The sequence below is a fragment of the Populus alba genome, chromosome 6, assembly GCF_005239225.2.
Source record: "Populus alba chromosome 6, ASM523922v2, whole genome shotgun sequence".
NCBI classification, from domain to species: domain Eukaryota; kingdom Viridiplantae; phylum Streptophyta; class Magnoliopsida; order Malpighiales; family Salicaceae; genus Populus; species Populus alba.
The window spans coordinates 3,409,043-3,545,093 of record NC_133289.1 but is presented as its reverse complement, the minus strand read 5'-3'; the positions used below and the strand labels follow the sequence as shown (position 1 = coordinate 3,545,093).

Sequence of the window (136,051 nt, the reverse complement as noted above, 5' to 3'; positions counted from 1 at the left end):
TGTTAAAAAAAATGTTCTAGTGGCAGGGAACTCTGTCATTCTCATTAAATCTATTTTAACGGGTAAAACTAAAAAACTCTCGACTTAACTATTTGTCTATTATGAGTTTTAAATTAAATTATGTGATTATTATTTTGACATAAATCAATTGACTTCACATAATAAAAAACAATAAATAAATAAAAACAAAAAAAATCTATGTGCTAGAATCCAAAAGTAACCTAAGTGATTAATAAAACCATGACTTGCATTTTAAAAAAATATAAATATGATTTTTTTTAGAATACTGAGATGATAACATATTAGATTGACCCGGGATAATCCACAAAACCTATAACCGGGTTATAGATACCATTGGGTTCAATAACTTTTTTTTTTTAAATTTAATTACATGATAACAATGAAAACTAATTCAAAATCAATTAAATATTAAATGATAAAATTATAAAATAAAAAAAACCAATTCAAAAAATAAAATTAAAAAAAAAAGTTAGGCCGGGCACCCGGGCTTGGTGGCCCTGCTGGCCTACGCCATAAAAAAGCCCAAACTCTTGGACTTGAGGCTGACTTGTGCACGCTAGGCCATATTATTTTTCACCTTTTAAGTCGCTCGCACATTCCCTGTTATGACAAATAACATATTGTTTGCTGGGTTACAAGCTTATACTCTGGCCCCCACTGGTTGGAAAAATAGGAAGAAAATGCATTTTTCAACACCTTTTCACTTAAAAACAACCCCAAATCACCATTAAAATCTTCTCAAACCACCCAATAACCCAAAATCACCAAAACAACAAAATTACAAAAATCTTTAAACAAAGTCTGATATACTTTTTAGGGATGTGTAGAGAAAAAACCATCATCATCAAACTCTTTTGATCAAATAAAAATTATTGATACAAAAAACAATGAGTTTCTTTGCTTAAAAATGATCCAACTAATGATTTTTTCTTTGCAAATTTCAAGCATTTTTCTCTTTTTTCCTCAAAAACTAAGAACTAAAAAATAAATGAAATGAGTTTTTGAACTAAAATAAAAGAAGATAATTATATTTAGCCTTCTTTGTTTTAATTAAAACCCTAAATCCCCCCCCCCCAATCTATCTTGTTGATCTCCTCACAGGCAGCAAATATCTAAATGGCTGACACAACTGGTATGATCACTAAATTCCCTCAGATGTAATTAAATAATTTGAAATTATAAAGGTAAACCTTTAACTAATTCAAAATTTCTTGTTGAAATCTTTAATAGAGCATGAAAAATGTTGCAAGGTTAAAAAAATTTAAGATATAAAATATAAATTTTTAAAACTCAAAAGCAAAATCAAAATTAATCATGATGTAATTATTCCAAATAAAAATTGTTGATAATACGAGATTAGGTATTTTTTTCTCCATGTTTTACATTTTAGTCCTCTTTATTTTAATTTGATACAAGCCTAATTATACAATTATATCAAATTACGCCCATGAAGGATTCAATTGAAAAACAAAAAAGTTCAAAAATGAAAAATAAGAAAGAAGGAAGCTTCGGCTTCACTACAACCCCATCACTGCTGAAAATAAGATGCATTGATATTTCATAGATGTGAAAAAGCAAAACATAAACTCTCTTTTCGAAATTAATAGATGTTTTCTAGATTTGCTCTAATTCTAGAACTTGTCGGAATGGTTGGTTAATCAGTACAATTTCTCAAATTTGACAGCCACGACCGAAGAGAAACAAAAATTCAGATGCCGAGAACCTTACACAAATAAATCCTCCGAGTCTCCTTCACAGACAAACTTTATCGAGCAGACTGTCCCTGTGCATGCTCTAGAATCTGACTGACTAGCTTGGAAGTACGGCCTGATAGTGCTTTGGTGTGATCTATCAACTGCTCATACCTGCGATAAAGATTCAAGAACTTGGATAAAGATTTGCGACCAAATTCTTGAAGTGAAGTAGACACCTCTGAGAGCTGACACATACAAGTTATCTGGGAGCTAGGTATACATAGAAATAAAAGACAAGAAGACTAGTTGGTAACAAGAATCATTGTCATTTACAGATATAACAATCAATCTTACACGTTGGGATGGTTGGGCTCCATGATAACAGTTCCTGATTGTGAATCAATCTTAGCATCAAGCTTTGAGTTACGGATGAGATTGACAATCCATCTCTCAGCCTCCTCATAATTCAAGTTCAATTTCTCTGCAAGGACTCTGCCACGAACAGCAAAGTAGTTTGAATTAGTATCTTAACAGAAGCAATAAAATGCACAAACAAGCTTGGTTAGTACACAGCTCACTGGAAACATTGGCAGTTCAGCTCTTGACTCCGCGACCCATTTCACAAACATGATTAAATAGAAGCACAACCCTTGTGCGTTTAGGGGGGAACGATAATTAACTTCTCATGAAAGCAAACAGCTTACATGACGAAATAATTTTGTATTGTTACAATAGAAGAAGGAAAAAATATACAGGGAGAGAAAGCACTTCTAGCAAAAAACAATTACTAGCAGCCTTGTTCATACACCACTTGAAATGGCAGTAATCAATTGAAAAAAGTCAGACTGTTAAGTCTCTGGACCAATACCATTGAAGCCTCAGGATCAGTTCATCAATTTTGTATTATAAGAGTTTGGATCAAAATCATCAAATCCACGGGCACTATACTCTTTGATTGTACAGATAATAGATATTCCATGGGGCAAATAAGTTAGTTTCAACAGACATGTGAGCATCACAATTGATAAACAAAAGAATGGGCATTCAATGAGATCAAACTGACAATTTACACAATCCACTAAAAAGGATGGTTTTTCCGAGGACAGAATTTCCATTTATTCCAGTTCTGAAGTTTTAGAAAACAATTTAAGGGAGGATGTACATACTCCATGTCGATGCGCTGATGTATCCGGCAATAGGTTTCAAAGACAAACAGACGGGCATTTTCAAGGAACTCATCTCTCAACGGCACAGTAGAAAAGTTGCTATCTTCTAGATGTTTGCCAAGGAAAGGATCATTTAGTATCACCTACAATGAGTGTGACAGGTTAGTATAATCCAGGAGCTGACAACCAGAAGGAAAATTTATGAACAGAGAACATATAACCATAAACCCCTACCAACTACGAAGACCAAAAACAAAATAAAGGGGCATCCAGTACATTGAACTTCAGTACAACTTAAATGATGCAATCAGCTCAATTCTTGGACAGGAATATCAAAATGCATTTCTTGTTCAGGAATATTAACATGCCAATTTCATTAGGGCATAAAAAGCTTACTTCTTCGCACTCCTTCATCTTCTTTTGTGCCTCATCAAAATCATAATTAACATAGACACAAGCCAAAAACTCTGTGATAGGATCTTTGTATGAGTGCTGCTCTTGCTGAATAACCTTTATAAAATCCTTGAATTGAGGTCTTCTTCTTTTGTTGACAATGAATGCAGTTGCTAGGTAACGCAAAAGATGGGGTGCATTGGTTTGAATGGCATTGAGATACCTAAAACAAATGGAGATAATTCCTGTCATCCTGTAAGCCTATATGTCTTAAGAAGGTCCAAAAAATAGTTTATTGAATTGAGAGATTACTCCTGTTCAAAGGAAGAAAAGAAACTGAGATAAAGATAGGCTGGTTAACTTCTGCCCCCTTAAGTTTTTAAGAATAAGTACAGGTTTTGATAAAGTAATATCCGCAAGTCATTTTTTAGTCAGAGAAAACATAGAAAACATGTCAAAGTTGAAAATGTACACGGAGAGGAAAAAAAAGAGGAAAAGTCATACTTGTCCTGATTAAACAAGTCAATAATCTGTGTCCTTCCATTCTCATTGTTGAAAAAGATGAAGAGACTCCAATGCATCAACCATATTCTACTCTGAACCTGATTCAAAGGTGTTGAGAAGCTCTGCACCAGAACATTTTCCACAGTAAGCACATTTACTCAAAAAAAGAAAAACAGCATACAACCCAAACAGAAGAGCAGGAAGTGAGTGGCGGAAAACAACCTTAGAATCAATTATTTCTTTCAGCCGGTTAAGCTCTTCAAGAGCAATATCCCAGTTTTGCATCAGTACCTCAGCTGCCATCTTTCCCCACAATGCACTCAGACTCCTTTCACTGTTAGTGCATAAGGCCCTGTACTGATACAGATAGTCAGCAGCACCAGAGTAGTTTCCACATTCAAACTGGAATTTGGCATACTGATATAATGCTTCAATCTGCTCTGGACCAATCTGTTTAGAAATAGCACTATCATTCAATGAGTCTAGATGGACAAGTAAGAAAACCCTCCATCCAAAACATGGAACTTTAGTTGACAGAAATATTAAAGAGGTCTACAAATAGCAAATGGGGAGCAATTTTAATTGAATCAATGTCTGCACTGATGGTCTGGAAGTAAAACAGGTGGACATCAGAATCTGAACAGAAAACGGGTTTGGCTCTTTGATTAAAATCACTAGTTTTCACAATAATATTAAAGAGGTCTACAAATAGCAAATGGGGAGCAATTTTAATTGAATCAATGTCTGCACTGATGGTCTGGAAGTAAAACAGGTGGACATCAGAATCTGAACAGAAAACGGGTTTGGCTCTTTGATTAAAATCACTAGTTTCACAATAATATTAAAGAGGTCTACAAATAGCAAATGGGGAGCAATTTTAATTGAATCAATGTCTGCACTGATGGTCTGGAAGTAAAACAGGTGGACATCAGAATCTGAACAGAAAACAGGTTTGGCTCTTTGATTAAAATCACTAGTTTTCACAATAACGGTCACAATTGTTTATTAACTATTAAGTTCAACAAAATACCCTCTTCAATGTTGCAACATGAATAAAGACAAGACCTTGAAATTCCTAATATCAATTTAGATCTCTCTAAGTTCCTAGTTAATTCCTACAAGACAAATAACTTAAAACAATAAAAGATAGAAAGAATACCAACCCATTACACTCTCTAAATGAAGATTTGCAAACAAAACAAACCTGATAACGGTCATGAAGCATCTGAAGATTATACTGCTTATCGGCCCTCAACTCCTGCACAGCACTCGCATTCTGCAAGAATGACACCAGGGGTGTAGCAGCCTCTTCCAATGCTTTCAATCTTGCCACTACCTCTACCCTCCTCTCAATCATATCTAACACCACCAGCAACAACAATAAAACCTTCAACATTCTAGAACCAAACAATTTCAATATATTTATTGGTACAAGTACAGTCACATTTACGTGTTAAAAAATCAATTATCTTCTTCAAATTAAACAATTCAATCAAGCAACTACACACTTCTGCAGTATCTATAGGTGCAAGTGAAAAAAATTAAATCTTTTGTCCAAATTAAAAAAATTAATCAAGCAAAAACAATACCAATTCACTATATGTACAGGTGCAAGTGGTAAAAGTTTTTTTTTTAAAGGTTGTTCTTTTCCCATTCAGGGTAGAAAAAAAAACACCAAAAGCAATAAAAAAAACATTACCAGAAACCCACAAAAACACACTCCCCCTATCTATACAAACAAAAACCCATTAAAATTCAAATCTTTCATAAAATTCAACAATCTAAGACATCAAACACACACTAAATCAGTGTATCTACATGTAAACAACATATTGTTTTTTGAAAGTTTTGCTTTGTTTACCTTGAGGGACATCTTCAGTGTGGTAAAGACTTTTGTGGATGTCCATAGCGTAATCAACCATGTTTGTTTTGTTTAAAAGCTCGATTTTGGCTTTTAAGATCTGCTCATCTGGGTAAAGCTGACGTTCTTGAAGGAATTCTAATAGAGGGAATACTAAGTGGCGGTCTAGATTCGGTGCGATTCGTGGGGTCAGATCGTAAGTCGCCATTGTTGTGGATATTGGCTGCTGCTCTGCTGTTTTGGGGTTTAACCTAGATAACGAGAGAAAGGAGAGGGAGCAAGGGGTTTTGTGAAATATCAAGTATATCCCTGGGTTATTTTTCTGGAAAAGTCTCAATTTAGTCCTTGATGAATTTCCACATTATCAATTAAGTTTAAGATATTAGATTTTATCAATTTTTCTCAAAACATATTCGACATCAAATAATGTGTCTCGTCCATGATGTTGAAAGATTTCATTCAAATGCACATTATTGTTCCGTGCTTTTGGTAGGGTTTATATATATATATATATATAATACACATTTGAAATTGTCGCAGCATCTTCTTCCCGATGGTTCGAAAAATTAACTTGGATTTTTTCTTATTTGAAAAAAAAAAAATTAGTTTATCATAATTATTTTTTTATTTAGTTTATTTATTATTTTTTTTTTTCATTTGATTAAAATAAAACCAAGTTATTTGATCTAGTTAAATCTATAATTCACATTGTGTGATTTATTTAAAAAAAAAACACTATTTGCAATATCTGAATATTATTTTTGTTAATGATCCTTCCAAATTATTTCATAAGTTTGAATTTTATAAACCCGCTTGTAAATAAATACATGGGCATAACAATATTTAATCATTAAGTAAATTTCATAAATTATGTGCCCGTTAGTACTTTTCATAATGTCATTTAAGATATTTAAACTTTGCACCTTATACATGCTTTGACCATCCAATTAATTACATTTTAGATTGTCTTTTTAATAAGATAATATTTAATTACTGTCTTAAGATAAAAGAGATTTAGATAATAAATTAAAAAAGAAGAGACATGTTTCATTATCCTTTTTATTTTGGACAAAACAAAAACTCTCTTCACACAATATATTAATATATAATCACACATAAATGCATCAAGATATATATATATATATTGTGATTATTTTTTCTTGAAAAAGGGTGATATTGTTTTCTAGATAGCTGATAAGATTTGCAACTGAGCAATGTTTTAGGTTGTGAATTGAAATATTCAGAAGAACAAAATAAAAGAGAAATTAGATGGAAAATACACACACACACACACTCATATTTTATACTTTGGTACTACGACGTATTGAGTTATTTTAGAGTGAGCAAATTAACAATCCAGACAAGTTATTTATAAACAAATCAAAATCAGAATGTATCATGTTAATAATTTATATTTGTGATAATCTAATTATAGAATATTCATTTTATTTCATTCAACCTAAAAACCATCCTTTTCATTGTTAACTCAATTTGAGCAGCAATCGTCATAGGGATAGGGACCAAAGACAAATTATTTACAATAGATTTAATAAGACAAACTCTTCCACCAATTCTTCAGCAGGAGATCCATTCACCAAAAAAACAGATAATTCAGCTGTTGAAGAACACTGATTAATCCAGCTCCTCCATCTCAAACCAAAACCCATACATGCCGGATCACTAATTCATCAAGATATTTCCAGAGATCACCGAATCAAGAATGAAAATCAATTTTGGAAAGATAACACTTTCTAGATGATTTTGTACAAACTGATTGGTCTAAGACTACATATGCCAACAAGTGTTAAATTATTTTGGATTGTTATTTTTTTCAGATATGCAATGACCCTTTCATCCATTGAATGGAAGGCCTGTACATCTATACCAGCCATAGCAATGGTGACTCTGCAACATCTATATATATGTGTGTGTGTGTGTGTGTGTGTGTGTGTATCTGAGCTGGATAATATAATTATATAATATGAATAGAATATAGCAGCTCAATTGATTTACAAATGGTGTTTAGGAGCAGAAAGTTGTATAGATATATTGGTTCTCTTTCAGTTCCTCGATGCAGTGAGGGTGTTATATGGACAGTAGCCAAGAAGGTTGTTCTTGTTTCCATGCCCATCTCTCTAGGAACACGGATTGCTGTCTCCATTTCTTCTGTCTTCTCACGTTATCGCTATTTATCTCACGTGGGTTAGGACAGTTTCAAGGGAGCAAGTGCAACTGCTGAGAGGTGTTGTTGATGATGTAAGTCCACACCTATTACATAAAAATTGCTTTAAAAATCGATGCTTAATTCACACTTCCTCGAATAAACTAATTAATCTTAACGAACTTGTGAGATTAAACCTTTTTATAGTAAATTGTTTTGTATACTTGATCATGAGAAAAAGGGTTGACTTGCATTTTTTGTCAGGGATATCAAGCAAATGCAAGGCCAGTTCAGCTCGATTTTATTAACTGGATTTCCTAAAATGATATTATTGAGAAACAATATTTTTTATAATATAATTGGTACGAAAAATATTTTGAATGTACAATTTAAATTATCCCAATAACTGAATAGTAAATTAAAGCCTTGTAAAAAAAATATTTTGAAAGTAAATAAACATCATGGGAATGTAGTGGTAGAAAATTTATTAAAATATGGTCAATGGGCATATTTGACACCAAATTAAAAATGAAATTCACTTAATTTTTAGGTTAAAACTTTCTTGATTAATTTTCAACATATGTTCTTTAATATTAAACATTACATTGTTTTTAAACAAATTAATTATAGATATATAAAAAATTATTGATTGACATGTTTTAATAAAACTCAAAATCCTTTAAGAAGTTTTAACCCACATAGAAAAATAAATAAAAATTTTTTGCATGGCGTTTATAAAATAGATAATTGAAAAGTTAAAAATTATATTCAAAAAATACTAAAACTTTAAGAGAAAAGAGATTTTATAAGTAAGTTTTGAACTTAAAACCTTCCACTTTAGGCCGAGTCTAATTTAAGTTTATTATAAAATAATATTTTAGGTTGTAAAAAAATTAATTTTTATCAACTAAAACTTGAACTTGAGCATAATCCATTAAGAATTATTCATTATAACTCATTGTTTGTCTAGTCTATCGAATGAATGTTAACAATCTCTTTTAAAAGATTTTATTTAAAAATATTTCTAAACTAATTTTTTTTAAAAATATTAATTAAAATGGTACGGAGCTAATAATAAATGACTTTGACCTTAAACTTTTTATGTGTCTTTAATGTATATATAGAAAATCTAATTTAAAATGAAGTAAAGTCATAATTCATAAAAATCCACCATCAATATTTAAAAAAATATATCAAAATGATACATAACAACCATGTTTTACATTAAGTTCTATATATAATTATATAATATGAATAGAATATAGCAGCTCAATTGATTTACAAATTAAGAAAATTGGGTAGACATCTTCTTGCTTTGATGCATTCAACAACAATAACATTTACAATCGAAGACAAGGGGTGATTGATTCAATAATATTGGTGTTCTTCTCTTGAAGGAGAGGGGGTGATGTCTAGGGTTTAAATCCTACTGTCACCAATTGGATACTCAAAATATCATTTATTATTCAATCAATTAGTTACAATTTGCGTCGAAAATGGATTTGTCTGTAGCTGGAGCCGGCGGTGCTGCTTGGTTTATCCAGCCCTAATTAAAGATAACTCTTGCAATGTCCATAATATCGTATGCAAAATGCATATGATAATCTGTGCTTTGCCGTGTTTCCGCCCAAATATTCGTTTCAATATCTTCACGACCTCTGTTTAAATTTGTTGAGTCCCAGATAGAACCCCCACCTTGCCTGCCCTAAACTTCTCTATTTATTTTTGTTTTTTGACGTTGTCTTGTAGTTGCTTCGATTCATTTACCACGTACTCTAGCCAATAAGGTTGATTCACACGTCGGTTGACTGCGATAGTTCCTCTGAATGTTTCAAAATCTTACCGTTTCGCACTCACATTTTCTCTATATAAAGAGGAATATTATTCACCACCTCGAAAAACAAGAGGGAGCCACCATGACTACCTGCTGCTGCTACAAAGTCTTCTTCTTTCTTGTATCTCTTATTTTCTTGATATTGTGTTCTAGTTTCACGGTCTTAGCTGCAGCTTCTGGACGTGAATTGATCGGCTTTGAACCTGGTATGGTCTCCCTCCCTCTCTTTCTATATAATATGCACTAGCTAGGCGCCGCAAATTATTTTATGCTCTGTGTATGAAGCTGTTGCTGAAATATTGAAGCACAGATATATGGCCGGAGCTAGATAATATATATATCCTTACATTAATTTCTATCTCTTGTTGTCACCGTCGCTGTCGAATATGCTACTGTATATTTCGAAAGCTTTCCCTGTATAATTCAACTGGATTATCACAATCATTAACCACTCCCTCAACAAGACGCAAAACTAGCCAAAAACATTGAAGAAGAAATCGAGCATCATGAGTGCCTACTCCAAAGTCTACACCAACCTTAACTTGAGCTTTTCGGTTCTTGTTTCACTCATTCTCTCATTCCATTCTTTTTCCATCACAATATTCGTTGCTTTTGAACTTGAAGTTGGTGTGGTCAAGTTCTTCCTCCATCAAATATTAGATGCAACTCTATATAATTATCATTATTAATGATATTTTCTAAATATTAATGCAGCCACAAACGATACAACTTCATTCAGTTATATTGAAGCAACTGGTCGAGGATCCTCGAAATGGGGCCAGCTTGACCCGAAATGGAAAGCTTGTGGAGATGGAAAATCGCAATCTCCGATTGATCTTCTTGACCAAAATGTGAAAGTTCTCTATGGGCAAGAGGATCAACTACGAAGAGATTATAAACCAGCAAATGCTACTATAATTAGCAGGGGACGTGACATTTTGGTACGTAGGAAGCTATATATGTACCTAGCTTGTTCTTTTTTTTTCTTGAAAACATTATGTATGGTACTACATCTTAAAATTTACGTTCAATTTATAAGGTGTCATGGAAAGGTGACGCTGGAAAAATTAGCATTAATGGGACTGATTACAATCTGCAAGGCTCTCATTGGCATGTACCTTCTGAACATACTTTCAATTTCAAAAAGTACGTGCTTTTTGCCTTCTCTCATCATCTGGGAACTGGGATTTTGATTATTCTTATTTCGATCAATTTGGCATTTTAATTATTTTTTGCCCAAATTTTAAAATAGATATGACATGGAGCTTCACATAGTTCATGTGAATTCTCTTGGAGAGACGGCTGTTGTTGGAGTACTTTACAAGTATGGCAAACCCGATCCCTTCCTTTCAAAGGTTTTTGTTATTGCTACACACATGTATTTCTTTAATTTATTATTTTCTCTTCTTGTTTTGCAGTACTTAGTTATTTGTAATTGGAAGTAGATAGAAGACAACATTTGTTTTTTTTCTTCTAATTATTTATTTTCGTTTTTTTTCATATCCCTCTCTCATTTCTGGCAGCTGTTCCCCTATATAAAATCGGTCACAAAGCAAGAGAAGAGTCTGGGAATTTTTAGTCCAAACAACATGGTGTTTGGGAGCAGAAAGTTGTACAGATATATTGGTTCTCTCTCAGTTCCTCCATGCAGTGAAGGTGTTATATGGACAGTAGTCAAGAAGGTTTTTTTTCTTATCCCTTTTGTCATTTCTGGCAGTTGTATATATATATAGATATATTGTTGTTGATGATGCAAGTTCATACCTATTAATAACTAATTTAATCTCCAGCAAACAAATGAAAAGCCAAGTAAATCACCGATAGGGACTCCGAGAAAAGCACACAGAGAAAAAAAAAAAAAAAAAACTCCAGCAAAACACCCTACATCCTTATTTGAACAAAAACCCCTGTGAAAGCTGGGGGAAAAATCAGACAAACATAGAATTTAATAATGATGTAGCAAAAGATATATATTGTCTTTTCTTACGTTAATTTTATATTTACATCTTTATTTATCTCTTGTAGGTTAAGACTGTTTCAAGGGAGCAAGTGCAGCTGTTGAGAGATGTTGTTGATTATGTAAGTCCACACCTATCAATACCAATCAGAACAGACTTGATAAAAATTGCTTCAAAAATTGACGCTTAAAGCTTCCTCGAATAAAGTAATTAATCTTAAAGAACTTGTGAAATTAAATTAAACCTAAAAAGCTTGTTATTAAACCTTTTTATAGTAAATTGTTTTGATACTTGATCATGAGAAAAAGGGTTGACTTGCATTTTTTGTCAGGGATATCAAGCAAATGCAAGGCCAGTTCAGCCATTGAATGGGAGAGCAGTTAAATTATTCATAAGGCCGTCAAAGAACCTTTAATGAATAATTTATACAGGGCAAAGAGGGAGAGAAAATATTTAAGAAGCACACGACACACATAATTTCCTCCATCGATGATGTTTGGTGGATATAGATTCATGGAAGTTCTTTTTAATTAATCTGTTTGGCAGATGCTGTCTTTTTCTATAATTAAATATGTTAATGTAAAAAAAATATTTGCTTAAATTTGAATTCATTACAATCGATGACTTGAGACATATAATTGGTTTGTCTTAGGTTTGATGGCAGCTTTATTGTTTCCATATGTATATAAACTTAAGACAAACTCTAAATTTACCGGCGGATAGTTTAATTTGTACATTTAAAATATTTTTTATATTAGTTGTAACATTAAATTAAGTTGTAATATTGTTTTCATTCAAATTATTCTATTAAATATAGTTAATAAAATGGAATATATGAATATCCACAAAAAGATGAAATTAGAAGAAAATTTTCTTTTTGAGTGAATAATGTACAGAGCTAGTGTTTAAGATTTTGATGTTCTCTCTTGTAAAAGAATTTGAGGGAAATTTTCCTCCATCTTCTGGTGAGAATCATAAAAGGAATACATGAATATTTATGGATTTTATTAACTGGATTTAATAAAATGATTTCATTGAGAAATAATTTTTTTATAATATAATTGATACGAAAAATATTTTGAACTTACAATTAAAACTATCCCAATAACTTAATAGTAAATTAAAATATTATAAAAAAATTATTTTGAAAATAAATAAACATCATGGGAAAATAGTGGTGAAAAATTCATTAAAATATAATTGATGAGCACATTTGACACAATCCTTTTTATCTTGGATTTGGATAAGACAGCACACTACTCTCCCTTTCTCAATAAGAAACCACACACAAAACCCATACCAACAAAAACCATCTTCTCTACTAGGTAGAGCCAGTTTAAACTAAGAGCCACTTGGACAATGGTCTACGACCTCCATTTAACAAAAAGCTTAAAAAATAAAGTATATTTGCCAATTATGCTTTTATAAAATAAAAATTGCTTCCACTTATCAAAGTGCCCCAAGTATGAAATGAAATTTGTCTAAGACTCCACTTGTCAAACATACATAAAACATAATAATAAAATATCTCTTAAATATTTTAAAAGACCTCATTTATAGTTTTGTCCAAAACCCTCATTAACCTTAAGTCGGCTCTGTCATTGAGCTATCAATGACAATCCCTTCACTGTTAAGCACTTTAACTCCATTTCTTCCTTTTGGCACCACTAGTGACAGCCCCCAACTAACATCAGCCCTGTCTTCCATCATTGGAACTAACCGCCACAAGACAAACCCTCAAACCTCCACAAAACAGCCCCCTACAAGTAGGGGTAGTAGAAACCAGTTATAAAGAGTGCAGACATCAAATTTCAACGTAGTAGAGCTCCCTTTATAAGTGTCCATTTGTTATACCGTTGGTGGGAGATAGAAGAGGAGATAGTGTAATTTCAAACCTGGTCAGAGGTTCTCTTAAAAGCATCAGAAGTAACACCTAGCAGTAGGGAGAAAAGGCAGACTTGGACTAAAAAACATGAGCAGATGTCGAACTTCAACGTGGGAGAGCTCCCTCTACAGGTATTCATTTGTTGTGACATCAGTAGGAGATCAAAGAGGAGATAGTGTAGTTTCATATCTGGTCGAAGGTTCTCCCAGAAGCAACAACAACAATACCCAGAAGTAGGGAGAAGAGGCAAACTTGGATTGATAAACAAGAGAAAGACTGAAAATTCAACATAGTAGAGCTCACTTTACAGGTGTTCATTTGCTACAATGTTAGTGGAGAATCAAAGAGGGGATAGAGGAGTTTCAAGTCTATCAAGTTTCCAGCCTCTAGAAACGACAGCTTGTGGCCTCACGTGCCACCACTTTTCCAACAATTCCAACAACTTCCTTTGCTTTTATCTCAGCAACTATAATTTATTTCCAACGTTCTGGATCAAAGGTTCATTTATGATTTTGTTTGCTTTAATGTATTTTTTTATTATAGGTAGATTGTGATTGTAAATATGTGTGACTGTAGAGTATGTATGTAAAATTGTAAATTAGTGAAGACGATGGATGTTTTTGTATCTAATGTATTATTTTTATTTTTCTAGCATGTGTTAAATAAATGGTTAAAAAAAGATAATTAGTTAAATGTTTTAATTTGCATCATGGCCAGGCTTTTTTAAAAAAAGAAACATAAAAAATATCTCTAGTTTGCATAATTTAGTTCCTTTTTTAAGTACCACGCTTATATATATATATAAACGTATTGAAATTGAGGCTAGTTATAGAAAAGGAAATTGTAAGACTATTATTTAAAATTAGCATTACTCATGTAAAAAAAGATATGAAAAAAAGGTTTTAAATTCGTAATAAAGAAGAATAAAAACGCAATAAAATTATAAAAGAAAAAAAACAGAAAAGGTATTAGATTTTTTTAAGAGAAGGAAAAACAATATTACAATTATGACTAATTATAAAAAATAAAATACAACCACTAATAATTAATTAAATAAAAAAAGGAAAATAATAAGTGTAAAAGGTATTAAATTTCTTTAGAAAAACAATTCATATTAAAAATTACTAAGATTTCTATTTTAGATATTAAATTGATTAAAAATCAAGGGTATTTTAATTGATTCGAATGTTTCAACTTATAATTCATACTTTTATATATAGTATTGAATAAATTAAACCTAAATCTTTAAAGCTAAAAAGGAAGCATATTTACTTCAAGATTTAACGGTATCAAATTATAAGAAAAGAAATAAAGTGCAATATTTCTTACTTCATGTGCTAAGCAACCATTTATTGGATTTGTTGGATTTCTTACTTCATGTGGTAAGCCGTCCAGACAATTCTTTGCTTCAAGTGTTAATTTGTTGGATTTAAAATTAATAAATATAAATTAAATGAATCAATTGATTGATTGTTAAAAATTATAAAGAAGAAGATTTGACTAATTTTTTAATCCAAATCAAGTTATTTAAATTAAATAAAAAAATCATGATAATAAAGTCATAATTATTGATATTCTATAAGTTATATAGCTGAGTTTCATTAATTACTTTTAATTTTGATACGGACAATCAGAAAAGATGAGCATGCTATAAATAACCAAATCTTAAATTAGAAGCGATCTAAAGGGGAAAAAAGTAAATTATAGAATACTAATTTATTATACTAGGAGTAAGAAATCAAGATTCCAGCGAAAAAAAATTAGCACAACAAAAAAAAAGCAGAATTCTCATGAAAAAAAAGGTGTGTATATATATATATATATATGAGGGAGCACGTCTCGTGGAGGTGCACTTGTAAGCAAGGCCTGTTTGTTCTTTCAAAAAAAAAAAAATCACCAACGTTACATCAATCTGTCGCATTTAACCCCTTGAACATCTAAGAAATTAAGAGATTATGGCAAGCACAAGTCACTTCAACGTCTACAACATTAACATTTCGAGCTTTCTCCTTCTTTTTTCTGTCGTCATAGTCTCATGTTCACTCACCATCTGCTTTGCTTCGGAGTCTGAAGTTGGTATGTTCTTGACCTCTCTCTCCCCTCTCTCTTACTAGTTGATATATAGATTTAAGCTGTTGTGTTCTTCTTTTTCACTGTTTACACTGCATTCTGATATTTGATATTCTACTAACAGTGATTGATATATCGTAGAAATCCCAGATGAAATATCACATTGCTGGGTTTTGAAAGATTAATTTATTGGTATCCTTCTGTTTGAAGAACAGGGAGGATAAAAAAATCAATCTTGAGATTCAAATTTGTTTTTGAAGGTTTTTTCTTTAATTAAGGGCTTGTTTGTTACTTGTTAGTGTGGGGGTGATTGTGTGAAATATCACAGTACTGTCTTCTTTTTCATTGGCAAGGTCACCTGCTAGCTGACAAGGTTAACTGGCTCTTTTAATGAAGAAGATTTTGTGCTCTTGACCTTTGCGTTTTATTTTTTAAAATTCTCGTGCATGTGGTTTAGAACCAGGAGATTATTTAAGATGTTGGCCACAAAGGTCTAAGGGTCAGTGCGGTATTTTGTTTTAATTATTGAAACTGTGTTTTATTTTAATTATAGTTTTAAAATTGTTTGATTTATTAATATATATTCTAATTTTGCATGGATCTTATTTTAAAAAAATTAAAAAATTTTGGTTATGAAAAAGCTTTAATATAGGTTTTTAAAATTTTATTTTTTAAATTATAGGATGACAAGTTAGCGATGCTTGATGAAGAATTGTTTTGATTTTTTTACACACTATTGTCATACATGTTTGAATAGTTAAATCAATTCGTGATTTCCTTTTCTGAAAGTGATTTATTTTTCATTTTCTTATGTTCTTTCACTCAACTTTTAGTCCTAGGTAGAGCCAAATCTGTGCTTTATGTCTCCAAAAAAAAAAAAGGAATTTAGAACCTCCCTTTGGCTTTAATTTTTTGGAGGCTTTTCTTGAAGACTTGTTGGTCCTTAGTGGAGTGATCCACTTCATATCATGAATAATTATCTTCATCATAAATATGATTTCTTAAACAGTCCAGTCAATTTAATTTATTCTTTTCTTCCATCAACAGAGAAAGAAAGTGAATTTGCATATGTAGAAGGAACTGGAAAAGGGCCAAAGAATTGGGGAAAGATCAACCCACATTGGGAAACTTGTGGTAAAGGGCAAATGCAGTCTCCTATCGATCTCCTTGACGGGAGGGCAGTGCAAGTTTTTCCCAACTTAGGAAAGCTGCGTAGGGATTACCAGGCAGCTCCGGCAGCCGTGAAGAATAGGGGGCATGACATTACAGTAAGCTACTTCTTTTCCCTTCAATAATTCATGGATTTACTCAAGAAGCTACTCATTCTAAAAACAAGATTCATTTTAATCCACCTCTGCCATTGTAGCATGCATAAGATCGTTGACCCTATATAGATTTTGATCATAATTTCGTCGTTGAATTGTTGGTAGTTGACCAGTATTCAGGCTACAAAAGTATGCATCGCAAACGCTTGTTATCTGTTACCTGTCGACAATGACTTTGGAAGAAAATAGGTGTGACAGATTTATTACTCCATTTGAATTTCTTACTAGGTGATTTGGAAAGGAGATGCAGGAAAAATCACGATCAATAATACTAGTTACCAGCTGAAGCAATGCCATTGGCATTCACCCTCAGAGCACACATTCAATGGTTCAAGGTTTGTTTGTTTGCCTTCTTTATTATTGAGATTTTGAAGGTTTATTTGATCTCACGTTAATGATCCGAACTCTTCCACCTACTCCACTTCACACTCTACAATCTTCTCCCACAAAGATCTAAGGTCTATTCAAATCTTTCTTCTCTTTTTTTAACAGGTATGACCTGGAGCTTCACCTAGTTCACTATAGCTCTCAGGGAGGGGTAGCTGTTTCTGCAATTGTTTACGAATATGGTCGACCTGATCGCTTCCTTTCAAGGGTATTGTGATGCCTTTCAATTGCTTACAAATATGATCGACCTGGAACTTCTCGTAAAGTTCGATTCTAATCTGTGAATCTGAAGCTCTTTTTTTGACCGCTACTATTTCCCCCTTGTGGCAGTTGTTCCACCATATAACTCATGTTGACCCCGAAGAAGAGATAGATGCGGGGATAGTCAACCCTGGAGATATCAAATTTGGGAGCAGAAAGTATTACAGATATATCGGTTCCCTTACAAGTCCTCCTTGCACCGAAGGTGTTATCTGGACAATAGTGAAGAAGGTGCTTTTACCAAAACATTCACATTCCATTTCATCTTCAATATACCTTCTTCACCGGCATGATGTATATGATAATTCTGATGCATTCTTCTATGAACAGGTCAGGACAGTCTCAAGGGAGCAGGTCAAAGCATTAAGGGATGCTGTTCATGATGTAAGTAGTACTTTTAGTTCCGTTTAAGGATGCATTTCCAGTTTAATGTCTCTAATTTTTTCAGAGAAAACAACAATGGTGCTTTAGGCACTCTCGTACTCGTCTGTGTACAAGACCAAAGCAGTTTTACTGATTTAACTTCTGTTGGGCTCTTTTGTTTAAGGGATATGAGGCAAATGCAAGACCAACTCAGTCATCGGATGGAAGAGCAGTTTTTGAGTACACTCCAAGGGTGATTGAGGCCTCTGCCTAGCTAGCAATGCAAACTGAAGAGTAAAGAACTTAAGAGATCTTCATCTCGCAGACTTCTGTATATATATCATTTATTCAGCTGGTTTATTGCCATTATACTAAGATTACATGCCGAATATCTCTATATGATACCACAAAAACCGAGATTAGGAAAAAGGGAAGGAGTGTTCCTTTGCCACTAGTGTGTTCTCATTAGCCGTTGAGCTTTCTCTAAACCTCCATCCTTGTTGAGTACATATCTATGATAAATTCAATAAAATTATAACGTATTATATAGCTTCTTTTAAGCAAGTAATTATTTTTTGTGTCCAAGCTAGACAGGTTTTGCAATATCTTACATCAACGGATGAGAACTTAAAAAAGGGTTTTATATGAGCATGCTCGTCTTGACTTGTAAGATGTGTTTTGAAGCCATGCATCGTTGTCAAGAACAAATCAGTGAGATCTATGGGCCAAAGCGGACAATATCTTATCAATAGGGTGGAGTGTTATATTTGGAGTCAGAACCTGGCTCATTGGCTGTCTAATGGTGCCGACAGGGTTGTCGTGCTCCTTAAAAGAGGTAAATTGTAATATTCAACATCAACGGGTGAGGATTTGAGGGAAGATCTTATATGAGCATTCTCATTTTGACTAGTAGGACATGTTTTAGAGTCATGTGTGGCTGTAAAGAACAAATATGTGAGGCCGTAAATCAAAGCAGACAATATCTTTTCAGTGGGTGAGGTGTTACATGCTTAGATGAGTTGCAGCTACATATTTCATTTTGCAAGCCAGCAATTTTGAAACAAAGCGTTTGCTTGTTTCAGCATGTGTAATTCATATATATAAAAAATGTTATGTGCTCTATCAGGGCAGCTGTGATGAAGAAACTCGAGCTGGGAGAATCAGTAGAGGCACCCGCGGGCACAAAAATGATTTTGTGGCTTGTATTTTGGCCCGGAATGACAAGTTCTCTCTCCATTTAAATATGTGTAATTCATATTTAAAATTAATGCGCATTGATGATTGAGACATGGCAAAGAAAATGCCTTCAACTGCTGGCTGCGCTAAGCGAGAGACAACTTAATTACATGTTGAGTAGACAGCAGTTAGAGCACAAAAATTGAGCAAATGAATGCTCAGAACTGTCAAGTAAGAGAGACAGCAACTTTTCGGAGCTCAAAGTCTCTAGACTTGGACCTTATGAAATTAGAGTTTTTGATGCATTCTGAAAAGTCAGTAATTTATAAAAATTGTTCTAAGAATAATATACAGTTGTTTTTATAGTTGCAAACTCACCTAACCTATATAGAAAAAAAAAAGATTTTTTTAGCTTAATTTAAGGATTTTCCTAGCCCCAGTTGCTGCTAGAAAGCTGACCTCATAGAGAAGGAACGTCCTCATCAAATTTGAACTCCATCCAAAGTTTGTTTAAATACAAAACTATATAAAACCAGATACACAAACTTATTTTAACAAATATTGCTCACCTTGACAGCTTAATCTGCATTCCACGAAAAAGAACGACGAAGAAAACACCAAATTAGAGATGCTCAGCAGAAGTCAAACACAGAGATTCTCAAACTAAACCAACAAAAAAGAAATCATTTATCAAAGAGAAAACAAAGGGAGATTGAACACAAGACCAAGAAAAATATACTCGATGAATATTGTCGTATTCGATGGCCTTGTTCTTAATTCCCTCCAGTTTTATCAAACTTAGATACTAGCACATCCAAAACAACTGGTGAGACAACAAATATTGAACTCGTAAGTGCCTCTCTCAGCTCATTAGCATCAATCTTGCCACTCATGTCCTTATCAAATCTCTCAAAGATATGAACTTCTTTTTGTCTTTTTTTTTTAATTTGTGATTTTTTATTTGGGTTAAAAAAACAATAAAAATAAATACAGACCTAGTTGTGTTCATGAACCAGAATCAGGTTATAGATTTGACAAGTCAATCCATAGTATCAGATTTTTTTAAAAGCATTTTTTATCCTTTAATGAAAAAAAAATACAATTTTTCATCCTTTCTTATTGATGATTTATTTTTTTATTCTACTCAAAACTAAATATATATATAATTTTATCATTTGTTATCAATTATCTACTTTTTCTATCTTAGTCTCACGTGTCTATCATGGTTTTTTTTCTTTTAAGAAAATATTTCATCCAAAAGAATTCTTATCTGCTTTATTGTTGTTTAATTAAATAAAAAATAACTTTTGGAATAAAGAATTTATTGAATTTGATGACATACATGAATGACGTGGTTTGGTTAGTTGATTCAAGTTCACTTGTATTTTTTAATTGAGTGTTATTTTTATATCAATTTGGTCCTTTAACACTAAGTTAATTGGATATTAAGTTTCCCAATTATCATTTTTAAAATTATCTTTACAAGTTTCGCAAGTCAACTCTAGTTGACTCAAATTGATACAATATGTTTCTATTTCAATATTAGATAAAAATATTATTTAATATCATAGTTTTAAAACCCGGTCTGATCCAAGGCCCGAGTTCCGGGTTTTGACCGGGTCATCAAGGCGGCGGGTCAATTTTTAAAAAAAAAATTCAAAACAACATTGTTTTAGTAAAAAAAACAAAAAAAAATCAATTGGTTTGCGACCGGGTTTTATCGGGTCAACCTGCCAAGTCAGCCGGGTCACACCGGAATTTTCCTTCCTTTATTTGTTCTTCAACCAAATCTGGTTCCAGCCCCAGGCCGGGTTTCAAAACTATGTTCAATATAATTATGTCAGGTAAGGAGTCAAGTCAAAATGTTTCAAAGTTCTCATGTTGGGTTAGGTTCAATAACAAAGCCAAATAGTTCTTTTATTCCATCATCCAAATTTTTTTCTTTCATTGAATTCTATTTGGCTTTTTTTTTCATTAATTTTATCTTTTAATATTTTTTTAATATTTGGTTGATTTTGAATTGGTATTCATAATTTATTTTGGTTTATTTGCTACAAGATTATTGCAATCTTAAATAAATGTCCAGATATTTGGTTGATACTTAATTTCGCGAGCGTTTATTTTTTTATATCATATCATTAAGAAAAAAATAGTTTGAGAAAAATTATTAAACTTAGTGGAGTCCATTATTTAAACCACATGTTTAGTGGGTTAAGACACAAAGTTTAAGTCACTTTAATATGTTTATATTTTTCAATATTAAAAAAAATATCATCTTAATTTTTTTTAAAAGATCAAACTATGTTTTTTACTGGTTGTCCAGATTTTTTTTAGATCTATCAAATTAATTAAATCATGTCGAAATAACTCTCACACGATTTAATTTAAAATCTAATTTAGATAAAAAGTTAAAGTAATAAGTTTTTAAAATTGATATGTTATGTTAGGCTTAATAATAATACCAAATTATTCATACACACACATTTTAGGTTCGATAAAATTTTAATCTAACATACAGCATACACGGGTCACGAAACTAGTGTCATCTAAATTAACATAATCCTAAAATAAAATCCCATAGAAATAACCGCGTGATGTAATTACATGAAAAAGATTAGTTGATGATAAATTTTGAAGTCATGGGAATTAAAAGTGCTCTTATTAAAATCCCTTTCTACTCAACACAAATTATGTTTATTTTCTCAATATTATGTAATCCATTCGTCTCAGGTTAAGAATTTTTGTTAAGTTGTGTTGACAAGACACATGAACATATCAAAGCAAAGAAGCGGGTTCAAAGGCTTCGATATTCTCGCCGGAAACACCCTCAATTTTCCGTTACCTTCTCGGAACTGCAACGACGCTCAACAAATTCATGAATGATAAAGAGGGTGGGATAGTGAAAATTGTTGGTAATTAGCAGCTTGCCATCATAGGAGTGAAAAGAAAAAAACACTACATCACAGCTCAAAGATTAAAAAGAAGAGGGTACATTAGAGAGATTAATCTGCAAACCAGTATCCACTAGACCCTTGAAACAGTCTAGTTTTAACGGCTAAAAACAGATACACAAACTTATTTTTACCAAGTGAAGGGGAAAATAATCTGCATAAGACCCAGAAAGTACATCACTTTCCAAATTCACCGGCCCTTGGACGACGGCCGTTTTAGCTTTCAAATCCCATCCTATGCAATGAGGAAAGGAAGAACAGTAAGCATGAAGTTTTCATAAGTGAAACTTGCTGAACCAGAATATGCAGTATCCCTCTCTTTGAATTTATCAGTCAGTCCCTGAAAAACAGATGATCAAACATGATTCAATAACGACATGTATTATTTAGCTAGAGCTTAACAAAAGCCAAGATAGAGTAAGGATTCTTGATACAGTTAAGAACTCCATTGATCTTTAGTTCAAAGCTCACCTTGACAGTCAGACAGCATCTGCATTCCACGAAAAGGAACAAAGAAAACACCAAATTAGAGATGCTCAGCAGAAGTAAAAAAGAGAGCTAATATTCTCAGACTAAACCAACAAAAAAGAAATCATTTATCAAAGAGAAACAAAAGGAGATTGAACACGAGACCAAGGAAAACATACTCGATGAAATTGTCGTATTCGACGGCCTTGTTCTTCCCTCCAGTTTTATCAAACTTGGATACTAGCAAGTCCAAAACAACTGGTGAGACTGCAAATCCTAAACTCGCAAGCGCCTCTCTCAGCTCATTAGAATCGATTTTCCCGCTCCTGTCCCTATCAAATCTCTCAAAGTTTGCCTGTAAAGCAAAAACAACCAAAACCCACAAAAACAATAAACATTTCCAATCCAGAAAATTAAAACAGATTAAAAAACTCTCCAGTTCAAAGTCTCCAAGAGCTTACTCTCCAGTTCTGCAAACTGTAGAACAGGGGAGCGAATTCCTTTGGCCCTGCATTAACATTTCAAATAATAATAATAATCAATGTGGGTCCTTCACAAATCCACAAAGCTTTCAAGATTACGAATGTACCCTTGCAAATTGCACTACAACATCAAGATATTCAAGGGCATGTCTAGGACTTTCAAAAAATAAAACCCGCGTAAAATACGTGGGAAAATCAAAACTTATCCCCTTAGATAATCAACTGAAAACAGCAAATGGGCCATCAAATGTCAGAAAATGAAGAAAGTGACCCCTCTGATCAAGACCTGACTGAACAATCACCATGTAATTATACCGGCAGTTTCGTCCATTCAATGCAAACAAAAAAAAAACTAGCGTACATTAGAAAAAAATAGTACCATTCCACTGACATAGGCATATAATAGCAAAAATATTATATGCTGAAACTAGCAAAACTTGTAGCATTTCACTAACATGCGCATGAATGAAAAATCATGTAAATCAAGCTCTTACCGATCCTCCTGGTGTTGGTGTTCGTGAAGAGATACATGAGAAGGTGAACAGTCCTCAAGCTGAAGCTCTGATTATAGCTCGATAAGGCTCTCTGCAGCTCTTTGTCATCAACGAGCCCGCTACCGTCCTGATCGGCGACTTGAAAGCAGGCGACGATGCTGGGGTCCGTCCCTGGAGGGAAGGTGGAGGGCATCAGAGAGGCGAAGGGGCTGCTGCCGTAAGGTGCAGAAGGATAGCCACCAGGTGCGGAGGCTTGGGGTTTGTCCTTCGGTGGCTTGGTGCCGGGAGCGGGAGCACCGTAGGGGTGGCCGTATGGAGCTGCAGGTTGTGCGGCTCCATATGCAGCAGCGGGTTGTGGTGCGGTGCCGTATGGAGCTGAAGGTTGCGGTGGTGCGCCATAAGGGGAGGAGTATGGTGCAGCGGAGCCGTAGGGTTGGGGTTGTTGTGGTTGTGGTTGTGGTTGGCCGTACCCGTAGCCGGCTGGTGGATGAGGGTAGCCTGACATTTCAAGGGAGAAACGGAGAATTTATTGCTATTATTATTACTATTTGGGGGGGGGGGAGTTTAGTGTAGTGGAGGTGGGTCTTGGGCCGTTGGAGTTTATATAGAATTGGAAATGTAAATTATTTAGACTATTTTTCGTTTTTGTTTTTAAAATTTTACTAATAATTCAATCCTGCTTTGTACTTTACTTTTAAAAAAATATAGAAATTCATTGTATTTACTTATATTTCTATCCCTTCAATAAAATACATTTCTTTCTTTTGTATTTATTATTTATGGGCAAAGCACTGCTTAAATGCAGCATAGTTACACCAACTCGTATTTTTTTTTTCTAATAAACATTTGTATTTTTTATGTATTTATTAGATTTTGTACCGCGTTGTGAATAAAATTCTTGAGTCGTGTCTATGAAAGCCATGACCGGATATTTATTTGATTATTTAATTATTTAATCAGATGATATTTATTTAATTATTAAAAAAAAAACAAGTTGGGATTAGTTCGAATAAAAAATGAAAATGGATAGTATTTGATTCTGTGTACATGGGCTGCTACACTGCCACCTGCTCCTGTTCTTGTCAACTTTTTAAAAAAAACAAAAAGAGCCACTTGATCGTACGATTCGGATCAAATGTTGTATTATAGATTATCAACAAGGAAATCGTATGTGGTAGAGAATAATATAAATCATATTCTGGATTTCACCTAACAGTTTAAGTTATTGGGTTAAGATGGTTCTTTAACATGGTATCAGAGCCTTGATGATCAAGTGATCATGAGTTTGAATCTCACCATCCCCATTTATTTGATAAAAATTAAGTATAAGATAATGTGGGCCTGTGCAAGTTTCAAGCCTAAAGGGCTTTCACTTGAGGGGGTGTGTTAGAGAATAATATAAATCATATCCTGGGACCTCACCTAACAGCTTAAGTTATTGGATTGAGATGATTCTTTAACAGTACGACGGCTTTATTAAATAAAGAAGAAGAAAAAAAACAGTTGTTTTCGAATGTCATTTAAATCAACATCATCCTAAAAAAATATCCCATGGAGATAACTATGTAATTACATGAGAAAATACTTTAAATTTTATTTATTTACTATGCTAAGATTTTTGTTAAGTTGTGTGGATAAAATACTTTAAATTTAATTCTTAATATTATTAAATTCGTGTTTAGTTAATATTTTAAAGCATAAAATACGTAAACATAATTCATTAGAAAAATAGAAATAAATATATAAAATTATGAAAGTTTTAAAATAAATTTATGTTATATCAAAACGGGATACATGAGAATATATCATTTCTATTTCTATTATTTTTGTTTTTTTTTATGTATCAAGACAATAACAAAATTTTATCTAAATACAAATGATTTCGAAAACAAAATACAAAAACACGATACCTTAGCAGTCACCCCCGACACAAAATCATCATCTGCGAAGGAACAACGTGTCTCCACATGGCCACCTGTAGGCGACGACTTGGCTAATAGGGTTGACTTTAAAGTAGGTCAACTTACTCTCGTGGAATAGCGTCCACTTGATTTTCCTTCTTTGCGCGTCTTCGATCTGCCTAATTCCATCGGTCCACACACGGTTTCAGCCCAAATATTTTGAAAACCAGGGCTCGGAACGCTGCGTTTGGACTTTGGAGTGTTTAACCACTCAATTCAAAGGTCATCATGCTATTTTTTTTTTTTTTTTAATTTTATTGTCATTTGACATAAATGAAAAATACTGTAATTATGAAGCTTATCTCACAGAATAAAATTGTAAGCGATGGAAGTGTTCCGACACGTTGTTTGTCGGTCATTAATTTGTTTTGTAATAGAATATATATTGGATTTGTCATAAGTTGACAAATTATCATCCATTAAAGAGAGAAATATTGCATCTGAAGCTGTCATCCAGAATGGTAATGGAGGTCGTCGTCCTCGTGTGCCTGCACTGATAGAGGCGAAGGTGAAAGCAGATATCTTGATGATGGATTGTGTGCTATGATCTCATTATCACCCACAGCACTTGCCTTTCGCTGGATCGGCGAGCTAAACAGCCTCTTGAAACTAAATGAAATACCATATGACCATATGTGCTTTTATACTCGCAACAAAACCAGAGCAAAAAACTAACCACATGGTTGTAATTGTCACACCCGTCGATGATGAATTAAAATATTTATAAATAGAAAAAAATTTAAAACTAAAATGTATCTTGCAAACAAACACGCCTGATTTGAAGGATATGAGCTAAACAGTCAGATAACTCTAACAGAACATGGATATGGTAAATATATATGCTAAACCCAAAAAACTTGAATTAGATAAATAGTTAAGTTCAAGATAGCGTGGTCAACCGAATATGCCAAATCCAAAGGGCTCGGGCTTGGTAATTAGCCTCACTCAAGGTAGCATAGGTCTAACAAACATGACAGATCCAAAAGATTTGGGCTTGGGATCCAGCTAAGTCCGACACAGCGTGAGTCTAACAAACATTCTAGATCCAAAGGAGTTGAGCTTGGCAACCAGCCATGCCCGATACAGTGTGAGTCTGACAAACATGTCAGATCCAAAGAACGTGGACTTAACAATCAATTAAATCTAAGGTTGCGTATCTATAAAGTCTCTTAAAGGACATGCCATATTTATTGTCTTATTAATAATATATAAGAGATATTTGTCTTTTATTAATGTCATCGAAAGTGGAGTATTTTTCAATCCCTCTCTTCTCTAAAAACGATAAAATTCAAGAGTATAAATACTATATGAACCATCCAAGTAAAAAATTAGAACTTTTTTTCCCTTAAAATATAGATATACACCGATGGGAATATCGACAGACTATACATTACATACGAGTATGCTGACATAATATGTATTTCAATATATTCCAATGACTATGGGAATCGTCCCCCCTTCCTAATATTATTTATGGTGTTCATTACATATGGATATATCGATGAAATTTGTATGTAGGTATATTTAAGTGACTACGAGAATTGTTCAATTTTCAATGTACTAATAATTAATATTTTTTTTACTGTCTATTTTTTCTTAACGGCCTCATCGACAAAATGAAAAGTTGTTGGTAATATTTGAAGGGCTTTCTAAAAAATTTCAAGCAAGTTAAAACTATTCATTTGACTTTATAGATGGAATAACCTACAAAAATATTAATATTTAATTTATTGTCTATTATTTTGTTGGTAAAAAACGTTCAGATACAAAAAACCATTAAAATTCAACTTGACTTTACAAATGAAATCACCGATAGAAATATTAAAAATCTTAATATTTAATATTCCATCGGTAATTTTATTGGTAAAATTAAATTAAAAAAGCAGAATCAAAATAGACGAGGCTTCATCTTGTTCTCTCTTCTTCTCTCACAGAGTCGTTTCTCTCTCTCCTTCTCAGCCTAAATCATCAATTCTCTTATCTTCTCATCCCCAAGTATCTTCTGAGCTTAAATTGCTAACGAGAGTTTTTTTCACGAACTGTTTCTTTTTATGAGCCCGTTGGTAATATATTCATGCCGACAGATTATGAGTTTAAATACCGATATAAATTTTCATCGGTAAAATTATTAAATCTAACAGTAACAGTATAGAAAAGCATGATAATATCAGTACACAAAAAGTTAAACCTGATTCTGTAGAACCATTACTCCTAGATTGAATTGAGAGTATTAGAACCAGCAATGTAGTTGCCTCTACACCATTGTTTGATGTCAAGAGAGCTCTGCCTCTTCCTTCTTCTTTTTGTATATACGTCCCTGTTTCTTGCCCTCTCTTCCTTGCCTTTTGGTTATTATCTTTTTATAGGTGAAAGCTAATCCTTTTAGGAAAGGAAACAAATCATTGAGTTTTTGAGGATTGATTCCCAGAAACAAATCACTGGGTTGAAGGGAGGTTGATTGAGGAAATGTTTTTGGCATGAAATTTGTAGTGGACTATGAGAGTTAAATCCTTATTTCTTATGTCATGATTGTAGCCGACATGTTAGAAGACATGTTTCTTTTGTTTCTGAGCTACCAAGAGATTCATTTAAGAGTAAGATCAAGCCTTAATGTTTCATAAGAAACAGTTGTTTTTGCTTTTCTTTTTGTGCTTAGAAATATGCAAAAACATCAACCAAAATGACATCATTGTATTGAATATTTAAATTGTGATATTCCCGAATTCAAACTAAAAACACCATTTCACTTAATGTGAAACGAAGTCGTTTCCTCGTCTCAATTGGAAATAGTTTTTTTCCAATTAAAATCAAGCCAAACTTCATGATGAAAAACATTGAAGATTTTTCTATTAGGAAAGAATTAATTGAAGAGTTTTTCCTTTAAAGAAAAATTAATTGAAGATTGTTTCCTTTAAAGAAAAATTAGTTGAAGATTTTTTCCTTTAAAGAAAAATTAATTGAAGTTTTTGAAGTTTTTTTTAATGAAAAAAATAATTGCAGATTTCAAAGATTTTTCTTTAATGAAAAAATAATTGAACATTTCTACTTTGATGAAAAAAAAATTGTTTTAAATGAACATGGTATTTCTTTCCACCATATTTGATTTTTCTTTTACCGTAATCTTGAATTTCACAAAATATTTTCATTAATTTTAAAATATCATTATTTCCTTTTTAATTGCAATTTCCTTGATTCTCTCCTAATCAAACAATCAAACAATATTCCTTCCTAGTCGAACATTCAAGTTCATTTCATTTTGCCTATTTGATTTCCCATGAATTTGGTTCCCTTTTTTGTATTTTGTATTTTTTTTGTATTATTATGATTGTTTTTGCCCGCACAAAGATTAAATACAAATAACAAAATGATTAAAAATAACTAATATTTTCATTGAAAAGGAACATTTTTTTGGATTTTCTATTTTTATTTGAAATATATAAAATGGGAGGTCAAATTTTCGGTCATGACACACATAATATACACTTATAGAAATTTTTAAGATTTCCTATCATAAAAAAGAGAGAAAAAAATACAATCTTACAATTCTCACTGGATTTTAGATTAATAATTTTTCCAAAAACTGAAAGTTTTGATCCCAAAAACAAAACTCATTGTTGTGCTATAAATATGCATTGATATTGAGAATAATTGAGGGATAGATTGAGTATTTCAAGTTCTCAACAAGAAAAAAAATACAACATAGTATATACACCACATATAAACAATGGCAAGAGTCTCGTTCAAGGTTGGTCTACTTGTCATACTCTTCATCATCGCATCGGGTAACTTTCCATGATATATAACCTATAATGAGAGAAAAAAAATAAAGAAAAAAAAATAAAAGTCGTCTATCTCTTAATTTATTATTATATTTGGATGATTTTAACATGAAGGAAGAATAATATTGATAGGGTTCATCTTGGATGCCGAGGCACAAACACGACATGTGGATTCGTGTCAGAAAGAGATTGAATGTGAAGGTGCTTGTGCTCTTCCCTGTCAAGCCTGTGTATGCAATGATAACAAGTGTGTCTGCGATGATCACGCCATGGCCAAATCCAAGCCTGCTCAAGAGAGGCACGACTGAGAGGTTTAGGGCAACGAGAGAGGCACCACGTTGTTTTCTCCTAATAATGATTTTTGTAATTCCTCTTAAATAAACTGCATGGGTTGCAATATGTTTTGCGTTCTTTTTATTTCTTTTTTTTTTTCCTTGAAAAATGGAATAATTGCACCAAATATTAACAAGAAAAAAAAAGTAATTAATTAGACTTTGATATTTGACGGATACAGTGAATTATTAAATAATTATCTCAACTCAATAGTTTAAATTATTAAATAAAATTTTAAAATATGATTTATATTATTCTCTAACACATCTCTTTGAGTGTAAGCTCTTTGATCTTGAAACTTGAACAAACTCACATTACCTTGCTTAATTTTTATCAAATAAATAGGGGATGGTGAGATTCGAACTCGTGATTATTTGGTCATTAAAGCTCTGATACCATGTCAAAAAATCATCTCAACACAATAACTTAAGCAATTAAATAAGGTTTTAAGATATAGTTTATATTATTTAACATGAAAAATAAATTAATAGTTCCTTATCTGAAGGGAAGAAAACAAAAGGTTAATTAAAAAGGAAAAATAAATTATAACATAGTTAAAAACACGTATTTAAGATTAATTTAAAAGTAAAATTTGTTCGCAGAGTAATTAGATTTTATTAAAAAATGATCTTTAGTATAAGTTCTACAATATAAAATATTAAGATATTTAAAACTTGTTATGATTAAATTAAAAAAATAGGTTTAAAAAAAAATTAATTAATAATATTTTTCTCCTTGAGGACCGGAATGATTCATCTAGACTTTGGATTTTTCAATATTAGCCATGTAGTATTTAAGAAGATTTCATCAAACTTGGTGTGACGTAGCATTGATGTGCAAGAGCCCATTGGCCATGGACTTGTAATGGTGCTGAAGGTCACAAGCCCATTGGTGTCACGTGACTTGTTCAATTCATATAATAAGATCCGATCTAGCTTACCTGGTTCGAGCTGATCTACATGGTTCGAGCTGGATAAGTAAGAAAATTTATTTTTTTTTACAAAAAAAAAAAGGTCATTTTGTTGGGAAAACCGATCTAACCATCAATTTTTTTCGTGAAATTAGGATCGATCTATCAATAAAATAATGTAATCTATCCCATAATTCAACTCCAAGATGTTCGCAAGGAAAACGGGAAACTATGGACCTATAGTCTACTCAAAACTTTCACCGTCATTGAATAATAGATTAACAAGAAAGGTTTGAGATCTCAAACATTATAACCTTATTTTTTTATATAAAATAATTAATCTAGATATCTTCAATCTTTAATTCGACTGCTCATAATAAAGAACAGTGTGTATTGAACTTGATGTTAAAATCTAGTTTCATATGTGGTTTATTTTATTTTATTTTATTTATTAATATGGATATTCGAGCTAGTTTACTCGCATTTCAACTAATTTTTTAGATCCTGAAGATAATGATCATGTAGATTTCTAGTGGTTCTGAAATTTGTAGAATTCAAATTGATGATCTTTAAAAAATAAACTCAAGACCTGATCAATTAAACCACGTATCTCCGAATTCAACAGTTTAATTTCTTTTTTATATTATTAATGTAAGTATCCGAGTCAATTTGTGCATACTTCAATAAATTTCACAGATCCTAAAATTAGTAAGTCTCTAATAATTATTATATTAATAATCACAGGACTTGGATTTAAAATTACAAGGAAAAAAATTTTAATCCTAAAATTTTATTATTAAATCAACTACTAGATGATTACTGCGGTTTTTTTTATTTATTTATTTACGTGGATGTCCGGGCCAACTTGCACGCACCACGACTAATCCCACGGCTCACTGAACATCCTGCAAACTTAGTGAGCATGTAAGGCACCGTGGGGGTAACAGGTATACACGGTAAGATTTGAATCCAGGATGCAGAGAAAAAAAACAAATCTCTTCAACTACTAGATCAAGACCTCAAGTGCATTTTCTTTGTTTCTCGTTCCATTCTGCCACTACAGTCAATTTACATGAGTGGCAGCCGACACACCCTTGCCTCTTTTCTTCATTTAAAATGTGTGGTGTCTCAATGTCAATGGTGCGGACCACATGCAACACATAAAATTTTGTGTATATATATACATATAAGAAACATGGTTTTTTTTTTATCAGCTAAAACCGCCACAAAAGCAGGGCCGTGTCATTGCTCTCGTTAATTAAAGCATTAACAAATTAATAAGAAACATTAAAGGATTTGAGATGGAAACGCGATTCATCATGAATCACCTCAGTGCTTTTTTTCTTTTTCTTTTTATTTGAATTCTTTTTTCTACTGAGTCATTTTGTTTTTTTGTGTTTAACAATTTTAGTTTGATTTCTTAAAATTAATGTTTTGTAAACCATAATAAAATAATGATGTTTGAATTATAAATAATAAATCACCCCAAACTCTCTTTTTTTCATTCACAATTTTTTTTTTTTCGATCCTTTATTATTTTAATTCCTTTGACTTTATATTTAATAATTGTAATTATATTTTAAAAAATTAACACTCAGTAAATTATGAAATGATATTTAAAATTATAAACACGCCAAACAATACAAGAATATAAAAATATTAATAAGTAATGGAAAGTAACATAAAAAAAAGACACATTTCATTGTGGATTGCAATAATAACTTACAGTGGGTTTTTTTCCGCGTCACTTGATTTTTTTTAATTTAATTATTTAACATAAAGTTAATTTAGAATTGAATTTGATATTTTGTTTTGGTTGGTCTTGTAACTATGGGACTCCGGTGGTGTTAAAAATAAGTTTTAATGTTAAGTTAATGCTCAATTTTTTTAAAAAAATTAATTTTATTGATTTAATTCTTGATATTTCAAATAAAATTAATATCATCTTAAACAAAATAAAGTTAAACAATGTTTTTTTATCTACAATTCAAGTTGCCTTTAACCTATTAAATCAAATCTACTCAATCATGTCAAAGCAAATATCATATGATTTAATTTTAAATTCATATTAAATAATAAAATAAAATGGTTTTAAAGTTGACATTTTAGATTGGATTTAATAACAATATTAAATAACTTTCTATTATCTAATAATTATTTTTTTTAACACCCATGAAAATTCTTTTGTAGAATGGGCGTAGCGAAAGAAATAAACTAGTAAATGCTATTGAATGAGTCGTTATATTGTTCTCTCTCCAGCCAGCAACCTACCTACATACTGGATCCCTGAAAACTGGATGCTAAAAATGGAGTATCCATCACAACAACAGAGAGATCATCATAATCCGGCCTGCACTTTGATAAAGGATTTGACAACCTAAAGACAGTCTGTACACGGTAGATTGGCCTGCCTGCCTGCCTGCCTGCCTGCCTTCTTCTTTTTTTAACAATTTCAGATATTTAAATCAATTTACATATATTTTAATTAATTTTTATTTTTATTAAACACCTCACAAGTCTAATAAACAAATAAAATACCACATAGATAACAGGCCTCCAGAAATCAAACTCAGAAGCAGAAGAATGAAACAAGTCCCTTCCCCGCTGGCCACGACCTCAAGTGCACCTCAATGTTTTTTAAGAACAACGTCTGCTCCGCTGCACAAGCGTCGATACAGAATATTTATCAAGCAGCAATATAGTAGGAGAGTAGACTGCCTCCTTAATCTGCAGCTTCGGTTTCTTCAATAGCTGTAAGTCACCTGTAGCATCACTTAATTATCCCCTTTGATTTTTAATAACTACGTCTTCCCCACGCTAAAGCGTTGTTTCCATAAACAATACTCCATGATATATATGTGTGTGTGTGAAAGAAGGTCCACTTGCATTAATCTAGTGTGGGTTTGGTTAAAATAAATATTAAAATTTAATTTTTAAAAATAAAAGGTATTATTTTAATATATTTTTTAAAAAATACAACCCCCTGTGACCCTGTCTATCTCTACCACGCTGAAAAACATGCACTTGACTATCATCCCAGATCATCTGATAACCTTCAGGTAAAGAAAACAAAACGTCATCAATTCCATTTCCATCGCCCAACACAAAACCACCCATAAAACCTTATATTCAGAGCTAGCCATTTCAAACATATCCATCCTCTATTCCATGGCTATGGCAAACCAACAGCAGCACCAACCATGCCATGGCATAACTGAACAAGCACAAGTTGTTGTGGTCATGGTGCCCTTTCCAGCACAAGGCCATCTCAACCAGCTCCTCCAACTCTCCAGGCTCGTCCTATCCTATAACATCCGGGTCCACTATGTCGGCGCCACCACCCACAATCGTCAGGCCAAGCAGCGCGTGCACGGTTGGGATCCAGACGCCGCAGCGAGTATCCATTTCCATGACATTGAGATCCCTCCTTTTCATTGCCCTCCTCCCAATCCAAATGCCAAAATCAAGTTCCCTTCTCATTTGCAACCTGCTTTCAATGCGTCGTCTCATCTTACAGAGCCCGTTTCAATGCTTGTACGTGCACTTTCAGGCAAAGCAAGGAAGATTGTTGTAATTCATGACTCTCTAATGGGGTCTGTGATTCAAGAAGCTCGTTTACTCCCTAATGTAGAGTCTTACATTTTCCATAGTGTATCTGCTTTTAATGTTTCCTCGCATGCATGGGAACAGCAAGGGAAGAATATTATAGAGGATAGTGAGTTGTTTCCACAGGATATTCCTTCTCTTGAAGGGTGTTTTACCGCTGATTTTGCAGATTTTTTTGCTCGTCAATCTAATTACCAAAAGTTCAACACTGGCTGTGTTTACAACACTTGTAAACTGGTAGAAGGTGCTTATATGGATTTGCTTGAGAAAGAAACAGCCGAGGAAGGCATTAAGCACTGGGCTTTAGGACCTTTCAATCCCGTGACAATACCCGAGAGATCAGAAAAGAAGAGATTTTGCTTGGACTGGCTTGATAAACATGCAAGAAACTCAGTCATTTACGTGTCGTTTGGGACGACTACAACCTTGGATGATGAACAAATCAAGGAGCTGGCAATTGGGTTGAGAGAAAGCAAACAAAAGTTTATTTGGGCACTAAGAGATGCTGATAAAGGAGATGTTTTCAGCGGAGAAGAGAGAAGTGCAGAACTCCCAGAAGGGTACGAGGATTCAGTGGACGGGATAGGACTGGTGGTGAGAAACTGGGCACCCCAGCTAGAGATTTTAGCCCACCCGGCAACGGGAGGGTTTATGAGTCACTGTGGATGGAATTCTTGCATGGAAAGTATTACTATGGGAGTGCCAATTGCTGCTTGGCCTATGCACTCAGATCAGCCAAGAAACACTGTTCTAATAACAAAAATCCTCAAGATTGGAGTTGTAGTCAAGGAATGGGAGCTAAGAGATGAGATTGTAACGTCAAAGATTGTTGAAAGTGCTGTGAAAAGGCTAATGGCATCGACAGAAGGTGATGAGATGAGAAGGAGAGCAGCAGAAATGGGGGAGTCCGTGCGAGGATCCGTGGCGGAAGGAGGAGTTTCTCGTATGGAGATGGAATCCTTCGTTGCTCATATCACTAGTTAATTTTTTAAAGTAGGCACTAAGCTGGTTTCGTTAGCCATAATAAATTTTCAACCTGCAATGAAATGCAGCTACGCAAGTACAAGAGATCTATACAGTCCTTGTACTCATATATACTGGAGTGTCATTAAATTATAACTTCTGCCGTTTTTGCATTTCAAATAAAAATAAAAGTGTACCGTTGGTTTTTTTTCACATGCACATGCAATCACCTAGACATTAAAGAGTAATTGGTGGGGGGGAGGGGGGGGGGATGCAATAAAAAGATAGAGCGACTACTTCATCATCCAGACCATATTCATCGGTAAATTCTCCGGTGAATATATAATTAGTAATACACTTCCCCCATTGGCAGGACTCGAGCATGAACTAGAGGGCACTGCATCATCTGATTCTTTGTGATGACTAGATCAAGTGAAACCAACAGCAGAAATTCCATCCCACAAAAATGAAACAAAGCAAACGGATAATCTTAGCCATAAACCTGAGCAGTAGTTCCTCGTCGGTGTACGTTGCCAATCATGCTCGTCACCAGAAGCCGGCAAGTGCTCTTCTCTCCACCATGTGAATACCCATTTTTCTTCAGTAACTGCAAGCTACGAAAGCTCTTCTTCCAACGTGCGTGCAATCATCTCATCATCCTCTACATGGATGCAATCCGTAATATCATAATGATCCCTCACACAATCATCTCAGCATTCTCAGCATTCCTTAGGATGTAAGGAAAAAACAATGCTATTTGTTTTTCCAATACCAAAAACGTGTTTCATACCCGATAACTATCGATTTCAACAAAATCGATCGCTTTTGGGGATCAATTTTGGGTTTGATTTTTTTGCCTGAGAGATAGAGGGGGAAAAGAAGATAGTCGGATATGTTGTTTATGGCCATTTCATGTTTAATATATACGAGGATATCATGGTTAATTCCCTGGGGGTTTAAAACATGATACGCGCGCGCGCGCGCAAACAAAAACCTTAACTGAATTTTTGAGGTCAATATGTTTTGTAGTAAATATAATTTAGTCCCTAACTTGATTTTTTTTCAATTAAATTTTTACATATCAAATCATAAGCTTTTTTCAGATTCTCAGAATAGATATATGATATTATATATAAAAAAAAACAATAAAATCATGATGACACCAACTAAAATTATAAAAAATAATCATTAATCCAGTCATATAAAAACTATTAAGAAGTCCAGGGAATGAGCTGTTACTTTGAAATAAAATTCATTCTAATGTATCTATTATGATTTTTGTTTTTCAGTTTTATCCAGATATTTCGGTTAAAAAGTGGAGGAAATAAATAAAGACTTACAAAGGACTTGTTTGAAAAAAAGTAAAGTCAAGGATTAAATGTAAAAAAATAGAAATTTAAGGACCAAAATATATATCAACGAAAATTTTATGTTTTAAGAATATGAGATGTACCGTTATCTTTATGTTGTCTTTTACAATAAATATCTCACATCTTACAATAATTTTTATGTTATAAAAATTTAAGGACTAATCGAGCATCGATATATCACATCTTAAAAAAGTTAATGGGAGCGTGAACTTGAGATTAAAGACAAGTGACCCGTGATTTGTCGTGCCTCTGGTCTATATTTTGGTAATGTAAAAAAAGATATTCATGCACTGGTAGCATGTTTTAAAGAAGGAAAAAAAAATCCTTACTTAAGTCATGGATTAAGTAATAGATAAAATAAAATAAAAAATCCTTACTCATTGGGTCCAATAAAATAGTTTTATTTAATTTTATGATAAAAAAAGAAAGTAATAGATAGACCAAATTTAAAAATAAAAATTAATAATGATCACCTATAGAAAAAGAACACTTGTCAAAAGAAAAAAAAAGTTAAATTTCAAAACAACCCAATATTAAATGATAAAATAAAATAAAAGAAATAATAATAAGACAGGTGAGTTAGCATCGCAAACTGGCAATCCAAGTTATGAGACTAAGTCAACCTCATAGGAAGCAAATCAAGAAAATTAAACGATGTCTAATTCCCAATAATCCAAGTATACAAGGATGAAAAGAATTAGTAAAAAAACAAAAAAAAAATAAAACACATGCAAACCTTACGCCCACCAATCCTAGCGAGTCAAATAATGTGAACTAGATGGCCTACTAAAAGGAAAAATGATAAAAAAAAAAAAAAAAAAACCTAACTCTCATAAAAACAAAATATTGAAGGGTGAAATCAAACAAATATTCAATATTAAAAAAATTATTAAAAAAAAAAAACCAAACTAATCAGGGCAAACCCACTAAACATACAATCCAGGTTATGAAATTAAGATAATCTCATGGAAAGGAAAGTAAAAAAAAACAACAAAGCTCAATCTCTAACAAGCCCAACGTTTAAGGATGAAATTATAAAATAAAATTGGTGTGTGTGTATGTGTCAATGTCAATATAGGTTAACATTTTATACCCATGATCCAGGTCATGAGACCAGGATCACCACACCAAAAACATTATGAAGCATAATTCTCAATCAACCCAATATTTAAAGATAAAATTAAAAATATATATATAATTTAAAAAAAAGAATGTAAAGAAAAAAAAATAGCAATTAAAATAATTAGGATCAAATTTGATATAAAAAAAAATAAAACAAAATGCTAAGGGATAAAATTAAATAAATTAATTAATTAAAAATGGATAAAAAACAAATAGCAATCAAATGAATGATGATCAAATCTAAAATGTAAATCAAATGTTAAGGGATAAAATTAAAAAATAAATAAATAAAAAAGGGTTCGAAACAAAATAAAAAGCAATATAAAAAATTAAAAATCAAATTTGATATAATAAACAAATAACGAGATCCCTATAAAATGTTTCAAACCAACATGATTCTCAATAAGAAGAGAAGAAAAAAGTTTATTAGATCCCAACCGCTACACCACCATTGTTCAGCATCATACCATTATGAAGAGCGTGGTGTGACGCTTCTAATGTCGTGTTGGAAACCGCTAAGATACAGCTCATGCATCACTCATAGACAGCAGAAGCCTCCTACCTAAGCATCGACTTATTTTCATTGCCCATTTACCCCAGTTCATGTACCTGTTTCAACTTTAATTTTAGTCCTTGACTCTTAATTATTCTATATCAATTGAATTTAGTTTTATTTTTCAAAATCAAACATCAAATAACTCCCATAATTTTCCCTCAACATTATTGAATCCCTTATGTAGCCAATAAAAAAGAACCAATAAGTTCAATCCCAAAAAAATTAAATACATGAGGGTTAAATTAAAAAAAAATAAAATTGAGGGATGAAAAAGAAGAGAGGCTTAATCTCTCCCCTACCCTTGGAACTTAGTCCTTGAAAAGGATATGAATATTTATCAATTATTTAATTTTAGTCCTTGAAGCTTTAATTAATTTATATTATTAAAATTATATTCAATTTTTTCAAATTGAGCATAATAGAGAGCCAGTTTTGTTTCATAACACAATGAGCACACAATACATGACAACAACAAAAATAAAAATCTGAATTTCAAATAACTCTAAGATAACATGATCAAATCAAAAGGAACAAAAATATTAAATATATATATATATATATAACTGAAAAAAAAATAATTGTTCTTGAACAATAATTTGTGAGGAAGGAAATAATGATTTCCTCTTCTTAATTAGTTTCTCTATCGTTTAGTTTTTCTTAATTAAATAATAATAAGTTCACTTTTTACTATATAAACTAACATTTGATTACCTTACGAGATCATAATGATAAGCCTGTTTTGTATTATGGTAACGATTATTTTTTAAAGTTTTTTTTTAAATACATCAAAATATTATTATTTTTTTAAATTAATATTTAATATCGTCACATTAAAATTATTTAAATAATAATAATAATTTAAAAACAGAAAAAAAAAATTCTTCAAAAACATTTTTGTACTGCAAAACACAAACAATGCCGACATAGTCGCATTAAGCTTCAAGTTTGTAGCTAGGAATTTTGGCTTTAGCTCCTTTGGTCATTTACAAATAAAAATTATTAGCATTAACATTAACAAAACGTTAAAATAGATGTTTTTGCTGTGCACAACATCATAAATTTATTGTAATAATATATATTTTTTGTTTATTAAAAATTAGATTTTATAATTTGTTGTAGTTTTTTTACGTGGTTATCCTAATCTTATAACTCGTATCGCGAGTTTGGCGGGTTGATCTTATTAAGTTGAGTTCTGTTTTTTTTCTTTAATTGATATTCTTTTTAATTTTATTATCAAACATTTAATTGATTGAGAATTATACTTTATAATTTATTTCAGTTTGCTTTTTATGAGGTTATCCCAGTCTTATGATTCGGGTCATAAGTTTTTCAGATTAATCTACGTAGACTTGAGTTGTTTTATTGTGTCCTATTTTTGGATTGATTTTTTTTCAATTTTATTTTTCAACAATGGGTTGATTGAGAATTAGACTTTATAAATTATTTTGATTTGCTTTATACGAGGCTATCTCAATCTTATGATCTGGATCGCAAGTTTGACATGTTAACCCATAATTTTTTTCGATTTACTTTCTATGAGATTATCTTGGTCACATGATTAATGTTATTTTATTTGTGTTGTTATTTTTAATTGATTTTTTTTTCAATTTCATTGTTTAATATTGGATTGGTTGAGAATTAAGTTTCATAATTTGTTTCAATTTACTTTATATTAGGTTATCATGGTTTCATGACCTGAACTGTGGATTTGATAGGTTAATATGTGTTGACTTAGGTCGGTCCAATACATCATTGTCGCAATATTTAGAAAAAAAAATATTGTTTTAAATTTTTTGAGTCAAACAATATTTTTTTATCATTTGTTTAAATTGTTTTAAGATATGCAAAGTTAATAAAGCCACGTCAAGACAACCCCTATATAGTTTCTTTTTATTAAAAAAATATTAGCAACAAACTATTTTTTTTTATAAAAAAAATATTAACTTAACTCGCAGTATAGCGTAGGTCATCTATTTTATTTAGTCATCAATTTTTATAAATACACATTAGCATAATTGTCAACACATTTACATCCTAATTACTTGTCGGTAAAATACTTTACATGGCAATCCACATCTTAATTATTATACATGATATATGCTATATCAATAAATATCCTAACGTTAATATAGTATTGAGGGATTGGGAGCTTTCAAGTATCATTTTAGTATCTGTGTATGATTGCATGATGGCTGGTAAGCTTTTTTTTACTTTTTTTTTTTTTTTGTGAAAATTACAACGCGTCAAAATCGATGATTATATGAAGGTATTGTAATTCTACTAGCTTAAGTTACAAACTATTAAATATTTTTATTTATTATATCATTATAATTTATCATATTTCTTTGTAACTTAAGTAATATCTTATAATTATATTAGCTGTTGATACCACTTTACCACCACGATTCAAAAGATGTAATGTCATCTGAAAAATACAAATATTATTCACTACATAATATAAATATTACTATCATGAATTGTTAAATAGATTTTTTGAGAATATGTTTGTTTTATAATTTCAATCATTTTTTAAAAGTGTTTTTAAATTATTTTTTATTTGAAAAAATATGAAATTAATATTTTCTTTTAATTTTTATATACAATATAAGAAATGTAAAAAATATTATTTTAATATATTTTTATTAAAAATATTTTTTTAAAAAACATGCATAGTTGGTGTTGTGATAGTTCTTAAATATTTCTTTCATTTTTTTTTACAAATATCGAAGACTCGAAGTATCATTCCAGTAGGCGATTGGTATTATATGGCTCTTAAGTTTTCATGTTCTTCGTTCTTTTTTGCAATCATTGGAGAAATTTTTTAGATATTTATACGTGTGTATAAAAAAAATTACGGACACTTAAAATATGTTTACCACATAAAAAATATATATTTTTAATTTTTTTCAATAAAAAATTAAAAGAAACATGTTAAGTTGTTGGGAACGAAGAATAATTTTTTATTTATTGAAAATATTAGAAATAAATCAAGACCATACATATTTATTTTTTAAATTATCAAAAATCATAATTTATAATAGTGTTTTATATCCATGAATTTTATTTTAATCTATTAAATATTATAATAAAAAAATATATTATTAAATAAAAATATTTACATTATATTTATAATAAAAGTTAAATTCAGTATACTAAATAAATAAAAAAATAATTTCACTAATTTTTTTTTTATATATAAAATAAAAACTGTATTGTTCATGCTTTTATTTATTTATTTATTTTTTTAAAATAGTGGAATAATTATAAATAAAAAAATATAAAATACAACCAAATGAAAAATTTAAGACAGGGAAATATATTTTTTTGTTACTTTAATTTGTTATGAAACATTACTGTTTTTAACATAGTTTAGAAACTTGACCAAGCCCGGTTGATCTTGGGTGAAATCAGGCTGCGTTGGTATGACCCGGTTAGGACCCGGCCTCAAACACGTTGCCTTTTATTTATTTTTTGTTTTGTTACTAAAATGATGTTATTTTGAATTTTTTTTAAAAAAATTGACCCAACCGATCCAGTGATCTAGTCAAAACCTGAAATCCGGGCTTTGGACTGAGTCGGGTCTTAAAACTATGTATTTTAACCTTTAAGCTTTGAATTTCCTGCAGGCAGTGGTTGCCACGTGTAAGTCAGTGGAAGAAACACCACGATCCCTCTAATCTACCGTCAACTGTACCAAATCACAACTTCTCACTGTCTCCCTCTCCCTTCTGTTTGGAGAGAATGAAATCGCTTCAATCTCCTTCAACTTTGAAGGCCTAAGAAAATTAAAATTAAAGGAAAAAAAGAAAATAAAAAAATCATAAAAAGAAAAACGTTAACAAAATGGCACCCACACGGCGCACGTTAGCACTATGCGATGCTTCCTACACCGTCTGTGTCACCTACGGTCCTTCTCTTTCTCTCACTATCCTACGCACCCCCTTAACCTTTCTTCTCTCCTCGCTTCTTCTTCTTCTCTCACATAATAACACAATTCCTATTAGGGTTTCATATTTTTTTTCTCTCTCTCTCTCTACAAAAGAAAAGGAGAGAACAAAAGTCTGTCTTATGTTCTTCAAAAGCCTAAGCTTTCATGGAAAACAGGAGACAAGCCAAGGACTCGCTTTCTTACTCCAATTTATTCAATCTTGAGGTTTGTTCACATGGGATTTTGGTTTTCTCAATTGGGTTCTTTTTAGTTTTTTGAATTACCCACCCTTTTTGGTTTTTTCAGATTGGATTAATTTGTTAATTTTGGGATTCGGTGAGATGGGTTCATTGAATTTTGCTGAATTTGTGTGTTTTGTTTTGTTTTGTTTTTGCTTAATGGGTTTTTGATTTTTTGGATTTTCTTTTTCTTTTTTCCTTTTGTTTTTAGTCTTTGGTGAACTTCAGAGTTCCACAACCTGATGATGAATTTGATTATTATGGGAGTAGTAGTCAGGATGAGAGCAGAGGTAGCCAAGGTAACTTAATTTTGTTGTTTTGAATGATTTATTTTCTATTTCGATTGGAATTGCAAGGACCCAGTTGGATTTTATGATTTTTTATATGCTATATAACTGTTGATTTTTATACTTTATTTGTCTGTATGAGTCTATTGTTCGTGAAAACTTTGATTTTCGGAGGTGGATTGAGCTGGAGAGAAGTGTATTTATGTGTTTGTGCAATGTGGTTGGCTACTTATAGGTGGAGCAATGGCGAATTTTGTTAATAGGAATCTATCAGAGAGGGAATTGAATTCGGTGAAGAGAAAGAGGCGGTATAACAACAGCGAGGGAGAGGAGGAAGATAGACATTTCGGGGCACGCATTACAGAGGATAAGTATCGCTCAATGCTGGGAGAACATATTCAGAAGTACAAGAGGAGGTATAAGGATCCCTTGCCAAGTCCTGCTCCTCCTCCTCCTCCTCCTCCTCCCCGTATGGGGATTCCCATTCCAAAGAGTAGTTTGGGTGGTTCAAAAACTAGGAAGCTCGGGAGTGAGCAGCGAGGAGGGTTACATGCCATGGAAACCACATCTGAATGGGCCAATGACGTTACTCCATCAAAACGCAGAGAATACCATGAACCGGAGTTTACACCCAGGTATGTTCTAGCATTATGAGCATTGGAATGGATGAATTTTTGCATGATTATTGTTTTCATTTTTCAATTGCTCTGAAGGTCATTTTTTTTTCCAAATGTTTTGCAGAATATACTATGAACCTCCTTATTTGGATATTGGGGATGGTGTCACTTATAGGATACCCCCCTCTTATGATAAGCTTGCGGCATCATTGAACTTGCCAAGCTTCTCAGATATGCGGGTGGAGGAAGTTTACTTGAAGGGCACCTTAGATTTGGGTTCCTTGGCAGCAATGATAGCCAATGATAAAAGGTTTGGGCCTAGAAGCCAAGCAGGGATGGGAGAGCCCCAATCACAATACGAATCACTTCAGGCAAGATTGAAGGCATCGACAGCTTCTAGCTCAGCTGAGAAATTCAGTCTCAAGATATCTGAAGAGGCATTGAATTCCACAATCCCAGAAGGGGCAGCTGGAAATATAAGACGCCTTATTTTGTCAGAGGGTGGTGTAATGCAGGTTTACTATGTTAAGGTTTTGGAGAAAGGAGACACATATGAGGTTTGTCCTTCCTTTGAACTATGATTAGGCTATGGGAAGGATTTTTTTTGTTCCAATTCAGAGTTGTTGATGAACCTTTTTTTTATTTTTTTATTATCTTCTATTTTCCTGAGATGCAGATCATTGAGCGGGGTCTACCTAAGAAGCCAAAGATAATTAAAGACCCTTCCATTATTGAGAGGGAGGAAATGGAGAAGATTGGCAAGGTTTGGGTAAACATTGTCAGAAGAGACATACCTAAGCACCATAGGATTTTCACTACGTTGCATCGAAAGCAACTAATTGATGCCAAGAGGTTCTCAGAAAATTGTCAAAGAGAGGCACGTACATGTCATATGGCTTATGCAGTTTTTCCTTGCATTTTTTGTATCTATGGATGATCTCTTTATTTCAACTTTATAGTACTAGGCTTGTATGTTTTAGTAACAATTCCTTTTGTGTTCCAGGTCAAAATGAAGGTTAGTAGATCACTCAAAATAATGAAGGGTGCTGCGATTCGCACTAGGAAGTTAGCTAGAGATATGCTGCTGTTTTGGAAGCGAGTGGATAAGGAGATGGTACTTTCTGTTTCCTTGCTGAACTTTTGCTCTGTTTTCATTTCAATATAATGGACACTGTCATCTTATAGGTAAGTGCTGTGTTGCAATTAAGAGTTATGAATATGACACAGTATAGGAGTACATTCGCATGTGGAAACTCTTTTATCTCTTCCCGGTGGCTTCTGTTACTCTGTTTGTGGAGTGTTTAAATGTGTGCTGAAACAGACACTCTTGTTATCTAGGTATCATTGGTTGTTATTATAGTAAATGTCTCAACCTTGCCAGTACGGCTGTAGATTCTGATCTTGTAAGCAGTTACATCATGTGACATTGTTTAACAGCAAGACTGTTCCAAATTTAACCTGCCAGGAGTCCATTTCACATATCTGCATGATGGACTTTTTTAGCTTAAATCCTCTTATCATTAGAGATGTGGTCCTATGGAAAGTGAATAAACAACCCGGGTACTAATCTGGTGGATATTTTTTCATCTATTGGGAGCCCTAGTGGGATGCAGTTTACTGACATCTGTTTCTAATACGAGTGATTGATATTTGTCTGCGATGTAAACTTCTAAGTTAACAACTGGAAAACTGTTTTATAAAAAGTTATCCTTGCCTTTTTCTTTGGTTATTTACTAAATCCTACTCTAATTGTGTGCAACGTTCAAATGCCTTCCCTTGTAGGCAGAGGTGAGGAAAAAGGAGGAAAGAGAAGCAGCAGAAGCTTTGAAGCGTGAACAAGAGCTCCGGGAAGCAAAAAGACAGCAGCAAAGGCTCAATTTTCTCATACAACAAACAGAACTCTACAGTCATTTCATGTCAAACAAACCAAGTTCACAGCCCTCAGAAGCTTTGCCAATTGGAGATGAAATGACAGATGATCAAGGAATGGATTTGAGCACTGCTGAAGCAGGGCCTGATGATCAGGAAGAAGATCCCGAGGATGCTGAATTGAGAAAAGAGGCTCTCAAAGCTGCTCAAGATGCAGTCTCGAAGCAGAAATTGTTAACAAGTGCTTTTGATATTGAGTGCTCAAAGCTGCGTGAAGCTGCTGATATTGAGGGACCTATAAATGATGCCTCAGTTGCAGGATCTAGCAACATTGATTTGCAGACACCGTAAATGTTTTTTTAATGTGCCCCCTTTCTTAATAGTATTAGTTGTGAATATTTTTTTGGTTTATCATGTTTTCCTTTTGAATTTCTGCATCACTTTAATGAGCTTATTATTACCAATTCTTGCAGCTCCACCATGCCTGTTACATCAACAGTTCAGGCACCAGAGTTGTTTAGAGGTAGCCTCAAAGAATATCAGTTGAAGGGTCTTCAGTGGCTGGTTAATTGTTATGAGCAGGTAAGGTAAACTCAACATCAGTACTAGATAAAGTTTTCCATTGAAATCATCTCATAGTAGTTCATGTTGTCTCAGGGATTAAATGGTATACTTGCTGATGAGATGGGCCTTGGAAAGACTATTCAAGCCATGGCATTCTTGGCTCATTTAGCTGAGGTGATTATTCTAGTTGTGGTACATTAATACATTTCAGTATGTTTTTTTTTTTAATAGCCTTACACTAACTTAATTGCTGCACGCAGGAAAAAAATATCTGGGGTCCTTTTCTGATTGTTGCTCCAGCTTCTGTCTTGAATAACTGGGCTGATGAAATCAGTCGCTTCTGCCCTGACTTGAAAACCCTTCCATATTGGGGTGGGCTTCAAGAGCGGACGGTACTTAGGAAAAACATTAATCCAAAGCGCCTTTACCGAAGGTAATTTTCTTGTAATGGCCATCCATTGATTTCTTGAAGACAAAATAATGGGTAGTTCAATGGAGAGGGTTTGACACTCACTGGACTGATCACATAATTAGATATGGTCAACGTGGATCAAGATAAAACAGGTGCTAGTGAGGACCACATCATAATTTTCCTTTTTGGATTTTTTTTCAGGTGATTTTTAGGAACTCTTAGGGTTTTGTTTGTTCTGACATGACTAGGAGTTTTATGAGGTTACAGGCTCTGATTTCTGAAATCAAGCTAACATTCTCCTCTCTGCATTATTTTTGATAGGTTAAAGCCATTGGAAATTCAACTTCACTTTAGATATATGATGCCATAAGCAAATGAAAGAGAAAATCAATATGCATATTATAATTGCCTCTGCAAGCACCTTGGATGCTTTAGAGTTTTGGGTTATAAACTTGTTTCCTACAAACTAAGCCTTTGGTGGTTTTTGTAGTTTACTCTCATTTTGTGTCGTAAGCCAGCTCTTAAGATGCTTTCATTCAAAGAATTTTTGCTTCTATTTCTCATGTCACTAAATTAAGCATTTGCCATGCTTTATTCTGATGTTAATAATCAATCATTTTCTTTCTTGCCAGGGATGCTGGTTTTCACATTCTCATTACCAGCTATCAATTGCTAGTGTCTGATGAGAAGTATTTTCGGCGTGTAAAATGGCAATACATGGTATTAGATGAAGCCCAGGCTATTAAAAGTGCTAACAGGTTCTTAACTCTATAACCAGGATTTTGCTCGCTAGATTTTCCTCATTAATCATCGTTTCAAGAGCAGTGCCATGTTTAAATGAGTTTTACTTTTGCTCTCATTTGAACTGTTCTTATTGTCATTTGTTCTTCCTTGTCTTTCCAAAGCATAAAAAAAAGAGAGAAGAAATCATACTATGCTTTTACTCTCATCTGATGACTGGATACTTTTGACAGCATAAGATGGAAGACATTGCTCAGTTTTAATTGTCGGAATCGCTTGCTGCTGACTGGTACACCGATTCAGAATAACATGGCAGAATTGTGGGCCCTTCTGCATTTCATCATGCCGACATTGTTTGACAGCCATGAACAGTTCAATGAGTGGTTTTCTAAAGGGTATGTTTCTTTTGCTAAAGTGCATGCTTGCTTTTGGAGCATACTAGACCTAAAATTGAACTTTTATTTTGTTTTCAGAATTGAGAACCATGCAGAACATGGGGGTACATTAAATGAACACCAGCTAAACAGATTGGTGAGTATGCTTTATTGCTTTTCGAAGGTTTCCATTGCCAGCATGATTAATAAATTGTTTGTTAGATGTGCATCCTGCACAATTCTGTAGCATTAGAATCTGATGCAGAATACTAAGGGATCATGCAAAAAATAAAACCTAAACATCGAACTGTTCTAAAACAACGAATTGCCTCATGGATCCTTCAAATTTCTGTTAAGCTAGTGCGGGGCTTATGCGAGGCTCTTGATGTTTTAGAGGCACAAGTAATTTCAATTCTCTGATGTTGCTTGGTTTTTATGTGTTCCCATGTTTTCTTGGAATTCAGTCACTACCACATGTAACCTCTTAACTTTTTATGCGTGCTGGTTAGAGCAATTCTCTGTGTTGATTGAATGCAAGGCGGTGGACTTTTTTTAGTCAAAAAGATTTTTCCTAATCAGTTTATGATTTGTAGTTTCTCTTACCCTTTTCTAAACTCGCACCGCTGTTTTCTCCCCCCTATGGTATCTGACTTGTGTCTTGGTCTTTACCTTTGACAGCACGCAATTCTTAAGCCTTTTATGCTGCGTCGAGTGAAGAAAGACGTGATTTCTGAGTTAACAAGGAAAACAGAAGTTATGGTGCACTGCAAGTTGAGCTCTCGACAACAAGCTTTCTATCAAGCTATTAAGAACAAGATATCTCTTGCTGAGTTGTTTGATGGCAACCGTGGACATTTCAATGAGAAGAAAATTATGAATCTAATGAACATAGTCATTCAGCTGAGAAAGGTAGCGTATTATTTTGCTGGGGGTTTCTTACATTCCACTCCTTAATGTTTTTATTATGTAATTATGTTGTGCAAAGCTTTGAATAATATGCTATTTTATTGTCTATTTACAAAAATACTGAATGTTCTATTTTCTTGATGGTAGGTTTGCAACCATCCTGAGTTGTTTGAAAGGAATGAGGGAAGCACATATTTCTATTTTGGAGAGATTCCCAATTCTTTTCTTCCCCCTCCTTTTGGGGAGTTGGAGGACATACATTATTCAGGAGGTCGAAATCCTATCACATACAAGGTACTTTCTTGAGTTGTTGTCTGTGATTAGAAAAAAAATTGTTATATTTTGACAAACTCAAAACTAAAAGAGTAAAGTCTCCATGGTTACAACTGTAGTTTCCTTTCAAAGCAGTAACCAAGATATTTTTTGACACTACAACACTTTTCCCACCCAGGTGCCAAAAGTAGTCCACAATGAGATTGTCCAAAGTTCCGAAGTTCTTTGCTCAGCGATTGGACGTGGTGTTGGCAGAGAGTCATTTCAAAAGCACTTCAACATATTCTCTCCTGAAAATGTGTATCGGTCTGTATTTGCACAGGACAATATCTCAGATAGATTGCTTATTAAGAGTGGGACGTTTGGTTTTACCCATTTGATGGATTTGTCCCCAGCAGAGGTTGCATTTCTGGCAACTAGTTCATTTATGGAGAGGCTGTTGTTTTCTATTGTGAGACAGGGCCAACAATTTTTGGATGGAACCATAGACTTGCTCATGGAAGACATGGAAGATGACAATGGCAATCACCTTGAGAAATGTAAAGTACGAGCTGTCACACGAATGTTATTGATGCCATCAAGATCTGAGACAGATATCCTAAAAAGGAAAATTGCAACAGGCCTTGCTGATAATCCGTTTAAGGCTCTAGTTAACTCTCATCAGGACAGGCTTCTGTCCAGCATTAAGCTCCTTCACTCAACTTACACGTCCATCCCACGGACTAGAGCTCCACCGGTATATTTGGATTCTCAGATTGTCTATTTTTTAATCATTAAAGAATTGTTATTTAATCATTAAAGAATTGTTAACCTTTGAACATTTTATTAATATACTAACGTTTTCTCACCTACATAGATTGATGGCCAATGCTCAGACAGAAACTTTGCCTACCAAATGATGGAAGAATTGCATCAACCCAGGGTCAAGAGGTTGTTAATTGGTTTTGCACGCACATCTGAATTTAATGGACCCAGAAAGCCAGAGGGTCCTCATCCTTTAGTTCAGGAGATTGAATCTGAACTACCTGTTTCACAACCTGCTCTTCAGTTGACACACAAGATTTTCGGTTCTTGCCCCCCCATGCAAAGCTTTGACCCGGCAAAGCTTCTCACGGTGCAAACCGCTCTTATTCTCATGTCCTTTTAATCAACTCAAAATTGTATTTTGTAATGCTTATATTTGGATTGTATTTGTTTTTTATATAGGATTCTGGAAAGCTTCAAACACTTGATATTTTACTGAAACGACTGCGAGCTGAAAACCACCGGGTTCTATTGTTTGCACAAATGACAAAAATGCTAAATATTCTTGAGGTACATGTAGTTTTCCAGTTATTCACTATAGTCATTACAAGGGTACTAAGGAGACGAGAAGTTGTTTCTGAGGATCTTGTAGAAAATATGCTCATGGTAAAACAACATTATTTTGGGATTAAGGCATGGTTGAATTGATTTATTTTGTAAATTAGTCGAGGCTTATTCTTTCTTTGTTTTTATGACTTGATGTACAGCCGTATTAGCTCAGCCAAATTGGCTATTTATTTGATTAGCTTTGTGCATATAATTGGCTGGCATTTGTTGCTGTAATCCAACATCAGTACGGGCTACAATAGTCTTCTTTTTCAAGAAAAGCAAATGCCAGTTGGAACTTGCTCTTGAATATTCAATGGCAAGACTCCACATTACATGATCTGTTTATTTCATAAAATGGTTTGTGGTGATTGTCACCATGAATGATGACTTCAGTATTGATTTGGATTTTCTATGTTTAGAAATAGCCTCTTAGTGTCTCTAATATATATTTGAATTTCCCTTATCCTTTATGTACATCTTATCTGCATTTTGCTTTCAAATGACAATTTGTGCTTGAGCTACAATTTCCATTATGATTAGGTCAATTAGTTGACTTTTCTTCTTTGCCATTTTTTTTTGGAAATTTGTTTTGATGCTAACTTGTGTACAATTGCAGGACTACATGAATTATAGGAAATATAGATATCTTAGACTTGATGGGTCCTCCACCATCATGGATCGTCGGGATATGGTCAGAGACTTCCAGCTTAGGTTGTTATTTTCTTTGCTGTGTGATGTTTGTTTTGAGGAGCACCCCTTTCTTGTCAATTTCTCATTTTTGAAAGTGAGTTCTTAACTTTTTTACCTACTGGGATTGCAGGAATGATATTTTTGTATTCTTGCTGAGTACCAGAGCTGGTGGGCTTGGTATCAATTTGACAGCTGCCGATACTGTTATTTTTTATGAAAGTGATTGGAATCCTACTCTAGATTTACAGGCAATGGATAGAGCACATCGGCTGGGCCAGACAAAGGATGTTAGTTCTCTCCAGATTGTTTCATCTGTTTTTCACTTGTGGCATAACCATAAACTTTTCATGCATTTCCTTTGAGATTGTCTTCCTTGTTCAGACAGTGATCCTCTACTCAAATGAGTTTTTGAGCTTGCACACACAAAATGGTTTTTCTAGTTCTGACTATACATAGAATTCTCAGCTTAGTTTTATTTGAGTTCTCACCACTTAAGTACTCTTTCATGGTGTAGGTTACTGTCTACCGGCTCATTTGTAAAGAGACGGTTGAGGAAAAGATTTTGCAAAGAGCAAGCCAGAAACATACTGTGCAACAGCTTGTTATGACAGGTGGTCATGTTCAGGATGATCTCTTGGCTCCTGAGGATGTGGTGTCCTTGCTTCTGGATGATGCCCAGTTGGAGCAGAAGATGAGAGAAATTCCACAGCAGGTGAGGTTTATATGTGGTATTGGTTGTAATTTTCTTTTCAAGAACTAAGTTAAATTGCTGATAATTTTCTCTTGGTATAGGAGTTTTTGCCCTTCCTCTCCTTGTAAAACTGGCCTTTAGAATATTCACTAGAAAAGGAAAGTAAAATTAGGAGCTAGAAAGCAAGGAATGAGAGATAGAAGTAGCCTTAATATTAAGTTGCTTATAGAATATGTGATCACCTTTTTATCAACTTGCTGTTTTCAGGCCAAGGATAGACAAAAGAAAAAACCAACAAAGGCCATACGGGTAGATGCAGAAGGTGATGCAACTTTCGAAGATTTGACTGAAACTGTCACTCAGGGAACTGGAAATGAACCATCTGAGGACACAGAGAAATTGAAATCCAATAACAAAAAGGTATTATGATTTCCAAGTATATTTTATGATTCAATCCCTTAATTTCTTTTCTACCTTTACATTTGAAAAGGCCGCCTCACTTTGTCCACTTTGTCAAGATATGGTATTAAGTAGCATTAAGAACCCCCTACCTCCTCTTCTGAATAAATGTGAACGAAAAAAAAAAGGTGAAAAGGAATTACCCTGAGTTATTTGTGAAAGATTTAGGTGAGTGCATGCAAGAGCCTTGAGATATCAAAGGTAAACTCTACCCTATATATTTTGTTACCTCGACCATAAAGGTGAGCTGTACTCGCTATGGCTTGATTTTTGTTTTTGATATTCTTTATTGATCTGGTAGCCTGGTACTGCCTCTCTCCTTTTGATTCTGGAGTAAATACATGGCCTATAGTCAAAAGTTACAGAAGCTAGTATTTTTTGTTCATGTTGTTTTGGCATTCAATTATTATCTGATATTGAGCTGAGGTACCGAAGGATATCCCTGCTTTCAGTTAACAGCTGCTTATATATGCAACGTTCTCCATGGCCATTGCTTTATGTTTTTACTGACAAACACATATCTTGTGCAGAGGAAAGCTGCTTCTGACAAGCAGACTACACCAAAGCCTAGGAATTCACAGAAGAATGAACTAAATTCTGCATCAATGGACTATGAATTGGACGATCCTTTTCTAAATGATGAGCCACAGTCACAGCGACCCAAGAGGTTGAAGAGGCCAAAGAAGAGTGTAAATGAGAAACTCGAACCAGCATTTACTGCCACACCCCAAGTTGATTCATCGCAGATGCAATATCCACATGCAAATAATCTTCCTTCTACATACTCTAACACATGATTATAATATGCAGTAAGAAGGTTGAATCCATTGATGTAGCTGCAGGACTTTGTTCAACGCTTGGGTTGCCAGGCTCATCTCAGAGGAGGCACCTTGATTTCCACCTATTGCGGCCAGGGCTATAGAAGAAACTGGATCAGCGTTGAGAAGAAGCAAACCCAGCAACATCGTAGTATGTATATACAATTTTTTGGATTTGAGTTCTAGGTCAACTAATTATTACTACAGATCTGAGTCTGTATAGGCGGGTTTGCTCTTTGTTCCTTGTGTAGTAGTATATATTCCAGGTCTTGTAAACCTATTTGCCCACGACCATAAAATGTTGTGGGTCGAGGAACTAGACTAAAAGAAAATTTTTAATGGGCAATCTTTTTTACAGCTCTGTAATGCTCTGTCTCCCCCCTCATCCTTCAAGAATCTCCTGTGAATGGCATGGCAGCTTTCAAACCATTTTGCTGATGGTTGTGGTAAAACGAATTCATAAGTCTAGATTTATTTATTTTATCATCCTTTTTCTTTTTTGTTAACCGAACAACTACAGTGATGGTCATCCTTCTCTCTGCTATTCATTCCACGAAATCTATCCTCTCCGTTCAATCCCTCCTGACAAACATAACCCTTATAAACCACCTCGTGGATCAACCATTATCAAACCCATAAATACAACTTTCATTACTATTTAACCGAAGAGAAAGATCTAAGATCATTGGTCGTTGCAACAACATACGAAAACTATCATCGTGATGTAAAATCATTCGTGGAGCCGTCGAAGAAGGAATTTGTGCTTATGGGGGGGGGGATTGTTGAGAAAAAACAACCTCGTGAGCGAGAGGCGACAGAGTAGTGGTGGAAGGAAGGATTTCTGTCATCGAAGCAAACTGGGTTTTCTTTCTTCTATTTAAAATTCTTCTTAAAAGTTGATGTTGGCAAGCTCCATTCACAGACAGAAAAAGAGCTCTCCGGTGGCGACCATCATGTTAAAACCATAATAGGCTGAGATTGTTCTAGCAAAAATCCATACGTTGGGGACTACCTTGTGAAAACTCATCTTAGGTTGGGAGCTGATTTGTAATTATCCCATTTATTTAAGACCCAACAACCACAAAGTTACAAGAGCATAATATACTGAGTCGACAGGGGAACAGAGGGAAAGCATACAGTTCATAAAATGTTGGCGTCTTTCTTTGGAGGGTGCCGTTGGGGATGGGGAGAGGAAGTACAAAAGTTACTCCAGATCACCATCACGACACAGTTACCACATTATGTATGGATTACTGCGGGCTTAAAGTTTAAGAGCATGAGCATGGTGGTGAATGTGGTCATCGATGAAAGTGGCAATGAAAAAGTAGGAGTGATCATAACCAGGTTGCAATCGCATCAGAACTGGAACATTTGCACTCCTGCATGCCTCTTCAAACTTGTTTGGCAGCAGCTGATCATGCAAGAATTTATCCTCATCTCCCTGCACAGACAAAGCGGAACAGTGTAAGAGGACAACGCACAAGCCTAAATCAAGCAGTGTGGAAATTTACAGATTGCGTATTCATTTAGTGTCCACATTTCATGGATGGATCATGTCTACCTGCCAACATGTACTGATCAAAAAGGGAATTGAATGGTGCCTCATATGATACTTTTGTTAGCAGCTTATTTTATCTCAGCCTGACTTCTATAATGCAAGGGTGTTGATATTCTAACATCATTTTAAATGCTAAAGAAATAACTCATTCATCACAATCCATAAATTAAGCATCCCATATCTCAGGATCTTTGAGGTGAAAGCTTAATTCTTAACCAGCTCAATTTGATAGAACAGAAATAGTTTTGTCTGTCTGTGATGACTAGATCACCCTGCCAACAAACCACTATAAAGTACCAAGTTACTTTGATCAATTTTTTTCACTTAATTTGTTATCAAAATGAGATTTAAACCTCAGTCAGGTTTCCAGACAACAATTCATGGTCCCTAAAGAAAAACCAGAATGAGCAGACAAACTTTTACCTGATCAATTAAAATGGTAGCAGATACATCATGGGCCTTTGACACCAGAGAAGTGGCATCGTATTCCTGCATTTTTTAAGTTTCATTCATTACATTCAATGCATTACAAATAAAGATGTATTTTCTACGTATCACTAGAAATTTTAACCTCCCAATCAGCTTTACTGGGTCCAAGATAATTTGTGAAAGCCTTCTGGCCCCATGGACAATTAATTGGGTTGGCAACTGGTGAGAAGGCAGATACCGACTGGAAAACAAGACCAGAACAGAACAGAAAGAATCAGAAATTATGAACCAGGTAAATCATAAATTGGTTCATCTTGCAGCTCAAAAAAAAAAAAAAAGGAAAAAAAAGAACAAAAAAGGATGGTAAACAAAAGGTAAATTACTCCTTCACAGATAAAATTCCAATATTGCTCGTATAAAAACTTATGGAACTAAAATCCTTCAAATGTTTAATGAGTAACTATGACCAACCACCTTGTACTTGTCAAGGTTCTTCAGGTAGATTGTTAAAGCACCATGGCCGCCCATCGAATGACCAAATATAGATGCCTTTGATGTCTCCAGCTGAGGAAAATTTTCACTAAGAAGTTTTGGCAGTTCCTTGACAACATAGTCATACATACGCCAATTCTTCCATTTCTCTTGAGTAGCATTAAGATAGAATCCAGCACCTATTGAAGACAAAGAATAGCTTAAGTTAGAAATTAGAGGCATCTGGTCATAATCAAATTTGCACTTTAGAGATGAAACTCTAGTTTTGCTATATTATGCCACAAATATTTAATGAGCTAAGACTTGAAAGCCCAATCTGCATACCTACACCAAAATCCCAGCTGTCTGCCTCTCCTTCCACATTCAGGCCTCCTGCAATGGTCAAAGAAACAACTAACTAGTCAGCAGAAAAGGACATGGAAATAACTACTGACATAGTTACTCATAAAATTAACATTTACATGATGCATCCTCACAACAAGAAACAACTAGAACAATAAGATTAGTACTGCTGGAAAATAATTACATCATTCTCATGCCCATCAAATTTTTTTATGAAAGAAATTAAGATCTCCCCCAATGCCCCAACTATGTTTTTCCTCAACCAATTTTCACTCTACCCCCCCCCCCCACCTTCTTTTGGACACAGAAAATGATCATCTAAAATATAGTAAGAATTGAATTAGGATAACTACATTTGGGGCAGCACTGATTGATACCAAAAAAAACCTGACTCGGTTTTTTTTTACGCATGGAGCCAATACAAATCCTCAAATACACATGGTGAAAAAGCCTTTAATGTCAGAGTGAAATGCTGAAGCTCATTCTCAAACGCTTGATAGTCAGAATTTTAAGAGTTCTGAACTGAAACAGCATCCAATGAGTCTACACTAGCCTTAAAATCACTAACCAAATTAATTCTACATAGAATCAGGAAAAAAATAACAACAAAAGAATTACTAATCCATCAATAACTATTTAAAAAACATATACAACAACAAAACCATGCTAAACATTAGTTCCAAAGGTGTTTGTGATCTTACTTGGAGATGTATCAGGAGCAATCAGGACAATGCCCTCTGTCGAAGCAACACGTTGAGCTCCTGATTTAGCTATAAAGTTCTCATCGGTGCAGGTAAGACCAGAGAGCCAATACAGCACCTATTCAACAATGAAAGCACATAAGTTAAACCTTGATCTTGCTATAAATACTACAACTCACCAAGAACCATCAGTCCAACGTCAAAAGACCGCACATTCATACGCAAAGTTGATCATTTCATTATTTGGAAGCTAACAACAATAGTATGACTTGCCAAAATTAGTCCATTTTCTTCAAGAAATCAGAGAAATTGGATAAAAACAGATCAAAGGAAGTTCCGATTCAGTAAAGTTTACTACTTTGATAAGATTTTGTGAATATAATAATAGGTTTTATTATCATTAATCAACAAAACAAGTCTCCCAGTTGGATACACACAAAAAGCAAGAAACTTTGGTATATACAAGAATATAAAGTATTCAAAAGAAACAACTTGGACTGTTAAAAAACCTAGTAAAAATGGGAAATGGGTGTTCTGATCTGTATTGAAATAAGTAAAAAAAAGGAAAGGAAGATGACATACTGGGAATTTGTAGGAAGGGGAAGGGGATGGAGGGAAATAGATGTAGAAAGTCATGGAGCAACCCAGTGTAGGGCTGAAATGCTTGTATCTCTTGTTGTATCCACCAAACATCTTTGAGCTACTGATCTCACTTGGCTTTGTTTCCATTTCTTCTCCAACAACAAAACCAATCACTCACTCTCTTTCTGTGATATATTCCCTTTTAATGGAGAAGCTCAGTGAGTGAGTCTTTACACGTGGGTTTTATTTTGTGGATGAAAAGAGAAGATGATTTGTTTTTTTTTTAGTTTTTACAATTAAAATACTCAATCAAAGTTGTCTATTTGACTGTATATCTCTAATAAGTTTTATTCTTTATATATATATATATATATATATATATATATAGTTTTTATTTTAATGAAAGATTTTCATATCATATCACGAGAATTAATAACATGATTATTTTTTGTTTTTGAAATGCTTTCACAAGAAAGATATATGGAATTTTTTTTATAAATTAATGGACTAATTATGATGAATTAACTTCAAAATCTTGTTAGAAAAATATATTAAAAATTTAATATAAATTAAAAAATAAAACTAACTCAATTAAAGATGTAATTTTTTTTTTTGAAGAATTACAGGATATATTTAGCCATTCCGGTATTTATAAAATCTCAGTTTTTTTTCTTGTAAATTCCTAAGATTTTTTTTTTATAAATATTATAATGATAATTTCCTTCAAAATTTTCTTTTCAATGAGAAAAAATAATTGATTTGTAATTAAATTCTAGCTTGAAACCTAAACTTGTAGGAGAAAATGATTTTTTTATTAATTTGTTCTTGTTTTTATTTTTAAAGACATAAATATTAACTTAATTTGATCAAGGTCTAAAATAATTGCAAGAAAAATCATTCTACGGCACTCTTTAGGTCTATATAAGTATATAACCAATATGTTTTATGTATTTAAGAGGTGTGGGTTATTTATTAAATTTGATTTAAATCAATTTTTTAAATCATATTTTGAATAATTTTTAATTGATAATAAGAAAGAAGGAGAAAAACATGCAAGTTACCAGAAAAAAAAAAGATTTTTTTTTTTCCAATTTACTAGTAAGTTATTGTAATCGTGCAACACGTACCACCATGTTCTATACAAATAACTATTTTATTTCTGGACCAATAGCTATTTCTATTTCTAACCGATATATAATTGATAATTACCCACTTCTTCATCAATAGAGAGGCAAACACTAAAACAGATGGTGGACACTAGCTACTATTTTCATCGATAAATTATCGTGAAACAATCCACTTCCAGCTGATGTTATCATATAAATATCATGGATTATCAGGTAAATAAAACAAGTTGTAATTTTTACAGACCCAACATTTTCTTACACTTATATTTTCTCTTCATTTTTTCAAATGCTATTTTCTTTCATATGTTTTTTGACATAAGCATAAAAAAAACACTTATTTCATGAAAAAATTAACAAGCCCCTAGCCAGGTCCAGACACCAAGCCCATGAGGGGTGTTTGGCATTGTGGTGGAAAAATGCTTTTTAAAAAATTCAATTTTTTTTTTGCTTTAAGTTAATATATGTTTTTGATGTTTTTCAAATTATTTTAATGTGCTGATCTCAAAAATAATTTTTAAAAAATAAAAAAAATATTATTAGTATGCTTTTCTAAGTGAAAAGAACTTTGAAAAGTAACAGCAACCACACTCTAAATCCATACATCGTGGTCTAGAATTGCAGCTTGTGGAGAGCTTGTTTTTCATGTAAAGTTTTTTCATGATTTTATTAGATAAGTTAAACACATATCAATCTAAAATTTTATTATTTTAATATTTTTTTAAAAATAAAATAATATTATTTTTATTTTTTAAGTCAAATTAATTTTTAATCAATTATAAGGTAACCTATTCAGTTGACTAAGTTAACTTTTATTTTGTTTAATTTTAAATTCAATTTAGATTGGATTTTAAATCAGTAATTTATTAAATTAATTCATCGATTATTTTAATAACACATATAAAAGTATTATCTCCAAAAATATATTCAATCTCCAAGCGTTATCTTATCTTTGCTCTTGTCCAAACAAAGGATGAAATCTGGGTTTTTTCTTTTGTGGAGGAGAGATAAAAGACTTTAAATAGTAAAACTGAAAAGATTATCCCTTGGTTTTATCCTTATTATAAGAATAAAGAAGGATATTTTATGTTAAATAAAACTAGACAAAATGCTAACCTACTCTTATATATATATATATATAACCCGGAGTGTTTGAGCCAGCTTATGCGCATCATAATTAATTTTCGAATCCACTGAACACCTTACAAACCTAGTGACTGAGTGAGACACCGCGAGGATGATTAGTATACATAAAAAAGATCGAATCCAAATGCAAAAAACAAAAGCAAATTTCTTTCCCCACTAAACCACGACCTCAAGTGCAAAATGCTAACCTACTTGAATAATGGACATGTTGGCAATTCCCATATATTCATCTACCTATCCATATAGTATTTTATATAGTAAAACTGAAATTTTAACAAAATATTAAAAGAGCTCGATTCTTTTATTGTAGCCTCTTTCATAACTCACTATTGATTTGCACAGTGAATTTATCAACTTGACTATGAAAGAGAGAAACACAAAAGCTAGTTTTAGGGGTATTTTTAAAACTTTTACACGAGATATATTTGGTATTTTAGAATTGGTGAGGGATATGTATACTTTTTACTCCATTTATTGCACGGTGTAAAGTCATGGATACTCTTGGAAGCATAATTTTGGTTTGCTTTTGAGGAGAGGCTTTTTCGGTTTTTCTTTTTCTTGACCACAGTGAGATTACTAAAAATAACCTTAGACTTTAAAATAAATTCTTTTGTCTTTAAGGGTATTGGCATCTTTTGGACTCTTTTTTTTTTTTAATTTGTGTGGGGTTAGGGGTGTTTTGGTATTTATAAAAAAATAAAAATAAAAATAAAAAGTTATTGGTGTGTCATAAAAACATGTCAGCGTGTGGAGGTTATCCGTGCTATTTAAGGCAATGTGTGATACATCCTAGGATATTCAGAAATACCTAACCACTGTCTTAGACGAAACTTCGCGGGGCAGCGCTTCTTTTTGACCGGCACGTGTTGTCACAAGGGTCATCGTTAGGCGGTGACTAGATTTCTTCTTCTCCAACTTATTTTCTCTCTCCTCCACCAATGCAAAGTTTAAAAAAGTCCTAATCTTTTGTATTTTTTCAATTGTGGTCCTTATAATTTTTATTTCTCTATATTTTCTTTAAATTCTTTTAATGATTCTTTTTTCAATTCCATCATTTATCATTTTATTTTATTTTATTTAAATGTTAGATTTTGTTCTCTTTCTTTTAATTGATATTTATTTTGTTATTCACCCTTTTTCTAATTGGTTTTCTTTTCAATTTCATAGCTGTCTTTTTTTTTTTTTTAAATTTGATCCTTATTCTTTTCATTATAATTTCTCTTGGTTTCGTTTATTTTCTTAATTGAATTTTTTTTTATTCATCCCTCATTCTTTAATTTTATTTGACTTTAATATTAAATTTAATCCTTATTTTTTCAATCCTGATTTTTAAACTTGATCTAGGGGTTGATCCCGGGTACATCCTGAGTCATAAATCGAGTAGGTTGGTCAAGGCTACCCAGGTCAACTTGGCCTAAAAACAAATATTCAACAGGTTTTTTAAAAATACAAAGAAGTTGTGTCCTTATTTTTTTAATTATGGTTTTAAACATAGCCCGAAGGTCAACCACAGGCAAGTCTTAGATCACAAGTCAGGTGGGTTGACTATTTTACAAAAAAAAAAAATCAATAGGTTTTAAGATGAGTTTTAAAAATAATTTAATGAAGAAATTGGATCCTTGTTCTTTTGATCAAGGTTTTTAGACCCGGCCTGGGGGGTTGAGCCTAAGCAAATCCTTAGTTTCGGGTCGAGCAAGTTGATTAGGGTTACCCAGATTAACATATTTTTTTATTCTGCAAGAATGTCAAAATTGTATTTTTATTATAAAGATTTAGCAAATAAAATCAACAAGTTTTGAAAAAAAATTGACAACAAAAATATAGTCCTCATTCCTTTGATCATGATATTTAATTATTTTTTTGTTGGTTCGTCCCTTAACATTTAGTTTATTGAGGATTTTGCTTTGTGATTTTTTTAGGTTTGCTTTCTATAATGTCATGCTAGCCTCATAACCGAGGTCACAAGTTCAGAAGGGTAGCTTTAGTTAACTTCTATTTTTTAGCATATTTTGTTTTTAATTTTGTTTTTCAAAATTTCATTGGTTACGAATTAGCCTTTGTTATTTTTTTTTTCATTTTTTTTTTCTATGAGATTATTCCGATCTCATGTTTCAAGTCATAAATTTGATGGGTTTGCCCCCCCCCTTTTTTTTTTTTCTACTGTCACTTTTTTTATATATTGAATGTCAATTTTTTATTAATTCGGTTTGTTTGCTGTCATTACCTTTATTTTTTAAGTATTATTATATTAGTTGAAGTTATTAAACCCAATCGACTCCATGACCCAATTCTCTAATATTTTTTAAATCCCTAGTTTCGCATGAAGTTTTTTTTTTATGTTTAGAAAAAAATAGCCATGTCTACAGTATAGTACAAACCATTTATCTAGTTATTATTAAAACTCTTACGTACCATCCATTTAACAGTGTTCTCCATTACCATTACAAATCTCGTAAAGTTTCTTTCAGCATCCCTCTTTATTTTTCTAGTTGGAAAACACTTTTATAAGAATTTAAATTTTGTTATTCACATCAAGTTCTTAGGTATTTTTATATCATTTTGATATGTAAATATAACAAATAAAAAAAATTATTTTAATATATTTTTAAGTGAAAAACACTTTGAAAAAAAATTGATACCCGATATCAAATGGGCTCATCGTCTCTTGTGATTTTCTTACTTATTCTTGTGAGGTTAAAAAAATTGCGGATCCAAGCCTTCGCCTAGCTTGGGTGGGGTTTTTTAAATCAAAATAGATGTTGACCTAACCAAATCAAACCAAGATGATCTCAAAATATGTGTAAGATTTAGATGTGGTGAGGTGTGATTGAGTTTTTTTTATGGAACCATAAAAAAACAACAAAGAGTATTTATTTTTAGCTTTTTAGTGAGAAGTGGTTTGTGCTTTAAAAAAATTATATAAAAAAAACTCAATCATGCATAACCACATCTCAATCTCAAACCTACTCTAAGTTAACTTAAAGGAATTTATTTTTAATTTTTTTCTAAAATAAAAAGAATTCCATACAAATAAATTAAAATAATGTTATTTTAATAATTTTTTTAAACAAACTAAAATAACATCATTTTAAAATAAAATCGAATTAACATGAAGATCCATAAATTGACCCGGCCAACCTGCATCCCTGGCCGGGTCGATAACTAAGGCGGGAAGGGAAAGTCATACCGTATTAATGGCCGTTGGGGAAGTAGGCAGCATCAAAACTCTTTAATGCAATGCCTCCATTGCCAATTCAACTCAACTGCACCCATCAATGCCTCCATTGCTCTTCCTCCCTCCCTCTCTCTCTTTCAATCACTCCAAGAACAAAAATTCTAAAGCTGCTTTCACCAGTTTCTCGCCTCCCTTACTGATGACCTTCCATGCACTTTTAATGTCCCTTCACTATATACGAAGTTTCACACACATTGCAATCTTCCATGCTTAATGTATTTCCCTCCAAGCAACGCAAGTTGAATTCTCTGCTACCAGAATTTGGTGGGTCTTGATGACGTAAAGGAACTGAACATGCTTTTTTTACTTCTTTGTTTTATATTTAGTGGTTTTTTGAAAGTTTATAGTTGGGTGGATGAACTAACTCAGACGGACAAAACAAGGCTATAGTGTTTGATTTTTGTCATGTGCTAATTAAGAAGATAGAGAGGGGTTTAGGTATTTTGACCTCTTCTTTTGTTTTGTTCTTTCGTGTTGAATTATTGGTTGGTTTGAAAATCTTAGTAGAGGGATGAGAATTAGTTTTGGTTTTGGTGATAAGATCTACCAATAAAGATTTCATCGTTTCATGGCAAGGTGGCAACTTGGGAATTAGGATTTTATTTTTTCAAGGAAAGATTTGACAAGTTTGGAGTTGTAAGATCACAGTCCATATAAAGATCAAAGTTGGGTTGATTTTAGAATTTGGTATAGTTGATTAAATTTCAATATTGATACCCATTAGACCCTTTTTTTGACAGGGTTTGATCTTGTTGACTTGCTGTTGCGGGAAGAAGATGGTTGGAAGTATTAAGGCAGTGAATCATCATAACAATGGATGTGGTCTAGAAGAGAAGCTTGATGAGCTTCGAAGCCTTCTCGGCAAGGCTGACGGTGATCCATTGAGAATTGTTGGTGTTGGGGCAGGTGCTTGGGGAAGTGTTTTTGCAGCTTTGCTGCAGGATAGTTATGGTCAATTTCGAGAGAAGGTCCAAATCAGGATATGGAGAAGGCCTGGAAGAGCTGTTGATAGAGCCACGGCGGAACATCTCTTTGAAGTGATCAATTCGAGGGAGGATGTATTGAGGAGGTTGATCTGGCGATGTGCGTATTTGAAGTACGTTGAGGCCAGGCTTGGCGACCGGACTCTTTTTGCGGATGAGATTTTGAAAGATGGATTTTGCTTGAACATGATTGACACACCACTTTGTCCTTTGAAGGTTGTGACTAACTTGCAAGAGGCTGTTTGGGATGCTGATATTGTGGTAAATGGCTTGCCCTCCACGGAGACACGTGAGGTGTTCGAAGAGATCAGTCAATATTGGAAGGAGAGAATCACAGCACCTATCATCATCTCCTTGGCAAAGGGTATAGAAGCTGCGTTAAAACCTGTGCCTCGAATAATCACACCTACGCAAATGATTAACATAGCGAGTAAGCATTCTCTTATCTGACTCCCCAAGCACACACAACTGGATCAGAATGCTAAACACAAAATTTTAATTGCTTTCTTATTCATAATTACGAAAAGGCCAGATTTCCTCTACGTTTCTTTTGGTGTCTGTTCGACTCATGCTCAACCGAACAGTGACAATTTTGTTGTCAAACTATCGCCATCTCCTGGCTTTCGCTGTTAAGCACAAGTTCTATTCAAATGCAAGTGTCCCTCCCATCCATTTTTATGATATACAATTCCTCTATCATTTGATAATGATTATAATTCAAGTCCACATGGTATGAGATTTGAGTGATTTTCTGTGTTCTCCTGTCCACCCTGCATTTTCATCCTTGTCCGTCAATATTTTCTCCACTTCAGAAAACCTTTCCCCTCATTTATGTGGTTGATGCTTGGCAGCTGGAGTGCCATTGGAAAATATACTTTATCTTGGTGGACCAAATATTGCTTCAGAAATATACAACAAGGAATATGCTAATGCTCGAATATGTGGAGCTGACAAGTGGAGAAAGCCTCTTGCTAAGTTTTTGAGGCAGCCCCATTTCATTGTATGGGACAACAGTGACCTTGTCACTCATGAAGTCATGGGTGGCCTGAAGAATGTCTATGCCATTGGAGCAGGTGAGTTTTCACTTTCTTCTTTCTCAAAATTGTTTTTGAACAGCATTTCTATGCAACCAATATCTCTTTTAGATGCGTGGCCAGACCCCAGACGTTAACTAGTTCTTCCCTGGTCGCTATTTCTAGTTATCTAGGGTAGGAAAACACGATTAATGACGTGATTGTGTAATTTATTCTCTAAAGTAGTTGTAATTATAATTATTGTCTTTTTACAGAATGGCTTGGGACATTCCTCAATGTCACAGCATAACACTGCAATTCTACCAATAAATTCTATAATTGATGAATGCGCTGTATCAAGTGTGATATTACTGAAGCGTAGCTTGCAATCATAAATAATTCTGTAAAACAGAGCTGTAAAGAACTCTATAAGAAGCACGATGCGCTCTGTGAAATGGCATTAATTGTATTTATGTGCCTTTAAGGCATTGTTGAAGGCACTAGTTATTGATAATGTGCTTCTTTGAAATTTGGGTTATCAGAAACTGGGAGCTCAGGTCTTAATCCACATGACAGTGATGTATTGATTCAGCCATTGTGAATTGTTGTTGAGCATGAAGCCGAACACCATGCTGTATCGCTGCACATTATTACAAACAACAAGCAAAATGAACGATATATGCTTATAACATTTAATTTTTCCTTTGAATCTGCAAACTCACTTTTCCAATTTGATTTCTCTCAGGAATGGTAGCAGCCCTTACTAATGAAAGCGCTACCAGCAAGTCAGTCTACTTTGCACATTGTACATCAGAGATGATATTTATTACTCATCTACTGGCGGAAGAACCTGAGAAGCTTGCAGGGCCTTTGCTGGCGGACACATACGTAACGTTGTTAAAGGGTCGTAATGCATGGTATGGACAAATGTTAGCCAAAGGGGAAATAAGCCGGGATATGGGAGATAGCATCAGCGGGAAAGGAATGATTCAGGTACTGATGTTTATTTACAAACACTTTAACTTTAGAGATAACTTGAAGTGGTGGTTTTATCCGTGGCTCTATCAGTTAAATGTACAGCTACGAATGACCTTAGGTTAAAAATCGAAATCTATGCACTGGATGGTTTTTCTGAGCTAGGTCAGGATTGTTGTACTGATGCCATGGATTTGCTAGTAAAGGGACGCCAATATAACATCCCTAGCTTGATTTGAGAGATTTTCTTTTCTTTTCCTCAATCCCAAGCTAGCTGGGTACAGCAATTCCAAGTCCGTAATGATTTTCTCATTGCAGGGTGTTTCAGCAGTTGGAGCATTCTATGAACTCCTGAGTCAGTCAAGCTTGAGCGTGTTACACCCTGATGAAAAGAAGCCTGTTGCTCCCGTTGAGCTCTGTCCCATCTTAAAAACGTTGTATAAAGTACTGATAATAAGGTAATCTCATGCTGCATCACAACTATAAACTTGAACACAACAAGTTTGACAGGTTTTGAAAAATTTTCAGCTCACAAGGCCTGCAGAGATTGTATGTTTCAAGCCATGGTTGGCAGTCTCTTGAATCTTGCTTCCTCATTGTATTTATTTTACATGAATTCTGGATGATTGTAGAAAATCTCACTCCTGGACCAGAGCTGCTACATGTTTTGCCGATAAAAACCTTTTTCTACAATATCTTTTCTTCTTCTTCTTCTTCTTGTTTAGTTTAATCTCCCGCTTGTGGTTGATATTTGGATATTCAGGGAGCAATCATCACAAGCAATTCTGCAAGCGCTGAGGGACGAAACATTGAACGACCCCCGGGAACGCATTGAGATTGCACAAAGCCATGCTTTCTACAGGCCTTCTCTTCTTGGCCAGCCTTAGGTTACTTTGCGTTGCCAAAAAAAGTGATCATGAAGGAATCAATGAAAAACATGAAAGCAATTGTTGTATGAAGTTATGAACACTTTGGAGTAAAACACCCGCTGGTGTTATCATGTATTCTGCAATATTGTCTTATAATTGCGAAAGCTCAAAGCCTTCAATTATCGCCTAAGTGTTAATTTTTTTTACATCATGTATTCTGTAAAACTGCTAGTTACAGTTTATATTAAACTATTATTGTTATTATTTAATATTTATATTAAAAAAATTAATTCACCGCATAGGCCTAGGTAGCCAACCAGCTACATGTATAATAAACTATTCATAATTTCTTTTTTCTTCCCTTTCAATAATATTATTAAGTGTTAATAATAAATTCTTTTAAAAAGTTAAGATTTATTTAAAATATTAAACGGCTTTTAAAATCTTATAATATTTTAAAACTTGAATTAGTGTGGTGGTGGGTTGATCAAAGAACTAGCTAATCTATAGATTGAATAAAAATTAATATAAAAAAAACCTCAAATGACGTTATTAAAAATCAGAGTTAACTTATGTAATTTAGTTAAAAATTTATTTTTTAAAAGAAGTAATATTATTTTATTTTTTTAATAAAAAATATTTGTTTTTAGAGTTAAGATCAGATCGATTCTTTCAACTTGTAACTTGACTTTACCTCAAATCAATCCAATCAGGTTTTAAAATTATAAAATTTACTAATACGACTCAAGTGATTTTCCTTGAGAAAATAATCTCATGACAACAACATTGAAAAAAAAAAATGGTTTATCGGTTTGCCAATGAAACAAGACACGTCATCGATCGTTAAAGTCGTTCCAGCTGGTCAGTCATAAGTCTCCTAGGGCACAAACACAAGTCCAAAGAAAATGGCAGCTTCTGAGACAAAAACCAACCTCGAAGATGTCCTCAAACCCTTCTATCAAAGAGCTTCTGAAGCTGAGGTTTGATTTTCCAATTCACATCTGAAACAAAGTTCATGACTTTCTGAGTTTATGTTTGATTTTTCATGCGTCCACCATCTATTTTGCGTTGTTGTAGAGTTTACAGAGACTTTCTTGATGTGGGTTATATGTATCTGTCGGTGTCGATTTATAAAGTTATAGTCTTTTCTTTTGTTTTTAATCACGGGGTTTGAAAAGAATTGGAGAAGCTGAGCTCTTTAGTTCATAAAAATGTAAAGTTTGGGTTTTTTTTTTTTGGGTTTGACAGGTGGTGTTAGTGAGGAAGATGGGTTTCAAAATTTGGGTTTTGTTTGGACTGGATTTATCAACAGGAATTTGCTTTTTTTGAGTGATAGTTTGCACAAAAATGCAGTTTATTTTTTTTTTTCTTCTTCTTCTGTTTAATTGCTGTGAAATATAGGAGACAAGAAACAAAACCAAAATCTTGAATCCGTGTGTGTGTTCCATTGGCCCTGAAAATGGAAATTGAAGTCAACGTTATTTTGCTTACGAAGGTGTTGAGAAAGACTCAAAGATTCCAGGCCTGTGTTTTGTGTTGTGAATGCTGGCTTTTTGATGCTCCACGTGTAATAACTTCTGATTACTTTATGTGATCAAACGAAAACATATTTTGTTTTGTTAATGCTCTTCTTTTCATCGACCCAGGTAGACAAGCATGTTGTTTACATTGATCTAATTGAGATTTGATTAAATATGGCAGCGTTAACTATGAACGGATTAATTCCGATTAAAATAAAACTATGAACAGATTAAGGCAATTCTTAATGCTGAACCCTATTTTTTGTTTAATCGTAAGACATTCACTTCTCCACCATTGTATAGTTTGCTGCCTCTGATTGAAAGAGCGATTTTGTACCCAAATATCACTTTGATGACAAGCTTGGGGTTTTACTTAAGAGAGAATAAAATCAGAGTACCCAGTTAGCCAGGTTTTAGAAATGGTTCAAGAAATGAAGTATATAGGGTTATCACCTCTCAGCTGGTATGGGTTGGCAGCTTAGGATTATCTTCCATCACTCGCACCTTCCATTTGGAAAATAATGGACTACGTCAACTTTGGAACTTTATGAAAGCTGATTAGCATGCAGGCCAGGTGCTGAAAATGCAGTTCCCTGCGTGATATGGTTATTTTTTGGTTTGACCATTCTAATCTCTTGTTTCATTTATGTTCATCTTCTTTTTCCTTTTTTTGAACAAGAGTTCAAGGCCATTTATTTCTTTTCATCTAGTTCTGTATGATTTAACATTATGATGTGCTATCATCAACCTGTAGCTTTTCCTAAATGATCACTAATAACAAACACTCGCATTTATCCTTTACCATTTGCATCTTCTAACTTGCATTTGTGTGTATTAAAGGATCGGCTGTCAAGTTTGGAAGCTTCCGTTGCAAGTAATAGAGGTAAACCTAAGGCACACCACTTAACTTAAAGTGTGTGCTAGCTAAAAACCAAATTTCCTGCTTTACTAACAAAACCAGAAAACTCTCTTAGATGCTGGAAGCAAGGAACATTTGAAAACTATAAGTGAACTTCAGGCAAAGCTAGAAGGTGCAAATGCAGAGCTAGCTTTGGAACGAGAAAAGGTAACTCACATTTTTATATTGTCAGTTTTTCTTCTGAAATGAGCTACATTATCTACACCTTTGATTTTCAGGCTAAGAAGCTTGCTGTGGAAAATGGAAAGCTCCAGTATCGTGTTATTCATCTTGTCCATGCAATCAGGGAGGGTGATGCTAAGTTGGAGGGCCTAAAAGGTAAAATTCCAGAAGGGCTCCTTTGTCTTTGTTTACAGTTTCATTACACCCTTCTGGATTTTAAGTATTGATATTCATTTAATTTATGCACCAGCCTTTTTAACGTCATCTATTGTTACAACCCTCTTCATTTATGACCAATCCAGTTTTGACAACTGAGTGCTTAGACTCTTTTTTACCATGACTAGTAAGCTGTTCTATTCCTGGATGGAGCTGGTAAGGTGGGGTACTGGTAGTTCAGTGTTAGCTTAAGCTAGTTTACATATAGGGAGAGGCTATTGGCACAGCCTTTCTATTTTTTTTATGATCTAAATGAAAAAAAAATAGCCTTCCTCTCTTATTTTTCCCGAATTGATAGCAAGATTCTCTTTCTTCGCTAACATCTTCTCTCAGGCAGCCAACAAGATAATCCCCACCTGTCTTCTTGTTAACCAAAAAAAAAAAGTCAATCTCCTTGAAACATCTTTCCAAAAGACTTGAATTTTTCTGGATTTAGAAAATTACTCAAGCAAACACCATCTCCAACTGTACCACCAGCCACCACTCTCATCTTGCAGCTTATGATTTCTTTGTATCCAGATGCAATATCCCAAAATTAACACCATCTATTTGAAGACCCTAAAGAATAAAAAGAAAATCATTGTATTGAATGCTCATCATGAATTCAATGTAGGAGAGGGTGCCCTTTTTCTGGATGTGCAGAGAATGTATGCATTATACAACTCTGTTTTCTTTTACTTGAATGAGATTTTCGATACGGGGAAAGGGAGGGGGAGAGAAATTATCCAGGGAAAAAGAGGAGATTCTCTATGAGCAACACTGCTAAATAATACCGGGAGTTCCACATCCTTAAGACCATTCACAATTATTTATCAAGGAAAAAAACAAAGCAAAAGGTTTGTCTAGCTTGGCAAGCAGAAGAGGAGGAATAAGAAAGTGGAATGTACCGCCACTGGTAGGATTGGTGGAGCAACGAGCTTGATGTGTACAAGGTTTTAGGTTTCAAAAATTATTCGACATTTTCTGTACAAAAACTATAAAAAGCTGTCGATAGATAACCAGAAGTAATTTCCTCCCGCTTAATGTATGTTTATTTTGACATTACTCCATCAAATCATTTTGTTTTCTCCAGGTGGTTCAGAAGCAAGTGCAGAGGCTATCTCGAAATTGGAGAATTTACGATTATGAACTGAGAGAACGTGCTTTGCCATCGGATATCAGGATAGGATGGCAGCTTTGTGCTATCCCACAATCGGACAAGGTCTATGTGGATATCCAAAACTATAGATTGATACCTTTTAGTTTGTACTGAAAGTGATCCATCTGATTTTGCATGCATAGGGGATGCACGTTACAAGTTATTCTTGTGATTAACTTTCAGATTTTTGTTAAATAGCACTGTCAAATTTTCCTCATTCCAAAAGAAACAGAGAAGCTTGTTGCCTGTTGGTATTTGATATATATCTGGCTCGTGATTGCTTTGCTAAGTAAAAAGTTCTACGGGTAAACACTACCCTCGCTAAGAACACGTAGAAAATTCAGTATGCTTTAACTAAACAGTTTAAAGGGCCCATACAGATTGCAAATATGTAAAAATAAAAGCTCAAATAGCACTACATAAAACCATAAACTGGACCTGAGAAGAGGGAGACCCTCCATTCCATTTGTAAAATCTCACTTTTCCTTTTTCATGTATACAAGTCAATATCTCAAGTGGACATGTGTTGGGTCGTTACGGATATTGAGGTATACCTTTGGTCTATAATGCAGTAGCTTATACCAATGGAGCCATACAAACACGGTCAAACTTGAAACCTACAAAAATATGGACGAGTAGGCAAAGAGAAGAAGGATAATGATCTGTACGACTTAAATGCTCATCAATTCGCAAGACGCTCGGATATCAATTCAAGTAGCAACTCCTTCCGAAGCTTACTATATTTGGTTAGTTTAAGTCGGCCTGCAATAGTCCTCAGCATAGGTAAACGCAAGTCCCTCAAGTTGCTTATATCAGCAATCCCTGATGCCACAGCCTCATAACTGGAATCACAGATTGAGCAAGACTTCTCAACCGAAAGGTCATCGTTTCTTGCACCATCAATTGTGTCCACAAGCGAACTAGATAAATCCATATGAACAGATGAATCTTCAGTCCCCAAAAGGTGTGGAAAATTTACACATACCCTTTTCTTGTTCTGTGGCTCTGATAATGAATTCGGGGTATTATCAGTTGTTGCACCATGTTCTTTGGTTTCACCCTTGTCTGCCCGAACTGCTTTCTTTGTGATCTTTCCACTCAAAGACTTGTTTAAACTGGAATTTTGTGGGCCACCTCTGGATCGTTTCTTATTGCTTTCTGAAATAGAAGACGAGCTTGAATTAAGTATCAGTTTGGAGAAACCAGTTTCATGGAGAATTGGTGGATTTGACTTGATATTCCTCTTTCCCTTTTCTTTCTGTGGATTCGATAACAAATTCATGCTGGACCTTTCCTCATCAGCAGAAGTTTCAGTCATCTGAACTTCAACTAGCATAGGTTTTTCTTCATCAGGCTGCAGTTTGGCTGCATTTTTCCCTTCATGATCTTGCATCTCTAGAAGCGAAGTCAATGCACAATTTTCAGTGTCAGTCAGATCAGTTTCTCTCAACTTCACAATTAAAGGAGTTTTCATTTTGCCATTTGTCTTCTGAGGTGACTTCAATGAAACTATATCGTGAGCTGCAGCGATCTTTGATTCTTTCACACTTCGTTTTTGTGCTGCTTTTGGAGCAAACTCGCAAAATTTTTGCTCTATATCAGAGTTACTGCAATTAGCCTGTTTAAAAGTACCTAGTGCACAATCAGAATTGTTTTTCTTTGCATTGAGGCCAGCTGCACGTCTCAGAGCTTCTGCACTAACATTTTTTATAATAGCACCCGCAGGCTGCACAAAGGAAATTGTGCATGAGCAAAAGTAAGGGGCAGGGATGAATTGGAACTCAACATGTGACACTAACATCTATATGCAAAGTATCCATTGCTTCAGATGTGTGCAAACCATAGATTTTATGTGCAATGGCAGCATATTGATGCAAACTGTGAGAAAGAAAAACCTTGTACCTCATCTGTTCTTGGATTATTTCTTCTGCCTTCCAAATTTAAAGATGAACTCGAAGTTTTACTTTTGCCTACAGCTCTAGATTGGAGTTTTGTGGCTTCCTCATTTCCAATTACTCAGATTCGTTACCAAAATTTTCATCTCACTGGAGTGACTAACTGCATTCCTATTAGTACTAGGGCCAAAATCAATGATACTATCAGGCTGTTCATTGCAAGAGGAAAGAAAAAAAAAAAGTTACAATCACCTGTAAGAAGCTGGGGAGGAGAATAATCAAGACTCATCAGAAGCCCCCCGCCCCAACAAAAAAAAAAAACACATTGCATGTAAATCACCTGACCTACAGATATAACTCAGTTTGCTCAAGTTCTTAGCCAATCATGGCATGGAAGTGCTGTCTACGTCTACTACAAAATCTAAATAATGGTCGAAAACTAAGTGGATGTGCAACATACTGGTACCTTGACTATTTTTCCGAGATTTGTTTTCTTCGCCATAGGCTTCAAAGAACTTGAGATGACAACATCAGGTATAGATATAGAACTGTGTTCTTCAACTTCATTGGTTGCAGTTGAATCTGAATCACCAGGTTTTTCCTTGTAGGAGAGGACAACTGCATTTTCCAAAGTGTATATAGTGGAATTACTCCCACTATTTTCTGTAGGCTGTTCAGTATCAAAGAAAACAGATTACACATATGGATTAGCATTTATATAATATTTAACAGGAATCGACATAATAAGCTATGAGCATGTGTGCATCTGGATAAGTTCACAAATGGTGTTTTGGCTGAGGAGATATACAGAAGCAACTGCATGTTGGTATTAAGGTTCATGCAGGAATAATGAGTGAAATGAACAAGATAGGATCATGGGATTTGAAGCAGCAAATAACTAATCTCTGTTTTTCAATTTACAGTAAATCATGAAACCAGACCACAAATAATCTCTTGCAGACATAAACTCCTCTCCATGTCTGGTTCCAATTGTCATTTCCAAAATGTGTTCTTTTCCATTTAGACAAAAGTTTCTAGGTTACACTGCTGGAGATGTTACAATCTACAAGTTTCCAGAGAAAAATTAGAAAAATCCTTGTTAGAAATCCAAACTGAAACACTGAAAAAGTCATTCTTGAATGAGTTCAATAAGTTACATCTACTTCCTATATTCTAGCATGAAGGATATTCTGTAAAATAGCTTAATAGCAAAAAAGAAAAGAAAAAAGCATCTCTATATTGTCTTCTCATATACAATGCGTGTTGCATGGCTACCAAGCTCCTATCTGAGAATCATGTGTGCTCCAAAGTTTGGGTAGTTTAATAGAGGCTAAACTCCTAACATGATTACAATGCTTTTGTTTTTTAAGTCGTTAATAGCCCTCCTGGATATGGAGAAACAAGCTCATTCTATTACTTTTGTCCAATTAAGCAACCATTTTTCACTTGCTCACTAGTGAAAAAAGAAAGCTAAAGAATAAATTTGAACTAAAAGTTTCTTCTTCAGATGACAACATGCTCATCATCAGGTTTCCACCTCTGATCAGCAAAACATACATGCAAAAGCTGAAATTTCATCACAATTATTGTTTATGAATTTGAGTAATTAACAAATCCTACCATTGTATTTAGAGAATTTAATCCCATAGACTTTCTCTTATTAAAATATTCACTATTTCCTTGTATGAAAATGTCATAGATTAATCTGTCCTCAACAAGATTCACTCAAATCACATAATATATAAAAGAGCAGAGCATAGAAAACTACCTCAACTTTAACTGATTTTAGTCCATGTCTTCCCTTGCATGCAGATTTTGAAGATGAACTTTGGATCAGTTTTTCATCTTTTGGAGCTAACCCATGCTCGCTGGCATCCCTTTTCCCAGTATTTTTTGGACCACAGAAGCTCAGTGATTTCTTCTCATCAGAGAAATCAGGTGCCACTTCTGAAGACTGTGGAGAGAAGTCTTTGATATCAGCACTCGTAGGCTGTTCATTGTGAAAACAGAAAACAGGAAGAGACAGCAAATCAGGTCATTGTTAGAAGAAAAATGATGCATCCATGCAAATTATCTGTTCAGTAAGTGGAGAAAAAGGAAACAGCAGTTTGTTACTAATGAATCGTTCAATATTGGAAAGGAACAGTGTTATGGTTGACTGAACTTTGCAGTTTTATTTTCATTCAAACTCTAGTTACTACAGAACAAAATATTTTCCAAGATGCAGCAACAACAAATACTCATGTTAGGATTTGTAGAAACATGCATTAGTACATGTGGCCACAAGGGAAAGCGTGTGTGTGAGAGAGGAGGGGTTGAAGTTCAGGAGCAAGACAATTTTAAACTGTCTAGAAGCAAAATTGCCGTAATAGAGAGGGATGCTACTAGATAAAAACAATAATAACAAAGCAAATGCATGAGCAGACAAGTTACAGCAACTAACTGGAGTTGAAGACAACTCAATGGTTGCAGTGCATCATGGAAAACATTTTATACCCCTTCTTTGAACAAAAGACCTTGATTTGAACCAAAAACCATGAGTTTTCACATCTTTCCCTCCGAATTTGCAGAACAATCATGTACATAATTAAAGCACGTGGGTTTAGAGCTTCTGGACCTTAATGACCTTTGAACTGCCAGTTTTCTTCTCTTGAAGATTCAAAGATGGACTTAAAACTGCACCATGTTCTGTTGGAGTAGAACTACAGTCCTTGGTTTTCTCACTTGTAATTGTTTCCAAATTGCACTTGCTCAACCTTTTCTCCTTGTCCAAATCATTGGTTGTGTGTCGTGGAGCATCTGAGCTTGAACCCAAGACAATGGCATCCTTAAGCTGTTCATTTGAACATAGAAGAATACAGACTATCATGTACAACCATTCGAGGTTGAGTTTATAAAAATCACAGACATGAACCTCTTTAAATTGATGCGCACAGACTTCATACTAAGGAATCTGATTTGACAAAGTACTAAAATATCCTACTTCCCAAGTGACCAGAGGATGGAAAAAAATTATTGCTTGTCATTTAAACTTGAGAAGTCCAAGCAATGAAGAACCAGCAATCCATCCACGCAACAAACCAAAACCAGTGAAAGTCTCCAAAATTAGCTCAAGCATGTCAATACAGCACGGACATGTTACCTTATCAAATGATGGTAATTTGAAGTAGAAATTGCCGGGTTGTGAAGAATAAACTCATGGGACATATTCATATAAGATGCATAGACAACATATGAATTTGTGTGTTTAGGCTAATTCGAGGTTGTAAAGCATTCCCCTATATCATGATTTGCAAGTTCAAGAGAAAATTGGCAAAATAATTGCTGAGGAATTTTCAAGAGTCAGACCTGCTTATCTCTTTTGCAGATGTAATTTCTGAAAAGGGCCTTCAAAATTTCGTCCAATGTTTCAACAGGTTGTGTATACATTAGTAAACGAACCTCAATATCATTCTTGTCTTTATTTCTCAAATATTTTATTGAGATGTCAAGGAAATCAATCTTTTCTCTCAAAGCATTACAACATGCATCAGGCCAGTCTTCATTTTCAACCCAAGCTAGTTCAGTCTGCGAGGATAACAAATCTTGTTCCAGTTCAAGAATCTCTGTATCTGCCTTCTTTATCAAAATCCTCAGGACCCGCACACGGTATTTCTCATTCAAAGCTTCTTCTTCTATCACATCTACAAAAATTTTTAAACAAATCAAGTAAGAAGCATTGCATGCACATATATCTACACGCAACAAATCAAAATGTTGAAAGGGGCTAGCATTTAGGGAAAAAGTGTGTATGTACAAAACCCATTACCAAAGGAAAAGTCACGCTGGGGATTATCAAAACCGCTTTCTTCTGCCACTGAAGAGGAAAACCATTAAAAAAAATCAACATTAGAATCCAAGATGGAACATTGATTGTACAAAACTATGTTACCTATATCATTTGGTGGACCCCAAAGATCCCAATCCATGAAGTTCCAATGTGGGTTTACCCTGAAATTCACATAAATAAATCACCACTATTTAAGAAATTCACCGAGAAAGTAAAAGGTGCATTTTTCAAAGAAAACCCATTATTTATATATTAACTCAAGATTCTAAATTGACTAAATACTAATTAACAAAAAAAAAATCAGCTGCATCATAAAGTAATTGACAATCCGGGACCCAAAAAGGAAAGATTAACAAAAAGACAACCAAAAAATTAAGCAAAATCCACACTCCAATCATTTAACAACAAATAATCTTGCTATAGCACAAAATTAAAGCCCAAAAAGTTAAAGAAAAATATATTAGCAAACACTGACCAAAATCATAAACCAGAGAAAGTTCAAGAAGGAAAGAGAAAATTATAAAAAGAAACAAAAACTTGAAAACAGCTTATACTGGACGCCATTAATAATTAACTGCACAAACTAGGGTCTCCTATAAATTTAATGATCCACCAAGACACTTCTTAAATGCTCTGAACTCTAATAAATGACCAAAAATACAATCAAAACTAAAAATAATTAATAAATAAAAAACACAAAATGAGTTAACAAAAAAACTCCAGCATTGCACTTTTAAATAAAAACGCATGTGGAAAATATGCAAGAAACCGCGGAAAGTGGAGAGTGCATGTCTTTTTTATTTTCTCGGAAACCAAACAGGAGAAATAAAATGACAGAGGAAATGAAATAAAAATAAAAATAAATAAACCTGTAGAATGTAATGTTGCTGTTAAATGAGTTAATCGAGAATGATCATCACTGACAGATTATTAATATTACTTTAGGGTCTTCAAGATCTCGAGATGAGTGAGTGATCAGTGAGTAAGAAAGAGCGAAAAGAAAGCGTGTTCATGAAAGGGACAAGAGAGAGACTAAAGAGAGACAAACAGGTGAAAATGGCAAATATAATATCTTTAAAGGGTAGAATGGGAAATATGCGTACCTGCATTGTCGGGAAAGTGATGGCGAATTTGTGTACGTTGATTTTTTTACCCGTGGGGACCACTAAGAATGTGAAATTAAAGTCCTGTAACTTTGATTTTGTTACAGTATGCATCCTTCTGTCTAATTTTTAAAATATTTATTTTATAAAAAAATAATAGATTTAAAATTCTAATTTACATCATCATTTAATTATTTTAACCATCCCCTTGTCAATCGTTAAAAAATATATTTTATTTATGATATTTTTCATTATAAAAGTTTTTATAATCAAAACAAACATACCTTTAGAAATATAATTGGACTGACCTAGGTAAAAACGATTTGCATTACCATAATTGAAATTCAATTCATATTCTTATAGTACGAGGATCAATTTGATGAATACAGCATAGAACAGGGACTAAAATGCAATCTTGTCCATAATGGTGGAGCCTAGAATGAGCTGACGTCCTTTTCCATCCGGACTCCTTTTGACTCCACTGCACTCCAAATGGCAGACTTCTCTGGCCGTCCATTTCTCGAGATTTCAAAAATGATGAAACGGATGGTTGGGAGTATCGTTAACTGATCACATGGACCCACGAAAAATGAAAAGGAGTTTTTATTACCTTGTAACCGCCACTTTGATGGACCCACATAAGTTGACTGTATTGAGATAGGGAGTTTTTTTTTGGAAAGTAACACAAGTTATACAAATATTTGGAAAATAGCATAAAAATAATCGTGGTTCGGAATAATAGTTGAATATAACTGTTATTATTTTAAAATTATATCTTGATTTGATTAATATGTATAAAAAAATTAATTTAAAAATTTATAAAAATTTAATAATTCAAAAATAAAATTTAAAATCTAAAGAACAATCACAAATGAGTTATTATTTTAAAATAATCGTGGTTCGGAATAATAGTTGAATATAATTGTTATTATTTTAAAATTATATCTTGATTTGATTAATATGCATAAAAAATTTAATTTAAAATTTTATAAAAATTTAATAATTTAAAAATAAAATTTAAAATCTAATCATCTAACATGAGTTATTAAAAACATAATAAAGCTTTATTTTTTATACATTTAGTATCCTTATAAAAATCTAAACCAAGTGATTCCATCCATACCTTTAAAGATCATCAAATATAATTATAATTTGTTAGGAGATTTGTTCGAGGGTTAATTTATGATTAATTATAATTTTATTTTGTATTTTTTTAAAGATGTGGTTAGAATCATTTTATTGAAATTTTTCAAACGATACTGAGGGTGTAAAAAATAAAATCATAGTATATTCTCACTGGCCTATTTTTTTTTTCTTTTTCTTTTTTGTCTTTTCTCATTTCTCACACCTATCAAGTCACCTTATCTCTTTTTTTTTTCTTGATTATTAAGTTTAAATTTCTTCTTTTAATCATTTAATCTTTATAGAATTTTGAATTAACTTTTGTTTAGGTTAATTAATTTGTAAAAAACAAATAATCTTGAAACATGATTAAACAACTGCATTTCAAATAGCAGCTACATACAAAAATACATTATGATACGCTATCCCTATTTTAAATAACAATTATATATAAAAATGATATTTTTAAATATAATTGTATTTAAATTATACTATTTTTAAAATATTTTTTTAACGTAGATTATTTTCCCAAAACTTTTAATAAACTATATTAGTTCTTTTAAAAGTCCATCGAGATCGGAGGTGTGCCGCTTTCTTTGTTTTTTTTTATCTTTCTCCAATGCTTACAGTTGCATACCGCAGACGAACCCGGTAATTTATTTTCAATTGTAATTGCATTGTGCTGTATATTAAGTAATACTCTAATTGCACTGTAGCTTTCCCATGTGTTCTATGCATCGGTCATTGAAAGCTTTTTTTTTTCATGCCTTTCACTTTACTCATTATTAATATATTAAATAATAATTATTATTATTATTATATTATATTATTTAACTGTCTTTTTTTTTTTAATGAATTTTTTTTGTTTGATTTAGTTTGTTAATGTTAAAATTTTTTTTATTTAGTTATCATACTGTCATGATACGGATCCTGAGTTTGATAGATTAACCTGATTTGACGAGTTAACCTGAATTTTTTTTAATTAATTTTTTTTGTTTAGTTTAGTTTGTTGATGTTAAATTTCTTTCTATTTAATTATAAGATTTTCATAACACATATCTTGAGCTTGATGGGTTAACTTGGTTTGATGGGTTAACCCAGTTAATTCTAGGTAAACCTATCAATTTTTTTTTTATTTAGTTATCAAATTTTCATGACACGAATCCCAGATTTGACAAGTCAACCGGGTGTAAAGTTAATTTAGATTTTTTTTTTTCATTAGTTTTTTTTTCTTTTTAATTAATTTATTTAATTATCACATTTTTATGATATGACCTTGTAGCCAGACCTACATCTAAGGTTGTTGGATCTGGTATTGCAACTAAACCCACTTAAATTTGGGTCATGCAAGTTTAATGTTATTATTAATATTATAAATATTACTCTTAGGTCAAACGTTGCAGTCAAACTTAAGACTCTTAGGTATAACTTTACAAAAAAATCTAACACTTTTAAATTTTAATTTTTTTTATATTTTTTATATAAAAAAATATAACCCACAGCATTCCACGGGTCATATATATATAAAGCACGTAAGTATGTCTTGAAATCACGAAATCTGACAATGAATATCATAACACTTTGGTCAAATATGTTGCTGAAGGATCAAGATTTAAGGTTAAATATGATTTTTATTTGAAAAGTAGTGATGACCTATACAATATCTGTTTGACTGTGTTCGTTGGTTAGGACTCATCATTCCTTTCACTATTTATCGATTTTAATGACTTACAACATTGAATAATTATTATTTTTTTATTAATATAGATGTTTGAGATAATTTATACATATTTTAATTAATTTTATGAGTTCAAAAATTAACAATTATATAAATTTTTAATAATTTTAAAATTTATAAAACTTAAAATAATAATTTTTATAAAATAAATTTAAAATTTAACTAGTTAAATTATAACCATTGTAACCACTTTAAGATTAATTAATTATTTAAACATGTCTTCTAATGGTTAAATTAATTTCATATCAGTTGTTATGAAACTTACAGTACTTTCCTCAAACCTTTAATATACCCATCACGTCTAATCATATTTATGGAGGAAAAAAACGTGTTTTATACACTCTCTTTTTCAATCATGGAGTTTTAATTTGTTGTTGGTGACCTTAAAAAATAATGTTAGTAATAAAAAACTCTAAAATTACATAAGAATAGATTAGTAACTAGTAATTCTAAAAAACTTAATGATTTAAATTGTTACAAAAAATGTATTTTTTAGGCCAAATTATATTATCTTATTCATTTATTTATTTCATAATAACATTTTGTATTATCAAAAAATAATTATTGATATTACTATATATAAAAAAATCTCTCATTTTGTTTGAAAACCATGGCATTTTCAGATAATTTTTTAAATACTACTTTAATAATTTTATTTGAAGAATATTTTATTCTAAAATGTAATATATATATATATATATATATATATATATATATATATATATTAAATTAAGTTGTTTAAAGGCTTGATGATGAATTGCACTGGCCAATAATCAAACTAGTATTTGCACGCTAAATGGTCGAAACGGCATGCATGTTGCTGCCAATGCTCCGAATCCAGGCATGTTATCGATGGATACTATTCCACAAGATGCATGTCTTAGCAATGCACGCTGTAATTTGCACGTTACAGACTGTTTATTTTTGTATTTAAAAGTATTTTTTAAAAAAAAATTATTTTTATTTATTTATTATTTTAAATTAATATTTTTTAATATTTTCAGATTGTTTTGATGTACTAATATCATAAATAATTTTTTTAATGAATGATATTATTATTTTTATTAACGTAGGTGTTCGGGTTAGCTTGTGTATGCCTCGACTAATTCCATAGACCTTGAAGTTAACAATTATATAAACATCGAATGATCATCATATTAACAATTATATAGACTAAACTTAAAACTATAGGAGTAAAGTAACAAACTCCTTGATCCCAACGGTAACCATGGTTATTATTTGAAAAGAAGCGAAGAACTATATATATATATATATATAGTTATATATATATATTAGCCTTCCTGTCTTTGTGGTTTACAGGAACATCGTTCCTTTCACTATATATTATGTAATAATTAATATGTGTGATTATGGTGGTTAAATTAATTAATCTATAATAATCTGGTATTAAACTACTTGTATCTCAAATAGATGTTAATGGGAAATTGTTAACCTAACAAATTGATTTCCACACTCTCTCGTCTCGTCTAGAGCTACTTCTGCAGTACTATTTTGTCTGTGGCCATACAACTTTATTTGCAACTCTCTTTTGCTTGCTTCATTAATTAACTACCGATGTCTGGAACTCTATCACTGTCCGTGACACGTTTGCTTCAAACACCAACCCATGAACACACAGGCATGCATGCAGAAGGTGCGTGAGCGATCGAAGAACTGCAAAGCAAGGTCTCCAGTTCGTATGAATTTTGGATTTCTAAGCAAATAAGGCGAGAGAGAAGGGAGAGATGAGGCACATCTTAGAGGCCATTGAAGCAGGAGGAGGCACATGATTCAAGTGATATTTACTTTATTAGAGCTAATTAAGCATTTTCTTGTTCATGTGCTTGATATTGTAGGAATTACGTGCACACAAGGAAAACCCTCCTTGGGGATTTACGGTGAGAGAAAGAAAAGAAAAGAGAGAGGTACTCCGAGGGAGAAGAGTCATGTTTGATAAAAAAAAAAAAAAATAGTAACAAAATAATTTGACTAAAAAAATTCAAAATAATATATTTTTTTTTAATATGAAGATGACAATACATATGATCGACCAGGTTGACCCAAGTTAATCTATCAAATCCATGACCAAAGTCAAGATATCATTATAACTCATTGGAAAGAAGATTGGACCAAATTATTAACCTCAATTCTCAATCAACCTAATATTAAGAGATGAAATTAAAAAAGATCAAAAAAACTTGAGTCAATCCAGTTTAACCCAATAAAACTATGACTCGGGTTATCCCATAAAAATAATAAAAATAAATTATGAAACTCAATTCTCAATAACTCAACATTAAAAAATGAAATTGAAAAAAAAAATCCTAGGTAAACTTGAGTTAATCCGTGACCTGAATCATGAAATTAGAATAACATCACAAAAAATAAATATAAAGTCTAATCCTCAATAAACATAATACCGAAGGATAAAATTAAAAAAAATATTTTTTTTTTCACGAGACCAAGATAATCTAATGAAAAGCAAATAAAAAAAATATAAAATTCAATCTCAAATAAATCTAATATTAAAAAATAAAATAAAATAAATAAATAAAACAATACAAAACACCTACCTTTCAACTTATCTTTTAGTTTTTTTTTTAATTAATTAATAAAAAAAAGTACATTCCAACCATACTGTTTCGATTGATAATGTTTTAGAAGTTCAAAAAATTACATGATTTACACAATGTTACATGTAACATTTGAATTTACAATCTCCATGTAATAACAATGTGATAGCATTTTCTTTATATGAAAAGCAACATAAATCTCAGCTAGTTTTATATATAAAAAACTTTTTACAATAATTATATCATAATTATTAAATTTAGGCCCAATCTAATAGTTCAACTCAAGAATTAGCGAACACTCCCCTACCTCGATACAGGTCTAGAAAAATCAACTCGGAGGGTTAACCTTATGCCCAGTCAAACCATCATCAAATCAAGACTCAACCCCGCACAATTGATTCTTTTTTTAAAAAATAACATAGCTTTGATATGTTTTTTTTTTAAAAAAATTTAAATTCAACCCAGATAAGTTTACCTGATTTATGCTAGGTTGACCTCTACTCTTTTTAATAATTGTGAATTATATATCTGTAACAAAGATGGCACCTCCTTGTCTCCTCTTCGGCCCACGTTTTTTTTGTTACACTCATGCTTATAAAACTTAACATGAGGCATTGAGAATTTGAGAGTATAAACTCAGTTTGATAAAAAATAATATATATATATATATATATATTATTTTAATAAAAAAAATCTTAAAAGGAAGTTAATAGATCAAAAGTTAATTTTTTATCAGCTCAATCAGGTCACTTTTATTTTTCTGTAATCTAAACCAGTTTAGATTTATATCAATTTATCATATTAATCATGGTCTTATAACCATGGTTACTGTAACACCTTTTATCATCTAGGAGCATCAAACGTTTTTAACAACTCGATTACAATTCTCACTCAAATTCTTAGGATATGTTTGGTATTATAGTAGATATTGTGATTATAATTTGAAAAAAATTATTTTATAAAAATTATTTTTAATTAAAGGTTGGTTTGAAAAAAAATATATATTTGGTTAAAACTATTATTAAAATTGAGATTAAACAAAAGATAGTTTAATATGTTTGGTTAAGAATGCTTTTAAAATTTAGGTTATAAAATAATTTTAAAAAAATATATATTAATATTGATGGTTTTTAATTTAAAAATTATCGATTTAACTATTTTTATTATATTATGAAATAAATAATACTTTATATAAAATATTTTTTATTGTTTTATTAAACTATCTATAATTCCATAACGTATGGAATATATCCGACAAGGATTTCAATTTTCACAAATTTCTTAAGAGCGCAACAACATTAGGTAAAATATAATCAGGAACAAAATTGAGATTGCGATTAAATTCTGCAAATGCTACGTCATCCAAGCGATCTCCATCTAATTTATGTAGTGTCATTAAATAATGTTTAACACTAATTTTTTGAATAAAATATAATTAAAAATAAAAAATATTTTTTTTATTTTGTTGGATCGGATCCGATTCAATGCATTTTTAGTTTTGAACCTGACTGTTCTGACTGGAATAGTGGAGGCATGCTCCATTTTTTCTCAACACAAGAAGCAGCAAATAGCTGCTTGCTTCTTGTAAACCTTTGGCACAACCACGATTGGTAATGGGTCCTATTGTTTTTATAGCATTATCAAACAATAATATTTGTGATTGTGAGTAAACTTCACCCGTAGCCACAATACCAAACGATACTTTAATGCCTAATAAAATTAGGGGCGTTTTTATTCTCCTAAATTTATTTTTTTAAAATAAAAGTGGTTAAATAAACGAAAGACATACTATTTCAATCTTTCATATCAATAGAGACCAAATTTAGAATATTTTCACCAAGGATGTGAAGATACAGAGATGTCATCCAATGTACTCATAGTTAAGACTCGGTATTCAACAATATAATGATTTATACCACTATAAACTAAACTCATTTCTAGCCAAATTTGCCAACAAGATGGGAGGATGTCTTACAATATTCCATCTATGTTCTTTCTAGATTCGATTTTACAATAGAATAGTTCGATGTTAAGAATTATGGGACACCAAATTCTCCATGTTTTGCACCTTCCATTCTGAAAAATTCCACACCACGCACACACTCTCACTATCCCACGTATCCCATCTCCCAACACAAAAGGACAAAACCCACCTCACCGAAAAAAAAAAAAAAAACAGAAACACACTAAAAACAGAAGACAAAACACCCAAAACTGCCAATGATGAAGCTCAAATGAGATACACAGATCAGCCTTTGCAAAACTAAGCAAAACCCAACAATGTCATCATCTAAGAAACAAGCCCTTTTCATAGCTAGTCTTGTAATCCTCTGGTACTCATCAAACATTGGTGTTTTGCTTCTAAACAAGCTCTTATTGTCAAACTATGGCTTTAGATTTCCAATCTTTCTCACAATGTGCCACATGTCAGCTTGCGCTATACTTAGTTACTTCTCCATTGTTTTCTTCAAGATTGTGCCCTTGCAAGTTGTTAAATCTAAACCCCAGTTGTTAAAGATTGCAACTTTGAGTGTTGTGTTTTGTGGGTCTGTTGTTGGTGGCAATATTTCTTTGAGGTACTTGCCTGTGTCGTTTAATCAGGCTGTTGGGGCCACTACACCTTTTTTTACTGCTGTTTTTGCTTACTTGATGACTTTCAAGAGGGAAGCTTGGGTTACTTATGGCGCTCTTGTGCCTGTTGTTGTTGGTGTGATTATTGCCAGTGGAGTAAGTTCTATTCTTTGGATCTTCAATTGGTTTTAGAATTATGGACTTTTTTTTGGTTTCAAGGTTGATCTGAAACTTTTTTCTTTTTCTTTTTATTTTGTGTCTTGAGATTGATTTTTTTCTTGTAAGCAATGGCAATTGATAATGATAATGCAGATCTAGGATCTTGTTTATTCGTGTTCGTGTGTGATAATCTATGTTTGTTTTTGTGCTGAGTATATGTTCTGATCTCAGATGTCACATGTGATAAGCAGATCTTGTTCTTTCCCTTTTTTCTTGGGTTAGAAAATGGTGGGTCATAAAGCCAAAGTGCATTTCTTAGAAGTGCAATTACTTTCTGGACTATGTAAGTTTGTAACAGCAAGAATACTGATTTTCGTTGGCACAAATCCGAAGCGTACAATGGTTACATTGATTGGTGGTTTTCACGTGAATCTCTGTGAGAGCAACCCAGTTTCTGCTGAAGCAATAGGAGATTCAGCTGCTGATGGTTTTATGTATCTAGCTAACCTTCTTATTACCGTATAAAATACTATAATGGTCACCTACTTGCTGTGGTTCGTCAAGGATTCAATTTCTTGTTTATGACGTCGCATTCTTTGCCTTTCTTGGCTTTATTTCTTAAGTTATCTCTATTTGCTAGATTGAGTGTGACGTTAATTTCTTCTGTTAGCTCCAAATTCCAGTGAAGCTCTAAGCTGTAAAATCTTCTGTTGATGACAGGGTGAGCCAGGTTTTCACTTGTTTGGCTTCATTATGTGCATTAGTGCGACTGCTGCAAGGGCATTCAAGTCTGTTCTTCAGGGCATCCTGCTTTCTTCTGAAGGGTAATGCTTCATTTGTCTGGTCATATTCAAGGAATGCCTTTTATTTTATTTTCTTTTTTCTTTTTAATTCAAGGTGGATGAAAACAAAACGGTAAGCTGTTCCTCTTATAGTATCATCAGTTTATTTTTAATATATCTATGTTGTTCTTAATCTTCATCATTTGGTCAAGGGGAGATAGATTAGAAAGAGAAGTATTTATCAAAATATTTTGATTGTTTGGTTGTTGGTTGATCTTGAAGCACCTTTTCTTCTATTTTCCAACTTGGGTCAATGTTGCTAAGTCACACGTACATTTGGCAACCTGACTTGACCAACTCTTTTTTCTTGCAGAGAAAAGTTGAACTCAATGAATTTGCTATTGTACATGTCCCCAATTGCTGTTTTGGTATTATTACCTGCAGCACTTATAATGGAGCCGAATGTCTTGGATGTCACTTTAGAACTTGGAAGGAAACACAAGTATATGTGGCTGCTACTTCTCCTTAATTCAACAATGGCCTACTCAGCTAACTTGACAAACTTCTTGGTTACCAAACATACAAGTCCGCTGACACTCCAGGTTTGGAATTTTTTGGCATTTTTGTATGTTCTTTTTTGTTAATTATTGGCATGGATTTCATGGTATATTGCCCATTGCTGGAATAATTTATCGTGAATCTTATTCGGCAATGATACCGTGTGTAGTCTCTGCCAATCACTGCTCTACTTGTCATCTTCAATATTTTGAATTATGCAAACTTGTCAAATTCTTATCAACATATTTGTTTCATAGATTTATTGACTTTGCTCTATGATTTAATACACCAGAGAAATTGAAATGGCCGTGTGTCTCCATGTTAAAATCATCTTCCTGCAGTTTCATTTGGTCTTTTTGCCCAGGCTTCTGCATACTCTCTCGTAGTACTACTAAAATCCTTATTGCCTTCTATAGTTGAAACAGAATGACCCTTGTCTTGGTTATAATTTTAGAACATTTGCTCGTGTTAGGAAACCATTTTTTGGTTGTCAAGTTTGTAGAAATCAACCACAGAAAAGAAATCACAGTCATTTGTAATTTGGTCAGTTTGCATCTCTTCTGAACCTTTTGCTTTTTCCTTTGGAATGCTGCAATCAGGTGCTAGGCAATGCAAAGGGTGCTGTGGCTGTTGTTATCTCAATTTTTATCTTCCGGAATCCTGTTACATTTGTGGGCATCGCCGGATATTCGATGACTGTTCTCGGGGTGGTTGCTTATGGAGAAGCAAAGAGAAGATTTAGATGAATTATTATTCTGTCTTCACGTAGAGATTAGTGAAGCTGTAAGGGCTACTAAAATTATTTTATTCATAGAGTGATGCATTATTGTGTTTATTTATGATGCTTACAAAGCATTAACACCATTATATTCGATTGTGTCCTCATTTGTTTGGTAAGAAAATTGATGCACGAGTTTTTTTAAAAAATATATAAATATGTTTTAGTTAATTTTATTCGAGTTTTTTTTTTAATTTTTTTATATAATATCAAATAACTTTTTAGCAAGTAAAGATATGAGAAAATAAAAAATAAACCTGTTATTCTTTACTTTTATTCTTTAGGACACAATCCTGTTGTTGAATAATCAAGCCCTTAAAAGTTTGTAGAAAAGGATGCAACAAACCTGTTATTTTTCGCTCCTTTTTGTGTCAGTAATTGTTTTCACCCAACCTAGTTTTTGGCTCGAGCGATGGAAGAGGAGGACGAATTGGAAGGCAGGTAGGCATTCCAGGTTGGATCTGTGATGCATGGGACCTCAACCTTCTGTTCTTCCAAGTGACATTTCCCAAGGGATTATAAACTCAAGCAACGATGTTCAATAATTTCCAAGCCAAATGATATTGAAGGAAAAAGATATGAAATCAGAAAAGCTAGGAGCACCCAAAAGGAGTTTTTTCAAGTGAATATGCCGTTAATATATGTTCAAATGATCGACTGTATTTGCAGTAAGGCGATTCCATCCCGTCATTTTACCCGGAAGGAGGAAAACAATTCAAAAGACCTGTCACTGTCCTACATGTTAAGTAGTCATGGATTTTTTTAGTTACCAAAAAAAAAAAAAGGGAGAAGAAAAGGGAGGGTTCCTTTTTAAGCTTGGTCCGGACCAGAGGGGAGAGCATCATAACCATCATGCTGCTTAGGATTCCCTCTTTCAACAGGAATGCACTTCAGGACAACGGCAACGGGCATGCTAACAGCTCCAATTAAAACGCAGAACAGCCACATTTGCCAGCTCAAGGGCACTGTGCTTGCAAGAGTTCCCAGGAACTCGACTATGATTACTTGGAATACGACTGTTATAACCATAACACCTGTGAATATCCAGCTGCTGAACATGCCCCGGAAGACGTTTATCTTCTCCATATCACGACTGTTTATTTCATTAAACACCTGAGAGTGAAACAGAAGTGAATCAACATTGAGTTCGACAATGAATCTGAGGATTCATCATATATCACGTAAGTTTAGTCCAACCAAGATCCTATGCACTAGGAGTTTTTATTTTTTTAACATAATGGACTTGGAGATAAATGCATGAATGCCCTCAAAGAAAATTAAATATAAGAAATATCGGGAGCTACTGTAATGTGAAATCATTGACAGATTGACTGGAAATGGAAACATTGGCTTCCAGGAACAGAAATGTAAATATACTCAGCATAACATGGTTTCGCTCTCTAACCCGGAAAAAAAAAGAAGAGTTTGGTTCACTCTAAAAAATAAGCGGCTAGTTTACAGTGGTTTATTGATCATTTTACAGTCAAACAATAAATATATTGAAAAAACAATTGAGCAGGTATAAAATTGAAGTAATTCCAATATGGAGAAAGAAGAATGCACAACGAAACTAGAAGGCTCAATCCAGTAACTCCATACCTGGCAAAACACGAAAGTGTTGAATATCACAGTATTGAGCATAGTGGTAGCATCTGTGCCACTAAGTCCTAAAAGACGCTTCCCATCAAATTGGAGAACTGCAAGGATGGCCAGCTGATAGATACTCTGACCAAATATATTCCTCCACATGGTCTTTGTAATGAAGCTTGCACCCCTCCCTACAGGTGCCCTTTTCATCAGCCCATCATTTGGAGGTTCTGTAGCAAGCGCCAATGCCCCAAGTGTGTCCATAATCATGTTAACCCAAAGCAACTGCACAGCAGTCAGGGGAGCAGATCCTGAAAATTGAAGAAAAAGAGGAAAACAACGTAATATTTAGCAGTCATAATGATGTTTAAGAGATGAAAAGGCCTAAAGTCACCAACCACCGCACCTGTGATGCATGCAGAGGCAAAATTAATTACAAGAGCGACAACGTTAACTGTTAGCTGGAATTGCACAAACTTTTGAATGTTTATGTAGACTGCACGACCCCATTTAGCAACATTTAAAATGGTACTAAAATTGTCATCCATTATGATGACATCAGCACTTTCTTTTGCAACCTGCACAAGTCATGAAAACATGAAGCGACTGTGTTTAGCAGAATATCAAATAGCGTCGGTGCAATTCCAATTTCAGGGAATGAATGAGAAATGAAAGTTTAATTGTTTGAAACATCTGACAAACATCTTGACAAAACCTACCCAATTCTAGTTTGCGCTGAGTGCATGAAGAGCATGTTACCATACAGAACCATGCACCAGCACTGTAAATAGCAGGATACACATCAAGAATGAAAATAAAAAATTCTCATCTTTATACCGGTCCATTCCATATGAGAACTATGTGATATTTTTTCTTGGGTTTAAAATCTAAGACTCGTGTTTCAAGAAAATTTAGGATGATACATGTCAGATATACAATGTGCTGCAAAACACAATTGAAAAGGGCAACATTAAAGTTTATTATATAAGCAAAGAATAATGGTAAAGACACCAGAACTTTCACTAACTGATGTGGAAGCCTGTGAGTAAGTAATTGATGTGGAGGCTTGTGAGCAAGCATTGTTATTGCTTGTAAGCAAATATGAAAACAGAAGGAAAATATTGTGTGAATAAGAAAAGTGTGATTGGATAAAAAAACAGAACCAGAAAGTGGGGAGCAGAAGCGGACAATAATAATTATGGCATGGATGAAAATAACTAATAGGAAGTGAAACTAGCAAAAGAAGAAGAATACATTTCTAAACTCGTCAGAATCAGTGATATGACAAAAAAAATAACAGGAAGACAGACCTCTGTTCCTGCTATGCCCATAGAAAGTCCAATGTCAGCCTCATGCAATGCGGGAGCATCATTGGTCCCATCACCAGTTACTGCTACCACCTCTTTGAACATATTCCTCAAATTGGTTACCAAGGTGTGCTTATCCAAAGGCAAAGACCGAGCCATTACCTGTTTCCCAGAAAAGCAACGAACACAGTTATGCATTGTAGAATGGATGTGCCTAGAGTGTTAAATTTACAACGCAGTCATTCCAAAACCTGAATTTTGGGAATGTTTTCCCTCATCTGCTGAGGATTCATGACACGAAACTCGGGTCCTTCTATGGCCACACCACCCTCAGTAAGTATTCCACATTCCTTGGCTATAGCTATGGCCGTATTTATATTATCACCGGTTACCATACGAACAGTTATGCCAGCTGCAAGACAAGTCTGAACAGCATCCTTGACACCAGGACGCACTGGATCCTTGATTCCAACAACTGTTACCAACGTGTAGCCAAAATCAGGGATGCTGCCTTCATTAGCAGGGTCATCTAGATCTTTAAAAGCCAAGCATAGAGTTCTCAGAGCTTCAGAGGCAAAGCCATTTATAACATCTGATATGCTCAATATCTGTTCTTCAGAAAGAGGAACTGATTTTCCACTGTCATCAAGAAACTTGTCACACATTTTTAATACGATTTCTGATGCACCTTTGCAGAAAGCTCGTAGCTCCCCACTAGGAAGTGCCACTAGCACGGACATCTTCTTCCTCACAGAATTGAAAGGCTCAACCTTCATTATCTGAAAATCTTTGCGTTGTGCATCAAAGTCACCGCCCAAAAGCAAGCCAAATTCAAACAGAGCTTTCTCTGTCGGTGTTCCTAAAATCTTGTTCTTTCCATTTTCATCTTTACTTGTTTCACAAGCAGTATTTTGAAATATAACCTGAAACAGGAGGCTTAATACACCTTCAGATATTCCCATCTCTAAAATGCCTTCACTGTGTCTGCTTTTAATAACTTCAGTTTTTCCACATATCCATATCTTATCAACTACCATACAATTTGTGGTTAACGTCCCTGTCTTATCTGTGCAAATGCAAGTAGCAGAACCCATTGTCTCACAAGCAGAGAGATGCCTGACAAGTGCCTTCTCATTCATTAGTTTCTTCATTGCAAAGGCAAGACTCAAAGTCACTGCCAATGGTAATCCTTCAGGAACAGCAACTACGATTATTGTTACTGCAATAGCAAAGTAGTTAAGAAGTGTCATCGCATCACTTGAAGACCAATCTGTGAACTCATTACGAAGCGCCTTTTCCACCAGAAACCTCACAGTTAACACCAAAAATGTAATCACAGCAAAAGCCAAACCGATCTTTCCAATAACAGTAGCAACCCCATTCAACTTCACCTGAAGTGGGGTCTCATCTTCTCCACCCTCACTAAGAGTTTCCATCAGCTTTCCCCATTCAGTCCTCATACCAACTGCAGTCACTATCATCTTTCCTGACCCATCCTGCACTTTAGTTCCTGAAAGAAGTAAAGGTTTATTTTCATATACATTCACTGGTTCACTCTCCCCTGATAAGCTTGACTCATCAATCACCAAGCTGTATCCTGATATGTAAATCCCATCAGCTGGAACTATGTCTCCAATAGATAATTGGACCACATCTCCAACAACCAAGTCATAAATGGAGATCTCTTGTTTTCGTCCATCTCTTGTCACCTGAATAGAAATCTTTTTCTTTTCCCTATCCAGGTCCCTAAATTGTAACGATTGGTTGTAATCACTTGCAGCAGTAACCATGACTACCAATAATACACTAAGTATGATTCCCAATCCATCATACATGCCCTTTGGCCACCCTTCAGTAGCAATTCCTACACCTATAGAAACCAAAGCACATATCATAAGGATAATCAATGTCAAGTCTTGCATTGCTTCCCACACAAACATTAAAAAGCTTCGAGGAGGTTTCTCTATGTAACGGTTGCAGCCATAAATCTTTTGTCTGGTAGATACATCACTAGTGTGAACACCTTCTTCGAATGAGACAGAGACTTTCTCTGCAATCCCATAAACTCCACCATTTTTTTTCAAACCCTTCATACCATGCTCACGAACAATGGATGCAAGTTCATCTGGATCAATTCCAAAACCTGCTTCTTTAACCTCATCTGAAATCCTGTATTCAGATTGACCAGAAGCATTTCCAGCTGCAGCTCCAGCTGTCAAACAAAAACAAAGAGAGAAAAGGGTAAATATTTATTTGATGTAAACAATTTAAGAATTAAATTTAGTCTACATGGAGGTCGTAGCTCCAAGCAATATACCATCAAGGAACTGCAGAGCTGCTCTTTTGACATAAAGAGCAATTCGTATCTTTTCCTGATTGAGAGAGATAAAAAAAAGTTAGCGATGATCAGCCATTTACAGCTGTAAAAGAGAGGGAACTTCACAAATTAAGTGCTACCTCAAACCATCTTAGCAATACTCAATGCAGCAAGCTTTATTTCATGGTTATGATACATGCAATATTTCAAATGAACCCAAAATCCATCTTCTAAACGGGTAATGAACTCCCTTCAGATGAAAGACATGTTCATGTTCTCACCATTTGTGATAAAAAGAAGTTCATAATGTTAACGAGTCTTCAAGGAGATAATATTATGTTCGTCAGCTACAATGGGGGTCATTAGATGCTAACTAGATGAAACGATCATAATTGAAATTAATCCACTCAACTAACTGGTAATTGACATCAACACACTCAACTAACTGGCGAGTAAGCAAGAGCTCACACAAGATTATTGAGAAATGCTGGGGAAGGTTTAGAAATAATTAAGTGGATGCAAGCAGAAGGTACGAATTCCTACAATTACACTTATTTCCAATTGCCAAAACTCCTGCCATGTCATTCTTATCTACATGCTAGAAACTTAGCTAGAATCAAACATGTATCCGACGAATGATCCAATGATTCTGAAAGGGTAAAAGGAGTAAAGAGCACATTTCATTGACGTTGTTGATGGGTTCAATAGAGTATGTGCAAGTATAATTTAATGGAAAAGGGATGAAGCTATGCATTAAACTAGGATTGCATAACAATCTCATTTAAACCTACTAAAAAATAATAATTTAAAAAGCGAACAATTGACTCTGACATCTCTCTAGATCGGTACATGTTTTACTACTATTTTAGTTTACGACTGCACCCTTGGATGGGTTTTAATAAAATATTACCTACACACTAGGAATAAAAGGATGCTTCTTGTTTTACTGCTACAGGTTGACTCCTTTAAATAAAGACCAGATAAAAAGGAGATCATGCGGTGTTTTATTTTGTGGGCAAGATGGTCAGTGGACATTTTATGTGCGCCTTCGTTAAGATAAAAGAATGACCATTTTATGGGGGTCTCTCTCTGTCCATTTTCAGAAGGGTTTTACTAAAAGAAGAGAGTGCTTAAAATCGACAGGCAACCATTTTATCTACTTTCAGAATTTTAAGGAGCTATTTCATCGTTGATGATGTAAATTGTAAACTAATTACAAACTATAAATTAAAATCAGTTATGTTGCTCCACCGCAAGTTAAATATTTTTATTTTCTATTAAAAATTGTATTTAAATCTTTTTTCAACGTGTTTATATAATTTAAAAAATTGAAGTTCAAGTAATTTTTTTTAAAAAAATACATATAATTAAATAAATCAAGAATAATGTATGCTGATTAATAAATAAAAAAATCAATAACAATACATAAAAAAAAAACTTAAAAAAAAAAACAAAAAACAAATGTAGATCAAAATATTTAATCTCGAAAGACTAGATATTTGCCCGGTTATGTTTTCTAAATTTATTTATTAAATTAAGTTTTTATTTCAAGCAAACGATAATAAAAATAAACACAACTTAAATTGATTGACTAAAATAAAAAGGAAAAAAAACAACATGCAATGCTAAACATATTAGAAATATTATCTGAAAAAAAAACTTAATTTTCAAAAATAAAATTCATCCATACAAAAAATTTTAAAAAAAATAGTCAGGCCTCTACTTTTTTTTGTTGCAACTGGGATGGATGACATGTAGTCCACCTCAAATTTTTTTGGAAAAAAACAAATAATGCATCGTCTAATTTGCCTAAACTTCAGCTATTATGGTAGCCGAAAAATCAAGGCTTTAGTTTTTTTGACCAAAAAACCTATTTTTCAACCCATTTTTGTCTCACAGCACTTATAAAACACCTTTAAAACCATGATAAACCTATCCATAACCTCAAAAAACTGTCTCAAAAACAAAAATGAACTCAAAACTAAAAATTAACCCGAGATCAAATCTGTTTTTCACGAACTTTAAAGGTAAAAAAAACATCTAACATGAACTTCCTTCATCAAATGAAACCATTTGACATAAATATTGTCTGTTTTGGTTGCCTAAATTGATACCCACCACATGTTTTTCACTACTACCGAAATCTAGCGACCTCTCACTTCTGTCTCTCAAACAGATACTAAAAAATAACAAAAATAAACTTTGTATCAAAATTGAATTTGAAAAATATTAAGGTACCAAAATTACATAATTCACGTTATTTTTTAAATTTGAAAATCAAATGTATTTTTTTAAAAATTTATGGCACATTATTCATATTTGACGTCCTTTTCATTTTAGTCCCTTTTCCTTTAATCCCACAATTTCATGAGAAATCAAAATTCACTGGTCTTTAATTAAAGCTAAATCATTAAAAAAATAAATTATTTTACACAGTCCATTCAAAGTAACGTGTGAGAGGATAAAGAGCGCGCGCCTACCTAACTTTTAGATATATACTTAATAAAGTGATAAAGATTAATAACAGAACACAATGGTGATAATAATTTATCAAAGTTCCTGCAAGCCGTGTCTATACCGCGTTCACAGTATTCTATAATAGATACCAGATGTCATGTCCAGTTAGTGAGCTCAGGACACGACAATCTTAACTGCTAAAATCAGTTTAAAATTGTTGAAGACAGCAGATTCAAATAGATTGGGAAACACATTATTTTACTTCTCAAGCGATTCAAATAAGCCATCGTCATCGTGAAAACTTTTAAATAAAAATAGGTGCCCTCTTGGGTTAGATTACATTTATAGCAGAGGAAATGTCGAGGAAACTTCGTGCCTTGCCATTATTGAATAAAAAAAGTCAACAATTAATGTCTGAATGGACCACCAAGAGAAAGGACAAAAAGGAAAAAGTATTTATGGAGACAAAAAGATGCTTTGTTACTAAAAGAAAAGATGAAAAGAAAAACCCTAATGGCACTCCGTGTATCCGCCTAGAAAGCTGAACTTTAAGCGTGTTTTTGTAACTGCAATAGTTATTATGATTTAAAGTAATTTTTTTATTTAAAAAAATATTTTTATTTTTCTAATTTTTTTAATGTTAATACATTAAAATAATTTAAAAATACAAAAAAAAATCAAATTTTCTAAAAAAGACGGTTTTTTTTTCAAGGACAGATAACAGTCAACGTCGAAGCAACTCATTGGCCAAAAAACTCCAGCCTGTCGTACATCAACGGCCAGTACGAATATCAAAAGAGCAACGGTTGAATTTCCGTTTGTTTACATTAACAAAATCTTAGCACTAAACCCTAAGCTCCCTGTTTGTTTTCCGAAAAATTAAAATCAGCTACTCTTCCTTTCCTACTGGAAAAGGATAGTTAAAAAAAACATAAAAAGTTGTAGCTTTTAATTGCTGGAATTCCTTACTGAAAGAGAATTCAAAGTAATTGACTTTTGTTTCACCCAATTTTCTGTTTGGTTACCTAGAAAACAAGAGAAATAACAAAGCACGCATCTTGCATTTCTCAGTCCTTTGAAACAATCACCAGATTTTTAGATCTTAAATCTAAAGAGCGGCAAATTATATTAAAAAAAAAATTGAGAGAGAAAAGAGACCTGGATGCTGCGTATTTTGCGTTCGGCTGCGGCTCGCTTAGCCAGATCGGCGACCATACGGAAACGCCGGCGAGGATTTTTGACAATAGTAACAGCTCGTCTCCATTTCCTTAACGCATCTTCCGATGTATTCTTGGACTCCACTTCAAAATCCTTCAATAACTTGTCCATTTCTTTCTCCAATTAATTGCCGAACAGCGGTACCGGCGCTATACTACGGGTGCTGCGAGACTGGTGGTGAAAGAAACGCGTTTTATTATGAGACGTTCCGTGACCCAACAAGAAAATGACAAGTGAGAAGAATTTATATGGTATATTTGTATGGATCGATCTAATAACAAATACGATAAAATCTGGCGATGTTTTCCAAAAAAAAGATAAAATCTGGCGATGAAAGCACAAACAGTAGAGAGTTTGTGGAGAAGACGTTCTGGATGCAAGAGGGTAGTTTTGTAGTGGAAGTCGTGACAGGCAACTCATTATACGGTCTCCTTTGTCGTTCGAAAGAGTTTTTGTAAAATATTTTTATTTTTTCAAATTAATTATTATTGTAATATCAAATGAGCTCTATACTGGATCATGACTCGCGCAACGCTTCGGGATCAGTTTTTTCTTGAATGTAAAAATGTTGGTATATAGTGAAAAAAAAAAATTAAATCACGTGGAGTTTGATCCAATGTAACAATTGACTTTATAGGTTCAAAAGCAATCCAAAACAACTCATAAAAATATAATTTGATTTAAAAAAATAATCAAATATTAAAAAAATAAGATTAATTTGGGTTAATATGGATTAACATGTAGAATTTGCGACCCAGTTTACAAGATTATGATAAACTTATATAAAGTAAATGAAAAAAATTATCAAGTATAATTTCTAATTAATCTAATGTTGAATGATAAAAATGACAAAAAAAAAATTGATTAAAAAATGACCTAAAAATCGATCTGAGTTAACATGTCAAACTCGTGACTCGGGTCATAAAACCGAGATAAATTTATGTAAAAAAATCAAAATAAATAACAAAGTTCAATTTTCAATTAGCTTAATGTTGAAGAATAAGATTAAAAAAATCAATTAAAAAAAATATAAAAAACAACTCAAATCAATCTGTCAAATTCATTACCTGAGTTATGAGATTCGAGATAACCTCATAAAAATTAAAAAAAAAGCTATTCTCATATCATGAAGCCTAAATAACCGAGTCAACTCCAGCTAACTTAATAAACATTGTTATCATATCGTTAGCCCAAAAAAATCTAATAGGAAGCAAACAAAATAAATCATTAAATTTATTTCTCAACTACCTAGTATTAAATGATGAAATTAAAATAAAAAAAAAATTAAGTAAACCAGGTTAATTTATGAACCATTTTATAGGAATGAGGTAATCTAATAAAAAATAAATATAATATTAAAAAAATAATTAAAAATAAAATCAACTAAAAAACATCATTCCACTTCCAATGAATAGTACAATCCAAGGAGTGGAGTGGTAGAATGAGAACCAGTCCTCTTTCAGTTTGTTTTTTTTTTTTTTTTAATAATTAGGACTGGCCATAAGCTAAAGACGACCGGCGAAGGATTATCTACCATTGATCTCGTGTGCGTGTGTGAGAGAGAGAGAGAGAGAGAGAGAGAGAGAGAGAGAGATGGTCCAAAGTCAAATGAGAACATGCGCTAGCTGAACTGCGACCTGCGACCACTTCAAGACACAGGAAGATGGTACGGATAGGATCATAGCACCGAACTGCGACCACATTTTAGCCGTCTTTGTCGCAACGTGGAGAGGGAGCCTAAAGGCATCAGTATAGATAAATGTGATATTATTTCCATGAAACTTAATGAATTGGACCGTCGAGATCTGTCTACACTTGGAATCAAGCTGATACAAAACTAAAATGCATCATAGACTCCCCATGACCATAGACTTGTTTCAATAGTTATTACAATAGTGGGGTGGCATCTATGGCCTTAGCCAAATAATAAAAATGACACTAAAAGTAGAAAAAATCAACTGTTTCTAGTAGGTGTATAAATGTATTTTCATTTTTTATCATGCAGTTGAATTACATATGTAGCATTGGATCTAAGAAATTTAATGCATCGAGATCGGCGGTATTAGAGTCTTTTGATTTGTTTTTTTTTGTTAAATATTGGTTTGCATGAGGTAGTGTCTTGAGTTACCATCAAAATAGTATTTTTAATTATAAAGAGTTGTTGGTGCTTGCATAGTGGAAGATGCCGCGTCTTTTGGGTGGTACATGCGGCGTCTCTTGGTGGTCAAAATGGGATTTCGCTGTATAGTATAATCCCCTACAATCTCCTCTTCCCTCATATGTGGTGTATGTAGTTCAAATATTCTTGGTTTATCGCTAGTGATCTTCTTCTTTTTTTTTTTCCTTTTATTTCTCTCTCCTACCCTAATAAATCATAATTATCAAACCTAACTTGGGGGTTGACCCGGTCAAGGAGCTGAGTTACGAGTTACACAGGTCAACTCAGATTAATCTGAGAATTTTTTTTCTTGTGAACATAGATTATATATACTAAATGGCTTCAAATTTCATATTGAAAAAATAAAATATTATTCTAGTATTTATATAGTGAGCTTTGAAAAGAGTTACTAACCAACTAAAAAATATAAAAAAAGAGGGGTCATTAATGAGCTTTGCTGGGTCACGGGTCGACCAAGTTTGACCCTTTTTTCTCTCTTACCCATCTTTCACTTTACTAGAACCGGTCCAACTAGTAAAATTTCAAATTTGTTTTTTAAAAATTTATTGGTTTAAATTTTACAAACCAAATTATTTAAAATATCAGGTTCGGAAATAATATCTTTACAAGGTATTGTAAATGAAAAATATCCGAACCGCCAATATAGACTGGAAGGGATTCCTACGACAAGTGAGCAAAGTATCTTCACAAGGTTAGGAAATAATCCAAGTTACATGAAGTAGTCGTTGCCGTTAAAATAGATTTGTTTTTGGTTTTTGGGTTTTGCAAGTTTTATAATGAATGCAAAACAACAAACTTTCTGCTTCAGCTCAACCAACCGGTTTAGAGGATGTTTGGTATTGAATTTGTATTTTAATTTATAGGTTGTTTGGTGCGTTTTAAAAATATATTTGGTGTGGAAAAAATTTTAAATTGATTTTTTAATGTTTTTTTAAATGATTTTGATATGATAATATTAAAAATAAAAAATATTTTTAAATAAAAAAACTTTCAAAAAAAATTAATGTTTCAATGATCATGATAGTCATGTTAGCTGTGAGCCTAATTTATGGAGTTATAATTTCTCCTTAGTTAAACTATAAACTCCAAAGGATGTCACATAAACCATAAATATATTTTAATTGTTTTTTATCAATCACCGAAAACATGGGATTATTAAGATAATTAGAGACAAATTGTTTGAAATCTTGCTCTTTGTACTAGGATGTTAATTCACATATAAAAAGATTTAAAATAAATAGTTGAAAATTGTTTTCCATATAAAATATTCAAGTTGAAAAAGGTTTTGAACCTTTTTTAAAAAATAAAACAAAATTAGATATTTCATCAACTACTATGCAATGTTGAATCAATAATTCACACGTTGTTTTACTATCATAGTCTATGATATATTTTTTAAGTATTTTAAATTAAAATATATTAAAATAATATTTTTTCAGTTTTTTTTTTTTTTTATTTTCACATCAAAGTTATAAAACATCTAAAAAAACATTAATTTAATATTTTTTAAAATAAAAAATAATTTTAAAGAAATCTGAAGTCGCATCGAAGTCTTCCTAAAATCTGAAAATTTTACTTGCCCCTTGCTACGAGGCAAGCGTCATTCAATCACGGGTCTTATATATATATATATATATATATATATAGAAGAATTTTCACAAGAAATATCTGAGATATTGACTTGAAGGAGCACCACATCTCTTAATTACATGGAAATTTTGTGTTGCTGTCTCAATTTTCTTCGCTTATTTGCACGGAAGAACTTCCAATAGACGTTGGAGAAAGGAGACCCGAAGATGACGGCAGAAAAGTGATGGAATCAGAAAATTGGCAGAGAGTTGAAAGCGCGGACATGGCTTCTGCCGTGTGGCTGATAAACACAAGCCATGGGAAAAAGAAGATTATGACAGCGAAATGAACAGAAATACAAAGAATCTCGTTGCCTGTCTTGTAATGCAAGAAAAAGCCGACCATTTTTAAAAGGTCAACCTCAGACCAGCCACTCGCCCTGAGCCGGGTATAAAAAAACTGCAACCAAAATTAAACCAATTACATACCTGACCGTGTTTTGCCACGGTTATATTTTTTTTTTCTTTAATACAAGGAGTGTATATATAGGATTTTTTTTCAAGACATAAAAACACCAAATATAATCTCCTTTTATAAAAAAAAATCATTTAACATAAATATCAATTATAAATCGATGTTGATAACATTTTTCTTCATTTACTATTAGAATTCGATGATTTTTTTCTTTCCTCTCTAATTACGGATTAAAAATAAGAAAAATAAGCTTTCATATCGAAACCAAACTTGAAAAATTTTGAGGTATCTAAATTGAATAATATGTGTTATTACTGAAATTTAGAAACCAAAATGTATTTATTACTGAAATTTATAGCACGCCACCCATGTATTTTTCATTCCAATCCCTCATTTTTCAACTCTATATTTTCCTAAAACATCACAATAAAAAAGAAAAGAAAAATTAGGAACAAAATGAATGTTTGACAAATGTACAGTGCAACACAATGTCATCAACAATTATTTATGTGTGCATGAACTATAATTGCCTCTACAGTAAAAAATCCCGCGCATTTAGTCCAAAATGAACTCTTGATCATCTCAGTAGATTAACAATTGAACTAATTTGACTTTTTTATTGGCAAAACAAAATCATTTGTTTTTTTTTTTAAGAAAAATAAAAATAAAACAACTTTGTTTGATTGACTTGAATCAACTTATAGGTTAGCCCATACAAACCCATGACACAGGTCTTTAACCAAGTCCTAGGCTGAGCTTAATTACCATGGATATATATCAACCCAAGAAAAGAAGATTCACAAGCTGATTTCTATGGCGATAAAGGTGAAACCATGGTTTTGGAAGATGTGTTGTAAAAGGTGCAACAGTAATCCTTGGTTCAAATACGTTTCAACGTTTCTGATGCAAGAAAATATTACCATTCTATCAAAAAATTAAAAATCCTATGGAATGAATGGTGGAAGCGTGTTCATATTCATACTATTCAAAACAAGAATAAGAAACCCACCGCTTGTTGCATCTATAAGCTCTGAGTTTAAAACCATCACAATTGCTCAATGAGGTCAACTTAACTGGAAGTTGTATGATTAGTTCTCCGATGAAATTTGAGCTGAAAACTGGACTCATTTACCACAACAAAGCTGTTATTGTTAATAAGCAAAGTCACTCGAATTTTCCCAGCACCAGAGATTCAAGCTTCTGTAACCAATTCACATATTGACCGAGCTCCTTCTTGTGTAGGTGTAAGAGGAGGAAGTTATTTAAGTTTTCACCAATACCCTTGGCTATCAAGTATCCCTTAAGTGCATCTTGTAAATCAGAGTCCAAATCACTGCAGATATATGAAGACAAGAATTAAGTGAGACGAACATGTCCTCAAGCATAAGAGAAGATATCTCGAGTAACCACTGGAATAGGGTTTCATTATTACTGGAATTGATATCGCAATAAAGGCATCATAGACAAATTCCAAGAACAGATTAATTTTAGTTCCAGAGTTGCACTTAGTTGATTTGGAATTTGAACTGCAGTTAGAATCGGAGGGCATTCAACAACATTCAAATGCACAAGAATTATATAAATCCACGTATGCATCAAAAACAAAACATCACTCAATATAATCCTGGTTTCTACTCAGACTACCATAAGCTACAGTACAGTATCTAAATGGATAGCATTACATAGAAAACCTGCTACAAAGGATGATCCCCTGGATGTTATATATTGAATCTTTCTTTTTGTCCGGTATCTAAAATAAAAAACACTTAGCTTGCCTGCCAGATACAATTTTTCCATTCAAGACTTGAAAAACATGTTACATTATACCATCTTTCGGTTTCTAGCTTATGCAGATAACAGCAAAAAATAAATACCAAATCATGATATGCATTTGGAATAAATGCCTCAACACACCAACTCTCAAGATCACTAGGTAAAGTCAAAGCACACTATCTAGTGAAAAGAAAATGGATAAAGCTAAAGATGAAAAGGAACGACCTGTCAGGTTAATCCTTGACCTTTTTGGCATAATGCATAGATTTCCCCCATTGATCTACTGAATACTGGATATTCAATCCAACATAAACTGCTTCGAGGCATCCAATCAGGTTAAGGGAAAAAGTGGGACTAAGGTATCTCTTAGGTTAAGTTTTAGCAATTAAGAATGCAACCTAACATGCTAGAAAGTGCAAAGGAATAATGGGAAGACATGGACCAAACCAGAAGATGTGATTGCTAAGAAAGAAGGAGTAACAAATAGCAGGATATCATAGAAGGCAGCCATTTCAAAAAGACTTACCCTAAAGTAGACAAATTATAACTCGGGATTCACCTTCAAGGTTTGCAAAGAGCTATAAATTCCTTTCAACTTTTAGATAAAGAAAACTGAATATATCCTTTGCAAAGAGCTATAAATTCCTTTCAACTTTTAGATAAAGAAAACAGAATATATCCTTTGCAAAGAGCTATAAATTCCTTTCAACTTTTAGATAAAGAAAACAGAATATATCCTTGAAAATCATCATAATCAGAACGCAATGCTAGCCTTGCTCCCAAGGGAAACTCATCTAGATTCACATAGATGTATAAAAATCTGTTCAAGAGATCTCATCTTAAGCCAAAATCCAACCACTATTTCCCCCAGTGAGGTCCATTTGAATTTAGAAATTGATTTCACCAACGCAAAACATTTTTGCTCTGAAAATATCTACCTTCATATATCCAGCAATGTTCTTGTCATTTATGCCATCTACTTCAATCAATGATCATATCTCAGACAATTATTCAAAAAATGGGAATGACAGGAATGCAAATATTACACACATACAAGCAACTTGAGAATTTTATCTACAATCTGCAAACTAACAAAAATACATAATATGGCTTGAAAAGTTTACCTGAATGAGGGGCCTCTGTAAACTGAAGGCTTGGGACAGGTTGTCATCGAGCGGAGATAATGTGCACTATAAATGTGAAACTGCGACCCACCTATACCTTTCTCAGAAACCCCACAATCAAACTGTAAAACAGAGTTCAACCCAGGCTTCTTCACACACACCTTCATCAAAACTTCCCGTGGAAATATTCCTCCTTCTGCAAACATCTCCTGCCCCAACAAAGCTGAAACAGCAACCTCTTCACCCGACTCACATTTTCTCCGCAAAACCACATCTTGCGACTCCAATGAATCCCAATCCACCTTAAAATCTCCCAAACTACCACTTTGATTGTCCTGAATCCATGTTAAAAACATATAAAATTAAAAAAACACAATTTCTTCAAGCTTGTAAAACAAACTCACACCTGTTCTAATTAACAAAACAGAAAACTATATCTTTTTGCCAGTTGCTTTTCCACACAAATATACACTACCCAGCTCCATAGCACTTTTAACGCTAAACCCATTTTCAATACTCATAGAAGACTGAAAAGATTCCAACTTTACTTCAACTTTTAACACAAGCTCACATCTTTTTAATTCCACAACTGTCTTAACCACCAAACAAGTAATGGGTCATCACTAACGTTCTGCCACATGAGCATACCCTAATTACCTTCGTTTTACTGTCTAACACTAAAACCCATTATCACATTTGCTTTCTTTTCATTTCTTAATAAATTCCAAACATCAAATGGTAAATCAAACACCAAGAAAATAAAGGGTTTGTTTATTAAGTGGAAACTAAAACCATTATCCAATACCCAGATGGAAAGATTAGCACAAAATTATGAGATTTTAAGAGAGAGACCTGGAAGGGAGTAGTTGAGAGTTCGTGTTTGATTTCGGACTGCAGGATTTTGACCAAGCCTAGATTCTCAAGTGCTTTGCGACCCTTCCGCAAGATTGGGGTCACCCGAGGCATTTCTTGCAAGATTTTTAGCAGAAATTGCTACAGAAACTTGGTGTGCAGGATTACAAGTGTAGATTATTGAAGATGATGAGTCCAGGCTTAGCTTTCGAGTCTTGCCAATAGAACGGCACCTGCTGAGATGGACTGTAAATGGGCATTTGAGTTTTAAGTTTGGTCTACTAGCAGGGTGGGCTTTTGACTATCATAAAAGATTCAATCAGAGGAAATTAGATATCGTACAGTATTTTATAAAATTTTAATTATTTTTTAAATTGTTTTGATAAATTACTTTCAAAAACATTTTTTTTAATAAATAAATAAATATTATTTTAATATATTTTAAAATAAAATATTTTTTAAAAAATAATCATAATCACACTATCAAACAACTTTTAGTTTAATTAATTATCTTAATGTATCATAAGTGTGTACATTATTTTAATCCTTTTCTTACTATTTTTTTTCCTTTTCGTTTTAGTATCTTTTAAGAAAACAAAAGACACATAATACTCTAAAATATATGCGAAAATACTATAAACTTTTATATGATACTATGGAATGCTATAATGCTTTTTTGTTTTGTTTTTTTATATAGTTTTTTCTTTTTTTTATTTATATTTTTTTAATTTTTTTCATAAAATTATCTTTGTTGATTTTATTTTTTTAATATTAAGTTGGTTAAGAATTTAGCTTTATAATTTTTTTTTTTTAAAACACTGTAAATTATTATAGTGTTTCTCCATGTAGGTTTTTTTATTATGATTTTTTTTAAAATTGTTTGTCAATTTTATGTTTTTGGTTTTGTTTTTTCATTTTTTTTTCCAATTTTTTTCATTGATTGATATGTAACCTTCCTCATTAAGCATTCCATAAACTACATAGCAACCCGAACCTATCACGCATGGTAATAAAAAATGAGCTCTTGACTGCTGCCATTATAGACCTAGTCTACAAAGCAAGCTAATTAACTAAACTGGTGATGGTTCATAAAATGAAATATTTGTGTTAAAAGCATTATCAAGACTTGCCTTCTCACACCGCCCTCGCGAACCACTATCGTCTTCTCCATTTCTGGGAGCATTCTTTCTTCTAAGCCTTTTTGCATTTTGATGTGCACTGTCTTCAACCATCTTCACAAACCATGCAGGCTGAACTGTATCAGAGATTTAAGCTTCTGAAGGACTCTTGAATCTTTCCCGTGAATTTATTGCAGGATAAATCAAGTGTTGCGAGGGCAATTTGAAATTTAGAAAACACAATCTCCAAACCTTTCCATGCCATTGTTACAGAATAAACATAAGAAGTAGATAAACTTTTTGCCCTCACGTAATCCATAACCTGATCAACGCTCATCATGGCTTTGAAGTTGTAGAAATACTCTGTTGGCAAAGGACCACTCAAGCTGTTGTTGGAGAGGTCAAGAACCTGTAATTTAGAGAAAGAGTCCCTGACAGTTGGACCCTTCAAAGAACCATGGAGTTTATTTGCCCTTAGATATAATAACCTCCAACTTTGGAAGCATTTCTAAAAAGGAAGGGAAGGTGTCATCTATCATGTTGTTGCCGAGGTCCAAAAATTCTAAATTCACACAATAAATGACGGATACCACCCCTTTTAACTGGTTGCCATTGAAGTTGAGATATCTCAAATCGTTGCCCTCTGAATAGATCGAAGGGATTTTGCCGTGGAGATTGTTGACACCAAGATGCAAACACTTAGAGTCTATCACTGGAGTTTCTCAAGCATTGTGGGATGAATCTACTAAAGCCATTATTGGACAAGTCTAGAATCTCTAGGCACTTCAGCTCGCAGGTGACAGAAGAGATGTTTCTAGCCAGTTTATCATTGGAGGAAAGCATAAGAACTCCAAATTTTCTTTCTTGACTAAAATCGATATATTGTAATGAATTACAAAAGGAACGGACTTTTCTGGCCATACAAAAGGTTATTGTGAAGAAAAAAGAGACGCAAAGAAGGCATAGAAAACAAGGAGGATGGAATTGTTTCATTGAGCAAGTTATGAGATAAGTGGAGAAAGTTTAAACCTGAAAACCTCCTTATTTGTGATGGAATGCGTCCTATCAGTTGATTATTAGATAATAAGAGTGCGATTAGACCTGGAATCTTGATAGGCCTTTCAGTATATTGCCCGAGAGGTGCAACTAATAGATTTGTGTGAGGTTATATAAATAATCCGGAATATTACCAAAAAAATTATTAAAAAAAAGTATTAAGAAATTTAGCAATGCAATTTAAGTACCAAACATGTTATTTGAGAGGCGCAACTCGAGGTTAAAAAAATGTTCAGAATTTTACCAGAAAAATTATTGAAAAAAAATGTTTAAAAAATCTAAATTTTTTAAAATTTTCAAGTGAGGATATAATCTAACTATCAAATATGTTGTATAAGAGGTCTAATCAAGTGAGTTATTTGAGATTAGTAAAATCATCTATAATTTTTGAAAGAAAGTCTTAAAAAATCTAGCTTTTTAAGGTTTTCAAGTGAGGATGGAATCAGACCATCAAACATGTTGTGTGAAAGGTCCAATTAAGTGAGTTATGTAAGATTAACAAAAATATCTATAATTTTATCAGAAAAATTATTGAAAGAAATCTCTAAAATTTAGTTTTTTTAAGTTTTTAAGTAAAGATGAATCTGATTATCAATATGAAAAAATTCATTCAAGGAAGTTAAGGTTAGAAGAACCATCTGTAATTTTACTACAAAAATTATACGAAATTTGAACATCAAAATCTAGATGTCTAACCTAATAAGTTCTGTGAGGTTAGTAAAATCGTTAAATTTTGTTTTGCATGCTGAGTGCACGTAACTTGCTTTTAACCTTGTGAAGGGGTGTTTGGACATGTTTTAATTGGAGTTTTTAAAAGATTTGATTGTTTTTTTGGTTTTTGAATCATTTTAATGTGTTTATATTAAAAATAAAATTTTTTAAAAAATAAAAAAAATTTTAATATTTTTTTAAATGAACATTTGTTGTCACTGTTACAAAGATCTCTAAATCCAAAGATCTTTAAACAAATTGTCCTAGCTCTCAGCGCCAAACTAACCCTATAACACTGCCTAATTGCAAAATCCAAGAAAAGAAAAAGAAATCAATTGTCAATTTTAGTTAATTTTTATTCATATACATTTATACACATTCAAATCGCACATTAATAGACAAATTCCAAAGATTTTTCTTTAATTTTTATGACTCTTTTTAGTTGTTTTTTACTTTTTATCAATAACAATGTTATTTTGAGTTAAAAAAACAAGTGAAATCATTTTGACATAGACTCTGGTTCATCCACCATCCCTCGAGTTGATTTCACAAATCCATGACTTGGGCTGGTCACGTAACTATGGTTATCAATGCCAAAAAAAAAAAAAAAAAAAAATTCCTTAAATATAAATCAAACTTGTACACAACCTTTGATGGCCTAAGACACTGCTCTAGACCAAATACGCGAGATGGTAAATACACACAGACAGAGACAATGGCCATGGGCTCAAAAAGATGTCAACTTCAGCACAAAACACAGAGGACAACAATAACTTATCCTCCAGTGCGTTAATCTGTTGTGGCAAGGGCTGATTGCAATACATCTTCGAGATACTTCTCAGCAGCAGCATACTGCCTTTTCTTGTCCTCAATGGCTAGAGTAGCTAAAGCTTTATCCTGGAGCAACAAAAATGGAATGCATAAACCATCTTCTTTCCAGAAATGAGCGAGCATAAATGCATGATAAAGATATCATATCAATCCGAGCATAGAATTACCGGAGGCAAGTCCTGATAACTCCTCAAAGTATCCATGATGGGTTTTGTTTTCTTCTCCAAATCTTGTCTGTGCTCAGCCATTTCTACCAACATCCCATGGCTAATGTCTTGGGTGTAGCCCACGCGATTAAGAAGTGCCTGCACGAATGTGAGACACACATTCGATTACTTCCAATAACTAAAGCAAGCTGGTAAAATATTCGGAAATCAAGAGGAATAAGATTGTTTTTTTTACCTATTTTTTCCCTCTTTTTAGTGTCAATTTCCCGTTTGGGAACAAGACTTTTTTAATCACCCATGATCTTTAGAAGTAGAGTCAAAACACTAAGAATTTTGCCAAGAACACTAAATCCCTATATATGCCAACAATAATTCCAGCTTTTTAGACTCAGTCATCACTAAGGACAATCTATAACACGCAAGGAATTGAAAATGCTCATCAGCCTTAAGATCTTGAAGAAAAGATTACGTAAATGCTGGCCATGAAAGTCGAGATTGAACTTCTTGGATTGATAGTTAATACATAAGTAATCACTAATAATGTTTATCAAGGATAGCAGATGGCAGTTTTGACTTTCATTATTACATCTAGGTAAATTTTATCCTGATAATAATAACAAAGAACAAATACCTTGTAGTTAGAGTACTGTTGCAAATATTGTCGCTCCTTTGATGCCATAACTGCTAAATTTGTCTTCCAATTCTCCATCTGAGCCTCACAAGGAGGTACATCATCCTCTAGTTGTGCGAGTGTTCTAACAGAGAAGATCCAGAAAATAAGAAGAAAGATGAGCAGCAAAATAGATTGAAAGATGTGAGATTTGAACCTGTTATAGAACAGAACTTATAATGTACTCAAAAGAGAAATCGAAGTTTAAGTTTTTATAAAGTACCTTTTTAAATAGGTAAGCCTGGCTATTGCCTTCCGTGTGTAATCAAGGAGAATTTTGGACTCCTTCTGTACTTTAGCTCTCTTCTCTTCTACTCCAGTCTTTCTTAAAGAAAGATCCCCCATTGCTACAAGAAAACTATTTGCATTTCTCCAGTTTAAACTCGTGACATTAAAAAGACAAGAACAAAGATGCAATTTAGTATCTAGAATGACATCCCACCTGCTTAGTTCCGTGTCTCTTATATTCAAAAAGTTTGCTACATTTGCAAGAACTTGAGCTGATGAAACCACATTCGAGGGCAAACTCTCCTGTGCTAATCCCACATTCTCGAGTATCTCTCTAATCCTTGCAGCTACAGCCACGAAACAACAAAATATTGCATCAAAGAAAAGTCAATATACAATTCCAGATAAAATTTCACCCGGGAAAATCTTTTTCTCAGAAAAAAGAAACAGTAGTGGGATTAAATCATTTGTATAAAGATGAACCATCACCTTTTATAAGAATCATAAAACATGTGCATTACTAAAATCTGAAACTAGAAGAACCCATGCAATCAAATTATTGAAGGGAAAAAACATCCTATGTTTACACATTGCTTGCAATCAGAAATCAAAAAACAATGGCTTCCAAAGACAAGAAATTAAAAATGTTCACGGGAAAGGAAGGCTATATTCAACATGAAACTAAGAGCCCCTACAAAAGAGAAATCAATCTATCGTCATCAGTCTCAAACAATCATATTTCATACATATCAAAATCAAAACCCAACACAAGAAAACATAAACCCAATAACCCAAACCAAAAGCACACAGACAGCAAAATCCAAAGACAAGACCTTGTGCACGATACTCCACAGCTTTCTGGCGAAAATCATTCGCAACAATGTTGGCAGCCTGTGTTTTCGCTTGCGAAGCAGAAGCTAAATTATACAGATGAGCAATGCTGCGTGGCGTATATTCGAATTCAGGAACATCTTTCCCTGCTGCATCAAATTGTGAGGCAAGCCACGCCTTCACTTCTGCAAGTCTACCAGCATCATTACCACCACTCTTCGCCTCCGTCACCGACATATTATCAACTCCAGAAATTAAATCACTCATATTTAATCTTTTTCTTTCTTTTTATGGGGTTTCCTTAAATTACACCACAAAACCTACACGAACAAAAGATGTAGCAAAAGAGTTAACTTTCATAGAACCCATTATAGAACTCAAGCCCTAAATTGATTCAAACCATCTGGGCCATTTTTATTTAGTTTAATATTGATAGAATCTCAATCATTTGTACTTAACTTCCAAATTACACTATTTCTCCTAAACATCACAGTTTAATCAAAATCTGACATGAAATAACTGATTCAAAGTGTAAGAAAGAAACACCCTTAAGAAGAAAAGGTGAAACAGATCTCGAGAGAGAGACTGACCTTTGTTTGGCACCGAGTTGGATCAGTTTGCAAACAGCATTGGAGGCTTTAAGAGAGTGAACTTTACGGAAGAAGAAATCTGGGGAGAAATAAGTAACTAAAAATTATCTTTTGTGAAGTCGCGAGAAATTTTCAAATCTAAGAAACTCGAGTGAGGTCCTGAGGAGTGGGAAAGAAGCCGGCATGTGGGGAGAACTGGAAATTCGAAATTTGGAAGGGCTAAAATCGTCTGGTAATCATGTTGCATGGAGTTGGAAATCATTCAAATCACTCCTCTTACTTTTAATTTTTCTGTTATCTTTGTTACTCTTTAACTTTCTTTTAAAGACAAAGGGAGAAGGGTATAAATTATTTAATAATATATATTAAAAAAAATACCCCCCCACTAGATTTGAAGAAATCTAACGTTAATCTTCTAATTCTTAAAATTAATTATCAATTGACAAACTTTTATCAAGAAAACAACTTAATCTTAGCTTCAAACTTTTTCCTTAATCTTAGATGATAGGGTGTGTCAGCTGTTTCGCGAATCGGCCTCGGACTTAGCTCCAAATCCAACACTTTGTGATCATGTCAACGAAAATCGAATGATGTTTCGAGCACAAAAATACAACCACCATCGCTCCCTGGTCAGCCGATGGCCGAGGCGGCGCAAGTGTCTTTCAAGACACCCTGGAGTACAGTTGCTGTAATGGCTGCAGCCTTTGCCATCTGTCTAAGCACTCTTCAGACCTGGTACACAATATCCCCTTGAAAGCATGGATGTTGCCTAGCAGTTTTTGGATATAATCTATGTGAATTGTTGATTGGAAGGGAAGATTTTGGCCAAGATTTGATGGCGGCTTAAAGAGCGATCAAGATTCTTGGATGGATAACTAATGATTTTGAAGAATTTAATGTAATTTGTTATTTTACTGTGTATGAACATGATGGATTTTCATAGCTAGAAACATCATTAATTCGATGATTGATGCAAGCGCGATCATACCATAAGAACTCGTTGAAACTACCTGTAATAATATTAGGATACATTACACTAATCAATCAAATGTACAAAGCAGTGCATATTCGACTTGAATTCTTGAACCGATCATCCAGGCAAGCTCCTCGTCATTGTATTACTCAATCACCGTTCATAAAGTTGAATTGAATTCTTTGATCTGATCATCCATCAAACTGTTAGCAGACAGAGCTAGGTTCACATTGCCCTAAGCAAGGCTACATGATCCAAAATTAACCTTTAATTTGGAATTGTTTGGTATTACAATCCAACTGTATTTTTGAAATTTTTTAGTTTTTTAGTTTTAGATTGGTTTTTTAATGTTTTCTTAATCTTTTTGATATATTAATAACAATAATAATAAAATATTAATTTAATATATTTTCAAATAAAAAAATATTTTAAAAAATAACATTTAATTTCAACATAAGAAATTATTTTTCCATGAACAATCTTAAATGTAAGAGAATGTGCCTCTCTAAAGACTGGACTTTTAATCCAACCGTATCAATGGGGCGAAGGACTAAACATTAAGCACATCATCTAGATTAAATCTCTCTTTTAATTAGTTATAAAATATTGATCTGAACGGAGACTCTAGTGCCAACCCAGGAAAAAAGAAGGTGAACAAACCCTAAAGAAGAATGAGAGGGAAGAAGAAGAAAAAGAAGGCAGTCCTTCGCCCCATTGATACGGTTGGATTAAAAGTCCAGTCTTTAGAGAGGCACATTCTCTTACATTTAAGATTGTTCATGGAAAAATAATTTCTTACGTTGAAATTAAATGTTGTTTTTTAAAATATTTTTTTTATTTGAAAAATATATTAAATTAATATTTTATTATTATTGTTATTAATATATCAAAAAGATATGCTTTTTTTTTTAAAAGTGTGTTTAACTTTAAAAATGTTTTTTTTTAATATATAGTTTTGATGTGTTGGTGTTAAAGAAATAAAAAAATATTTTAATATTTTTTCAAGTAAAATATGCTTTTGAAAATTATCTTGTATTGCAATACTAAACACACACTTAGTATAAATGTGTTAGGTCATGAAATGCAAGTGGTTTTTATAAAAATATATTTTGATTAAAAACAATAAATATTGTTTATATATATATATATATATATATATATATATTTTCAGTGTTTGTATATTAAAATTATCTAAAAGCTCATGAAAAATATTAAGTTGATGATGTTTTTCCCATTTAAACATATTTTGAAAAGTATTTTTAAAAAACAATGTAAAATCAATATCAATTATTGTAGATTCTATTTGTTTTTATGTTTCAAAATGGTTTTTTTAAATTAAATTAAATTTTTTTTTTCTTGGCTTTAAATTATTTTCCTTGGCTATTTTAGATCATTTTAATATGTTGGTATCAAAAATAAATTTTAAAAAAAAAAAAAAAAATTTCAATATATTTCCAAATAAAATATACTTAGAAAAACAACCAATATCACAATACCAGTTTTTAGTCTTTTATATGTTAATAGTGCACGAAATTAACCATGGAATGGTTTTATCTTTTCTTCTTTGTTTTTTCTTCTCGTTTGTTTATGTTAATTTAATATAGTAATCATCCATTTTTCATATGGTTTATAATTCCACCATGCCTGGACTCAATCGATCAATTAGAGGCAAACCATGTGCGCACCACTTTTATATTTGCCAAAAACTCATTCCTAGACTTGTTAGTATTTGGTTATTGTGGCATATTTGAAAATATAAAAATTTATATTAAAATTAAAATTAGAGGCAAACTATTTTTTTTTCTAATTGACATTCTTCTTTTAATTTCATCATTTTAAAATAAGTTGATTGAGAATTAAATTTTATAATTATTTTTTTATTATTTTAAAAAATCTCATTTTAAATATTTATTTTGAGTCAAACTATGTTTTTATTGATTATCCAAATTATTTTTAGATATGTTAAGTCAATTAAGCCACATCAGATCAATCTCTATATAATTTAATTTTTTTTTTATTAAAATAAATAATAACAACGTTTAAATATTATTTTTATATAAAAAAAATTGTCAGCAAGTCCTATACCAGTTTTCCTCTGTTCTCATCCTTTTTCATGGAATTAGATCAAACAAGGCAGAGTCGTGCGATTATGGAAACCACTTGAATTATTCTTTGCAATGACCGATACGTTATAGGAATTGACGAGTCGACACAATGCCAGGTAATAATTAAGGCATGGCTAGGAATTCATTTTCAGGTATTTGAAATGTGATTTTAATTTTTTAAAGTATTTTTTATTTTAAAATATATTAAAATAATATTTTTTTATTTTTTAAAAATTATTTTTAATATTAACCTATCAAAATAATTTAAAAACATATTAATTTAAAATAAAATTAATTTTTTTAAAAATGTTTTAAAAATACGGTGAGAAACACTGATATCATCAAGAAAAATTAAAGTCTATTAATTTATTTGTTCAGTTTCCTTCTTCCAAGGGTCACATCTAACGTGATTTGCGGGTGGCATCAGTCAGGGTCTCCCTTCCATTCCAAGCATCTGAATAAGAAAAATCTAACAATACCACAAAGTATTTGTTCTGAGATTTTTTCTTAGATGTATAAATCCAAAGACCAATTTTTTTTTTTTTAAAAAAAGATATAGTTTAGATGACGTGATTAATGTTTTGGTAAGAGAATATCATAAATATTAAACTTTAAACAAAACAAGAATAGAAAAAACAAAAGTTAATGCTTGACTGTAATGTAAAGAACTTCAGAACCGTTTGGGAGAGCGATATATATATATATTAATGGTTTTTAAGAGTGTGTTTGTCTTGAAAAAAACATATAATAATTTTTTTTAGTGTTTTTTTTAATAATTTCTATGTGTTTGTGTTAAAAAAAAAAAAATTATTTTAGATTAATTTTTAAACAAAAAACACTTTTTAAAAAGCACTATATACCACAATACAAAAACACACACTTAATATATTTTGATTAAAATACATTAAATAGTATTTTTTTATATATATTTTTGACATCTATGCATTAAAATTATCTAAAAATCACATGAAAAATACCAAGTTGATGTTTTGAAAAATATCGGCCAGTAAAAGGCAAACCATCTCCAAAGAAAGCCGTAGCAAGTTTTTAGGATTTTTAACTTTAAGGAATGTAGTTCAACTGATCAAGATTTAAATTCTGTTTGCTCTATAAAGGATCACCAATTTGAATCTCACAAAGTCTCATAGCATTGAAAGGATTGTATGTGTTAACTTCAACACTCGTAAAGATTAGTTCGAAGTACGCAAACTGGTCAGACATCCATATTAATCAAAACTAATAAAAAAAAAAGTATATAGAATTTTGTCAAGGTTGATATAATGGAGAACACACCCAAAATACAGCTTGTTGCAGGTATAAATGATTACACTACAGTCAGGGGCGGAGGGGCTCGGGCCCCCCCTCTACTTCCATCCATGCATGCATATATAATGCATTTCCGCCCCTGCTGATAATGCTAATGCATCTCCTGACTTAGTGCCATATGAGCAGTGAGCATCATGCACGAAATGTAAGACGTGTGATAAAACAAAACCAAGACGTTGTCCTTCCAAAACCATACTAGGTTAATATATATAAAAGCGTGGAGGAGGTTTTTACAAATGTGAGTTTTCTTACAGTAATTAAGTGTAATTTTTCAATTTGATTTTTTTTTGAATTAATTTGCGCAGCCCTAATATAAATACTGTAAATATAAAATCATTACTTTGCACAATAAATTTTGCAATCGATCAAAAACAAAAATATAAATATAAATCACTAGTAAAAATTTTCAATGAAAATATTAAAGCAGAGCCATCAATTAATTTATTTTTCATCAAATAAAACAAGGTAATTTAATTTTAAAATCTATTTTTGTTTTGTTTTGAGATGTTTGTTAATAATTTGATAAGTGTTTTTTTTTATATAATTCTACCATTTTATCTTTATTTTTTTCTTAGATTTGTTAGTTTTACCAATTATTTTTTGAATTCTTGTTATAGTGTTTTTTTTTTCTAATTAATTATATATATTTTATTGGTTTGTTTTGATTATACTGGATTTTTTTATGTTTTGTTTTTAGCGGAGCCATCCAAATTATCAATTTTTTCTCACAATATATGTTTTGATTTTAGGTTGAACCATGAACAAAATAAAAAGAATTTGATTTTTTTTTTTGAAAAAAAATATTGATAACTTGCAACCTAGTGAACCAACTCCAATGTGTAATGTTAAAGTTATAGTTGAGCAACTCCAATGCACTTCAATTTACAAAGAACCCATGTTGATTAGTGAGAATCATTCTTTATTATTTTTTTGCTTTCTTTCAAAGTTTATCGAACATAAATAATACTTCGCTTTAGGTAATGTTTCTTATATACTTTGTATGTTTATATTTATTAGATATAAAGACTAACAACATTAAAGTGATAAATATATTATGAAGATGAAATTAACTTTTTTGCTTTTGACTCAATTTGATATTGCTACGAACCTTTTACCTTATACAAAGATCATTATATATTTGTAGTAAATTATTTGAATAAAACTAAATTATACATGTTTTTTTTATAACTCATGTATAATAAATTAAAATAAATATTATATTTTATTATATTAATTATGACCTCCCTAATAAATAATCCTAGTTCCACCCCTTACTACGGTCTACTTTGGATACATTTTCTCTACCATGATATCGATGCATTGCCCAAAATACAAGTTGATGATGAGTGATTGACCCGGCAGTGCAAATCGTGAAAGTTTTGCTCCCTATAAAAGGGCAGCCAAGAGGAAGAGTTGGCATTGATCATAGCTGCTGTACTCTCTCTTTAGCTTATTGTTTCATCTCTGAATTCCTGCATGGCTAAATCCTGTGCATCTCATAATACGTCTTCCATGATTTCCATAGCTCTGCTTGCAGGGCTGTTACTGAGTTGCCTACACATAACAGGTCTCGCTTCGGGCCTGTTTGTTTCTGTTTTTTAAAAATATTTTTGAAAAAATTTAAATTTTTTTTATTTTTTTATTAACTTCAAATTAATATGTTTTTAGTGTTTTCAAATTATTTCGATAGGTTAATGTCAAAAATAATTTTAAAAAAAATAAAAAAATATTAACATGCATTTTGATACGAAAAATTATTTAAAAAGTAATCGCAACCACATTGCTAAACAACCACGAAAAGCTATTCCTCCATCTCTCATACAAACATGTGCGCAATTAACACATTCTTGATGAGACGGAGACAATGAGTTCTGAAAATATAGAAAATATTCACTTCAAACTAATCTTAAAACCTATTTATTTGATGTCACCGTATCCGTCTCTTCGACTGACACATTCTTATCTCTTTTGAACCTTCTCTTTCTGTCTTGAGATACTAATCAACTACAGCTTTTAAATGACTGCAGGTGCTCAAATGGGAGTTTGTTATGGAACACTTGGTGATAATTTACCATCGGAGCAAGAAGTTGTAGATCTTTTCAACCAATACAATATACGAAGAATGAGAATCTATGATCCAAACCCAAGAACTCTCCAAGCTCTTGGAGGCTCCAGCATCGAGCTCATGTTGGGTGTTCCGAATTCTGACCTTCCAAGCATTTCTTCCAGTCAAGCCAGTGCAGATGCATGGGTGCAAAACAATGTGCTCAAATACAGTAATGTCAAATTCAGATACATTGCGGTTGGAAATGAAGTGAAACCGGGTGATGATTTTGCCACAGCTCTTTTCCCTGCCATGCAAAACATTCAGAACTCAATTTCAGCTGCTGGTCTAGGGAATCAAATCAAAGTCTCCACTGTTACCTTCGCTGCCGCACTTGGCGAGTCCTCCCCTCCATCACGAGGCGTTTTCAAAGCAGAATACCACTCACTTCTTGCGCCTATTATTAGCTTCTTGGTCAGCAACCAGTCGCCATTTCTCGTGAACTTGTACCCTTACTTCAGTTACTCAGAAAACAATGACATTCCTCTTAATTTTGCACTTTTAGTACCTGATCCATCTACCACAGTATCCGATCCACCGTTTGAATACAACAACCTTTTTGCTGCTATGGCGGATGCTGTTTACTCTGCACTTGAGAAGGCTGGTGGCGGTTCGTTGGAGATCGTCGTATCGGAGAGTGGTTGGCCCTCGGCAGGAGGGGGACCAGAAACCAACATTGATAATGCAAGAACTTACAACACAAACTTGGTTCAGCAAGTGAAGAATGGCACTCCAAAGAGACCCGGAAGGCCTATCGAAACTTACATCTTCGCAACTTTCGACGAGAATCAGAAACAACCGGAATACGAGAAATTCTGGGGGCTCTTTCTTCCAAGTAAACAGCCCAAGTACCAAATTCAACTTGAGTAGAAGCACCATAAAAAGTGTATCAGGGGAAGAAGCCAGGCCATTTATTTTGTGCAAGAAACATCATATTTCTAATTATTATAGGTTCATATAGCATCATATTTTCAACTTCATGAAGGAATAATGGTTTGTTAGCCTTGTGAATCCAACATCTCATGGGAAGGTAGACTTCACACTTGAACTTTTTGTTGGCTGAAACTTAAAGAGCAGAATAATATAAATTATATCTATACCATCTTATTCTATTTTATACCTCATTCTATCTTATATTTATAGAGCCCGTGTAAATTTCAAGCTACAAAAAACTTTCCTTTAAAGGGTGAATTAGCAAGATACACAGAGCAAATTGTACCATAATATATAGTTATCAATGACAAAACATGAACAGTGCATAGCCCTGAAAATATTGAAGGCAAATTTTGTCATAGCAATTGAAAAATTGGCCATGGCTATGAAGCAGCATAATAATTCAGATCCAACTCTATCATACGTGAAGAAACTGAACAGTGACATGTTCAGTTGTAATGCTGAATGATCAGACATGCTCAAAGAGTTTCATTACAAGCTTAACACAGGCCAAATTTTACATTGAGGATTCACCGACTCTTTTTCCCATGACAACTTGGTGACTGAATGAGAAGATACACACTTGATTCCACCCAAAAAGAAAAAAAAAAAGGAAATACAGATAAGAAAAAGAATAAAGTAATTAGCTACGGACTTCAAAGATTGAAGAGAGTTCTACCAGCGCAGCAATGAGATTTGCAAGTTATCCTCTCAAACGCTCTTCAAGCAGATATGGAAGGGTCATTAGAAATTCCTTGTAAGAGTTTTTCTTTGAAGGCCTTGAGTGACCTGATCTTGGAGTTGCTTCAGTGTCTTGTTTGAACCGCTGGGTGACCGAGTAAGAAACATTTTAGTTGAAAATCCTTTGTTATTTACCTCTTGCGTTTGAATTACCAATTTACGCTGAAAATTAAATGCTGACATCTCAGTAATGTCCGTTTATGCTTAAAGAGAGATTCTGGGAAGCACCAGTGCTCTTTCTTCTAATGCCAAACGTATCACCATTATATGTAGACCAAAGAGACAGTGCATTCTTATATGGCAGGTTCTGGTCAAGGCAAGAATCTTGAAATCCTACTCGTTGCTTTGGTGTGCTCATCGACCTTGCCTTTAACTTTGCAGATTGTGTTGCAGCCATGTAAGTTGGAAAAACTGGAGAATTTGGCAACGAATTACCATCTCCTGCCAAACTTGGTCGTGCTCGGCCAAATGATCTTCTGGGGGCGGACATTGGTGAGTTCAATCCGTCTATGAAATCTTGTTTTTGAGTGCTTCTGGTCTTAACTTGTGCTGGGCTGAATACATCACCAGTAAACAGATTAGAGATGGACGTTGATTTCAAATTCTCCATCTTTTCTCTATTAAAGGCCTCTTTGTTTGACCATCGTTCCATCTGATGACTCTGTCTACCACTTTCCTTGGCGAGTAGCAATTCTTCCAGTAGACTATTCCCTCTCTCCTGAAAGAAAAGTTAATGTTGCAGAATTCGAATGTGAGAAGAAAAGGGCTAGTGCTTAATCTGGTTTTCAGTAGACAGAAAAAGTCTGTTTCTTAATTTTTAATTTTCGGTTCCCTGTTGTAGGCAGTAGCCAAAGAGAGAGCAGTTGACAAGGGAATTTAAGAGAAAACTACCCGGTGGGAGAATGAGTATTTCATCATTCGCTCTCTTTTGATGTTAGCTTCTTGCTTTTTTAACCACAGAGCTTCCACATCTTCCTTTGAAAGCATGCTATAATCCCAACTTCTTTGGCTGTTGAATTCAAGCTGCCCATGAAAACAAATTGAATGGATCAAGCAGCAGAATTCAGCATCATGCATAAATTTGAATATGCAGCCTTTTTCATGTCAATCAGGTATTAGATTTTACCATGTGTTCTGGTTGAGCATCTTTTTTATGGTTCTTCCCCTGAACAGAGAAATCAAGGATAGTGTTAAATCACATAGAGCTCATCCAACGGTATGTATTTTCAATCTCTGAAAAGACAAAAGAAAATGGCCTCTTAAAAATCATTTCTGTGGCTGTAGAATCTCATTCTTGCTATACTTTTTCTTTCGACTACACTCTGTCAAACATTTATCGAGACCAAGAAACATAAAAACTTGATTCGAATAAACTTTCATACCTTATTTTTTTCCTTCTCTGCCAACTCCTTATTTGATTTGAAGAGCTGTGAAGTCATCTCTCCTAACTTATTTTCCTTCTCTCGCACCTCTTTCTTTGACTTGACAACCTGTTTATTGTCACTGTTTATACAAAATCCATCTGCAGTGGCAATATCTTTTGACTGGACCTCTGACAGCATCTTTGCTTTTGATGGCAGATGCTTCAATTTGATGATTGCTTGGCTTCTCACAGCTCGTCCACGAACAATGGCTTGAAGCTTTACCAATCCCTTCAGTGCTCGCAAAGCTTTCCTTGCCTGTTTCAATCCCATTTAAAACCCAAATCACGAAGTTCAGAATGTTTCTTTTGAGGGCCATTAGTTTCACAGCTTTACTCAATTCACAATAGTGCCAGAACTGCTTGAGCTTAAATTCGAATCAATACTGAAAACTATAGCATCTTCATTCTTTCTTCACAGAAGTTCCAATCAGACTAGTAGCAAACCACTCCGAACATAAGAAATAGGCTGCAGAAAGTGCTTTTTACTAATTTAATGCGTGAATTAAGAGAGGCACAACATGAATTTTCCATGTTGGAAATTTTCAAATGATTGAAACGTTCTCTCAGCAACATTCTCAGATACTAGTGGAGTATTATTTCCTTGTAGAATGACTTCAAAGTTCAAATTGTGATTTGAATTTTCCAATCTCCTTAATCAAAATCTCGTCCATAAATAATTTTTGCATACACAAATCATAAAATGATCTCCCTTGAAGCACTGCAAAAAGGGATTATCTTAGAGAATTAGAGAAATAGCACTCTAACACCCATCTGCAGCGTCAACAACAACATATATGAACTCAGGAAGTTCTAAGAATATATAGCATAACCCACAATAAAATCAAGATGAAAAAGGAAGGAGTTCTGTGGTCAAGAAGAGCAAAGATATCAGAGAGCTCACAAGGTATGCACGGAAGGCGCTTTGTATCTTAATGGCAGCCAAAGTTTCAACTCCCTTGGTGAAAAGATGGGAAGACTGTGAAGCACCGGTGAGCCGGACAACCTCAGCTGCAGCATGAGCTGCTGCAACAGCAGCCTCAGCTGCAGCTGCTGTTGCAAGGGCAACAGTCAAAGCATACTTCTTCTGCGTTTCTGTTGCTTCACTGACTGATCTCTCTGGTGCTGGAAGTGCAGGGCATTGTTTAACCTTAAGCCCTCCAAGAACCCATTTCCACCTCTTTGACTTCTGAAATGGTTAAGATTAAGCAGACAAAATTAACTAGAAAGAAATGCAAAATCCCCAGTTAAAGAAACCAAAAAAGGTTATTAAAAAAAAGAAACCTTTTCTGCTTTTGTTTTTTGCTCAGAGACAAATAGCCTCCTCACCCAACCAAACCAGCACCTCTTCTTTGCCATTGAAGCTGTATGAAATCAATCACTTTACCAAAACTCATCAAACACCATCTTCTTTTGTTCAAGTAAACCTTAAATTTCGGCAAGAAACCACGAACCCTTTACCAAACTTGTAAAGAACAGTCAAAAGCAACATCTATTAACAGGAAAAATTAGGGGGGAAAGGGGAAAAGGGAAGCAAACCCTTAAAACACCAGGCATGGATTATTTATTATAAGAAAATGCACTAGCAAACAAAACCAATACATCCATTTCAAGTCTCACCCTCTACAGACACATTGACATCAGATTCAGTTACCTCCCTTCTTTTTATTTCACTTTTTCTCAGTTGACAGTTACAGTTGAAGACTTAAAAAACAGTATCTTAAACAAATTCTGGAAGCTGTTACATCTAACTCAGAAATGCAAAACTGGGCACTTGACCAATTACAGAACTGGTAAGAAACCAAAAAACATACACTAGTGCCAAGAATCTTACCTCTTGCAGCAATATTAAAAATCACAAGAAGAGCACACCATTGGTCTGAATTGAACCTTGAAACAAGATTGAATCTTGAAACCTTGTAAAAGTTCAAGATTTCCTTGAACTCTTGGTGTAAAAATAATAACTCAAGAAAGCAGATTCCAATGTGGTTGAAATGGGGATTTAATTCTTTGTTGAAGTTGCTGTTTTCAAGGGTTTATCATCATCAACAACAACAAACAACAGCAACAATTAAGCACTAGGAGAAGTAAAACTATATAAGGAAAGGTTCCAGTCTCTCCACTGATGTGGCATATAATGCAGGTGCATAGTGAAATGAGTGATTACTTGTGAGATAGTATTATCAACCTCATCGGGTCCCACTCTCCAACTGTCATTTCTTACAACTGCCGCTGAAACATTCCAATGTCTGTTTTAGTTTATTTTTATTCATAAGTTTTTTAATATATTTTTTATTTAAAAATATATTAAAATAATTTGAAATAAAAAATTTAACACTTGTTCATGAATCGAGTAATTTTTTTTAAAAAAAGTCAAATAAAATAATGTTGTATCAACCCACCGAGCCCTGCAAGTTTAATAACACTGGTTCAAAGCTGATGCTAGTTTTGCCCCATCTTAAAAGCTTGCCGGACTTTTTTGGTGACAACAGACCGGCAAGTAGTTTATGTACATTACTTGTTACATTTGATTTGATATTTAGATATTTATGACCATAAGTACAAAATTAATCCTTTAATTTCCATGACCAAGCATGGAAATCATGGCCCCACAGTCTCCATGATAACGCATGTGAAACTTGATCCATTTCTTGCGAAGAACGTCCTCATATTGCTGTCCCAGACTTGATAGGCCTTTTTGCTCTTGCCTCCTTTCTCCCATGTCCCAGCATTAGAAGGGAACGTAGCTTTTGAGCTGTTGACGTGCAAATAAGAAATTTGTAAAGAGTTTTGTGAAACTTTTGCTCGACTCAATTGAGCTATCATGAATTTTGCTCACAGCAAGGGGGAAAGTGGCTTTTGAGCTGTTCAATGGCCCATGAAGAATAGTCAACATTGTACAGGAAAAATCGCTTTCCCATTATTCCAATGCAAGAGAATTAGATATGGATTGCCTTTTAATGTATTTAATATATTTTAAAATTTATTTTTGACATTAATATATCAAAATAATAATAAAAAATTCAAGATTTCATGAAAAACAGGTTCAACCGTGACCCTAAACAGGTCGACTCTTTCTTTTCTTCAACAATTTCATTCCTCTTCTTCTCAATGTTATTCCTGATGAACATTTATAATATCAAGTAAACTCTTGAAACCAACTCCGTTGAAAAAATTGCGTTGGTCCATGGAGTTTTTTATATATAATTTTAGAGATTGTTTTTTTTTTTCAATAGTCAGAAATATTTGTGAAATATTGTAATTGATGCTCTTTTTTTTATTTTGTTTCTGTTCGATAATCGAGGAATAAATATTGTTTGTCACAGGCTGCCCAGCTATATAAATGGTGAAACTAATCCATGAGGAATTAAGCGTAGAAAATCTTAAACAAACATAATTATCGAATGAAAACAGTTTGAATCGATTGATTTGTTCAAGAGACTTCGTTGTTTATGATCATCTGGTGTAGTAAATAAAGAAAATGCAGTGATTGATTTGGCCCATGCAATAATACATTGAAAGGGGTCGAATCTTGCGTATAATTCCTGCATGTATGTAGATCAAGCAGAAAGATATGAATCTGAAATTAAAAAATCTGCCTCCCTTTATTTAGCAGGATGCCTCCAACCCTAATTCTTTTTTTTTTATGGAGGTACTCAAGTCCCAAGCCAGTACTGCAGCCCCTCTTGGCTTTTGGCTGTAGTCGGGCCTAGTTTATGATCTAAAAACCACTAAAAAAACATCCATCTGTAAGATTAGAATGATCTGGGCTGAGTTTTTACGCGAAAAGTTGGAGAAAAACATGGATGGACTCATCATAACTCGGGATAGAAAGGAGCTTTTGACCTTGTAATCATGCTCCTTCTCTGGGTTGCGAAGAACATCAACTAGCAATGAGCTTTGTATAAGTTGCCAAAAAGAAAACCAGAGGAACATGCAGGCACCATCATAATTACTCGCACAAACCACCCATTTGCCAACATGGATGCATTTCTTCATTGGTTTTTGATGTTGATAAAGAAATCTAGCAGCTAGTGTTATCATCATTGCACTTGGTTCTTGCCTGGGACTGAATTTCCAAGTACATTCTATAATCACATGTGGGAATTATACGAGTGTGCCATCATCAATTACTATGGGACCGAAGCAACAGTTTTTAATTCTTGTTCAAGCTCATCTTCTATGGCTTTTGATCCTTGAAGGGTTACCTAAACTTTGCTGATAACTGGATTTGTTCCTATGCGTGCTAGGTTCGAATTTAAGGAGATGTGATGTAAAAAAAGAAACAAACTTACTTGGGTACGTAATGGATGATTTTATACAAGATATATACACATCCACACGATATCTCGAAAATCATCTTGATCGTTAAAACATAAAACGAAAGAAAATTGACCAGTCTAGGGCTTTTGCATGTTAATTGTTAAGATTCAGGGCCCTAATGGACCAAAATCGCCTCATTTTAATCTACTGTGGTAGTTGTGTGAAAGCAAATAAATGATTTTGGACAGGCATGAAAGAAAAAAAAAAAGTTTTTTGGAACTGGTCTCGGATCTGAAGGAATTGTTAGTTCAATCCGAGAGTCGTCGAAACATTCCAGTGATTCTAGGTCGATTATTTTTATTGAAACTGTTATGTGGGTGTGGTATTGTATAGATCATTCTTTTTAACATTTGGGTATGAAAAAATAAAAGAGACAAGAAATTCTTGTCGGCAAAAAAAAAAAAAAAAAAGAATCGTTACCTAATATTTTAATTATTATGAATCCTAACTAATTTTAGAAATCGGGCATGAAACTGGTTGCGTAAAGAAAATATATTAACATTTTAAATATGTTATATATAAGATAAGTTGTATTGTTTAATTGTTCGATAAAAACTAAGATATTTGTCGTGTTTTCTAAATTTTAGTTTATTTAAAGTTTAAAAAAGTCATTCTCGATATGGTAATTCTTATCTTATCGGGTAAAACATAATCATTCTAATGTCAAAAAAAGAAGAACTGTCTTTCTAATATCTGGGATATATTTTACATATAAGTTTATGATCCTAGAGATACTAAAAGAAAATAAAATATTTTTTTGATATTTTTAAAATATTGACATAGTTATCATGACTTTAATAAACTATTATTAAAACTCAAAATACATCTAATACATATTGTTTTGAATTTTTTCCGCATTAAAATATGATATGAATTTTTTTATATTTTTTAAAGACTTGGCCGTATGTATGAAAACAAGACCTTTTTTTGTGTGATTTTTTAAATATGTAAGAGAAAATCAAATATTTTAATACTGGATTTGTATCTTTATGGTATAAAATACAAACCAATATTAAAAACATTAATAGAAAAATACGCAATAAATCACAAATTTTCAAAAGATATTTTTGGAAATTTGTCATTTTTAAAAAATAATAATAATATATTATATATTATTACAAATATATAATAAAATAACATGAGCCCACCTTGCTAGGGCTGAGTTTGGCCCAAAAGTAAATTATGTCGATTCAGCCCAAAAGGGATTGGGCTGACCTCGGCCTAAAAGAGGTTTGGGTTGATATCGACTCAAAAGAATGCTGGGACAATACATAAAACGGCATCATTTAGAACAAAATACGACATTTCATTTTAAAAAAATAGCGTCAAATTGCCCATCAAGTCCCTAATTGATTTTTCAATTTGATTATTGGTTTTGAATTTTTTCAATCAAGTTTCTAATTGCTCATAAAACTTTAATATTTATGCAATTAAGCCCCTGATTTGACCATATTAATTATAAAAGAATATATTTTGACCCTTCAAACTTTAATTTCTTTCCATTAAAGCCTAAATTGACTTAAAAAATTAATTTTTCTTGCAATCAAACCTTTATAAACTCAATTAAACTTTGAAAAAAAAATCTAATTGAGTTATTAAACATTTGATTTTGGGATTTTCTTTCTCAAATTGAATTTTTTTTTTATAGGGTCTTTATTAGTAAAAAAATATACTGTCAAATTTAAGCTTTATATCATAGTTTTAAAACCCGGCAGGTCAACATGAGACCCGGCTAACCCGGGGCTGGAACCGGGTTGGGTTGAAGAAAAAACTAGGGAAGAAAAAACCCGGTGTGACCCGGTGACCCATTTGACCCGACAAGACCTGGATGCAAACCCGTTGACTTTTATTTTTTTCTTTATGTTTTTTTTACTAAAATGACATCGTTTTAATTTTTTTTAAAAAAAAAAATTTGACTCGGCCGGCCCGGTGACCCGGTCAAAACCTGGAACCTAGGTCTTGGACTAGGCCGGGTATTAAAACTATGCTTTGTATCTTTAAACTTCCTCAACCAATATTTAATAATTTTCTAGGCATCTTGTGTCTTCTTTCCAATGCAATATTTATTGTTCTTCTGATAATTCTTTTTCTTTATTTTTTAATATAAGGATTCAAAAGTGGATAACAATAAAGACAATATAATTTCATTTTTCATTTAAAAAAACCTCTTTAATATTGACTTGATCAAGTTTAAATTAGATTTATCCAGGCTTGAAGCATACTTCAGATCATAATTTTCACCCGTCGAATAAACCGAGCTTAACAATTTGGCTATGAAAAAAGCACCCGGCCTCCAAAGTCATATTTATGTATGGAAATTTATTAGTTCTGTCACACGTCACAGACTCAAGACAGAAACTTCGACTCCATATTTGCAACTTGATTGGTTGATTATTTTCGTCATAATTGACTAGACTATACGTCTGGGTTGCTGAGCTGGTAATCGCCGGGCACTGGTTAGGAATTAATTCACGGATATTGACCTGCGGTGGCAGTGCATATCAACTTTAATACTTTAAATCAACGACCGCCTGGCTTAGGTGGTCCATCAATTTCTTTGGTCTCGTTATTTCAGAAATCAATTTCTTTGGTCACGAGTTAAAAGAGTCAATTAAAATAAAAAATTTAAGATAATGATTAAAAAAAATCAATAAATTGAGGGTCAGGTTGGTAAGTCATTGTAGGTTTTTGATCGCGGCCATTTAATTTTTTTCTTTTTTCTATTAATTTTAGCTTAAATCAGTCTAGGATCTAGATCAGTTGGGTCAACCGTCAGCCTAAAACACAAATTTTACAAATATTGTTTTTAGAGTTTTCCTTTCTCTTGATAATAAAAATACAAAGAAGGGTCCTCAACAATTCTAGGTTCTAGCGCTGTACCACCACCTCCACACCCGTTTTTTACCCAGTCCTTGCATCGTCAGCTACATGGCATCATAACCAGTAGCCCTAGCAAAACATAGCCAGAACCTTTAGGTTTCAGGAGGAGGCTGTACAGAGTCCAATCCATGGCCATGCCCTCCAAATGCTTGTCTGCCACGATCCAATGGAGTTCCATCGATACGGACACATCTGTCTCCATCAGTTTTTCTGCAGCACAAAATGGGTTCATCTGAGTTTTGACTCTCAACAGTGCTAGCTACCTGCTAACAAATCCCTCTTGGAAGGCATTATATTGATGAATTTGTTCAGCTTCAAACAACAACTGTGAAACATATGTATATAGGAAGACATCCTGGTTTTCAGACCTCCTCTGCTCCACATATCTGGCTTGTCCATTACTGTTGACTTTCATACTAGCAAGGAAGTAGAAGATGGCATCAAACATAAATTATCTAGATGGAATTTTAAGAAATAAGAATCAAGGTAGTTTGTTTAATGTAATTTAATCATTTCCCTTTTTATATGCAACTTTAGAAATTTTATTTTGCCTGCAATAAAATTTTATTCGGTATTGTTGTCCAATCTGTTTTTAGATATTTTAAATTAACTTTTAGTTTTAAATTAATTTTTTTTGTTTTTGAATTATTTTGATATGTTATGTTAAAAATAAATTTAAAAAATAAAAAAATATATATTATTTTAATGTATTTTCAAGAGAAAAGTACTTTAAAAATAATCTCTACAACATCCTCAAATAAACTCCAAAAGAAAAACAATTTTCAAGGAATAAAGCCAAAATCTATAAAATATTTTTAATTGACTAAGTTTTATACCAATAAACAAACATGAAAAATTTAGAAAGTGGATTTCATAATACTAAAGGATATAAGATTTCCACTATATTTTCACCATTGATGAATGATCATCTTTCCTTTGATTTCTTAGACCCGCGTCTTGGCATGGGTCATTTGGTGGATATATATATTTTTTTTTTACTAAAGCCCTTTAATTAACCCAAGTCACATATAATGTAGCTTTTAGCCCAAACAAAAATAGCCTGATTAAATCTAGAAATGAGCCCAACTTGGGAGCAAGAGCAACAAAGTCCGGCCCAAAAACAAATAAATAAAACATTGTTCAGTACTCCTAAAAAAATCCCCCAATCATTGGGTTAATATCAAATTTGTTGGGATGATACTATGCTTGAAAAGCCTTCTCCATGTTTAGATGTGCTCATCAATTTCGACTAGTTTTAGACTTCCAGATATGGCGATTTGGGTTGCTTCCTCTCCCTCGACAACACTATTACAGAGGTAGCCTGTCAAGAACTCAGATAATCTGGCTGCGTACGTACATTGCCACCCAGAATCCTAGCTCCTCCAGGGCAGTTTCCATACCCACCATAACCAGAATCCCTAGCAAAACATAGCCACAGTTTCTTGCAGCGGCAGCACCAGTCCAATCCATGGCTGTGTCCTGCAAAGACTGCCTGAGTGCCTGCCACAATCCAATGAAGTACGATCAACAGGGACCACATCTGGTTTTATCAAGATTTACAGCAACTAAACGACTTTATATGCATTTCAACTTTCAAAAAAATTGCCTTTACAGGAAGCACGCCCTCTATTTGGTCCCCTTCCATGAAGAGTACTGGTTGTTGGGTTGTCAAAACACGCAGGTACTTGTTCAGTAGGCTTCCTTCAACTCATGAAAAAGACAGTAAAACATAATGCTCCAAATTTACTCGATTGAAAGTGGGAGTTAGATTTTGTGCATTAAAACATTGTTTATTGAGCAAGATCTCACCTTGACGACAGAAGACCTTTTAGCTAGCATGTCCATAACACCCAATTCAGGTTCTTGAGCAGCAACCTTCTCTTTGTTGATTATGGAACCAGCACAGGGAATTTGTTTCATATAATTTTAGTTCAACATAGCTTCACTTGTCCTTATGAATTAGGGTATCCACTGTGCCTTTGTATTGAGAGATCTGCTCTGTAGAGAAAGCTTGACTCTAACAGGTTAATGAGTCCATCTTATATATAAACACCTCAAACATGTTATTCTTAACCTGTGTGCGATTCCTTGCTCCCCGGTGAAAATCTCTCAACACCTGGAACCTGCCACCAGAATATCTCCCACGAGGGTAGGGGTCCAACTCAGTTGTGTTTACAGGTAAATTCTACCACCAGAATCTAAGAAAACATGAACAGAGAACTGGCGACTCTGGATCATCTGATGATGAGAGCTGAAGGACATGGTTGGATATACTTGGCCACAGATCTTTCGGTCCAGTTTTAGACAACGTTAGGAGATTATGCTCAATCTCGTTTCTCATTAGCTCTATCCGTTGTGTGCCTCTAAAGATACAGTGGTTAATATCAATCTCTATAAAGAAAACATCAAGAAAGTCAGATATCAGATGAACTGACATGACCAAACTCACTCGCTCGATCCATCTTGAAAGGAAACGAACGAAAGAACAGCCATCTCGAAAAACAAGAACTAGTAAATAAAAAGCAGGCTTGATGGGTCATCAAGAGATTATTAAATATTCCATTTCCATGCCTTGATTGAAACTTAAAACTCTGAAGTCTCGCCGGAACACGATGGTGCAGGGCAATGAATAGGAGGAATTCCGGGAGGAGAAAACCACTCCATTGGCCACTCAAAGGGTGGGTTGGTCACCAAAGATGCTAGCCCATGATATGCCCCTCGCCGTTGTCGGAGAGATTGCTTTATCCCAATACAAACTTGCATTTGCTATTGGTATGTTGTTTTGCAGTTATTACATCTCCAAGATATATTACAAAATCTGCCAAATACCTAGAATTATGCTAACTAGATTTCAAACCTGAAAAAGAAAAAGAAAGTAGACAACATTACATTACTTATAGTTACTAAATTAATAATCACATGTGTAATAAATATCTCCTTCTATACTCAACGTATATATATTTAATTTGTGCATGAAGATCTTTCTATAATTTTTTTCCACCATTTATGTGTAAATGTTATATATAGTTATTAAGGTTGGTATGTCCTAACGGATTAATTCTATAAACTTGTGATTCGATGATGCTTGATTTGAGTAGGATCTTAATCTAAACTTGTTTTAATATTAATTTAGTTTAACTTTGAATAACTTAGTAGGTTTAATTATAATACAATGGCTTGAATTTTTTGTCCAAGTATCTAATGCAAAACAAATTACTAGCATTTACATCATTATTAATTTAAAGGTATTTTGGAAACATGATTGCATTTATTTTTTAAAGTATTTTTTAATTAATATAATATAAGATAAGATAAAGGCATATTTCAGGGTGAATTAAACTTAATATTTTGATTTAGTAAATGAAGGTACCAATTAACCCCATATCTATGTTTACCTATCCAACCATAGAGAACGGGGGACATTTAACTCCAAGGCAAGAGAGGCATGCTAGGACATTAACTCTTCTTCGTAGATAACTTGTAGCCTAATTACTATGATCAACTATATATTTTAATGCGTTACCAAAATATTCAATCGTTTTTTCATAACTAACGAAGAAGAAAGGCAAACAAGAAAGAAAAACGTACTAATTCGAGAAAATTAAAAAAATATATTAATAAAAGCAGGTATGTGTTATTTTTACTTGTATTTTTTCTGCATGACTTTAATAATAGAAATTACTGATGAGTATTTTTCTTATAAATGGTATCTATTTATGATTCTGTTAGTAAAATAATCATATATGAATTATTAGGTATAAATACCAACATAAATTTATATTAATAAAACTGTTAAATCTAGTAAAATTTATGTTTGGTTTCAGTTTTAAGAACCTCAAACCGATAATTAAATTAATTAATTGATGATGAAAGGGTTGTCTGTATTCAGGTTTTGTCATGCCTGAGGGGTAAATTTATGCTTACATGGAGCCATTAGCCCGCCATCGTTATATTCCCCGGCATCTGGAGTCTCTAGCATTGTTTTAAATTGCAACTACTGCACGCTTTTGCTTCGTTCAAAAGATGCTTCACGTTATCTACAACTGACGCGCAGTTTATAATTAATGGAAAGAAAGAAAAATATTTTTATAAATTTATGATTTAATAAATCTCAACATTCAAGATGTTTTTTTGCCTATATTATATAAAATTATTAAACTTAGAGTTAAATAATATTATAACATAACCATGAAAGAAATCTGAAAGCAACAAATTTTTAAAATAAAAACTTTCATGTGTGATTTGAATATGATCTCGAACTTTGCACACAAGCAAAATACTATATCTGTAAACAAGAAAAATATAATATTTCAAGAAAAAAAAAGCATTTTTTCCCTTGATAATAGCAAAATAATTGTTAAAAGAAGCTAAATACAAGAGACCATGCATTCTCCAAAAAGACATGTAAATAATTATGCCATGGATGCATTTGTCTCCATGAACGAAGGTTCGGCATCCAGCCATTTAGAAGCTACTTTGGGTGGCTTTGTGCATATGCCAACATCTCCATTTGAAAACGCGGTGCAAATCGTGTTTTTAAAAAAATTAATTTTTTTTTGTTAAAATTTAATATAATTTGTATGTTTTGAATCGTTTTGATGTGCTGATATCAAAAATGATTTTTAAAAAATAAAAAAACATTATTTACATGCATTTCAGTATAAAAAGCTATTTGAAAAATAATCACCACCACATTAACAAACATAATACAATGCACCGCAGCAATATTGTTCATCATCATGCATGATCACGTACAGCACTGTGTAATGAAAAGAACAGGAGGTGAATTCAACACTTATCCTCTCTTCCCAGTTTTAATTTCTGGGATTTTGATGGCATGATATGTGGATCTGTCAGCTATATAAGTTCTTGACACGGATCAGAAAGCTATGGATTTTGAATTTAAATAAAATACAATTAAAGCTGCTAAATTAAGTCTGTCGTTTTTATTCAGCAAAAACCCTCTAGAATCTGAATTGAAGAGATAGGTTTAAACACGTTAAATATCCATGAAAAAAACCAGGAAACAACCAATAAGAAAGAATAGCAAAGCTAAAATCTGAAATTAAGAAGGAAAACTTGCCCATTTGAACCTCTTATTGGACCGTTTCTGCTCATCAATCCCTTGTATGAAATTCCGGGATAATTGTTGCACGTCAATTTTCAATATTTATTAGCTTAAGATATTCACGGTACGTAGGTTCTCTTGTTTGACCTGTAGTGCTGCCACTTGGCAGGTGTACGTATAAAAGAAATAATGATTTTTGGCTTGAAACGTAGATAAACGAGCAATCAGTGACCACTGGGCAGATGATGTCGTTTTATTATTATTAATTTGAATATTCAAGTTATAAATTTTAAAATTAATAATTATATAAATTTTTAATGACAAAAAAGTACTTAATTTTATAATTATTAAAAAAAAAATTCAAAACGTGATTCAATTACCCGAATTTCGGTAGAGATGATTTCATTTTTAATTTGGTGCGACCCGTGCAGACATGCCATTTAGTGGCATCCATTATGACATCTCCCTTCTGTAAGCGGGTAAATAGTGTTAGCTACGAGCATCGATTCATTTTGTCCATTGATGGTTGCAACCACTTTTCTTTATTTCCAAGTCTGTGACTTCCATGCCCAGTTTATTCAATTTCTTCTTGTTTGGCGGTCTTGTTTGGCGGTGTGGTGTGGTAGTGATTATTTTTTAAATAACTTTTCATGTTAAAATATATGTTAATAATTTTTTTATTATTTTTTAAAAATTATTTTTAATATTAACATATCAAAACGATCTAGAAAGTATAAATTACATTAAATTTTTTTTTAAAAAAATTCAAACTTCCTAAATCTTCCGTCCTGATCCCCTCCAACCAAAACAGCTGCCAAAATGACTTTCTCATGTGACTCTGTACAAAGTTTGACTAAAAAGAGAACAAAAATTTGCAAGTGAACCTGATCAACTTTCCCCTTTTATGCCTTAGTGTTTGGTATTACACGATGAAAAAAACACGAAAAATGAGGCAGGATGCTGACTTGTATAACCAAGAAATAACTATTTGTTGCATTTAAGGTACTGTTTTAGCGGTTGAAAGGAACTTGTTTTTCCTCTGCATCATGGATTTCAAATCTCACCGTGCACGTCTGTCACCTCTGCGGTGCCTTACATGCTCATTGAGTTTGCAGGATGTTTAGTGAGCCGTGAGACTAGTCGCGGTGCACGCAAACTGACCCGGACACCCATGTAAATAAATAAAAAAAAAAACTGTTTGTTTTTATATTTTAAAAAAATATTTTTTTAAAAAAATTTTTTTATTTTAAATTAATATTTTTTAATATTTTCATATCATTTTAATATGCTGATGTCAAAAATAAATTTTTTAAAAATAAAAAAATTATTTTAATATATTTTTAAATAAAAATTATTTTAAAAAGTAATTATAACTATATTTTCAAATACATTTTGTTTAGTGTTTTGCAGATATGAAATTGTTGGCTGAGAATTTAATCATACCATAATAAAAGCAATTGATAGTCGTTAGTGTCTCAAAACCATCACATAAATTATAGAAAGGTTAAGTCAAACTTTAGAAAAAAATATAGTTTACAATTATGAATTATTAATGGCCTCCCAACAACACATCTCGATCGTAGTTATTGAACGATTTGATTTGATTCAACCAGTTTTTTATTTTATTAAAAAATGAAAATAATATGATTTTATTACAAATATTTGAGAAAAAGATTAACAAGTTTTGAATAGATTTTTTTTAATTAATCATGTTGTAAGTCAATTCTAAATTTTATTGATTGAATCATATTAATTTTATTTTTATTTTTATTGAAACAACATCCAACCTATATTCTTGATTACTTGGATATGGATTAATTTGTCGAGCCGAATTCATACGCCAAACAATGATATCAATAGCTAAAACCAAATAAATAACCTAGCTATTTCCATTGCATAATTCAATGTTGTGTAGAAGTTTATGTCATGGAGAGTTTATGTTCGTATTATAAATCTACACGTTAAATATTTTTAATTAAGAACACCTACACTAGTGGATTATTATTGCCCATTTTAGTGCGAGATATTCACTAGTTATATGTAGGTAAATAAAACGATAAAAACACGAGATATAATTGCTTGTTGTCGATCACAAGTGGAGGTGAGTGAATATATTGTCATTGTCATCCTATAAAAGTCTCGTGATTCAATTTTCTCTCATGAAAATATTGTACGAATTTAGGCTGTTCATGTAAAACAGGAAAAAATTATGGAGACCTCACATGGCTGAGCAGGACCGACCGAGAGATACAAGTGGTGATGGATGTCCGAGGCTCCAAGGACAAAACCATTTCTTGGTGTGTATTTTATCATCTTTTTTTTTTTAATACAAGCATACCAATGTTGAATCTCCCTCTTTGAATTTCTCCACTTGTTTCTTTCTCTATTTTTTATTTTTAAAAATGTTATGGTATGTTTTGGCTAGCTTGATCATATCGAGTTCCTCTTTGTTCTAGCCTAAGATGTTCACCTACAATAAATAAAATGTATTTTCCCAGTAACCTTTTTGTAAATTTAAGCACAAAATAATATAAATTGAGTATTTTTTTTTTCAATCCAAGCATAAATAATAAAATGTTATGGTATTTCTTTTTTTATTTTTCATTTTTTAAAATGTTATGATATATTTTAGCTAGCTTGATCATATCGAGTTCCCTTTTGTTCTAGCCTAATTAAGATGCTCATCTACAATAAAGAAAATCTATTTTAATATGTTTGCAATAAAAAACACAAACCGCTATCACCAAGTTGCAACCCAGCAAGAAACTTGCTAATGATGAAAAATGACTGTTTTATATCATTGACAGAGACAAATTCTACAAGCATATAGAAATTTGTAAGGGTATGTTAGTCAATTACAAAAATTTGCTTTCTTAACTTGTTTAGAAACACGATACAAATCATATTTTTTAAAATTTTAAATTTTAATTAAAATTTATTTTTATATATTTTTAAATTATTTAAATTAATTGATATTAAAAATAAATTTTAAAAATAAATTTTAAATTATAATTATTACCGTAATTCCAATTATATACAATGTTCCTGGCATAGGAACCGTAGGTTTCCAGAAGATCTCTCACTATCACCAACACGACAAGACAACACGGTTTCGATCTAACAGAAAAAAGTGGGAAACGTGCTTTATATTGGAGGGTAATTTTAGTCGATTAGTCACTACAGACAGAAAATTAAGAAGCTTACCCCTTTGCTGCCGACTGATACTTACGAAGGCGTTATAGCTTTCGATTTTTTCAACACTGCTTTTTCAAGCGCGTGATCTCACGCAAATAATAAAACCTCGACCATGGTTTTTTTTTTAATTTTGGAGACGCGCGCGGGCGGATCAATACCACACGCACACACCGAGCAGATAGCCTGACAATTCTCCTTTTTCACGGCAATGTTTTGCGTGCTATGGGTCACGAGATGCAAAGTTGCCGTCATCACCAGCATTTTTATAGTTTTTCTGAAAATATAAATTTATAAACTATAATCTTTTTTACAATCAAGATTTTTTAAGCAGAATCTATATTAATTTTTTAATTAATCAAATATTTTTAAATCATTGATTAAAATAAAATACATACTTCACACACGAAAAAATAAACCAACCCTTAACTTGGATAATCGCCGCACTTTATTTTTAAATTTAATATTTTTTTTGTTTGTTTTTGTGTTTTAAAAATACATTTTAAAAAAATTAAAATTTTTTAATTTTTTTCTTCACTTCAAATTAATATTTTTTGATGTTTTCAGATTATTTTTATGTACTGATATCAAAAATAATTTTTTAAAAATAAAAATATATCATTTTAATTTATTTTTTTAAAAAAAAATACTTTAAAAATAACCACAACCTTATTCAAACATTCAAGCTACAGAGAAACTCTCTTTTTTTTTTTTTTTTCATGTGCATGTCTAAAACATTAAAATTTACTGGATACATCATATTAACGTAGGAATTTTTTTATAATCATATTAAAAACTAGTTTCGATTAATTATTAGACTGAATTGAAAAAAAAATATTGTACTTGAGGCTATTGATCAATTTGTTCTTTTTGAATAATGGCGAGTGGTACCAAAATTAATAGGATAAACCAGAGCAGGTTAGTTGATTTAGTTGACAAAATTTTGTACATTCTAAGTGTATGATTGATAAAGAATGTTTTTTATTTAAAAATATATTAAAATATATATTTTTTTAATTTTTAGCATCAACTCATTAAAACCATAGGAAAATTTAAAAAAATATTCTATTTGATGTTTTTTAAAATAAATATATTTTTAAAAAATAATTTCAAACATAAAAAATAAACTATACCTAAATG

At 32.9% G+C, this 136,051-nt stretch overlaps 16 protein-coding genes across 24 annotated transcripts; 8 read left to right on the top strand and 8 right to left on the bottom strand.

The window, feature by feature from the left end:
- Positions 1–1,553: 1,553 nt before the first annotated feature.
- Positions 1,554–5,907, bottom strand: LOC118053149 (eukaryotic translation initiation factor 3 subunit E). Its single transcript, XM_035064304.2, has 8 exons — positions 5,640–5,907; positions 4,983–5,137; positions 4,001–4,228; positions 3,779–3,900; positions 3,278–3,497; positions 2,882–3,024; positions 2,070–2,207; positions 1,554–1,886 (listed from the first exon to the last, which is right to left on the bottom strand). The coding sequence occupies exons 1-8, from the start codon at positions 5,845–5,847 to the stop codon at positions 1,787–1,789; spliced, it is 1,314 nt and encodes a 437-aa protein (XP_034920195.1). The 5' UTR covers positions 5,848–5,907; the 3' UTR covers positions 1,554–1,786.
- A 3,389-nt stretch (positions 5,908–9,296) lies between these two features.
- On the top strand, positions 9,297–12,191 carry LOC118053142 (alpha carbonic anhydrase 4). The gene is made up of 8 exons (XM_035064298.2): positions 9,297–9,334; positions 9,788–9,840; positions 10,349–10,575; positions 10,674–10,780; positions 10,887–10,989; positions 11,158–11,316; positions 11,660–11,713; positions 11,924–12,191. Exons 1-8 carry the CDS (start codon positions 9,297–9,299, stop codon positions 12,005–12,007), a joined length of 825 nt encoding a protein of 274 aa, XP_034920189.2. The 3' UTR covers positions 12,008–12,191.
- A 3,144-nt stretch (positions 12,192–15,335) lies between these two features.
- Positions 15,336–18,435, top strand: LOC118053094 (alpha carbonic anhydrase 4). Its single transcript, XM_035064250.2, has 7 exons — positions 15,336–15,553; positions 16,595–16,815; positions 17,101–17,207; positions 17,365–17,467; positions 17,590–17,751; positions 17,851–17,904; positions 18,068–18,435. The coding sequence occupies exons 1-7, from the start codon at positions 15,433–15,435 to the stop codon at positions 18,155–18,157; spliced, it is 858 nt and encodes a 285-aa protein (XP_034920141.1). The 5' UTR covers positions 15,336–15,432; the 3' UTR covers positions 18,158–18,435.
- Positions 18,436–21,998: 3,563 nt separating this feature from the next.
- On the bottom strand, positions 21,999–24,036 carry LOC118053093 (calcium-binding protein CBP). Its single transcript, XM_035064249.2, has 5 exons — positions 23,455–24,036; positions 22,940–22,986; positions 22,658–22,833; positions 22,482–22,500; positions 21,999–22,350 (listed from the first exon to the last, which is right to left on the bottom strand). Exons 1-5 carry the CDS (start codon positions 23,957–23,959, stop codon positions 22,246–22,248), a joined length of 852 nt encoding a protein of 283 aa, XP_034920140.1. The 5' UTR covers positions 23,960–24,036; the 3' UTR covers positions 21,999–22,245.
- A 9,554-nt stretch (positions 24,037–33,590) lies between these two features.
- On the top strand, positions 33,591–35,057 carry LOC118053087 (zeatin O-xylosyltransferase). The gene has a single exon (XM_035064242.2). The coding sequence runs from the start codon at positions 33,606–33,608 to the stop codon at positions 35,025–35,027; it is 1,422 nt and encodes a 473-aa protein (XP_034920133.1). The 5' UTR covers positions 33,591–33,605; the 3' UTR covers positions 35,028–35,057.
- A 6,708-nt stretch (positions 35,058–41,765) lies between these two features.
- LOC118052852 (chromatin-remodeling ATPase INO80) lies at positions 41,766–52,650 on the top strand. 2 transcript variants are annotated; one of them, XM_035063920.2, is made up of 24 exons: positions 41,766–42,207; positions 42,289–42,318; positions 42,433–42,520; positions 42,744–43,143; positions 43,250–43,682; positions 43,802–44,002; positions 44,129–44,239; positions 44,908–45,341; positions 45,468–45,576; positions 45,652–45,732; positions 45,819–45,991; positions 46,603–46,728; positions 46,945–47,106; positions 47,185–47,242; positions 47,764–47,994; positions 48,139–48,285; positions 48,443–49,000; positions 49,121–49,378; positions 49,471–49,578; positions 50,234–50,328; positions 50,438–50,594; positions 50,822–51,019; positions 51,266–51,418; positions 51,988–52,650. In XM_035063920.2, the coding sequence occupies exons 4-24, from the start codon at positions 42,752–42,754 to the stop codon at positions 52,252–52,254; spliced, it is 4,452 nt and encodes a 1,483-aa protein (XP_034919811.1). In that variant the 5' UTR covers positions 41,766–42,207; positions 42,289–42,318; positions 42,433–42,520; positions 42,744–42,751; the 3' UTR covers positions 52,255–52,650. The 2 variants fall into 2 exon arrangements, with proteins under 2 accessions (XP_034919811.1, XP_034919810.1); XM_035063919.2 differs by lacking the exon at positions 42,289–42,318.
- Positions 52,651–53,316: 666 nt separating this feature from the next.
- Positions 53,317–56,617, bottom strand: LOC118052853 (S-formylglutathione hydrolase). Its single transcript, XM_035063921.2, has 7 exons — positions 56,380–56,617; positions 55,798–55,915; positions 55,079–55,126; positions 54,737–54,933; positions 54,405–54,503; positions 54,257–54,322; positions 53,317–53,716 (listed from the first exon to the last, which is right to left on the bottom strand). Exons 1-7 carry the CDS (start codon positions 56,524–56,526, stop codon positions 53,537–53,539), a joined length of 855 nt encoding a protein of 284 aa, XP_034919812.1. The 5' UTR covers positions 56,527–56,617; the 3' UTR covers positions 53,317–53,536.
- A 5,197-nt stretch (positions 56,618–61,814) lies between these two features.
- LOC118053096 (glycerol-3-phosphate dehydrogenase [NAD(+)] GPDHC1, cytosolic) lies at positions 61,815–65,978 on the top strand. 4 transcript variants are annotated; one of them, XM_035064253.2, is made up of 6 exons: positions 61,815–62,148; positions 62,609–63,297; positions 63,719–63,940; positions 64,626–64,873; positions 65,174–65,313; positions 65,619–65,978. In XM_035064253.2, the coding sequence occupies exons 2-6, from the start codon at positions 62,661–62,663 to the stop codon at positions 65,740–65,742; spliced, it is 1,371 nt and encodes a 456-aa protein (XP_034920144.1). In that variant the 5' UTR covers positions 61,815–62,148; positions 62,609–62,660; the 3' UTR covers positions 65,743–65,978. The 4 variants fall into 4 exon arrangements, with proteins under 4 accessions (XP_034920144.1, XP_073265967.1, XP_034920145.1 ...); XM_073409866.1 differs by having other exon boundaries at positions 61,815–62,163; positions 62,625–63,297; XM_035064254.2 differs by having other exon boundaries at positions 61,815–62,520; positions 62,625–63,297.
- A 566-nt stretch (positions 65,979–66,544) lies between these two features.
- On the top strand, positions 66,545–69,923 carry LOC118053082 (uncharacterized). Its single transcript, XM_035064235.2, has 5 exons — positions 66,545–66,704; positions 68,085–68,127; positions 68,219–68,310; positions 68,382–68,481; positions 69,614–69,923. Exons 1-5 carry the CDS (start codon positions 66,630–66,632, stop codon positions 69,667–69,669), a joined length of 366 nt encoding a protein of 121 aa, XP_034920126.1. The 5' UTR covers positions 66,545–66,629; the 3' UTR covers positions 69,670–69,923.
- Positions 69,924–70,011: 88 nt separating this feature from the next.
- Positions 70,012–76,426, bottom strand: LOC118053081 (uncharacterized). Of its 3 annotated transcripts, none has more exons than XM_035064233.2 (8): positions 76,273–76,426; positions 75,506–75,564; positions 75,383–75,430; positions 74,923–75,257; positions 74,192–74,407; positions 73,343–73,564; positions 72,041–72,244; positions 70,012–71,405 (listed from the first exon to the last, which is right to left on the bottom strand). In XM_035064233.2, exons 2-8 carry the CDS (start codon positions 75,540–75,542, stop codon positions 70,362–70,364), a joined length of 2,106 nt encoding a protein of 701 aa, XP_034920124.1. In that variant the 5' UTR covers positions 75,543–75,564; positions 76,273–76,426; the 3' UTR covers positions 70,012–70,361. The 3 variants fall into 3 exon arrangements, with proteins under 3 accessions (XP_034920124.1, XP_034920125.1, XP_073265966.1); XM_035064234.2 differs by having other exon boundaries at positions 74,201–74,407; XM_073409865.1 differs by lacking the exon at positions 76,273–76,426 and adding an exon at positions 75,879–76,241.
- A 7,527-nt stretch (positions 76,427–83,953) lies between these two features.
- Positions 83,954–86,961, top strand: LOC118053079 (UDP-URONIC ACID TRANSPORTER 1). The gene is made up of 4 exons (XM_035064232.2): positions 83,954–84,666; positions 85,390–85,493; positions 85,825–86,053; positions 86,609–86,961. Exons 1-4 carry the CDS (start codon positions 84,220–84,222, stop codon positions 86,753–86,755), a joined length of 927 nt encoding a protein of 308 aa, XP_034920123.1. The 5' UTR covers positions 83,954–84,219; the 3' UTR covers positions 86,756–86,961.
- Positions 86,962–87,366: 405 nt separating this feature from the next.
- LOC118053078 (putative calcium-transporting ATPase 11, plasma membrane-type) lies at positions 87,367–96,105 on the bottom strand. Its single transcript, XM_035064230.2, has 7 exons — positions 95,614–96,105; positions 91,999–92,053; positions 89,933–91,893; positions 89,685–89,843; positions 88,781–88,952; positions 88,387–88,685; positions 87,367–87,900 (listed from the first exon to the last, which is right to left on the bottom strand). Exons 1-7 carry the CDS (start codon positions 95,782–95,784, stop codon positions 87,598–87,600), a joined length of 3,120 nt encoding a protein of 1,039 aa, XP_034920121.1. The 5' UTR covers positions 95,785–96,105; the 3' UTR covers positions 87,367–87,597.
- A 4,445-nt stretch (positions 96,106–100,550) lies between these two features.
- On the bottom strand, positions 100,551–103,923 carry LOC118053077 (mitochondrial acidic protein mam33). Of its 2 annotated transcripts, none has more exons than XM_035064229.2 (3): positions 103,645–103,919; positions 102,793–103,127; positions 100,551–101,228 (listed from the first exon to the last, which is right to left on the bottom strand). In XM_035064229.2, the coding sequence occupies exons 1-3, from the start codon at positions 103,756–103,758 to the stop codon at positions 101,060–101,062; spliced, it is 618 nt and encodes a 205-aa protein (XP_034920120.1). In that variant the 5' UTR covers positions 103,759–103,919; the 3' UTR covers positions 100,551–101,059. The 2 variants fall into 2 exon arrangements, with proteins under 2 accessions (XP_034920120.1, XP_073265924.1); XM_073409823.1 differs by lacking the exon at positions 100,551–101,228 and adding an exon at positions 101,235–101,981 and having other exon boundaries at positions 103,645–103,923.
- Positions 103,924–107,128: 3,205 nt separating this feature from the next.
- Positions 107,129–110,134, bottom strand: LOC118053076 (AUGMIN subunit 1). The gene is made up of 7 exons (XM_035064228.2): positions 109,847–110,134; positions 109,259–109,576; positions 108,640–108,772; positions 108,421–108,555; positions 108,159–108,282; positions 107,528–107,665; positions 107,129–107,426 (listed from the first exon to the last, which is right to left on the bottom strand). Exons 2-7 carry the CDS (start codon positions 109,521–109,523, stop codon positions 107,319–107,321), a joined length of 903 nt encoding a protein of 300 aa, XP_034920119.1. The 5' UTR covers positions 109,524–109,576; positions 109,847–110,134; the 3' UTR covers positions 107,129–107,318.
- Positions 110,135–115,681: 5,547 nt separating this feature from the next.
- Positions 115,682–117,612, top strand: LOC118053075 (glucan endo-1,3-beta-glucosidase, basic isoform). The gene is made up of 2 exons (XM_035064227.2): positions 115,682–115,817; positions 116,278–117,612. The coding sequence occupies exons 1-2, from the start codon at positions 115,727–115,729 to the stop codon at positions 117,222–117,224; spliced, it is 1,038 nt and encodes a 345-aa protein (XP_034920118.1). The 5' UTR covers positions 115,682–115,726; the 3' UTR covers positions 117,225–117,612.
- A 137-nt stretch (positions 117,613–117,749) lies between these two features.
- Positions 117,750–121,640, bottom strand: LOC118053074 (protein IQ-DOMAIN 12). 2 transcript variants are annotated; one of them, XM_035064226.2, is made up of 7 exons: positions 121,283–121,640; positions 120,733–120,903; positions 120,353–120,637; positions 119,411–119,707; positions 119,155–119,193; positions 118,920–119,051; positions 117,750–118,746 (listed from the first exon to the last, which is right to left on the bottom strand). In XM_035064226.2, exons 2-7 carry the CDS (start codon positions 120,805–120,807, stop codon positions 118,213–118,215), a joined length of 1,362 nt encoding a protein of 453 aa, XP_034920117.1. In that variant the 5' UTR covers positions 120,808–120,903; positions 121,283–121,640; the 3' UTR covers positions 117,750–118,212. The 2 variants fall into 2 exon arrangements, with proteins under 2 accessions (XP_034920117.1, XP_034920116.1); XM_035064225.2 differs by having other exon boundaries at positions 120,733–120,875.
- Between the last annotated feature and the right edge of the window lie 14,411 nt (positions 121,641–136,051).

What these genes read in the sequence shown, in the direction of transcription:
- LOC118053149 (XM_035064304.2), bottom strand. Translation starts at nt 5,847, where the DNA reads ATGGCGACTTACGATCTGACCCCACGAATCGCACCGAATCTAGACCGC. An exon ending in AGATGAAGGAGTGCGAAGAA is followed by an intron (nt 3,025 to 3,277) that starts GTAAGCTTTTTA and finishes CACTCATTGTAG; the next exon opens with GTGATACTAAATGATCCTTT. An exon ending in GAGCCCAACCATCCCAACGT is followed by an intron (nt 1,887 to 2,069) that starts GTAAGATTGATT and finishes TCTTTATCGCAG; the next exon opens with GTATGAGCAGTTGATAGATC.
- LOC118053142 (XM_035064298.2), top strand. Translation starts at nt 9,297, where the DNA reads ATGGATTTGTCTGTAGCTGGAGCCGGCGGTGCTGCTTG. An exon ending in CATACTTTCAATTTCAAAAA is followed by an intron (nt 10,781 to 10,886) that starts GTACGTGCTTTT and finishes ATTTTAAAATAG; the next exon opens with ATATGACATGGAGCTTCACA. An exon ending in TGAGAGATGTTGTTGATTAT is followed by an intron (nt 11,714 to 11,923) that starts GTAAGTCCACAC and finishes ATTTTTTGTCAG; the next exon opens with GGATATCAAGCAAATGCAAG.
- LOC118053094 (XM_035064250.2), top strand. Translation starts at nt 15,433, where the DNA reads ATGGCAAGCACAAGTCACTTCAACGTCTACAACATTAACATTTCGAGC. An exon ending in ATAGGGGGCATGACATTACA is followed by an intron (nt 16,816 to 17,100) that starts GTAAGCTACTTC and finishes ATTTCTTACTAG; the next exon opens with GTGATTTGGAAAGGAGATGC. An exon ending in CTGATCGCTTCCTTTCAAGG is followed by an intron (nt 17,468 to 17,589) that starts GTATTGTGATGC and finishes CCCTTGTGGCAG; the next exon opens with TTGTTCCACCATATAACTCA.
- LOC118053093 (XM_035064249.2), bottom strand. Translation starts at nt 23,959, where the DNA reads ATGTCAGGCTACCCTCATCCACCAGCCGGCTACGGGTACGGCCAACCA. An exon ending in CACCAACACCAGGAGGATCG is followed by an intron (nt 22,987 to 23,454) that starts GTAAGAGCTTGA and finishes ATGTTAATGCAG; the next exon opens with GGCCAAAGGAATTCGCTCCC. An exon ending in ACAGTTTGCAGAACTGGAGA is followed by an intron (nt 22,834 to 22,939) that starts GTAAGCTCTTGG and finishes TTTGCTTTACAG; the next exon opens with GCAAACTTTGAGAGATTTGA.
- LOC118053087 (XM_035064242.2), top strand. Translation starts at nt 33,606, where the DNA reads ATGGCTATGGCAAACCAACAGCAGCACCAACCATGCCATGGCATAACT.
- LOC118052852 (XM_035063919.2), top strand. Translation starts at nt 42,148, where the DNA reads ATGGAAAACAGGAGACAAGCCAAGGACTCGCTTTCTTACTCCAATTTA. An exon ending in AGCGAGTGGATAAGGAGATG is followed by an intron (nt 44,240 to 44,907) that starts GTACTTTCTGTT and finishes CTTCCCTTGTAG; the next exon opens with GCAGAGGTGAGGAAAAAGGA. An exon ending in CACGGACTAGAGCTCCACCG is followed by an intron (nt 49,001 to 49,120) that starts GTATATTTGGAT and finishes TCACCTACATAG; the next exon opens with ATTGATGGCCAATGCTCAGA.
- LOC118052853 (XM_035063921.2), bottom strand. Translation starts at nt 56,526, where the DNA reads ATGGAAACAAAGCCAAGTGAGATCAGTAGCTCAAAGATGTTTGGTGGA. An exon ending in TGCTCCTGATACATCTCCAA is followed by an intron (nt 55,127 to 55,797) that starts GTAAGATCACAA and finishes TGACCATTGCAG; the next exon opens with GAGGCCTGAATGTGGAAGGA. An exon ending in CTACCATTTTAATTGATCAG is followed by an intron (nt 53,717 to 54,256) that starts GTAAAAGTTTGT and finishes TTGTCTGTGCAG; the next exon opens with GGAGATGAGGATAAATTCTT.
- LOC118053096 (XM_035064253.2), top strand. Translation starts at nt 62,661, where the DNA reads ATGGTTGGAAGTATTAAGGCAGTGAATCATCATAACAATGGATGTGGT. An exon ending in GCAAATGATTAACATAGCGA is followed by an intron (nt 63,298 to 63,718) that starts GTAAGCATTCTC and finishes GATGCTTGGCAG; the next exon opens with CTGGAGTGCCATTGGAAAAT. An exon ending in GCGGGAAAGGAATGATTCAG is followed by an intron (nt 64,874 to 65,173) that starts GTACTGATGTTT and finishes TTCTCATTGCAG; the next exon opens with GGTGTTTCAGCAGTTGGAGC.
- LOC118053082 (XM_035064235.2), top strand. Translation starts at nt 66,630, where the DNA reads ATGGCAGCTTCTGAGACAAAAACCAACCTCGAAGATGTCCTCAAACCC. An exon ending in AAAGAGCTTCTGAAGCTGAG is followed by an intron (nt 66,705 to 68,084) that starts GTTTGATTTTCC and finishes TGTGTATTAAAG; the next exon opens with GATCGGCTGTCAAGTTTGGA. An exon ending in TAAGTTGGAGGGCCTAAAAG is followed by an intron (nt 68,482 to 69,613) that starts GTAAAATTCCAG and finishes TGTTTTCTCCAG; the next exon opens with GTGGTTCAGAAGCAAGTGCA.
- LOC118053081 (XM_035064233.2), bottom strand. Translation starts at nt 75,542, where the DNA reads ATGGATTGGGATCTTTGGGGTCCACCAAATGATATAG. An exon ending in GGGTCCACCAAATGATATAG is followed by an intron (nt 75,431 to 75,505) that starts GTAACATAGTTT and finishes TTTCCTCTTCAG; the next exon opens with TGGCAGAAGAAAGCGGTTTT. An exon ending in GCAGTTCAAAGGTCATTAAG is followed by an intron (nt 73,565 to 74,191) that starts GTCCAGAAGCTC and finishes CACAATGAACAG; the next exon opens with CCTACGAGTGCTGATATCAA.
- LOC118053079 (XM_035064232.2), top strand. Translation starts at nt 84,220, where the DNA reads ATGTCATCATCTAAGAAACAAGCCCTTTTCATAGCTAGTCTTGTAATC. An exon ending in GTGTGATTATTGCCAGTGGA is followed by an intron (nt 84,667 to 85,389) that starts GTAAGTTCTATT and finishes TGTTGATGACAG; the next exon opens with GGTGAGCCAGGTTTTCACTT. An exon ending in ATCCTGCTTTCTTCTGAAGG is followed by an intron (nt 85,494 to 85,824) that starts GTAATGCTTCAT and finishes TTTTTCTTGCAG; the next exon opens with AGAAAAGTTGAACTCAATGA.
- LOC118053078 (XM_035064230.2), bottom strand. Translation starts at nt 95,784, where the DNA reads ATGGACAAGTTATTGAAGGATTTTGAAGTGGAGTCCAAGAATACATCG. An exon ending in AAAACATTCCCAAAATTCAG is followed by an intron (nt 89,844 to 89,932) that starts GTTTTGGAATGA and finishes TCTGGGAAACAG; the next exon opens with GTAATGGCTCGGTCTTTGCC. An exon ending in TGCCTCTGCATGCATCACAG is followed by an intron (nt 88,686 to 88,780) that starts GTGCGGTGGTTG and finishes TTCAATTTTCAG; the next exon opens with GATCTGCTCCCCTGACTGCT.
- LOC118053077 (XM_035064229.2), bottom strand. Translation starts at nt 103,758, where the DNA reads ATGCCTCGGGTGACCCCAATCTTGCGGAAGGGTCGCAAAGCACTTGAG. An exon ending in TCTCAACTACTCCCTTCCAG is followed by an intron (nt 103,128 to 103,644) that starts GTCTCTCTCTTA and finishes ACATGGATTCAG; the next exon opens with GACAATCAAAGTGGTAGTTT. An exon ending in TACAGAGGCCCCTCATTCAG is followed by an intron (nt 101,229 to 102,792) that starts GTAAACTTTTCA and finishes ATATATCTGCAG; the next exon opens with TGATTTGGACTCTGATTTAC.
- LOC118053076 (XM_035064228.2), bottom strand. Translation starts at nt 109,523, where the DNA reads ATGAGTGATTTAATTTCTGGAGTTGATAATATGTCGGTGACGGAGGCG. An exon ending in TGTGGAGTATCGTGCACAAG is followed by an intron (nt 108,773 to 109,258) that starts GTCTTGTCTTTG and finishes TCGTGGCTGTAG; the next exon opens with CTGCAAGGATTAGAGAGATA. An exon ending in AACAGTACTCTAACTACAAG is followed by an intron (nt 107,666 to 108,158) that starts GTATTTGTTCTT and finishes ACATTCGTGCAG; the next exon opens with GCACTTCTTAATCGCGTGGG.
- LOC118053075 (XM_035064227.2), top strand. Translation starts at nt 115,727, where the DNA reads ATGGCTAAATCCTGTGCATCTCATAATACGTCTTCCATGATTTCCATA. An exon ending in GAGTTGCCTACACATAACAG is followed by an intron (nt 115,818 to 116,277) that starts GTCTCGCTTCGG and finishes AAATGACTGCAG; the next exon opens with GTGCTCAAATGGGAGTTTGT.
- LOC118053074 (XM_035064226.2), bottom strand. Translation starts at nt 120,807, where the DNA reads ATGGCAAAGAAGAGGTGCTGGTTTGGTTGGGTGAGGAGGCTATTTGTC. An exon ending in AAAAAACAAAAGCAGAAAAG is followed by an intron (nt 120,638 to 120,732) that starts GTTTCTTTTTTT and finishes TAACCATTTCAG; the next exon opens with AAGTCAAAGAGGTGGAAATG. An exon ending in GCGCCTTCCGTGCATACCTT is followed by an intron (nt 119,708 to 120,352) that starts GTGAGCTCTCTG and finishes GGATTGAAACAG; the next exon opens with GCAAGGAAAGCTTTGCGAGC.